General features: G+C 51.3%; 3 protein-coding genes and 1 long non-coding RNA gene across 6 annotated transcripts; all 4 read right to left on the reverse strand.

The window, feature by feature from the left end:
• Nucleotides 1-3,054: 3,054 nt before the first annotated feature.
• Nucleotides 3,055-6,168, reverse strand: ELFN2 (extracellular leucine rich repeat and fibronectin type III domain containing 2). The gene has a single exon (XM_068142385.1). The coding sequence runs from the start codon at nucleotides 5,818-5,820 to the stop codon at nucleotides 3,394-3,396; it is 2,427 nt and encodes an 808-aa protein (XP_067998486.1). The 5' UTR covers nucleotides 5,821-6,168; the 3' UTR covers nucleotides 3,055-3,393.
• A 49-nt stretch (nucleotides 6,169-6,217) lies between these two features.
• Nucleotides 6,218-61,440, reverse strand: LOC137442736 (uncharacterized). Its single transcript, XR_010987761.1, has 3 exons — nucleotides 60,946-61,440; nucleotides 42,535-42,715; nucleotides 6,218-6,468 (listed from the first exon to the last, which is right to left on the reverse strand). It is a non-coding gene; the product is annotated as an uncharacterized lncRNA (long non-coding RNA).
• Nucleotides 61,441-78,664: 17,224 nt separating this feature from the next.
• MFNG (MFNG O-fucosylpeptide 3-beta-N-acetylglucosaminyltransferase) lies at nucleotides 78,665-99,119 on the reverse strand. 2 transcript variants are annotated; one of them, XM_068142387.1, is made up of 8 exons: nucleotides 98,268-99,119; nucleotides 92,614-92,662; nucleotides 92,000-92,102; nucleotides 91,754-91,907; nucleotides 90,454-90,539; nucleotides 88,258-88,423; nucleotides 87,658-87,743; nucleotides 78,665-86,810 (listed from the first exon to the last, which is right to left on the reverse strand). In XM_068142387.1, exons 1-8 carry the CDS (start codon nucleotides 98,595-98,597, stop codon nucleotides 86,744-86,746), a joined length of 1,041 nt encoding a protein of 346 aa, XP_067998488.1. In that variant the 5' UTR covers nucleotides 98,598-99,119; the 3' UTR covers nucleotides 78,665-86,743. The 2 variants fall into 2 exon arrangements, with proteins under 2 accessions (XP_067998488.1, XP_067998487.1); XM_068142386.1 differs by having other exon boundaries at nucleotides 78,665-86,813.
• A 4,765-nt stretch (nucleotides 99,120-103,884) lies between these two features.
• Nucleotides 103,885-121,056, reverse strand: CARD10 (caspase recruitment domain family member 10). Of its 2 annotated transcripts, XM_068142388.1 has the most exons (21): nucleotides 120,997-121,056; nucleotides 118,900-119,118; nucleotides 118,119-118,256; nucleotides 117,423-117,748; nucleotides 115,298-115,480; nucleotides 114,782-114,937; nucleotides 114,532-114,657; nucleotides 114,161-114,355; nucleotides 113,901-114,047; nucleotides 113,037-113,152; nucleotides 112,764-112,804; nucleotides 112,029-112,149; nucleotides 111,368-111,548; nucleotides 110,427-110,550; nucleotides 109,845-110,085; nucleotides 109,062-109,131; nucleotides 108,628-108,727; nucleotides 108,009-108,167; nucleotides 105,701-105,822; nucleotides 104,949-105,064; nucleotides 103,885-104,706 (listed from the first exon to the last, which is right to left on the reverse strand). In XM_068142388.1, the coding sequence occupies exons 1-21, from the start codon at nucleotides 121,001-121,003 to the stop codon at nucleotides 104,499-104,501; spliced, it is 3,096 nt and encodes a 1,031-aa protein (XP_067998489.1). In that variant the 5' UTR covers nucleotides 121,004-121,056; the 3' UTR covers nucleotides 103,885-104,498. The 2 variants fall into 2 exon arrangements, with proteins under 2 accessions (XP_067998489.1, XP_067998490.1); XM_068142389.1 differs by lacking the exon at nucleotides 112,764-112,804 and having other exon boundaries at nucleotides 112,029-112,097.
• Between the last annotated feature and the right edge of the window lie 3,425 nt (nucleotides 121,057-124,481).

The following is a 124,481-nucleotide window of genomic DNA, read 5'->3' on the forward strand; positions in this document are numbered from 1 at the left end:
AGAAAGAGCAGGCCTTTGGTATACAACACATCCCCCTTCACACACACGACCCTGAAAAGCATCTGAGAGACCACACTCAGGGCAAGAGGAGGAGGAGACTGGAAAGAAGAAGGAATGGTTTTTATGGGGCTGATTGTGTTGGGTTCTCTTTAGGGTGTGTTCCCTGCCAAACTGGTAGGAGTCTCTCATAAAATCACATCAGGGATGAATGAAAGGAGCAGGGAAAACAGGGACAAGGACAGGAGAGACCTTGGGGGAGGTGGTTAAATTCCAACAAACTGGCACATACACAACAGGTGTTTGCTCAGAAAAAATACAGTAAAATTGTCATGCAAATAGAACGGCAAATCTGCTTTCCTCCAACAGGGCTAGGGTCACCTGGTGAGCCCTCATCCCTGAGGAGGGAGCAGGACAAGGAAGGAGGGAGCAGGAAGGAAGGGGGGATTCTTTGTTCCCCTTCCTTGCCCTCTTCCTCCCACAAAACAGTCCATCTTGTGCAAACTTCACCCCCTGGTGTGGATTGGGGGGCTACAGCTGGGAGAGAAATGGCTGCTCCCTCCTACCCAGCCTTACCCCCACCACAGGCAAAAGAAGGGCCTGATGATGTCTTTATCCCTGACCTTTCTTTCTGCCTCATTGGGGTGATGGGGAGAGAGAGCAGAAACCTGTAGAAGTTAATGCTCCCCTCAAAAGTATAGACTGAATGGGACTGATTACAAGACCATACAGCAGAGAAGCACAGGTAGGGAAGACATGGGAAGAGGAACAGGACTCCATCTCCCCATGCCTGTCATCCCTTTTTGCTGTCCAGTTCTGTGCCCCAGCTGTTGGTCTTTCTTGCTTGGATGGTTGCCATGTTGGAAGATCACTGGGAGCTCTCTACCCGGTAGCTGGAGAAGTGTCTGCTGTGCCTAAGCATCTCCCACAACATTTACCATTCTTGCTTTGCTGTGTTGTCCCAACATGGAAGAATGCCTAGCAGCACTAATGTGACTTCCCTGCATCCTCCTGCACATATACACACGTGTGTGCACATGCAGCCCTTCCTCTGGCTTGGACTGGTTCTTACAGTGTGGAATCAGCCCCAAGAATACCTCTGGACTCAAGGCAAAATGATGCTTTGACTGTAGGAAAGCAGGCTGACAGTGAGGGAGGCTGAGGCAATGAGATCAGGACCTGGTTTAGGATTATATCAGCATCCCTACAAGGAAGGAACCCCACAGATCTTCATAGGTTCAGATGTTGGGGATTCCCACCCTGGTTTTTGCACACCAAGTTCTGCCTACTTCTGCTCCTAACTTACAGAGGAAGTCATGTCACCTGCAGCACAGAAACCAGCTCTCACAGCTGGCAGTGCTATTACCTGACAGATAACAGGCAGATTCTCTGCAGGCAGCATGTAAATCCCTCTCAGAGAAGCTACTACACATACACCATTCTCCCAGGGCCACCCAAAACATTGGGGCTTCTAAGGAGCAACTCAGAAAGAAAATAGCTACTTAGGAAAGGCCAAAATAACACAGGCCCTCACCCTGATCCTGACTGAGAGGAGCAGTTATCAAGAATGAGGGTGTGCAGCTCCTGGAAAGGAGGTCCACTGTGCTACATAAAGATGCACTCACTGGGCAGCATCCCAGTCTCACAAGAAAACTTTGGGGGAGATGGCACCAAGATTGTGCTTTGTTGGACTGCTCAGAAATGGGGCAAAATGGAGAGAGCAGTGGGCTCCTTCCCAGCTTTGTGGCAGATCTTTTATCCAAGGGATAGAGGTTGGGACCTAGCAAGTGAAACTGGCTTTTTAGTAAGTTATCAAAGTATCCCTAAGAAATATTTGTCACAGTTAACTGTCAGAAGATGGAGGATTTAGGAGGTGATAGGTTGCTCTGACTCTCATGAGGGTCTCTAAGTATTCAAAGGAATACTGTCATCCAGAGGCTGGTATCCTCTTCTACCCCAGCATACACAGTGTAGCTGCACACAAAAAGAGCTTCTTCTGGAGCCATCCTTCTTGGGCTACTCCCAGGCCCCAGTCTGGCATCCCTTTCATTTCCTGTGCTTCTGCCTTCAGCCTAGGCTGTCTCCTCTCTAAGCCAGAATGTCCACAGCCTATTTGAGCAGAATCCACTTTGTGGCTTTTCTATCAACCCAGTGATGTGAGCAACTCAAATCCTACCCTTGACACTGGGTGATGCTCTTCTTGTGCATATCCACCCCATACTCCATGGTGCAAGGCAGTTGGGAAGAGCTGCAAAAGCTTCATGTAGAACTTGTTCTGAGCTCCTCTCAAGGTCCCTTCCTTACAGCAAAGGAAACATGAACAGACTAAGTAGCAAACTTAGTGTACAAGGGCAGCTTGAGTGTAAGTGTGTATGGTGGGGAGGACCTCTGACCTGTGAGATTTGTGGAGAGTTGGGAAACCTTTACACCTCTAAGAGACTAGACCTTCCTGTCTTTTCCTCCACCACTCCTTGAGGTCTTGGCTTGCCATGACAAAGAGCACATTCATACCATCCCACCAACTACCTCTGAGCAGGCCCTGTCACTCCAGAATTGCTGGTATTCAGCATCAACAACATGGCAGGAGAAGGGAGCCAGGAAGATCAGCAAAGGGCACAGAGCTGTTGCACACAGGTCCTACCTCTCTTGTTCCTTGACACCTCTTCTCCTTCCTCTAGGGAGAATGGAGGTTCATGAAAGATCTAGACAGAAAGTGCAAGCCTAGGGAGATTTGACAGAGAAGGGTGGGGAAGGGCAAAGGCAAAGAAGCAGATAGTTTCTCCCAATAAATCCCACCTATCTTGGAAGGGGACAGGCCTCCACTGCCTAAAGAAATGAGGGGAAAATGAGTAATGAAAGAAGAGTTGGGAAACCAGGTGTATCAGGTGGGCAGACAAGCTTTCTAAACCAAAGTCCTCCCCTCCCATCCAAAAGAAGAACCAACCCTCAACGGGAACAGAAAGAGCAAGAGTTCACAACTGTTTCATGTCCAGTGAGTGTCTATCCCTGCCCTCCCCCTGCCACTGCTGCCACCCCCTCCCAGGCCATTCCCACCCAGCCCTGCTCCAGTGTTGTTACCACAGTGTCAGAGCAGGACACTCCTCCCAGCCATCTGCGGGCAGAACAATGGTCCCCATAACACAGTAGAAACAATTTGGCGTGTGTGTGTGTCTGTGTGTCTGTGTGTGAGAGAGTTTGTTGTTGTTGTTTTGTTGTTGTTGTAAACTTTAAGAAACGATTCTGTCAGTTTTGTCTTTGTTGGGAGGATTTTGTTGGTGTTTATTTTTCACAGTCAAGTGGCATGGGTTGTGTTTTTGTTCTGGCTGTTGGGGAGGGGGATCTTGGTTTGTTTTTGTTCTGTTTGTTTTGTTTTTCCTTGGAAAGAGCAAGGGAGAGTCACAGCTTCTGCTGAGCAGAGACTCCTTTCCAGTAATCCAGGATGTCATGCAGATCCTCGTCCTTGGCAAACTGAACTTTCTTCCGCAGGGCATGCCCAGCCGCCATGTAAACCTCCTCCCTGTGGTGCTTCTTGTAAGGCCGGAACCGCTCCCAGATCTTGTGGGTGCTCTCTGATGAGTACTCAGGGCTGGAAGAGTAGCCTGAGAAGTAGTGTCTGGGGGAGAGCTGGGAATACGTGGAGTCTCGCTTGGACCTGGAGAGTGGCTTGAGGAATGACACCCTCTGGCTCAAGGTGTCTGCACTTTCCTCATAGTACAGGGCCGGGAAGGAGTGACGGTGCTCACTGCAATGGTAAGAAGGCTTCACCTCCAAGTGGTGGATGGCGCCCGGGGACACCAAGGGAAGACGATCCAAAGGGCTGTTGAGTGGGCTGCCCTTCTCAATGTATTTGGAGTCAGACTTGCTGAGTGGTGGGTGGTCAGGCACATCCAAGCTGAAGACCTTGGCGCTCTTGATGGAGCCACTAGAGGACACACTGCAGGTCTTTCTGGCCACGGCTGCATCAGCGCTGAGCTGACGCTGCAAAGGGTGGTGGGAGCTTTCCTTGTAGGCTGGGGAAAGAAAGCTGGGCCGCTCTAGCCCACCCGAAGAGCTGGCTGGGATGGACTGGCACTCAAAGGCCATTTCTGAGTCAACACCAGTCCCACCACCCAGGAAAGAGGCTGTGTCCAGCTTGAGGGCATCAATGCAGTTGTTGATGATCTGGTTGACCTTGTCTACCTCCTTGGCTATAGTAGAGATCTCAGCAGCTGAGCCTTGCCCATTGTCAAGCTCTCTCAGATCCTCATCCCGCTGGGTTCGCTCCAGCCCATCCCCACCACCAGTCCGTACCTCAATGTAGTTACCTTTAGTGGTGACTTTAGGAGTCTCCATCCCAGCCTCTATTGACTTTGATGGGGGCAACTTCTCCCCAATCATGGAAGGGATGGAGGACATCCTTGAGACAGGGATGACTGGTGGCTCACCCAGCTTCTGGGAAGGATGGACCATGGTACTGGTATCAATGTCTGACCCATAGCGCATTTCCAGAATGGTCTTTTTGACATTGAGGGACTTTTGTTTCTCCTCCTGCATCCTCCGCTTCCGCAGGCAGTAGTACACCACCCCCAGGACAATGACCATCCCAAAGAGGCAGCCCAGGGTGGTCATGATATAGTGGGTAGTTGTGGAAGTACTGGAAATAGGGTCCTCCCTGCCTTTGCTCCGGGTTGCAAAGGTCAGGCAAGTGTGGTTGTAGCGCCTGTTGTTGCGGATGGAGGCCACACAGAAGGTATAATCAGTGTGGGCCTTCAGCTTGTTGACGGTGACATATTCTTTCTTGCTTTTCAGTGTGGCTATGTCAGAAACATAGCTGTTGTTGTATTGGACCAGCACATACATCTTACTGTAGGGCATCGGGATGGTTACCATCAGAATGGCTGAGGTGATGGTGACGTCGTGGAGCTTGATGCTGGGACTGAAGGAGGAGTCAGTAGTGGAGGAGGCTGGAGGCTTGACTGAGAGGAAGTCACCAGGGCTGATGGCTGAGCCTTCATCGAGATCTCTCTGGGAGTCAGGTGTATAAGGGGTGGGGTTGACCCTGGAGAGGGAGGGGATGGTGCCACCTCTGCACATGGACTGGAAGATGGTGATGGCATTGCGGTTGTGGTGAGGCCGAGGTACCAGGAGCGGGTAGCCAGCGAACTCCCGGGGAGTCTCACACTGCAGCCGGTCATAGTTCTTGGTGACATTGTTGAAGAGCGCCAGCCAGTTAAGAAAGCTGTAGAGGCTGCAGTCGCAGTTGAAGGGGTTCCCAGCCAGCTCACACACCATCAGATTGCTCAAGCTGGTGAAAGTGTTCCCCTCCAGGCGGCTGAGACGGTTAGATGACAGGTCAATGCTAATCAAGCTGGGGCACTCCGAGAAGGCAGTTGGGGTGACCAGCTCGATTAGGTTGTGCTGCACAAAGAGGAACTGGAGACGGGCCATGCCCCGCAGCATGCCCTCCGTCAGGTTGGTGAGCTTGTTGTAGCCCAGCTGTAAGACCTGGAGGTTTGACTGGCCCATGAAAGCCCCGTCCTCAATGTAGGAGATCTCATTCTTGGTCAGGTTTAAATCAGTCAGGTTGCCAAAGCGGTTGAGGGAGGAGTACAGCACCACTTTGAGCTTATTCTCATTCAGCCGCAAGTCGTGCACCGTGCTGTTGATATGCTGGGGGATGGTCTCATATGGGGGCTGGTTCTGGCTGCAGATGGCCAGCCACACATAACCTTTGTCCCCCTCGATCAGCCAGCAGTCACCTCGCACAGTGCCAGGGGAAAACAAGCAGAGCAGGGCAGCTGTCCACAACCCCAGGCACATCATGGTCTGCAGTGGTGCCCTCATCAGGAGACAAAATAAATAGAAGAAACAAACCAACCCCAAATCTCAGGACCACAGTGAAAGGAAATTAAGGGGCAAGGGGGAAGAGAAAGGAGCAGTAACTAGGGTTTAGCAATGGAAGGGCAAGAGCATCCCAGTTCTAGTGGGTGTCGTCACCATTCTTCCTTTTTGCCCTCCAGGTCAAGCCAGGAGCATGGAGCAGGCGGAACAGCCACAGTCTGCTTCCAGCACACCCAAAAGCTATGAGTGTGGATGACTGGTCTGGAAGGGAACTACCTTGTGCTTCTTTTCTAAACAAAAATTTAGACTGAGGATAACTAATCTTGTCTGATGAGGGACTCACCTTCTCCAGTTTTCTCCCTCCCACCCACCCCCCACCCAAACTAAACTCACCCCCAGAAGCAAACCAAGTTCTCCCTGCCTCTAGTCTTCCCCCATCCCTCCACGGTGTGATTTCCAAATCACAAGAACAAGGCAGGGCTGCCTCCTCTGTCTCTCACAGTTCCTTGGTTTCTTCTCCTTCTCTTCCTTCTCTCCAGAGTTCCCTCTGAGAAGCTTCAGAGCTTCAGATCAAACACATCAAACCCAAAAAAAACCACCAGAGAGGGAAAGAGCAAGTGCGCACGAGAGAGATCCATCTGTCACTGGAATCTGGAAAACAAAACACAGGGGAGACAAGAAGAGACATCAGTCGGAGGGGTCTTTGTGATAAGAGTATTGACAGCAAGGTTTCATCAGAAAAGGAAGTTGGGGAAGACACAGGATTATGGGGGTGGGAGAGGGAGAGGGTTCAAGCAAGAGAGGATGCCTGGCACGCTGATAAGCCTTTGAGAAGGGAACCCTCACTGTATACTCCTGTATCAGAGGAACGCAGAAGGGTACCTGGGTTCCCTGAAGTAATGTGAACACAGACAGGGAGCTGGGGGAAGGCAGTGGCATGGGGATAGCAGGGGAAGGGGATGGAGGGTGGGAAATACATGGCTGTTACTGCAGGCAGCTCAAAACTCCTAGTGTAAACAAAGGCCAGCCACAGGCACATCCAGAGCCATGGATTTTCAGCCACCTGAAGGAGGTGTGCACAGAATACATGAAGCAGAGAAGACACACATAAATCTCTTCCCCCGACAAGAAAAAAAACTAACACTTTTTTCTTTATTTCCTTCCTTCCTTGATGCAAGAGGGATAAATAATTCAAGCCACGTGTAACCACTTGTGCTCTAAAAATTGTCCCTGCCGCTTGGTGCAGCGACAAGGCTGTTGAGGTGAGCCAGCCTGGCTTGAACATGCTGAGGGGAGGCAGGGTGTAAGCAGTGTGTCAAACACCAGCCTCCAGTCTCTCACCCAGAAATGCCAGCAGTCCTGAGCTGGAACACATCGCCTGACTAACCCCCTCCAAAGAGAGGTGCACAGCTTCCGCCCTCCCGCTTTGCCACCTTTCCTTGGGGGCTTCTGAACTGCTGTGGGAAAGGACACCTTGCAGGAATCAGCATCAAAGTGACACTTGCTTCAGTGTGGGTTTGGGCTATGGGCAAGATCCTGATTCTGACTGAGAAGGGCAGCCTGGAGCACCTTTCCCTCCAGCTACAGCTTCAACTCTCCTCCTGCTGAGCTGAGACAGGAGCCTGGCAGGGGTGTTCTCAAAGGAAATAACTTCATAGAGCAGCTAGAACATAGGCATCACACTTTTTGTGTTCTTTTTTATTTTTAATTTTGAGGAGCTATAAACCAATAAAAAAAAAATAGAGGAAAGATTCTTAGTTAATGAAAAATAAAGATTCCTTCTTGCCCCTTTCATTTTGGGGCAAGACTGCTCACTGAGGATACCGCTGGAGCTTGTGCTGCCAAAGCCGAACCAATTTCTAGCAGAGAGACACAAAGGGCAGAAATAAAATGAAGGAAGATAAATGGGGGAGGAGTGAACCCTTGAGGAGCAAGGCTTACGTCTGTGGCGAAATCTGAGCTGATTTGGGGCTGTGGAATTACCAGGACAGCTGGATTAAAGGATCAGAGATAGTGTCACAGAGAAACACTTAAATATTCAATAATCCAAAAAGTAAAGCCAAGATGGAGAAGGGGAGGGAAAGAAGAGCCAGACCAATGGAAAAGACAGAAAGAAAGCCTCTGTTCCCCACAGCTCATCATCTGAGGCCCCGAAACTCATGTCATTTGTGGTTGTCATATGATGGCCTCCAGCTGCTGCCTCAGCTTTGCATCAGCCAGCACTGAAGCAGAAGGCAGAGGTTTTTACAGTCTGTTGCTTTGTTTCTCAGCTTTATAATCCAATGAGAAATAATTTCCTGACACTGTCTCCCCAGATGCATCAGAGAAGAGGCACATCTGGCACTCTACAGGTTGAGACCCCCAGGCTTCTCATATTCTTCAGCGCCTGTCCCTTGCCTTGTTCCACCTTTTCCAGAGGTGACTCCATGCAGAGATCCAGCCAAACATCCACGCCTTCTCTGTCCCTTTACTTTTCTCTCTGATGCTCCTTCACTTGGCCTGGTCTCTTCCACTGAACAAAACTGTGGCAAATACAATCATGCTTTTGCGCACATTTGACGGCAAAAGTGTGTCCACCCTGAAGAGGCCAGAGGGTGCCCCTCATCAAGCAATGAAAAGCTTAGCCCAGATTTTAGTCAGCGTCCTTCTATGAGCACTATACCTTGGCCTGTCTGTCTCACCTCACCAAATACCCTGCAAAACATCCAGCTCCACACAGGAATCTCTCAGCCCCTTTGATTTGACCTCTTCTGGTAGGGCAGGCTGCTCCAAATGTTGGGCTGAAGTCATCAGTGCCTGATGTAGCTTGTTTATGGTTCACAGGGAGAAACTCTGAGGCCACCACCACACTCCTCTGCAGCTCCTCTCCAGTAATTGTTATAAGCTACCCCATCCCAATCAGGGAGCTGCACTCAAGTAGCACAGAGAGGGGTTGGGGAAGGAGATTTCCTAGCAGCCTGAAAAAGCAAGTGGTGACTAGGTTAGGGAGTGGATGGAAAAGAAGGTGGTGACCTTATCACTCTCTACAACTATCTGAAAGGAGGCTTGTTGAAACAAGGTGGCTGTCAGTCTCTTCTCTCAAGTAACAAATGATAGAACAAGAAGGAATGCCTTCAAGTTGAACCAGGGGAGGTTGAGATTGGCTATTAGGAAAATTGTCTTCACTGAAAGGGTTGTCAGGCTTTGGAGCAAACTGCCCAGGGATGTAGTGCTGAGTGATAACGGCTTACTGGTGGGCAGTGGTAGGTTAACAGTTGGACTTGATGACCTTAAGGGTCTTTTCCAGCTTAAACAATTCTATGATTCTGTAAAACAAGGGGACCATGCAGACAAGACCTGCTTCAAGTCTATCTCCTGCAATGGCTGTGCAACCTTGCCTCAGCCACAGGCCAAAGCAAAAGCCAAGCCCTTCCTCAAACTGAACACATTGATCCTCTTGGGTCTCTAGAGCAGCTATGTGCAAGACATATGCGAACCCTGCCATTCTTCCCCCGGTGGCATCCATCTTCTCACTATTGCACTGGTTTTAAGGGCCTTGAGGCCAGCCCAATCTGTGGCCTCCTCCAGCCCTGCTCCCCTTTCAGCTCATCACTGTGCCACCAGTCCCTGCTGCAGCACTGCCACAGGAGTGCCAGTCTCCAGCTCCACCACAGCCACGTCCTGCCTTTTAGGGAACAGCTGGCAATTGACAGGCAAGGGGAAGCAAAGGATGGGGGTCAGCACCATGCCCTCCCTCAGCTGTCCAGAGCTAAATGAACATAAATCAGATGGTGTTGGAATCCAGCAACACAAGGAAGCAACACTCCACAGGTCCTTTGTGCTGGCCTGAAAGGTGCTGACAGTGGAGTTGGCTGTTTCCCTCCCTCTCCTGCTTCTCCAGCAAAAGAACACAAAGAAACAGGGATGGAGAAGAATGGGCAAGAACAAGGGCAAGCAACTCCATCCCACAGGAGATCTGAGGAATGGGGACACATGAGTTGTGGAGAGCCTGGTTTGATGGGAGACTGGAGTTACAGACAAGAGGCAAAGTAGGGATGTGGGATCTATTTTATAAGGTTGGTACAAGGTCACCACCCCTGTATGTTGAGCCTATAGCTGTCTGTAGGGCTCCAGCACTCTTCAGTGTAACCTAAATGGCTGTTACAAACATGCCTTTGGTTTCTGGCCATCCTCATGTGTGCAGGAGCACCAAGGAACACTAATGTCATTGTGTCCATGTGTACCCTTCTTGGCTGGTACAAAGTCAGCCCATCAGCCCCAAGTTCCCAATGGTTTCCCTCAGGTTTATTTCTTCCTGCTAGCAGCTGCTTCAATATTTATTGGCATTTCTTTGCACCAGAGTGCATGGAAAAGAGCAGAAGGACAGGATGATTCCCCTGTCCAGAGGAGAGAATAGGGAGGGGAAAAGGGAGGGAGGGGAAAAGGGAGGGAGGGGAAAAGGGAGGGAGGAGACCCCCAAATGTAAATCAGGAGATGGTTGTTCTGATAGTCCCAGACAGCCCTTTGGTTCAAGGATCAAGGTGGCACAGGGGATGACACAGGAGTACAGTCACTAGTTAGATTTCCAGGTATAAGACCAGGTTACAGTACAACCACTCAAAGTATGGGCAGGAATGATATGAGGCACAGGGGCAAACAGGGAGCTGGGTGGTTAGAAAGACCATGAGTGAGGATACAAATTATAGAGACCACACTATGAAAAAGCAACCAGAAAAGCCACCACCAGCAGCAATTTGGGCCTGAAATTCTGACCCTGTCAACCTTGTCCTCCTGGGGCCCACTGCACTGGAAAAGCCATCACTTAATTCTACCCTTGCTTAAACGGTGCTAAGAGCCTGCCATTAGAAATGCATGCATTAAAAGCCTGCCAAACATTCTTGGCTCCTCTAGGGACACCCCGAAACCAGGCCAAAGCTCCTGCTGCTTTCTTATGCTTTGTGCTGCAGCTGGGCATCAGCCCTCTTCCCAGCTCAGTGTGCTGCCTGCTCCTGGTGGGCCTCAGGGCAAAAACTCCACCTCCTCCAGGCTTTGCCCCTGCATCTCTTGACTTCAAGGATCCTCCCAGGATCTCCCTAACCACTCTCCCAGAGGTGTGTCAGACTGGGAGTTGGTGCCCTACTTTAAGGGACTCTCCACACCTACTGGATAGTTTCTGGGATACTTACTGGTCTGAGCATCAGTGCAGATGCTTCAAATCACCACCTGGAGATGGTCCTTCCTGTTGACCTTGTCTGTGGTGAGAGGGTTGTGGGAGAAGCTCACAGCAGGGGTGTGACAGACAACAGCAGCCCCTTCCCTACCAGCCCCACTGCTATCAGGGATGCTGCCATTTATTGCAGGAGTTACCACTGAGCCATGGTGTAAAAAAACTGTGGCTGTGCCCTGAGGTGTTCCAGCATCTCTGAGCAGCTTGAGACCAAGAGAAGAGGGATCAGGAAGCCTGATGACACAGCCCTTTGTGACCTGAAAATCATTTGTGTGCATGTGCGCGAGAGAGAGAGCAAGAATGTCTTCTCCTGCAGCTTCTCTGATGTCCAGTTAGGGTTGGGCACACACAGCTCTCTATGCTTTAATGGATCTCTGCAAAGTTTTCTCTCTCACTTTCTCTATTCACTAATTTATCACCCTATTTTCATGGAACATGTAAAATCTCAGCATCTCTGAGACCCATCCCATTTGTTTGCAACTGGTCCTGTAGCTTCAAAAACCTGGAGGAGAGAAGAGCTGGCCTTGGCAGAAACACAAAAATAAAAGAGAAGTTGTAGAGCTACCCTAGAAAGTCATGCAACAGAAAGGTGTTTTCATGTCACCAATCAGACCAAGCCTTCATCCCTTACAGAGGTTGAACTGGTATGAGTGAGTCCTGCTGAAGGGTGACCACTCACTGTTGGAGGCTCTCCGAGTTTTGGCAGAGCACTGCCACAAGGGAAATCTCATGGTTCAGCTCTGGGCAGATTCATTTCACTATACATTGACCCCATAGTGCCTGCTGGGAGAAAAATCACCCCTCTGAAAGTTGGGCTGTCCCTGCCATGAGTGGGGAGGAAGCTCACAGCTCCCAAACTCCAGCTGTCCATGACACATGGAAGTTCAAAGTGCTAGGATCCTGGCAGGACACTGTGGTGAGGAAGCCCACAGAGGATCTCAGCTGCTTCTCACAGGACACTGCTGCAAGGATGCTCTCAGTGCTCAAATTCCAGCCAGCAACAATGGAGCCCTGCAGAGAGGAAGGGCAGAAAATTGAAACACAGGCTGCAGGACTACCCTGAGGAGATGCTGCTCTGCAGCCCTGGCTTTTGGTCAGTTCAGGGCATGGGAAAGGTTTAGGTGTTAACCTGAAGTTCCACCTGCCATACACACTCACCCAGGCTCAAGCAAATGCACAGCCCTTGACTCAAAACCTTTTCTGGGCCAAACAGCTTGAAGACTAACCATGGGGAAAAAAAAGAAGAAAAGCCAAGAGGAGTCTGTATATAAACCCCCTGCTCTCCCACCGTGCCTCCCCAGCAGCGATTAGATGCCTAATTTGTTAGGCAGCAAGAAAGAGAGAATAGGAAAGCTCAGGGGACAAAACCGAAGCAGCTCAGAAGCATAAAAGAAAAGAGAGAGCTTTAGAAGCTTAAATCTTATTTTAGAGTGATAAATGTTGGCAGAAAGGTCTTTCACATGCCAGCAGTTCCCTGGCAGGCCAGAAAGCCACCTTTGTTTTCCAAAGCAAAATGGTTACCTCTTATATTAATATGATTATTGCAGATTAAGGGGGATTTACATCAAGCCAGCTCCACCCAGACAGCCTGGGGAAGCAGCCCACATAGCTGTGCATGGGGGTAGGCTTGGGAAACAGCCTTCTCCAGGTAGGAAGGAAATCAAGAGATTACAGGTTCTATAAAAAAAAATATTAGTAGCGGTAAAGCTGCTTTTGTCACTCTCCCTCTCTGGGAAATATCACTGCCTTTGATGTCATCCCATGAGCCCAGGCATAAGGCAGTGAAAAGGCTTAGAAAGAATTCCTGTTGGCAATGGAGAGGGAGCATGGGCTCTCTGTGACCGCCTGCATGGACCTGCCACAGGGAGGGCAACAGCAAGATGGCTCTGCCTGTGCATGGGTGTGCACGAATCGTGGAATCACCTGGCTGCTAAAGCAACATCGAGTCCAACCACCACCTAACATCTCCCTGTGCACAACTGCTAGAGAATGTCCCCAAGCAATTCATCCAAACAACTTTTAAACAGTTCCAGGGGTGGGGACTCCTGGGAAGCTGGATGTGAGGAGGAGGTTCTTCACCATGAGAGTGGTGAAGCCCTGGAATGGGTTGTCCAGGGAAGTGGTTGAGGCCCCGTCGCTGGAGGTGTTTAAGCCCAGGCTGGATGAGGCTCTGGCCAGCCTGATCTAGTGTGGGGTGTCCCTGCCCATGGCAGGGGGGTTGGAACTAGATGATCCTTGTGGTCCCTTCCAACCCTAACTGATACTATGATACCATGAAGCCTGTTCCAGTGCCCAGTGACCCTTGCAGTGGAGAAATTTTTCCTAATGGCCAAAGTAAACCTCCCCTGGTGCAACTTAAGGCTGTGCCAGGGGAATTTTAGGCTGGAGGTGAGGAGAAAGTTCTTCACCAAGAGAGTCATTAGTCATTGGAATATGCTGCCCAGGGAGGTGGTGGAGTCACCATCCCTGGAGGTGTTCAAGAGGGGGTTGGACGTGGCACTTGGTGCCATGGTCTAGGCATGGGGTCTGTGGTGACAGGTTGGACTCGATCTTTGAGGTCTCTTCCAACCTTAGTGATACTGCGATACTGTGATTTCCTCTCATCCTATCACTCATTACCTGGAAGAAGAGGCTGTCCCCCACCTCACTACAACCTCCTTTTAGGTAGTTGTAGAGAGTGATGAGGTCTCTCCTCAACCTCATCCTCTTCAGCCTAAACAACCCCAGTTCATGTGGATGTGAGTCTCTGAAGAGAAAGGGGTGGTGGTGTTGACTCCAGGGGCACAAGTTAGAAGGGGAGTATATGTGACAGAGTTGCTGTAGGTGATGGGGTAGCCATGCAGGCCAGGGGTGTATGGGGGTTAATCACTTTGTGCAGCAGAGAATGAGCACTGAATCCCTGGCAGGGAGAAAGTGCCAGAGGGAACCAACCATGTGGAAAATGACTTGAAGGTGCTGATGGATGAGAAGCTGGCCATGAGCAGAGAGTGTGCATTTGCAGCCCAGAAGGCAAATCATATCCTGGGCTGCATCAAAAGAAGTGTGGCCAGCAGATTGAGAGAGACCATTCTGCCACTTTGCTCTGGTAAGACCTCACCTGGAGTACTGTGTCCAGCTCTGGAGCCCTCAGCACGGAAAGGACATAGACCTGATGCAGTGGGTCCTGAGGAGGGCCATGAAAATGATCAGGGGGATGGAGCACCTCTGCTACAAAGACAGGCTGAGGGAGCTGGGGCTGTTCAGCCTGGAGAAGAGAAGGCTCTGGGGAGACCTAATAGCAACCTTCCAGTACCTGAAGGAGACCTATAAGAAGGATGGAGATTGTTTTACAAAGACCTGCAGTGATGGGATGAGAGGCAATGGCTACAAACTAGAGAAGAGTAGATTTAGGTTGGATGTTAGGAACAAGTTCTTTACTGTGAGAATAGTGGGAGACCAGAACAGGTTGCCCAGAGAGGCCCCATCCCTGGAGACGTTCAAGCTGAAGCTCGATGAGGCTCTAGGCAGCCTGATCTAGCTGAGAATGTCTCTGCTTACGGCAGAGGGGGTTGGAACAGATGACCTTTGGAGGTCCCTTCCAACCCAAACCATTCTATGACTCAGTGAAAGCAGCAGCTGTGAGTGTCTGGGTGGGGTTCATGAGTGTTTGCCTGAAGGAGTCAGTGAGGAGAAAGGGGTGGGAGTGTTGGCCATGGGTGTGGGGCTGCAGGGCCGGTGGTGGCAGCGCAGGCTGTGCGTGGGCATGCGTGGCTCACAGGAGATGACTCTGGTTGTGTGAGTCTGTGTGTGAGAGAAGGGCTGTAGGAAAAGGGGAGGGGGAGCACTCCTATATGTGTTCCCCACCATGAATCACAGCAGGCTGTGAGGGCTGGTTGTGTACATCTGCACATGGGAGCAAGTTGCTCTAGGAGTGGCCTCTGCTCTCCATGAGCTGCTGTGGGGAAAGGAACAGGAGTGGCAGCTCTGTGTGAGTGTGCGTGAATTGCTGCAGGGAGCAGGCCAGGAATGGGGGCTCTGGGTGCATGGGAGGGAGCTTCTGTAGGGAGCAGGTTGGGCATCCTGGCTCTGTGTGTGAGGCACTGCTGCAGGGGAGGGCAGCATGTCCAGCATGAGACCAAGAGAAATTCTTGAGCTGTATGTGATGTCACTGCGAAGACATCCACCCCCTCAGGGTTACTGTGACACATCTGCTGTCTTATGCTGGCCTTGCTGCCCTATTCCTGCAACAGGACCTCCTGGCTTTCACTGGGCTGGCTGTAAATGGCAGGTCCACAAGGTATTTGAGAGATGCTCTCACTCAAACTGAGCGTATCTTCAGTATTTCTGGATGATAAAACATCCCCAGCAAGCCAGCTGTTTGGAATGCCCCAAAACATGCTACCTTGCTGGTAGGGCAAGGAAGGGGCATGGAAGGGGGTAGTCCTTGCTCACTACTGTTTCTTGCTGGAGGGATATAGCCTAAGGAATCACATAGGTCCTGGGCTGGCTGAGGGTAGCAATCACATTACAAGGTGTACTCGTGGCCAGTCATCCTGTAAAGGATACCTCCAGGCCTGCAAACTCCTGCAGGGTACAAGCATTGACCTTCTAGAATCCTTCAACACGCTCTCCTCTTCTAGCTAACCTTCCCCTGGGCACCCATCTGAGACAGCTTTCCTTGCTGGCAGTGAGACCTCTCTCCAAGTAGGACAAACTGCACCCCAGAACAGCTCCAGTATAAAAACTCCATAGCCATCATTCCCACGAAAGGAAGAGGCTGCCCTTGCAAGGCCTTCCCAGCCAGAACGTCTGTTGTCCTGAGTCATTAGTCTGCAAGCTGCCAAAAGAAGGGGCAGCCCCTGTGCTCAGGTTTCCTTCAAATGGAGAGTCAGTCAGAAGCAGAAGCTGTTACAGACAATGGTTCAAATACAGCAGATGCACTCCTGATCCGGTGAGAGGCAGAAGCAGAGGAAAGATGTGGAGGGACACGGAGAAGATAGTTCAGCTGACCCAAGAGTGAAATGCTGTGGCAGCATAGGCCAATGGGGGCATTTCAGCCCCCCAGAGCTCTTCCTCTGGTCAGTGGCTGCCTGGATTCAGCAAGGACTAGTCCCACGCTAGTACAGAACATTATGTTTCCACATGGCTGCTTCCACCTTCCCTCCATTCTCCACCCTCAGGCAGCGGCAGCTCGGTCCCACTGGGGAGGGACCCTCCTCCCAGCCAACTCACCTATAATTCAAACTAATGCCTGACATGCATTTTGACATGCTAGCTGTGCCTCCCTTCCCTTTTTCCCCACTACCTTGCCTTGTTTAGAGCCTGTTTTTTCCTTCCATTGCCAAAACACAATGACTGTTATAATTAACAGATTATCTCAGTGCGACAGCTGCAGTCCTTTGAAAATTAGGTTGAATAACAGGATCCTGCCGTATGGTAATTTCTTTTCATCCCTCAAATATTTTCTCTCTCTCACCCTCGTTTCTACTTCATTTCTTCTTTTCTTTCCTTCTTTCTTCTTCCTCTTCCTCCTCCTACCTGCCACCAGCTCCCTGTCTGCAGGAGTGATACCTTGGGGTGAGACAGGCTGAAGGGCTCTCTCCTACCTTCACCAGCTGTTTTCATTCCTCTTATTTTATTATCACACCCCGCAGAGAGGCAGTGTCTGCAAGCAGGAGAAAATGTACCCACCAGAGGCCATGGGCAGGGACCCTCTCTGAAGCCCCACTGGCTCAGGAAGGCAGACCAAGGAATTGCATGTTAGGGGAAGAAACCCGGGTGAGGTAGCCTGGAGCACTGCCTGCACCTTTCCCACAAGGAGCCGAGTGCAGTGGTGTGGCTGAGTGGCTCGTACCGAGCTAGCCAGGGTGCTCCACCCACCTACCTACCCGTCCGCCTTCTTGCTGACTCAGTATCTGCCCCTGACTCACCACTTGCTCACTGAATGGGGACTGGCAGTACTTACACGGCATCCTTCCCTCTCTCTAAGGCAATAGCTCTGCCACTTACCACCCCCTCTCCCCATTATCCACCTACATCTGTCTCTCTACCAACTCAATCAACCCAAGCTAGCCAAAAAAGCAGCTTGCTGGAAATTTGGAGTCTCAAAACCAAAATAAGAATTGGTGCTGCTCCCAGCTGGACCCAAACTGAAGGCTTCAGTAATCTCCTCCTCCAGGACTGGAGACGCCCTGGCCCCCGCTGCAAGTTGGACTGATCCATTCACTGAGGTGGCTGCACTTCTCAGCCTCTGCTGGGGCAGACTTGCTAGCACAGAAAGCTTCAGGCTGCAAGGATGACCAGTCAGACACATGGGAAAGGGCTGTTAGGCTGTGGCCCTGGATTTGGAAACAGAAAAGTCTGAAGTTCAGCGTGTTCCAGACTCAAGGAAGTCTGCAACTTTGTTGTTGACTGTACCAGGAGCGCTGGTTATAGAATCATAGAATTGTTAGGGTTGGAAGGGACCTCAAAGCTCATCCAGTTCCAGCCCTCCTGCCATGGGCAGGGACATCTCACACTAGATTAGGTTGCTCAGAGCCACAGTCAGCCTGGCCCTAAAAACCGCCAGGAATGGAGCTTCTACCACTTCCCCAAGCAACGTGTTCCAGTGTCTCACCACCCTCATGGGGAAAAACTTCTGCCTAATATCCAATCTGAATCTACACATTTCTATTTATTTTCCATTCCCCCTAGTCCTATCACTCCCTGACACCCTAAAAAGTCCCTCCCCAGCTTTCTTGTAGGCCCCCTTAACATACTGGAAGTCCACAATAAGGTCTCCTTGGAGCCTTTTCTTCTCCAGATTGAACAGCCCCAAATCCCTCAGTCTGTCCTCACAGGAGAGGTGCTCCAGCCCTCTAATCATCCTCATCCTGGTTAATTATTCTCCATGGCTGGCTTGAACTCATGCAAAACACCTTGGTGCTGCACCGCTCCTTTCAACCATGGCCATAATCCACAGGACTTTGTCAGTGACAAATGCAGCTTTTGCCTTTTGAAAAACAGGACACTATTCCTCCACATCACTCTTCCATCCCAGCCTAATCCACCTCTGCAATGGCTAGCTCCAGCTGAGTCCTGGGCCTCCTCCTGCCTCCTCAACACATCCATTTCCTCTCCTCCCATGGAGTTCCACCTCATTTATTTCCTGAATCCTGACACAGTAGAACAGAAACACTTTGTCACCATTATTCTGCCAAAAGCCAAAGTAGAGTCTTTTAACACACACTCAGCCATTCCATTGTATTTCAGCAGTCTCCAATAATGCTCCTCCTCAGTTGTCCATGATCTCTGTCTTTTCATCCCTCACCACATTCACCCTGCATTCTCCCTCCGCTTTCACTCCAGGCCCCATGTTGGCTCATGGTGCTGAGAGCACATCGCCTCATTCATTCACTGTCACTTAGCCAAATGCTACCTTCACTTATTAATTCTCCTTTTTCTTTTCCTAGTAGCATCCCTCCTCTGAGTGCTTTGTACAATCCTACTTACGTATCCAATAATAGTATTCTCCCAATGACTGACTCACATACCCCTTTGCTGGCATTTAGAATTCTCCTTGTTCTCTGAAACCCATTTATTCATCTCCCCCTCTCTACAATGATCTGTGTCTACTCCTGGCGTTGCATTTCCTACAGCAGCTGTGCAGCAAGCAGCTGAACCATGCAAGCAGCCCAACAGAATAATTGTCTCTGCTGGTACCTTGTCATCCTCCATTTTAATTATGTAGGCCAAAGCTAATTCAAGCTATGAAGCAATAAAAAATAAGGGACAGCTTAATTTAAGAAACACCCCTCCCTTTGCTCTCTCCTTGCTCAGTCCAGATTCCAGTCTTCCCCCCACTCCATTTGCTGCTCTGCCTATTTTGATGCTGTCAGTAGCAGAGTACATGGAGGCTGCAACTGGTATTAGGCCTTAGACTTCCTAGGCGCTGCAAATATGTTCAGTGGGAAACAAACTTTGCTCCAGGCCGTTTCCAAGCTGAAAGGACAGGAAAAAACGGAGTTCCACTCAGCCAGCAAGGTCATGTGAATGTCTTACCCACTAGCCCAGGTAACATGCACTCCATGACCAGGGAGTGATGCCACACCACCCTAAACCTGATTCTATGGTCCTGTGATCTCTCTCTAAGGGCTTCCTCAGGTAGCCCTAGCAAGTAATTCATCTTTCCTCATTTCTTACCATATTCCTTTACCAATTCAGTCTTTCCTCATTCTTTATCATAGCCCTTACTCCTTCCCTCACACTGTTCTCTGCTTCTCTTCCAGTCCTTAGTCACCCTTGCTCATGCCATATTTTATTCCTTCCTTACTACTCCTCTTTATTTGCATAGGCCAAACTCTAAGCTCTGTAGTCACCCTGACTCATATCCTACCCACAAAAACCAAAGATTTAAACCAGTGGCCAAGCCTGCGATGTTGATCTGGACAGACACAGACACTGCACAGGGCCTCCTGCATGATTATCTCTTGTTACCTTCTTCCTCATTCAGGTCTCCATTTGGCAATATACTTAATCATGCACACAGCTGTAAACCTGTGCAACTCCCATTCAGCTTCTCAATTGCTTCCCTCTTCAGCATCTGTGTTGATGGCTCCCACATCATCCAAACACAACAGATTCTCCTTCTGTGCTGCCCCTTCCTAGCCTCTTTGTTACCCACCCACCAGCATCCTTTCTCTCCCTTTGAGAAGTTTGCACTTTTCCCTTTTTTTCCCTTTGCTTGTTTAGATTTTTCTCATTGTCACTGCTGCCCAGGGACTCCAGCTTGTAATATCACCTCCCTTTTCCTGAGATTGCTGTGCTGCATACAACACTGACTTTCCCCTCTACTCTCCAGCATCCTGAAACAGCGAATTGGGCCATTAAGGGGAAAAGCTTAACAGCCAGGACTGCTGCCTCTGATATTGAAACAGAGACGGCAGTAATATTTACAGGCTACTTTGAGAGCTCCAGGGATGGCTTGTGGCCAAAAAATTATTATATCCACCCCCTTTTTTTTTTTTAATGATGTCTTCCTATGACTCAGTCTGGTCCATAAGTCAAAATGACTCTTTCTTTTTTAACCATTCTCCCTTTAAGCAGTGAGAGCAGGAGCCCAAGAACAGAAAGCTGTAGCATCACGGACAGGACGAGCTACGTCACGAGGAATGCGACTTGGGGTGTCCTTGGTGGCTTTCAAAGAGGCAGAACAAAAGGCATATGTCCTCTTTCCGGGGAAATGAGTTTTGGCAGAGCTAAACTGGCAATTGCCCTGAGTTTTCTAAACTTAGTTTTGTCTGTAAGCAAAGCAAGAAACACGCGGGAAGCAGAGACACGGTGACCTCCAGGGCTCATGACTTCCTGGGCTCAGCAAGGAGCTGCCATGCCCTTTATTATCCACCATTGTGCAGAGTCTGGGATAAAGGGGACGGTGTAGGGGGAACTGTGACAGCTGTTTCAAAGTGGGACTGTGGCGTACCGATGCAGCCTGCCCACACACTCTTACCTCTGCCTCCAGCTATACACTCCGCAGCAACAAACAGCCATTCAAATGGCTGAAAACGAGCAGACCACTTAATTTGCTCCTTGCCTTCTTTGTCTGCCAGTGGCGGGGAAAAATGCATGCTTGGAAATTGGCAGTGTTGGGTATGGCATTACCAGGCTGGAGATGCACTGACTGCTACAAGGGGGAAAAAAAAGCCTCACATAAAAATACAATATAACACACACACACACAAAATAATAAAACCCTACAGGAGAAGAAGGGAGAAAGCTCAGAGCTGGGAAGAAGGATAAGCTGTGAGGGAGGGAGAACCAGGCAAGGAGAAAGGGAGAGAAATGAGACAGTTTTGTCTCCAAAACTAGATACTATAATGATGGGGACATTAAGGATATGATAGATAGGCAGGAAAGGAAGGCAAAGAGAGGCAGGCACAGAGAAAGAGACAGAGACGAAGGAGAAAGGGAGGGCGGGAGGAAGGGAGAGGGAGAAGGAAGAGAGAAAGCCAGAATTAATTTAGGAGGAATATACTGAAAACGTAATCTTCTCATCAGAAAGAAGGGGGGGAAGAAAAAGAGAGAGAGAGACAGAGACAGAGAGAGAATTAAACAAACAGCAACAGGAAACTAGGAAAGAATATTTTTTTCTTTATGAGCTTGTTAACATTTGTGAAGTTAAGTAACCCTAAATTTATGCCATTAATTTGCATGTATTATGTTTTTTTCTCTGTTGCCAGTTTATAGTCTCTGTGAAACCTTTAAAAAGTGTCTTTTTTTCCTCCTTTTCCCTTTGCTTGTGTTAATTAAGGCTTGTGATATATGTATATTTTTACACTGCCGCTGTGCTTTAGCATTTAATCATCAAATGGCCCTTTTTGCCTTCTCTGTGGGGCTGCTCCTGCCTCTTCCCCACCCTAGAAGCATAAGGAGGCCTTGGGGGGGTTCACCCATCCTCACTGGTGTGAGGCTGGGCTCCCATTAATTCTCTCCCTGTGAAACCAGGTGGCTGTCACAACAGGGAGACAGGGGAGCATCTTCAGCTGCTGAAGAGTTAACAGCTCAAATCCACTTGGGCAATCACATTGCCATGCTGGAGCACGCTGTATTTACACATTAGCAATCACTGGGGAGCCTTAAAATCGGATTCTCTGGGGAAATCCAGCCAAAGAACACAGTGAGATTCCTAATGAAGGTACTCGTGGCCAAAGCTGGGGGAGGCACAAGTGATGGACACGCTATAATCTCCTGCTGGCAGAAAAGGAGATGCAGGTTGCCCTCCAGGGCTTTAGTGACACCTAGAAATCTCCAGACTAGGACATACATACACAGAGCTGCTGTAGAGAATTCAAGTCCAGTTTCTCCTCTCCCTCCATGGGACTGCCCCACCCTGTTCCACGGGCATCAATCCCTCCTCTCCTCCGGACTCTTCTTTCCGGGCAGACAGATCTCTCTGCTAAGCACATCGCCAACTTTGGAAGTGCCCAAGGCCAACACAAAGCATAGCTGGTGGAGCCCTTTTGGCAGCTGTCCCAGCGAGCATATTTCTGAGCTCAGCTGGACAGGAGTCATGGTCCTAAATGTGCTTTGATTGCTTTGCTCCTCTCTAAAGGCTCTGTATCTCCCAGCTGTAAGCAGAGTTTGCTGAAGCAAGAAGCAGGTTGCTAAGCCTGGTTTGGATGCTGTTTGGTCTCTAGTGGAGCTAATGGGACTCATCTTGTTAAAAGCCAGCTGAGCTGAGACCATGAACACTGAACATTGATTCAGACCTACACACCTGCCATGGGAGACACGGCAATCGGAGCAGGGAATAAAGATGATTGCTTGTGCTCCCTCATCCTCTAAGGAGAAGGCTTGTGATCTCCTTAGTGCTCTGACAGACATAAGACAGATCTCTGGAGGGTCTCTGCTGAACTCCAGTTGAGAAGGAGAGGTAGGGGAGACAGACCAGGCTTTTCACAGTCACTATTATTTTGCTGTATGGGGGTGTTGAGCACCGGAGAGGATATTCTGATTTACTCCCTAGCTTACCGTTGCTGTGGCAACAGGAGAAATACAGGCCAAGCCAGGCTGCATCTGCAGTGTGGTGGTAATAGGGAGTTTGGGTTCCCATGTGTGTGTTTGTTTGTTTGTTTGGCTGTTTGCAGGAGCCACATGGTGAAAAAAACCACTGTTGCAATGAAAAGGCAATGGGGCCTGAAGTGTGCCCAGACAAATACGCCCTCCTCTCATGCAACAGCAAAACGCTCATGCATGAAGTCATATTCACAGCACACAGCCTGAGGAGCACCAGCATGTGTCTCTTTGCCCACCACACATACACATCCAGGGCTGGAGGTCCCCTAACTACTCTCAAAATGTCCCAAGAAGCCAGACTTCTTGTTTCATAGACATAAAGCTTTTAAGCACCAGCCACTTGCTAGCAGGGCTCTGAAGGCTAACTAAGAATCTGGGGGCTTGTGTCAGCAAGAGACTATCCTCTGCCATCAGGTCCATGCACCCTGGTTAGCCACAGTGCACAAAGCCTGGATTGGCTGCTGAGCAGCAACTACTCCTCCCTGCAAATACTCCTCCAGCACTTCATGGTAACTAGTTCTTACCCCTTGAGGTGATCAGCAAAACAAATTTGGCCCTGTCTTAACAGTTCTAACCCCAGCTGGGAGTCACAGCCTCCATTCCCAAAATGAGCCTTCAGGTCACATAAATTGACCTGTTGCAGATGCCAACCTCCAGCTGTGCAACTGCCATCTTATGAGTCTGCACAATTCCCACTCCAGGAAGCAAGCTGTAGAGCAGAGCTAAGTACAGCCTCTTTCCTTCCCTCTCCTCTAGCCTTCTGAGCCCTGAAAACTCCCAACTTAAACTGTGGCCTTTGGAGAAAGGCTCAATGTCCATTGTATCCAAAGTACTGTCCCTCTTTGGGTCAAAGAGAAAAGATAATTTTTCAGCTGACCCTCAAATCCTCACAGCTGCTCCTTGGAGAGCTGGAAGCACAGAACAGCCTTATAGCTAGGCAAAGTTGCTGTTTAGCTACATCATGACCTGTTCTTCTTTATCCCATGATGGCATGGGGAAGAAATGGTTGATGTCAGGAGAAGAACGTGGTTTCCTCAGGCACAGAGGCCTTGGGGCTCCTGGAAGTCAGACTCCTAATCAGCTTTTGGAGTCACAGCATCACAGAATGTTAGGAGCTGGAAGGGACCTTGAGAGATCATCTAGTCCAACCCCCTTGCCACAGCAGGATTACCTATACCAGCTCACACAGGAACTCATCCAGGCAGGTCTTGAGTATCTCCAGAGAGGGAGCCCTTTGTTGCAGCTTTGGCAATGGAGAGGCAAAGCCACTATGGCAGAGATAAACTGGAAAAGGTGGGGGAAAGGGGGGAGAAATAAAGAGGTCAAGGTTGTGCTGGGAAAGATGAGGTGATGGAGATGAGAGACTGCAAACATCATGCAGAGAGGAGAAATCCAACTCAATCCCAATGAGGACAAGGCAGACAGAGGACATGTGTGGTGGCTGCATGTGTGTTACAGGGATGCTGTGAGTTTGCAGAGCACCTGGCCACCCAGGGCCCTGTGCACGAAGGAGAGGTGAGATGGGCTACAGATTCCCCTCCTTTGACTCCTGGCTGCCCTTTTTCCCATCATTCCTGAGTCTCCATCTGGCTTCACTATTTTTACACACATACACACAAAAGAGGAGAAAATAAACACTTAATTTCTAACCTAATCAGCCCTTCTCTCACTAATTAGCACCCTCTGAGCACATTCACAGGCAGTGAGAGAGACTCTGGGGCTGATAATGACCCCCAACCTGCACTTGCATATGCTGGAGGGTCAGCAGAGACAAGAGCAAGCCAAGGGAGGCAGGGAGCAGAGCAACCTTTGCCTTTGGGGATTTTTTTTTTCCCCTCAAATCTGGGATACTGGGAAGAGGCTGTCTCCTTTTTGGCAGGATCCCTTGTGTGTGTGTGTGTGTGTGTGTGTGTGTGTGTGTGTGTGTGTGTGTTTGTCGGTGAGCCGGTGAGCGTGTGAGTGTGTGTGTGTGCATGTGTGCCGAGGAGGGGGATGCTGAGGAGGTTTGGAGGGAGGGGACTGAAACAAAATTCTGGCACTTAGCCCAAAGCTGAAACACATGCCAATTTGTGCCTCTTGCTGGTGGTAATGAAGGGCTCCGTTCAGGACACGCGGGACACTAATTAAGGGGCTTCAAAGGCAGCTTTCTGCAGCGTGCTCCTTAAAGGGGGGCTGAGGGGAGGAAGGAGCACAAGAGGGGGGTGTTCTCCAATCAATGGAAGACTTCTGGCTCCTAGTGCTGCTGGAGAAGGCACTTTTTTTTTCCTTCTCCCTGTCTCCCATAGCAACTCCTACCCATGAGAGCTAAGAAGGTGCAAGCATCTGGCAGCTCTGGGCAAGCCCTCAACAGCTAGCAGGCAAGGCAGGCTCTGGTACAGAGTGCGAGGTGCCACAGGGAGGGGAAAGCTCACAGTGGAGGTGGAAGGACAACATGCTGTAAAAAAGCAAAGACAGGCAAGAGTCATAGTATAAAGGGAGAAAAGAAGAGAAAGAGCTGGAAGGGGAGAGGCAGGGACATGGTGTGACTGTTTTGCAAAGGTGGCATCTATAGGAACAGGATTTGCCTTTAGTCTCCAGGGATTTGCAAGGAATTAAACTCTGGATCACCACAGATCAAAACTACATAGCTGAGTCTTGTCAGCTGCATCCTGTGGGGTTGTTTCTCATGAAAGACTGGATGGGGAATACTTTGTGAATAGAAGAATGGGCAGGGCTGAGAATGTGTCAGCCTGAGCACAAGGCTCTGGGCTTAGCTGTGCACCAATCCAAACAAGCACTGCATGGGCACCCAAAGAGCTCTAGCCTGCTTCCAGGAGCTTCACAGATCTTGGCCCTTCAACTTCTAAGCATGCCAGATTCCCTCACAGCTGTAGCATTCCTGTGTCAAAGGGAAGGAGCCAAGCCACATAATGGGTGACATGGCTCAGCCATGTCCACCAAAGAGTCTTAGCTCTACCTTAACCACACAGCTGCCCATCCTTCCTCCATGGGAATAAGCATGAAACAGCAGCTCTGGTGGAAATCAGGCCTGTGCTGAGATTGATTAAACGGGGACAGAGTGTGGGAGGAAAGAGAAGAATAAACTGTCAGAGAGAGCAACAGAGCGATAGTGAGAGACGGAAAGAAAGGATGAGTGAGAAAGATGGTGAGGAAGAGAAAAGAGAGAACAGAGGCTTATCTGCAGATTATATTCACTAGGCCATGCACCAAGCATAGAAGGAAAGTAAGGGAGAGACAAGAAAAGTGATATGAGCACATGAGAAGGACAAGAAGTGAGAAGAGACTCTCAAAGAGCAAGAGAAGCAGACAGACTGAGAGAGAAGTAGTGCTTCACTGATCTTGCACAACAGCATGCTCCCTGCCATCACTCACCACCCTACAAGCTGCCAGAGTGCCCCACATCTCCCCTTAGCTTCAAAGGGAGCTGTCTTCTTTATGCCAGACTGTCTCAGCACCACACAGAGATCACGCCGACGCAGATGTTTGGGAGTCGGGACCAGTCCTGCCGTGGTGATCCATGGGTACACGATACTCAACCAAGGTGAAGCAGAAGGCTACCTGAATTCACCTTTCAGTAGTCTTCTAATGCTTCTCCACAACTGCCCAGATCTTTAGGGTTTTTCTGACCTTTCTGTCCTCTCCTGTTCACTATCCTCCAATGTACTAGCCTACACTTAACTGTTTATTCCAAGTGACCTGCTCCATGTCTCCTGTGTTTAGTGTCACCCAGCCAAAAGCACTGCTCAGAGGAGTTCAGCAGGGCTGTGCCTACTGATGGAGGAAGCTTACCCTGGGAGAAGCACCTGGAACAAGACTGACTGAGGTAGGATTCAGACTAGTGACTACCAGGGCAAAGCGAGCAGGGCAAGGCAGCTCTTGGGGAAAGGTCTTCACATGTATATCCAGCAGCTCCCTGTCTGCCTTCCTGCTACTGCCCATCGAGGAACCTCACTGCCAGGCCAAGCACTTTCTGAGAAGAGCTGGTCAGATTCCTAGGCAGACAGAGTCAAAAGGGTTTGGATGCAGAAACAAGTCATGGTGCTGGAATCAACCCCACAGCAGGTCTTGAAGCAGTCTGGGCTGAGGAGCATCTGGAGTCTGCTGGAATCTGCAGAGAAAAGAGATCAGCCTCAAGGAGGTGCAGAGAGCCTCAGACACAACTTCAAGACTCAAGGGCTTAACTCCATCGCTGTCTCTTGCCTCATGAAAGTGTAACAATCACAGCACAGTTCAGGAAAGTCTGGAGCACTGACATGCCCTGTCTCCTTCCATCCCACAGACCACTAAATGCAGCCCATCAGCTGCTAATTGCTGCTCCAAGCCTTTAATAAGAAAGCCAGAAAAGACCTAAATCAAATGGGAGAGCAGAGCTGATCACCAACCTCTTCTGGCCACAGGGAAAATCACAGCCAAGACTTGCAGGTTCACAGGCAGATACCAGCTTTAGTTTCCATGGAGAGAGGAAACAGGGGCACACTCCAGCCTCTCCCCTTTCCTTTCCCAGTTCTTCCTTCTCCCCCCAGTCCTTCTGCCCTGTGCAATCCAAATTGGATGCTGTGCCAACGACAGATAAACCAGCAACTAGCGAATCATTGTTATTAACTTGGAACTTATTATTAAAGAGAAATTGAAAGAGAGGGAGAGAAAATCAAAGCTGGGATTACAGGCTTAGCAAGCATGAGTGCATATTCAGCCTACACTGTTCTCTTTGTGGCTCTGTCACACCGGTAGACTGCTAAGAGAGTTATACCATTACTAACATGACAGCATTGTCCTACCCAGCCTGGATTAGAAATCCCAGTGGATGTGTGGAGGGGAAAAGTCCCTTGGCAGTGGCAGGCACCTGGCCTCACGATGACTTCCACTCATAGCATGCTGGCCAGGCAGGGAGAAGTATTCAATTATCAGGCAGGCTCTGCCTTCTCCTAGGCCAGCTTTCTCATATTGTTTGATGGCTTTCTCCCTGGCCAGTGATGCTTGAGAAGTCTGTCACGCTAGAGAAGCTCAAGATGGTCCAGGCAATTCCTGAATCAGGCAGAGTTCTCACAGCTGAGGTCCTCCTCCTCCTCCTCACAAATACACGGTCTTCCCTGTGTGCAGACAGGCTGTCCGGTCTGCAGGCAGTGAATGTCTCCTTCACAAACACAAGACCTCCAACAACTGCCTGGAAAACTGGATCTCCTGTTCCCTGCTGGGCTGGTAGCATCAGGCAGTTGTGATTCCTTAGTGCTTCTCTGGCCTAAAATCGTCCTACAGTCACAGAGCTGAGACTGACTGCCCTCATTACTTTCACTCCCTGAAGCAGGACCCCAGCAGTTTTAAAATTCATTAAAGATGTGTGTGTTGCTCTGATGCATTTTTTAAGCATTCCCTGTTTCAAGTAATCCCCCTATAAATACCACCCCAAATACCACAGCAGTCAGATCAGCAGCCACACTCTCATCCACCGTGCTGTACCCCTTGTGATGTCCCTGGGGGCTGCATCTCCTCGCTGGGACAATGCTGTTTACAGTGTGTCTGTAACTGGCACAGACTGACAAAAAAAAAGGCAGTTCACAACAATAAAATCATCACCCTGGCCAGGATGCAAAGAAAAGGAAAGGTCATTGAGCAACATGGTCTCTCATTGCCCTGGCAGTAGCTAGGGTTTCTGCTCATGTGGTCACTGACGCTAGAGGACCAGCTTTGGTATCACTGAGGGAAAATGAAATAGATGCTGTGTGAATTGGCTCTGTCAGTCCCTGGATATTCAGAGAGGGAAGGAAGAGCTGGACTCGGAGTGAGAAAGGCAAATGAGCTGAGAGGAGGAGAGAATTGGGTATGCAGTGCCTGGAGGGTGAGGGTCAGGACCAAGAGCAGCAGAAGGAGCTGGCTAGGACAGCTGCTCACCCAGATGGTCTCCAGTCTGCAGCCTTTGGATCTTGCCTTAGCTCCAGCCCTGTGGCTGGTGCTTGTGGCCTCATGTCCCCACACCCCTCTTCTGCAGCCAGTAAAGCCACTGCTGGGGCAGGCTCTGTACAACCAAAGGAAATGTGGCAGGGACCATTCCCCACTCACAGTACCTCAGTACTACTTCCTCTGTCTCAGCCCAAAGAGACAAGGGAATAAACACATTTCTTTTTCCTTTCCACAGCTGCCCCAAGGCTAGGCTACAATATTTTATGGCCCAGTTCTTAGCCTATTTGCATTTTGTATTTTTACTTCAACTGCTGTTTGTTTCCAGACATTTGGGATGCCTAATGATTTTCAAAGCACTGTTTATTTTAATCCCTCTAATTTATTAATACACTGGTTGGCCTTGAAGTGCTTGGGAAAGAAGAGTAAGGAAGTTGTAACCAGTGCTTTGAATAAAGCATCAAACTGTCATATGATCACATCAAAGCAGCAGCAAGCAGCTCAGTTTGTTGGCTACATCATGATACTGCCTCATGGGTCCTCCAGCTTAGTGTCAGGTTGCCTCATGCATATCGCCCTGCAACACTACCAGGCTCACCAACTCCAAGGATGAAGTCAAAAATAGCAGTGCCCAGAGGCAGCTCCCCATGAGAAGTCTGCCCCTTCTCACCCACCTGCCTGCTGGGAGAAGGGAACATGCCAGTGTGGTGCAGAGAACATAAACCATGCTGACATCCACATGCATTTGCAGGCAACATTGTAATCTCTCAATAAAACAAAGGGACACTTGATCTCTACCTTCCACTATGCTGTCTTCAGCCCAGTGCTTGCTGGTGAGAACACAGTTCCACACACAGGGCAGTCCCTGAAAACAAAAGTGCAGAGCAGAAGCCCTGCTCACTGTGCAAATGAGAGGGCTTTGGGGCTCTGCTGGTCAGTCCCAACAGGAAAATGTCAGATTTCCTCAGGACTAAAACACAACTGATAGGTGCAGGAAAGCATAGGACCTGCCCTCAAATACCTTTTCCCATCTCTAGAAAAGTGGTGAGTGTGCCCCATGGTGTGTTCATGAGCCTGCCCTTATCTAAGTCAAGGCCTGAACACCACAGCATTTTGCAGCTGACACCTTCATAGCATCCTTACAGCTGCACAAGCACTCAGAATCACAGAATCACCAAGGTTGGCAGAGACCTCAAAGATCATCAGGTCCAACCTGTCACCACAGGCTTCATGACTAAACCATGACACCAAGTGCCATGTCCAATCCCCTCTTCAACACCTCCAGGGATGGTGACTCCACCACCTCCCTGGGCAGCACATTCCAATGGCTAACGACTCTCTCAGTGAAGAACTTTCTCCTCACCTTGAGCCTAAACCTTCCCTGGCGCAGCTTGAGACTGTGTCCTCTTGTTCTGATGCTAGTTGCAGCAGTCCTACTGAGCTGAAGAACCCCTTTCTCCCACCTCATGCCTACTAAGAAAGCTCACATCAGCACAAATTGCCTTGTCCACTGCTATTGGTATTGCTCTGATAGCTTCCCCGTGTGTAATGACAAAGTTAGTCATGGACTAAACTTTGTCAGGAGCACACTGCCAGCAGAAAGCAGAAGCCTCTCTCTTCTGTGCAGGCAAAGCTTCCTGCAATTGTACATCTTGTGCTAAAGGGCTGAGGTGATTCCACAAACAGCACTGTGAATGCAGCCTGAAGTTGCTGCTGGTTGTCATGATGAGTTAGCTGTGCTAGATGTCCTCCAGAAGCAGGGCTCTGCCTGGGCATAGACAACGGCTGTTGTTTACAGGGGGTGAACGCATCCTGCCTCAAGGAGCTTATTACAACAGCCAGTGTGGCTGACTGGCAAAGGCAGGAGGTACCTGCACCAATGCTCTCCTTGCACTTGAAGACATAGCAACAGAAACAGATGCCTCCAGAAGGACAGTGATGGGATAGAAGCTCTTTCAACCAGGATGCAGGAAGAACAAAAACCATTTTACAGTGTCAGGTGCAAAACCATTTCTGGAGCAGCTCCTTTTGCTGAGAGCACAGAATCACAGAATAGTTTGGGTTGGAAGGCGCCTTCAAGATCATCTAGTTCCAACCCCCCTGCCATGGGCAGGGACACCTCCTGCCACCACCTTGGTGCTGACTTTATAATCAGGTTTCTCCCTGTTCCGGCAAGGCACCTTGGTCTCCCTCCTGCCTGTATGCCTGGGGCAGAGAGCTCACTGCTTTAGCAGAGCCTGATCTCCCAGGCAGCTCTCCTAGGCTACAGAGGAAATAAAAATCTTTGAAGCAGGATTTGAATTAAGTCCTCAGTTTTATGATGTCCCACTTAAAGAGAAGGCCAGGGTGAATTAACCCTGATCTCTGTTTTCAACAAGATGTACCAAGTGATGAGGACTTTGGAGAGAAATATCAAGAAGGACAGCAGACAAAGCAGCTCTCAGAGCCTTCCTGAGAGGATATAACCAGCTCATGTACTTGAAGGCCAAAACCCTTCTCACTCTCTGTAGGTTTCTTGGTGTCTCTTATTCTCTTGTCTCTATGATCCCTCAGTAGAGAGAACAGCCTTGGCAACCAAGCCCCAGCAGGGAAGTCCAAGAAAGGCCAAGCCCTCCAAGATCATGCCTTTCTTTTCTAAGAGCACAGGCTAGGGCCATCTACTTTCTCCAGCACTGACAAACACTGAGGCCTTGGGAAAAGGAGCAGAACCTGGCCAACATACAGTAGTGGCTCCCCAGGCAAGTTTCATGAGTTGAATGTGGTCCCTGTGAGTTTACTAAACCGTATGAAATTCTTCCATCAGGACCTTAACCATCTCCCTTTTAACTGCACTTTATTGTTAGACTTCATAGATATGTGCCAAGTTCATTTCTGGCAGGAAGAAAGGAGACAGTAGAAGACCCATCCACGAAGGAAAAGATTGGTTTGCAGTCTTTTAAGTTCTGGACTCCCCAGTTCAAGAAGGAACTACTGGAGATAGTCCAGTGGAGAGCCACTGAGATGATTGGGGGACTGGAACACCTTACCTTACAAGGAAAGGCTGAGAGAGCTGGGTGTGTTTAGCCTTGAGGAGACTGGGAGGCACTTCATTAATGCTTGCAAATACCTAAAGGACAAGTTTCAGGAGGAAGGAGCCAGATTCTTCTCAGTGGTATCCAGGGACAGAACAAGGGGCAGTGGGCACAAACTGGAACATAGGAGGTTCCAGCTTGAAGTAAGGAAAATATTCTTCATGTTAAGGGTGGCAGAGCACAGGAACAGGCTGCCCTATCTTCATCTCTGGAGGCAGTTAAAACCCCCCTGGATGTGTTCCTGTGTGATTTACTCTAGGTGATCCTGCTCTAGCAGAGGGGTTGGACTAGATGATCTTCAGAGGTCCCTTCCAACTACTACCATTCCCTGACTCTGAAGCATGTTCCTGAAAGCGGGAGGGAGAGCAGGTCCTCCTCTTTCACTCCCTCTGTAGGAGAGACTGGCAGACATGCCAGGAAGGGCCAGGAGCACTTGGGTGAGGCAGATGCACCATCGAGTAAGAGAATGTAAGCCAAAACAGAGACACCATCTCTGTGCCTGCTCACATTCCTTGTGCCTGTAAAACTGCCTGGTGCAAACCTTCCCCTGAGAGCGTCCACACATGATGTGGCTCACAGTGGGCCCTGGGACGCATCCCCAGCCTGTGAGCACGTGAGCTGACCCCACAGGGTGTGCTGCCAGGCTCCCAGGGTGCCTGCCCACTGGGGAACTTTCCATCTAAACCATCTGGCAGCTGCTCTCCTGAGTTTCCTGGACACCAATAATGTTTTCCCTTTTCTAATCTCCCTGATGTAAATCCATTCACGATGAGTGCCTTGAGACTTCTAATTCCATCGGCATTAAACTCACTAAAACCTCTATTACCAAAAGCTTTTAGGATTTTCCCCAGAATCTACCAGTCAGGTTCATAATATGACAGAACTCCACCTCTCTAGGGTGTCTGAGAAATTAATTTGTGCTTTCCAAATGCCAGGATCGCTGACCAAACACTCAAAGTTTTCCCCCTCTTGTCTGCTAGCCTCAGTGACTGATATGACACAGCCATTCCCAGGTGCTAAACTGTCTTCTGAAACATCCCAAACAGTGTGAGAAATGCCTCCATCCCATAACAGACAAGAGAAGATAATTTTCTGCCACAGCAGAACAGTCACCAGAGGTTCACAGGTGCTGCACAAAGAGTAGAAATGGGGTGCTGCAATGGTCCCTTACTGGACTCAGAGCTGAAGGCCAGCAAATGCATCACAGCACCAGCATTCCCCAGCACCACAAGAAGTGAAAAGGTAGCGTGGTCTCATCTCAGTGCTGCACAGAGCCCAGTGATGCAAAAGCACAGGGATTATGCAGCTACACCTCATCAGAGAAGGTGGCTGGATGCTGAGACAAGTTGGTGGAGAGGGGAAAGCAGCTGTGAGTCAGTGAGCAAGGTTTCTAAATGCTATAATGCTCCAGAGATGGTCCATTTATCCTTTGGTCCCGGAGGTTCATTGGCTGCTGTAATAGAGCAGAGAGATGCAATCATCTTCTGATCCCAGAGGTCTTTTTAGGTGCTATAATACAGTAGTGGTGATCAAGCTGTCTCTGAAGCCTTGGGGTTGCTGGCACACAGCAGGGGTGACGTCAGTGTCTCTCAGCCCCCGCAGTCCCCAGATCCTGGATTCCAGGAGAGGTGCTGGAGCTGTTGCTTCCACCCCAGAGGTTTGCAGGGGCTGTGAGGATGTCAGCTCTGAACCAGTGCCAAAGTTCCCTCTGGTCGTACAGAGCTTTTAACGCCACGGAAAGGTGTGATGCTGAACCCAGGTCTCTCAGCACAGGGACATGAGCCTGGCTGCTCCCACTCTATCCAGCATCGGTTGCAGTGGGTGTAGCTGCAAGGTACCCACCAAAACAAATCACAGCTCCAAGAATAAAAGATTGCTTAGAGATCCAGCAAACAGTGTCATGCAGAGATGATCCTCAGTGTTTGTTTTCCTGGCTTAAAAAAACATTTCCCTGCACAAGGAGTCACTCCACTCACACGTTGTGGGCTGCCCAGCAAGGAGACACTTATGAGGAGTCAGAGACTTGTGTGTGCTGTGCACAAATAGCTAGAAACCAAACTCTGTGAACAGGCTCAGTTAGCCAAGCTGTTAATGACTTCAGCACCCTGTATCATGCATTCAGCAAGAAACCCCCAAAAACTAGGATCATGCTTCTGGGTAGGGAATGCTGTAGGACGGAGAGGATGTGTTTATAGACTCAGCTCCTTACACCAAAGAGAGGAGGAAATAATTACATAAGGTTTCCAAGTTTCTGTAGGCTCAGGGATTTCTCTTGCCCTTTCAGACCCAGCAGAGTTTTCATTCTGGACTTCAGCTTGGCCTGGCAAAAGGAAAGGCCACAGAATCACAGAATGCCAGGTCAGAAGGGACCTCAAGGATCACCTGGGCCAACCTTTCTAGGTAATGGTGTAGTCCAAAGGAGATGGCCCAGCACCCTGGCAAGCTGAGTCTTAAAAGTGACCAATGTGGGGGAACTCACTACTTCCCTCAGGAGATTATTCCAATGTCTAACTGTTCTCATGGTGAAAAAATTTTCTTCTGGAGTCAGGATCTCAGGTAGTGATAGGACTAGGGGGAATGGAATGAAGCTGGAGGTGGGGAGATTCAGGCTGGATGTGAGGAGGAGGTTCTTCACCATGAGAGCGGTGAAACCCTGGAATGGGTTGTCCAGGGAGGTGGTCAAGGCCCAGTCCCTGGAGGTGTTTAAGACCAGGCTGGATGAGGCTCTGGCCAGGCTGATCTAGTGTGGGGTGTCCCTGCCCATGGCAGGGGGGTTGGAACTAGATGATCCTTGTGGTCCCTTCCAACCCTGAATGATACTATGATACTATGATAATTGCAGGAGTAACTTGTTCATATTACCCCTTGTCTTTTCCATGTGACTCCTGGTAGCCACCCTTTATGTACTGGTGCATGGTAATAAGGTCCTTCCTAAGCCTTCTCTTCTCAAGACCGAACAAACACAGTTCTCTCAGCCTTTCCTCCTATGGCAGGTGTTCCAGCCCTCTGATCATTCTGTTATCCAGCACTGATTCCTTCACCCATGGTTCAGGCAGGAGGTGGAAGAATGTGCAGTCCCTCAGAAATGTCTGGAAACTCTCCATGTTAGGTTTCTGGTCTCAGGCAATTTCAAGAGGTTTGGTGGTGTTCCATTTTTTTCCTCTGTGTGTGTGGCATTTGTTTGTCACTGGAATCGAGTTGAAACCAGAGGCTGAAAACTCTGCTTCTTACTACTGACTTCAACAACGATTATACCAGTTTATGGTAGGAGAGACTCTGACCCCATTCTTCCCTGAGCTTGAGGATGTTCCTGAACACATGTGATGCTAGGAAGAGTTGGGACATGAAAGGAATTTCACTGCTTATGTCCCAGCAAGTGTTATTAAGGTGAGGTGCACACTGGGGAACAACCATTCCAGATCAGAGAGATGTCAACACTGACTCCCATGAAAGACACCAACAGATTTTTAGGGGGAAAAGGTGGAAAAACCTCAAAGCATGCAGGTGAGGGAAAGTGTGATCCTATTTTCATTTTTCTGTTTGCCACTGTGAGTTGCAGGTTAATGCAGGCTCTGAAGATTGAACCTGAATGTTTGGGGTCCAAAATTTGGCTCATCTTTAGTTAAAGCTCAGTTGTGTATTCCTGCTTCCCACAAAAACACACAAGTTTGCTACAAACCTTTATGAATAAGAATTCATAATAATTCATGCTCCTGACAAAAAAAAAAACAAACCAAAAAACCCCAAACATGACTTAGGATTCCGCAGTCCAACCTTGTGGCCCTGAATCCCACGCATCTTAATTTCACTGTGCATTCCCTTGCTCCTGTGTGATGAGGAAAGGAAGGACAGATGTACTCATAAGTCTCATAATTCTATTTCCTTCCAACATCCACTCCCAGTCCACTCCCTGACACTGGCAACACCAATCTCCTCCATCTCTTCACTTGTTTTGTCTCACCTCAGTGCCCATTCAATTCTCCACGATGCAATGGCAAATGAGGCAGCACCACAGGGCTACTGAGAGCCTTGCAGCCCTTCCAGACTACTCTCTACCCACATCCTCCAGAAGCAAACAGCTACTTTGCCTGCTCAAGAGCCCCACAACACGGGCCAAAGCACTGAGAGGGGCTCACTTACATCCACCTACACTTTCATTTGGCTGACAGCCTTCATTCAGGGATATCTAAGGTACTGCGAGTCTGCCATGCAACACAAGTTGCTGTGAACACACCAGCACGGAGTTTTGTTGATCAAAGCACAGCACATTCACTTCACTTAGCTCTCTCCCCCTGCCATTCCTCATAGCCCTTTCTGGCCACAGCCAACTTGGTAACGTTGTCTCATCTGCAAGTTTTCATACAGCGTATCTCTCCTCCCACCTTTCCAAGTCATTAAACAATACAGTAAATCACAGGGGATTTAGAGGAGAACCTGGAGGCCACAGTAACCTTTTGCTGTGGTGAAACTTGGCTGTTTAATCCCCTCATTCTTTCAGTCTCCCACTCAGCTTTTGATCTATGTCAATATTTTGTCTCTCACAGACTACTTAGCTTCTTTAGTCGCTCTTGTGCAGGATCTTTCAAAAAGCCTTCTGCTTTTCCTTTATCCACTGCTTTATTGACACATTCAAAGAGTTGTAAGAGATCAGCAAGATGCCTCGGTTTTGGGGTTTTTTTTTCTTCCCCTGCTGAACCAATGATGGTTAGGCCCTGTCAGCCCACAGTCTTCCAGATGTCTTTCAGCGTTGCTTTTTAATTATCATTCCCACCAGTTTACCAGACACAGATGCCAAGCTTACTGATGTTTAATTCCCTGGATCATCACTAGAGCCTTTTTTTTTAAATATAGGTACAACATTTGGTCCTCTCCAATTCCCCAAATCAGTAGCTTGCTTCCCCCCTCCCCCCCCACCTCCCCCCAAAGAGATTGCATATTATTGTTAGCAGCTCAATCACTTAAGCTCCTTCCAAACTCTCGGATTTAACCATCTGGACTTGATAACTTCTTGTTCAGGGAATGGAAGGGAGGTTTTGTGTTGTGGGTTTTGGGTTGGGTTTGTTGGTGTGGTTGTTTTTTTCAGTGGGTTTTGGGGGGAGGGGTTATGATTGGCTTTGTCCCAGCACCCATTATTCTACCAGCAGAGTTTCCAACAGTTCCTTATCTAAGCAGATATGGGAAACGAATCTCACAAACACCGTTGGTAGGGACTGATATAAGAGAAATCATAAGAGAATTCAGCTCCCCAGCAACATCCTAAAAATGGAGATACTGAGTCACTTTAAGCACAGGAGGTGACTGGAATTGATCAGTGCGAGTTTTCTTGGATAACTTCCTCTTTATTCTGACTGACCAGGCTACTTTCGCTCATTTGTTTGGGTTTCTTGCTGAACAGTGATTTTCTGTCTTGACCCCAGAAGATTTGGGGCAGGAATGGAGCTAGTTTGATTATATACAGCCTAAGCTACAACAAAAAGAAAGAGACCTCAGTGCTGGGGGATGCATGAACCTGGGAAGAGATGAAACCCAGCAAGGATGAAAAGAAGTAAATCAGAAGGTGAGCAGAACAGCGATGGGCTGTTAGCTCCATTGATTGCCTTTCAACTGAATCAGGCCCAAGACATGAAATGCAATGGGAAATGATGGGGAACTCAAATAAGTAGCCCCATTATATGAGTGTTTCTCTTTGTGCCAGGCTGGTTCTTGATAGCTCTCACCATGCTGGCTGGCTTTAAAAGGCAAGGGAGTTCAGAGCAGGGCACAGCCACTTCAAGTCACGTGGCCTATTGGCCCTACAACAGAGGGACAGAGAAGAAGCTCAAGATGGGCAAGAAGCACTCCCAGGTTTGTGTCACAGTGAACTCATGACTGGCTGTGGCTACCTGTTCACCTGCAAGCCTGTCTGCAGGCCAGCACTGACATTCCAGCTTCTGGAACCTGCTGTGCTCCCATTAATAACGACACTCAGGACATCTGTATGAAATCTATCTTCCCTGTTACAGACCTGACATACCTAACTTCCCTGGCAGATACATACTCAAGCATATTTCATAAAAGAAGAAGAGAAACTTCCCTAAATCCCTCTTACCTAATTGCTGCTATTCAGTTTTTATGGCACATAAAGTCATGGAATCATAGAATTGTTAGGGTTGGAAGGGACCTCAAGGATCATCTAGTTCCAACCCCCCTGCCATAGGCAGAGACACCTCACACCAGATCAGGTTGCTCAGAGCCACATCCAGCCTGGCCTTAAAAACCTCTAGGTATGTGGCTTCTACCACCTTCCTGAGCAACCTGTTCCAGTGTCTCACCTCCCTCATGGTGAAGAACTACTAATATCCAATCTGAATGCCCCCACACGTTGGTGGGGCAGTTGGTGACAAAATTCTGCCTCACGTAGTGTGTTCAGTTCTTTCCCTGCAGATACTGTGCGGCCATAAACATTTTGGAGCAGCAGTCTCGAGGTAAGTCTGCAGCTCCCTTCAAGACCTCACCAACAACCTTCCAGTACAGAGCATGGCAATTGCCATCAGTGCTGGTCAGCATGCTCACCTCCTTTGGCCAGGAGGACAGATGACATGGGGAAAGGTGTCTCAGCAATGCTCTCTCCTTCGTATTGGGAGCAGAGGAACAGGATCAGAAGACAGCTCAGAGCAGGAGAAGGGCTGGTTACTCACTGAGTTAAGGAAGTGGATGGGAGATGAGCAGTCTCCTGTGCAGGGCTGGTCCTCCTGCCACAGCTTTCCAGATCAAATCCATGCCCAGTAAAAACATAGTCACTTCAAACTGTAATAGCTCTATAAGAGATTTCCACACCACATTGTCACTGCAGACATGTTGCTCTTTTCCTGCCTCCCTGTCCCCTCCTCTCTTCTTCTGCTGCTCCTTCCCTTTTTCTCTCAGGTCCTCCCTATTTCCTAGAGTCTCCCTCCCTTCCATACCACCTGTGTGCCCCCATGACACCTCCTTCCACTGCCTGAAGGTCTCCACCTCCAAGAAGCAAGGCAGGGCTCACACCTGAAGAAGCACAGCAGCGATGAGACAGGGGAGGAGGTTGGGGAGGAAGAGATCTTCTTCATTCCCTGAGTCAGCTCAATATAACTCCCCAGCCTGTGACCTGGCTCCACACAGCAGGCATGATCTTGATGAAGATGCCTGCTTGGGCTGGAATGAAGCAGCATGGGCACCTGCACAGATGCTGTTACCACACATGGGCCAATCCAGGCAGGGAAGCAGCACAAATACCATCCAGCTGCTCTTCTTGCAAGGCTTTGACTCCTCTCCCTTTCCTCACATGCATAGGTCTGTCATGCATGTGCATCTTGAGCTGCCCTCGTCTGCTCAGCAGTGGCTGTGCAGAGAGTACAAGGGGGAGATGAACTGATGGGGGACAAGAATAGCTGACTGTCACTCATGGCCTGTACCAGGGGTCCTTTTGCTCCCCTGACACACGCACAGATACACAGCATGGCTGCCTGGGGTGGCCCAGCCAAGAAACCTGCCCTCTGCCACTGAATCCCCACTCTGTTTCCCAAGAGACAAGCCACAAACTCTCTTTCTCTTCACAAACAAACAGAGGCTTGAGTGAATCACTGCCTCAGCCCTGGCACTCAGCACTCTCTTCATTATGAATTCTTCTCCATCACCCAGCCCCCTGTGCAGATCAGCACACAGCCACGCCGCCAGAGTCCGCAGGCTGCACCTCTTTTTCCCCACAGCAGTCCTCTGCGCAGCCTGAGGCACCATGCAAACAGTAAGGGTGACTTCACATCCCTCCTCCCCATCCACCTCATCTCCTCCAATACTTACGGCTGCATAAATATCACATTCAAAGCTAGGGGGAAGTGAGACATAGCATAGTGACTGGTGAGAGACCTCACCTGGATTAGGATTCTGGAGACCTTGGCAACAAGGTATTGTAGGCAGTGTCATCTCTTGGCTTCAAGGCCCCAGAGTTCATCTTGCTGGGCTTTGAAAAGTAAAGCTGGGTTTAGACTGCAAATCCTGGTCAGCAAACATTCTTTCTTATCTCCAGAGGCTTGCACATGTCCATACACAAGCATGAGGCCAAGCACCCCTCACTGCCTTCCTGCCCTTTTTCCCCACCCCAAACAAAACTCCTTCCCTCTGCAACACAAGCACACGAAAAAGTCCCTGCAGCACAACAGTGAGGGCTTGCTCCTACTCTGTCCCACGTGAGCACCTGCCTCCAATGGGACTCTTTCAGCTCTTGTCCACGGTGCAACCCCATCTTCTGCCAACATTATCCTGTGAGGAACAATAATGCCTCCTCTGGACCCTGTGCACTGACCATGGGGCTGTAGAGTGGTCAGGGCTGGAAAGCAAGATCCTTCTGCTGAGACAATGCTTTCTTTCCCTTCCCCTTTGGGGTGATGCCTACCCTTTTTCCAGCTGGTCTCATCCTCTCTTCCCTGCACACAATCTCCATGGCAGAGGGCAAGGCACTGCTCAAAAGCCCTTGGGCAGAGCCAGGCAGAGATATCTCCACCAGCCAGAGGGTACGCCTGTCTCTTTGGGATCTCTCTGGACCTGAAGTGGTGTTAGGAAAGATGGAACTAGAGAGAGCTGTGTTTCTGCCTTGCTGTGCATCAGTTCTCAAGGCACGTGGGAGGCCAGGGCTGTTGTAACTCCTGAAAGCGGAGGGCAGCTGCCTGGTGTGGGACATGGCTCGCTCCCTCCTAAGGCTGTAATTCAACCCTCTTTCAACTGGCTTGCTCTACAGGAGGGACTGAAGCAGGCTGGCTGCAGCGTGCAATTGCATCTGTCAAATTAGCCAGAGCACACCCCATCCGGAGTGTGTGCCAGATGTGGAAGGACAAACAACACTCGAGCCAGCAGCAAGCTGGAGTTGTGCAGACAGATAATACCCAACACAACATAAACCTTGCCAGTACAGAGTTAAGCCAACATTGTTTTCTAAACAAATCTGAAGCAGCAGAGTGACTTTGTACCGGATCAGCACTTCTACCAGAGAGCTGCAGCAGTTTTGACCCAGTACCAAGAGCCCTAGAGCTGGCTTTATTGTCTTGTCCAGCCTGAGCCGGTGCCAAAGACATGTCCTGAGAGGGCTGAGGAATTTAACCAATGCCAGATGAGTTCAGGGGCTCCACTGGGGAAGAGCCTGCCTTCTGCAAACTCCCCAATAACGAGACCAAGCGCAACTGCATGGTCACACTCCCTGCCGGGCCCCAGCCAAGAGGAAGAGTGACACATCCCCAACACTACAGACACTCTGTCACCTGCAACACACACACACACTCCCGCTGAGTGGTGTGAACCACAGGGGAAAATATCACTTCACAGTATTGTCAGCTGGCAGCATCATCCAGAAATGATCCTGCCAAAGAGCATCAGCCTTTCCTGAGGCTGCCCAAAGCTGCTCCCACCCAGCATGGCATGCACCGAGGGCTCATAAGGGATGGGAAGTGCTGGAGAGCGAGTGGGGAAGGGTGCTAGTGAGAGGGGGATCAGGGATATCCCAAAAGAGGAAGAAAAACAGTTCACACCACCAGACAGAAGTTGAAGGCAGCGGACAGAAGTTGAAAGCCCAAGTTCAGGTGGAAGAGTAGGTGTCAGGGTGGTCAGAGAGTGAGCAGCAGCTGAGAAGGGCTGACAGAAGGGTACCATGGTGGCAGCAGGGGGACGCACTGGAATGTCTACTTTCCTTGCTGGCATCACCAGGAGCAGAGCAACCCATCACTTCCTTCAAGGGATACCACAGCAGCACAGCCCCTGCCAGCTCTTTCCCTCCAGAGAAATGCAGCAGCCCCAAAATCTGATTTGGAAAACGTTTGCATCTGCCAGAGTCTGTGCTGAGCCCAAAAGCACAGCCTGACAGGTGCAAGCCACTAAACCTCCCCTCTAAAATCTGTGCCTCTGAGGATGCCCTCTGCCTGCTGCCTTGCCAGCAGCTTGTTGCTTTAAGGCCTTCTTCTGGAGAAAGGCACCTCCAGGCACCTCTGTGCTCCTTGAAGTCCAGCAGCAGGTCTGGGCCTGCCCAAGCAATGGGAGAAACAGCTGCTTCCAGCTCCCCTCCCATCCCCACGCAGATCCAGCAACACAGAGACCCAGAAATAGTGTCACTGATCTTCATGCCTTCCCCATAGAGAAGCTGGGGAAAGGGACACCCGTGACAGCACAAGGCAGCAGGAGACCCTTTCAGGTGCTCCCAAGAGCTTTGCACCCCAAAATGGGTCAGGCTCAGCACAGGGCTGAGCCAGTGCCTGTGCAGGGCACACAGCATTCCCAGATTATGAAACACATCTCCAGCAGAAAAACATCCCTTCCAGCTGGGCAGGAGTGCCAGGGGACAACAGAGAAGCAGTGGCAAAGAGCATGACCATCATCCCAAAAGCTGTGCCAGGCTGGGCTGGGTATTCAGAGGAGGTACCTGGCTAGGAAATGGAGGCCAGCAGCCTCCTTAGGGAACTGGGGTACCCAAAATATCGTGAGATTAGGAGTGAGGGGGAACCCCCGCACTGCACACCTCAGTCCCGGTAGCGTGATGCCTACTCCTGCTCTGCTGCAAGCCGCAGCCCTGAGGGGACCCAGGCCAGGGCCCCAGAGCCTGGCTGAGCTGCTGGCTGAACCAGTCTGCTGCTCATCTGCAGCACCATCAATCCGAGAAGAAGCTGGGCAGGGGGAGGAAGATGCCCCCGCAGGGAGAGGAGCAGACAGGTGTGTGCTGAAAGAGGGATGGGAAAGGAGCGGAAGGCACTTGGGACTGCCTGCGGGGGACCGGCCGCGCTTCCCCCTGCTGCTCCACAAACACACGCAGGGCTGCAAGGAGAGCAGGTCGGAGGGGAGGGAGCAGCTCTCCATTACTGGGCTGGGGGGGACTGATGAAAGCCTAGATTTTGTTCAGAGCATAGCAGAACCCCCCCATTCCCCCGGCCTTTCCCTCCCCGCACCTCTGGGGAACAAGCAACGAGAGGGAAGGAGGGGAGGGAGGGATAGAGAGAAGCACAGACTGAGGTGCCGGCGTTGGCTTACCTGGCGGTGCTTGTGCTGGGGGTGGCCCGGTGTGCGGGACATAAATCCAGGGCTCTGCTCTCCTCGGCATGTGCTGGGAAAGGCCTCTCTTCAGTCACATCAAGGAGTGGCCTGTGAGTAGGTGCTCCGGCTCACCGCTCGATCCGAGCTGCCATGGATTCATTGCGAGCGACTTCGCCTTCTGTGAGAGGAGGAAAGGGGAGGGAAGGGGGGGGGGGGGGAGAGAGGGAGAAAAAAAAAAACCCAACAGCTTAAGACTTGGAGGGTAGATTCACTTCTTTCTTAGGTTTCCAATGGCAACTGAATATACCACAGATGAAGATCCAGGGTGTGTGTGTGTGAATGTGTGTGTGTGTGGGAGGGACGGAGAGATGCACAGCTGCTTGAGTCCACAGGCAGTGTGGGGTGTGAGCTAGTCAGGGTGATTATGGGAGCAGACAGCTGGACACAGGCAGCAAAGCAGACAGACGGACGGAAAGAGGATGGCTCGCATCCTAAGAGCCTAGCTGTCCCACTGCTGGCAAACCCAAGCCAGCACCTGGCCCAGTGCAGGTCAAGGTGCTGATGGAACTGCATCAGGAGAAGGTGAGGTGTGCCTAGACACATGGCTGCAGGCATGCAGACAGGCTGTCTCCCAGCGCTGCGGGCATCACCCAGGCATACCCCCTGCAAGCACACTCTTCATACTCAGACTGCTACACAGATGCTTCATGCACACACATCCACTCACTGGCCTTCTCACACCCCCAGGCACCATCTTGCATACATACCCTAAAGTGTCAGAGTCCCTCCAAAGGGTGAGGTGCTTCTCTGCTTCACATACACGCTGCACCAACAAGATTGCACAGCTGTGTTACCATACATCAGATTCCAGATGACCATCACACAACCACACCAACTGCACAAGACATTTAAATCCAGCACCCAGAACCCCAACCATGGCACAAACCCATGCTTAACATCTGAACATACCCACCACACAAAGACTCCTGACCACTTAGGTATCACTATCACTGCACAAACACATCAGCCAAGGCTGATGGTATGAAGTTTGACAAGTCCAAGTGCCAGGTCCTGCATCTGGATCACAGCAGCCCCAGATGTGGTACAGATCTGGGGACATGTGGTTGGAAAGATGCAACTTGGAGAGGGACCTGGGGGTACTGGTTGATAGTCACCAGAACATGAGTCAGCAGTGTGCCCAGGTGGCCAAGAGGGCCAATTGCATCCTGGCTTGTATTAGAAACATGGGGACCAGCAGGAACAGGGAGGATGATCATCCCCCTGTACTCGGCACTGGTGAGGCCACCCCTCGAATATTGTGTTCAGTTCTGGGCCACTCACTACAGGAAGGACATTGGGGTGCTGGGTGCCCAGAGATGGGCAGTGAGGCTCGTGAAGGGCACATGGCTTACAAGGAGCATCTGAGGCAGCTGGGGTTGTTCAGTCTAGAGAAGAGGAGGCTGGGAGGAGACCTTTTCATTCTCTACAATTACCTGAAGGGAGGTTGGAGCAAGGAGGGGGCCAGCCTCTTCTCCTTGATGATAAGCAACAGGACTCGAGGAAATGGATACAAGCTGCACCAGGGGAGGTTTAGGCTGGAGGTTAGGAAATATTTCTTCACTGAAAGGGTTATCAAATCATGGAACAGGCTGCCCAGGGCAGTGGTGGAGTCACCATCCCTAGAAGTGTTTAATCAGCGTGTGGACCTGGTGCTTAGCGATGTGGTTTAGTGTTGACCCTTGGGTGCTGGGTCAAGAGTTGGACCGGATGACCTTTAAGATCTCTTCCAACCAGCTACATTCTGTGATTTAATAAGCCCACCTCCATAGCAAGGAGCAGATGCAACACAGGCAGCTGTATCAGTGCCAAAAAAGCACACCAACATTTCACAGCACACCTCTCTATAAGGAAACAAAAGCCCACAAAACAACGTCCCCTCTCACCTAGGGACAGAAGTCAAGCGAGCACCACTGGCTGCATGTCACACACAGATACACTACGCTTACAAACTGCCTGCAGCATACAAACTGATTGCATCAGATACTGTTACCTGCCTAACTCAGCCCACACAGAGGCACACCATCCTTCTGGATCCTAAATGCTAGCCCCAGCACCACCAAACACTAGCCATATTTTGTCAACATGGAAAACACAAATACTCATCACCATCCAGCACGGGCAGACAAACACAAACTGCACACAAAATGCAGACAGACAGAATCACTCCCTCCCCCCACCACCACCAGCCCTAACCCCCCACCCCCCAAAAAATGACATCCTTGGAAGTTCTGAAGCTGGGGACTCACTTTGGAGGGACTCACTTTGGAGACAGCTGTGTTCTGATTCTGTGCCTCAGCACAGGCAGACGTGTGCACACACACAGACATACCCCTGCCACAACCAGTCTGCTTAAACTGCCTAAATCTCTGAGTTCTTCAGGGTTTTTTGCACTTTTCTTTAGCTCTGCCCCTTCTACCAGCTCCCAGCAAAGCCCATGTATTTATCTGCTGACACATGTGGCAGCTCCTGGCTGCAAAGTCTGTAGAGCAGAAAGCCTGTGAAAACATCCACCCTCATCCCTTCTCCTTTCCTCCATTGTTCTGGCGTGAGATGTGCATAATATGCATGCAAAGGAGAGTGCAAGGGCCCAACAGCCCTGAGTGCTCTGAAATTGGCTGATAGTGGCATCAGAGGACGTGACTGCAGAACCTAAGCATGGTGGAGAAGTATATAAACCCTTATGGGAAGCAGAGGTTTGGCCAGGAGAGCACCAGCTTCCCCTGGGCCCCAGGAGAGACAAGGAGATTCACGAGGTAGGTAAGAAGGGGCAAAGGAAGGAGAGGAGATTGGCCTGGCACCAGAGATGGCATGCCAAGCACTCTGCCAGTCTTGTTTAACAAGCTCAGTAGCATCACAGCGTGATACTGCTGTTGATGATGGAGAGCAATCAGCGTTCAGCATCAGGGCAAACCAATGGCCCTGTGTGCCCTGGGGAAACAGGAGGGGCATGGGAAGGCATGGGGCCTCCAGGGGGCAAGAGCAGCTGGTTGTGGGTGCATCTGCAGGCATGTGATGTAGGAGTCTGTTGGGATCACTGGAGCAGTGGGTACTGTCACAGGGACAAGAGGATAAGCCCACAGACATGAAGGGGCTGGCATAGAGGTGACTAGGACACAGGCAAAGCAGGGGTTGTCACTAGGTCTAGCCCTAACCACAGGGAGGGAAAATGGAAGGAGTTCTTTGAGCTCTTGTCCTGTGGTATTGGATGGGCATGGGCTCTGAGCACACACAGACACACCTCAGTGTGAGACAGTGAAGCATGCATTGCACAGCCTCTGCCAGGATCTCCCTGCCCTCCCACACGCTGCATGCCCCAGCCCTCCACAGCTCCTCACCAGGCACTCCCCAGCCCCCTGCCCCGCACACACAAGTACACCTTCCCCGCTGTTACTCAGGCATGCAAACTCTCCACTCCCCAAAGCCACCTACTTCACACCTTCCCCCGGAGCCGTCCCACCTTCCCACACACACACCACACTCGTGTGCGTGTGGCAGCATGAGAGGAGCCAGCAGAACCATGTGGGGAAGCCTCCACCACCACTTCAGCTCCTCCAAACAACCCCCTCTGCCCATCCACTGCCACCACTCGCTTTGCAGAAGTGCACTGAAGGCAGAAAAGTTCCCTTTCTCTCAGCTAAGCTTGGCCCCTGCACCCAGGCACTTCCAGTTTGCAAAGATTGTTCCCCAGCACTGTGCTCAATTGTACCTGCATGCCCTTTCCCACAAACATCCATTGTGCATTACAGGAGATGAATAATGCAGGCTGAAAGGGGACAAGTGAGAGTCTCTGAGTCCTCAGCAAGGCACATGGACAGAGCAGAACGGAGATGGAGTTGCCTCATTTGGGCAAAGCTAACAGATGCTGCTGAATCCAGAAAGCCACCATGGCCTGAAGTGCTGCCTGGGTTTAAGTACAGTCATGAGGACCATTTAAAGAGCCTTTGGGACTCAGGATTTCTAATAGGTGCTGAGAGGTAACACAGAGGTGTCATGTGTGGATACTCAAGGAGGATCTTCATCTCTCAGACACTTAGCCCTGAGTTAAGCAGCTGAAGAGAGCCACTAGTAGAAAAGGGAACCATCATCCTAAACAAACTTCCAAGCCATCTGTTCCTGCACTTCAGGGGCAAGGAATAAGCACCACGACTGGCTAAACAAAGGAAAAGGGAGAGTGAAAGCAAGGCAAGCTGGAGCCAAGGGGGATGCATAAGTGTGTTTGTGTCGGTGTGGTGCTCGTCTCGTTCATCTCAAAGGCATGTGTTCTGCCTCACCATCACCTGCCTGTTTTGTGCTGGCAAGCAAGGAGACCTGGAAAACACAGAAACACATGTGTCTGTCAGTGCTGCCATGAGGGTGTCCATCTGGGTGGGACAATGCTGAAAGTGGACAGAATGGACAACGTGGTGTCACCCTGAGCCCATGAGCGTGCAGGCTCCAGGAGCTTGTGCGTTTGCTGTGTGCATCCACCTGCTGTGCTGCAGGGTGAGCAGTGCATGTGTGTGTGAATCTGTTCCTTCCTGAAAACTTTGGTGCATTTGTGAGGTGTCATAGGGAGCAATGTGTCCCTTGTGGGCTGCTTATGTGTGTGGCAGCTTTTGTACCTCTGTGGGACACCAGGGTGTGACTGCATACCTGCAGAGTGAGCACCCTTGTGAAAGCAAGGCTGTGAGCACAGCACAAACCTGTGGTAGCAGTGCATGTGCTGCATGCACCACTGGGTGCATACAGGTTTGCAGGGATGGGACTGCTGTCTGGGCAGAGCAATCCATCTGACTCCTGCACTGCATCTCCTTCTGGTCTCTGCTTTTCCTTTTTTGCCTTCCCTCAGTTCCCCTCTCTTGCTGGCAGCAGCATACTCTGCCCTGGGAACCAACTCCCACTCACCAACACACAGCAAGGGAACTCCTTTCCTTGCAGTTCCCTGGTATCTTCCCATATCAAGAGCCCAAAAGTGAAGAAAAAACCTCACTGGGCAACCTGAACCGAACCTGTTCCCTTTCCATGTCCTTGTCATCTCTTTCCAGCCCCTGGGAACTGCATCACAAACCCACAAACTTTCACTCAAGCCCACAATATTTCACCCAAGACACAAACCTCCGCTCTAACCCCTGAGCACTACAAACCAGTCTCATGGCTCACATGCAAGCCATGGGCCATCTGAAGCTGACACAGCTCAGGTAAGGAAGCTCAAAGGAACAGTTAGGAGACAGCAGTCCCTATAGCTGGGAATACAGAGAGGCTCCTGCAGCTACAGTGATACCTGTCTGACACCCACAGCTGGGTTTGGTGTAAGAAACCTTTTTGCACAAATTGCAGTCAGCACAGCTCAGACTCACACCTCTGGAATCAAAGCAACACATCTTAGCTGCTCTGTCATTGTTCCCATAGCAGAAGGCTTTTGGCCAGATCCATCCCAAGAGACCTGGACAGGTTGGAGAGGTGGGCTCAGGAGAATCTCATGAGGTTCAAAAAGGCAAAGTGCAAGGTTCTGCACCTAGGTCAGGGCAATCCTTGATATCAGAATAGGCTGGGAAGGATGACATTGAGAGCAGCCCTGCAGAAAAAGCCTTGGGGGTGCTGGTGGACTACAAGCTGGACATGAGCCAACAATGGGCACTTGCAGCCCAGAAGACAAGTCGCATCCTGGGCTGCATCAAAAGGAGTGTGGCCAGCAGGTCAAGAGAGAAGATTCTGACTCTCTGCTCTGCTGAGACCTCACCTGGAGTACTATGTCCAGTTCTGGGGTCCCCAACACAAGAGAGACATAGATCTGCTGGAGCTGGTCCAGAGGAGGACCACAAAGAAGGTCAGAGAGCAGGAGCACCTCTCCTATGGAGAACTGGGGCTGTTCAGCCTGAAGGAGAGGAGGCTCCAGGGAGACATTATAGCTACACTTCAGTATCTGAAGGAGACCTACAAGAAGGCTGGGGAAGGACTGTTTAGAAGAGTTTGCAGTGATAGGATGAGAGGCAATGGTTTGAAACTGGAGCAGGGTAGATTTAGGCTGGACATAAGGAGGAAGTTCTTTACAGTGAGAGTGGTGAAATACTGACAGAGGTTGCCCAGGGATGTGGTTGAGGCCCCATCCCTGGAGACACTCAAGATCAGACTTGATGTGACCCTAGGCCATATGTGTTGGAGGTGTCCCTGCTCACTGCAGGGGGGTTGGACAAGATGTCCTTTGAGGGTTCCTTTTGACTTGATGCAATCTGTGAATCCCATGTACTGAGCAACCTCCAGGCTAGAACTCAGAGCACAGAGCCTGCCCACTTGGAGCACCTCCAGGGGCAGTGAGATGTCAGCAAGAAGAAAACTCCAAAGACTTTTTTTTGTAATTCCTTTAAACAAATCTGCAGATCAATACCTTCCTCCCAGACACCCTACCCTGAGCTATATGTGTTTGTTCTGGGGATGATCTAAATGACTCAACTCCTCACATTGAAATGCAAACAACTGGCCTCCATTTCAGGCTTTCCTTTTGCCCTATATCTCACTCCACAACTATTCCCTCTGGAGGAAAAAAATCTAGCACATAGCAGCCAGATGTGAAAATATGCACACCTTCCCCAGAAGGCTTCACAGGCACCCAGCAAGACCCAGTTTCATCCAGGCCCAGGATCATACAGCTCTGCCTTGAAAATACAGCCCTAACGCTTAAGCTTTGCCTCAAGTGCAATCAGGAATCTGTGATATGCCCAAACTTCATCTAATCTTATATACTGAAAGCTCAGCCCAGCCTCTAAGATCTCTTTTGACTCCTTTAATTTGTCCCCAGGTTTCTTTTGAACAGAGACCCAGCCTTTCACCACGCTGCTCACCAGCAAGGAAGTTTACTCTTTAAACCTAAGAGTGCTCAGTGCCAGATCCCCTCCTCAACATTTTTCCCACACCATATAAGACAGGCTGGCAAAGTCTGCCTCTGATCCACCAGCTAGTGGCATCCATGATCTGTGGTACAGGTCCCTGGGAGCCAGGCCAGGATCTTCCTAGGTGTTTTTCCCCGGAGAGGAGACCTGCTCAAAGCTAACACAGTCTGGGTGACCTTTTCACTGCTAGCAGTCACGACCACAAGGAACAGCCCTTTGTGTTATTATTTAAGTGCCCACCACAAAAAGCATGCAGCCAGCAGCAGTGCCTGTTTGGGGCTCTCCTTTGTGCAGCAGCACCACCAGCATCCCTACTCCACTCACCCCAGTTCTTCCCTCACCTTGAGGTCTCTTCCCCCCACCCTCCTCCCCTCACCTCGGCTTCACAAGCCACTTCTGCTGGTGCCTTTCCCAAGTCCTGCCCTGCAGCCTCACCAGCTTTCCTGGCTCTGCTGGGCCTGCAGAGTGCAAGCCCCTGATTACCATTCAAGCTGGATTCTCATTAGCCAGAAAGGCCCCTCTAGGAGATCCATTAACACTCCATAAGGTTAACTTAATCCAGCCGGTCTTGTGTGGTCTCTGCCCAAATTCCCTATTACATTAGCAGTCTTGAGCCTTAATTAGCATGTGAGACAGAGGTGGCATAATTAATGGAGATAATACAGACCATTAAGAATAAACAGGCCAGGCTGTCTCTCCCTGACCATGCATGCAAATCCTCTTCTCTGTGGAAACCACGTGAGCTTGCCCCACAGCAGCACACACAGAGGGGCTGGGATGCCCTAGACTGAAGACAAGCCCTGGGCTGTACAGCCAGCCTGCTGAAGGAGAATGATGGAGAGCCAATGTGATCCCAAAGAGGTCCTTCATCTGCCTGGGAGAAGCAGGGATGCTAATGAGAAAACAATGGTGCAGCGAGTCTGGTGAGGGAAATCCTTGCATTGGGGAGGAGCAGTCATATTCCCAGCTAATCCAGCCATCCCATCTTTCTGAGAGGCTTGGGAAAGAAAGACTGAGGTTGTGTGATTCTCCATTCCCCTGAATGTTCAATACAGGCTGCTGAATACATGCACATAGGATAACACAATGGGTATGTGCCCTTGAACACGATGTGCAAGGGAGGAGGCATCTGCCAAATGGGGAACAGGCTGTAGGAGCTGGCTGCAGCTGGGGAATGTGCTCAGGAGTCTCCTTTCTGATCACTGAGACCCAGTATGATGAGAACACAGTACAGGACAGAGAGGGTTTAGATGAAGGAGGTAAGTGGTCACCTGTGGGATCAGAGATAAAACGGACTAGGGCTCCTGCTTGGCACAGATTCACTGTGCAGAGGGGAAGGGACAGGTCCCTCTTGGGACAGGCTGGTGGCTGGGTGCACAGCTGGGTCATCACAAGTGAAAGGGCAGCCTCATGCAGACCCTCTCCCACCCCAGACAGAGCCGACTGCTCCCTAGAGAGGAGAGACCCTGGGTGAGAGGAGGGCAGACCTGGTGCTGCTGGCAGCAATGAGACGTTGGAGGAGCAAAGGCCACAACGTGGTAGGAGCTGCAGTGTGCCAGCCAGGCTGTGCCAGCAGAGCCTGCATACAGCCACTGCTCTGCCCCCATCCCACAGCCCTGACTCTTTCCTCTGAAACATGCACTTGCAAAAGCAGGGTAGGAGGGAAGCAGAAGCCAAGCCAAGGAAGCAGAGACTAATGACAGCACCTCTGGGCTGCTAATTCTCACATCCAGCAGCACCCAGCAGGCTGGGGAGAGAGCGGGAAGCTTGCCACAGGGACCTGCAACTGCAGGGAACGGCATCCTGCCTTGTTCCTGCGGCCTAACCCACCCCATTCCAGCTGTACATAGCTCTGCTGTGATCAGCATGGCCCTCTAGGCTCTGCAGAAAGGCTTGTACTGGGGGCAATGATCCCTGAAGCCCAAAGCAGTCCCCTGTGCTTTGGCCCTAAAGCACCTGTCTGGCTCTAAGTAGCTTTGCTTAGCAAAAAAGCTTCAGGCTGAGGCTGCTCTCTCCCAGGGCAGCATCAGGAGTGTGCTCAGCAGCAGCCCAGCTGCCTTCACATGCCCACTGGCCAGCAGGCAATGGTTGAGGCCCCGAGCAGAGCCTGTGTTCCCCACTTTCCAGCACAGCAAGCAGCTCCCACTCCCCCAGGCCCACCAGTCAGCCCCTGCCAAATCCATTTGTCCAATCTTGCGCTTTCGACTAATCCTGTTGAGCCATCCTTTAAGTTGCTCTAAGGCAGAGATAGAAAATACAAGTGATGCCTTAAGATGCTTCCCCTGACCTTGCTCAATTCAAGATAAAGGGCTTTGATTTAGAAAAATTACAGTGGGGGTCTGTCACTGATCCATCACATGGATTAAAGGAAAACAAACAGAGACATAGCAGCCAGTGCCAGGCAAGGAGACAGGGAAGGGAAGGAAAGTCACAAGCAGCATGGGGGAGGAGACAGAGGAAAAGAAAAAACAGAAAGAGATAGGGGAGACAGAAAAAATGCTTTCTCCCTTGCTGTTTCCACACTTCACTACTGTCAGAAAATCTTCACACACACATGGTGTGGTACAACATGTCCCACCACCTTCCTTGATCTGTAAAGAATGATGCAGCTGCAGCGTCCTGTGGTGTGACTAGGCTGGGAACATGCTGCTGGGACTGCAGAAGAGCTCCTTGGTCCATGAGGTACACTCAGTTGGGAACAGAGATTAAAATCTCAGGGTGTAAATTGTTGCTACAGAGGTCTCACCACCTACTGACGTTGTGCAGGTCTTTCTGCCTTTATGCTTTGTCCCTTCCTTCACACCAAACCTCTCCCCTCATCTTCTGCCCTTGCTGACAGTACTGTCCCTCGCTCTCCCTGCGGCCTGTCCTGGCCCAGGTTACATCTGACAGCATCTAAGCAGACTTTCCACCACTCACCTCAGTCTCCTACAGTCCTTTATTCAAAGGTTACCCTGAACAGTTTTCCTCTGGAGGAAATGCCCTAAGGGCTACTGAGGGCACCTCCTTCTTTTGCTCCAATACCACAAGGCTGTTGCACGACAGATGGGAATTCTTCCTGACATGAGCCTGTTTACTCCCTCTGAACTTAGTCTGTTTGAAAACCACTCACAAGATGGATGATGTTTTGGTTTTAGTCATTTTTTTCTCCATCACCCATGAGAGGGTCTCAGCTAGACAGTAAACACGAGAAAATGTTTGTTTCAACAGGAGTTTTGTCACTAAATCTCTTGTCCTGACCTTGGAGCTGACTCCTGGGTATCTCTTTCAAGTGTGTCAGGATGTCCCTATGCTTTGCTCAGGTCTGAGAGCCTCCCTGTAGGTAGTCCATCTTCTCTCAGCTTCTCCTCCCACTCTCCTCCACTTCAATATTCCACTTCCTATTTTCCAGTCCTCCTAGGATCCAGTCCCTTAGCACCAGTGCTGGCCAAGGGTAGCCTCAACTAGTTTCAAATGGTTTTTTGCACAGCTTCTTCCTCTCCTCCTACAACCATGCAGCTGACACAAAAGTTTTCACCTGTGTGGCACGTGGCACAGCTCATCTCTGTGATGTCAGTTCCCACATAGCAATGTTCTATGTCCTTCTGTCACTGCAAAGTTGCACTGCTGTAAGCAAGAAAGGGGCAGCTGAGAGATGCAGAAGATGAAAGGTGAAGGGTTACTGGCAAACAGACAACAGACATCATAAAAGTAGACAGGTCTATAAACCCACAGGTGTTAACTGTCTCTTCCCACACAGGAATCAAGGCAATTAAACCAGAAAGTCACAGGTTCAAGACAAACAAGAGGAAGTCTTGCACTTCATGCTGCATGGTTAGGCTGCACAGCTTCCTAGCATGAGATTTTGTGGATGCCAAGACTTTACCTGACTTGAAAACTGGCTGGACAAGTTCAGGGAAGAAAGAAATCCATGGAGGCATAGGAAATGTGCAACAGATCTTCTAGCACAAGGTCCTTCAGCCACACATCACTGCAGGCTAAAAGAGTGTTCAGAGGAAGCATTCTTCTACAGTTGCCCTGTCTTTATGCTCTTCCCTCTTTCAGCCACTGTTGTACGCACCAAAGTGGAACAATCTTGAACCTGGCTCAGTAGGGCCCTTCTTATGTTTCTATGGGTTTGCATAGCCAGGCTGACCCAGAAGTCATGGGCAAACAGTAGCCATGGGTAACAGTATCATTTTGATGCATTAGGTCATATTGATGGACAAGTGAACAGACAGCAGAGTCCATTCCAGGAAGGGCTTTTTTGCTTTTCTCCTAAAGCTGGAAGGAGGTCTGAAGCCATTTCAACCAGTTATCCCAGTATGGATTCTTGCTGGGAATAACACCTGTCCTTGAGTGCCAGCCCCCTTGATGCCTTGTTCCAGATTTTAAGACCAAATCTCCTTTCCTGTTTGATAAAGACAGAGCCCTTTCATCATACCATCCATCTGCAACAGGGCCAGCCCCCTTGAATTCTCTTCCATCCCTCTGACCTGTCTAACGCTCTGTTCACAGCAGCCTCTCCACACTAATCCTTTTATTATGATCTGACTCGATTTTCCTGGCCTCTGACTGCAATAGGGGGAAAAAAAGGAAGGGCATTAATCCTTCTGACCTTGTTGTCCCAATTCTGGACCATCTGTGACTAGGAACTCGGAGAAGGAAAGTCTGATTGTCCTGACCCTGCTGTCCTCATGCCAAGCCATCTTTGTCTGAAAAGAGGGAACTGCTGGCTTTGGTAGGTTCAGCCTGCCCCCTCCTAGAAAGTTGTTGTAGCTTCCTAGACTACCTCTCCAGCCAGAGAGGATGGACAGATGGAGGGAATAATGCCCTCCACCTCCATCAGACTCCATTTACCCATTCCTCCCATGCCATCTCTCTGCTCCCTCACCAACAGTGTCTGCAGGTTCTCCCCAGCTATGAGACAAGGAATCAATAAAAGGTAACAGACATTCAAACATCTCTCAAAATGTTCCTGGCAATGCTGCAGAAGAAGAAGAGGCCTTGCAGATGACACCACCTCCACCAATGGCCAAGTCTAGCTTGTTCTCTCCACCCCTTTGTGTTCCCTTGCTGCAAGCAGTTGCATCTCCGTAAACCTGCCAGATGTCACAGTCCAATCTCATAGTCAGTCTGAACACTCACACCAGGAAACTCACATCTATCTTCAGAGCCAGCCAAATATTCTCCTCTTCACTCAGGCTCATCCCATCCCTTTGTCAGCCTTTGCCAACTTAAATAATCTCTTCTTCTCTGAGTCCTCAAATAATTGTAAACTGTTATCCTACCATCGTTTAACCGAGCTCTACATATTTAGTTCTTTTAATCTCTCCTCATAAATAAGTCCCTCCAGCCCTCTCATCTTTTTATTGCTCTTCTCTGAATTCCCTCCAATTTATCATCCTCCTTCAGCTAGTGTACCAGCCAAGTTTGAATGCTGGGTTTTCCAGACTGGTCTCACTGGAAGTCCTGGAAATAACAGGAACTGGCCCTCCCTTGTGCTTCAAGGCTCGATGCTTCTGGATGTACTTGAGCACATGGATTTCAAGAAAGCTAACTCACTTCATGTATTTGGTGCCAAGTAACACAACTAAAGGGTATCTCTTAAAGCACAGGACCAGGGAAAGGAAGAAGCAGATTCCTGAGAGGTGAGGAGAAGATAAATGGATGGATGTTCTCCAGCTGAACGTGGCGCACAAGCACTTCCATCCTTACACCCCTCAAGAAGAGACATCAAGAGCAAGAAATGGAAAAGGTGCACACACACACACAAACACAAATGCTCACTACACAGCCCCACACACAATTACCTACAACAGACAGAGGCACCTAGACAAATGGACAATGGAACGCATACAGATGGACAACACAGACAAAGCTGAGGAGGGAATGACACACGTGTACATACTAACTTTGAAGGGGTCTGGCTAATAAGTCAAGAGAAGTGCTCCTTCCCCTCTACTCTGCCCTAGTGAGGCTGTATCTGGAATACTGCGAGCAGTTATGGGCCCCTCACATCAAGAAGGACATCAGGAAATGGAGAGATTTCACCACAGAGCTACAAAGATAATTAAGGGAGTGGAACATCTTCCTTATGAGGACAGGCTGAGGGAGCTGGGGCTCTTTAGCTTGGAGCACAGGAGACTGAGGAGTGACTTCATTCATGTTTATAAATATGTGAAGGGTGAGTGTCAGGAGGGCAGAGCCAGGCTCTGCTCAGCAATGTCCAGTGATAGGACAAGGGGCAATGGGTGCAAGCTGGAACACAGGAGGTTCCATGTGGGCATAAGGGAAAACTTTTATTGAGAGGGTGACAGAGCACTGGAACAGGCTGCCCAGAGAGGTTGTGGAGACATTCAAAACCCACCTGAACACAGTCCTGTGTGATCTACTCTAGGTGATCCTGCTCTGGCAGGGGAGTTGGACTGGATGATCTTCTGAGGTCCCTTCCAACCCCTAACATTCTGTGATTCTGTGCTTTATGCATGCATAGACAGAACCTCTGCATACAAGAGGATAGGACAAAGCCTAGCAGAAAATGGCTCTCTCCAGTTCTCAAACATACATGTCCTCATGCATAAACCAATGTTCCCAGAGGAAGGATAGCTCATGGAGTCTTCATAGTAACCTAAAAATACACAGGCAGCTCTGACCCATCTGGTCTACAGATTGAGTGCATGAACCATGGAAAGAATGAATACAAGCATATGACACCTTGCCTTAAGGCAACTGGTAGGCTGTACACCATCCTGAGACACAGTCTGCACATCTATAGCGCCTTCCATGGTGATTAGCTTATCATCCAAGCCACTCAGCAGTGAAGCGAGTGCTGGAGAGGGGAGGAAAGGGACTTCCCCACAAGCCAGCTGTGGCAGAGCTAGGGATACCTTCTGCTGCATCGTGACCCTCTTCCCAGGACGTGTTACCGATGATCCATCCTCACAACGGTATTTGTTTCATCTCTCGGCTGTCAGACCGATACCCACACGAGTCAAAAGAGCCCTGAGTCTTGCAAACAGTCCTTCCTCCACAGCTTATCAAACCCAGACAAGTCTTAATGTTGTGTACTGGTGTCTCTGTATAAGAAAGAACATGAGTTCATGGTCCCCAGGCACATCTTCTCAGCTCTGTGATATTCACAGTCACCAGCAGCTCCTCAAAGCATTGTCTGGAACAAAATTCTACACCCAAGGACTGAAAAGCTGGAGATGTACTCCCTGTAGATGGGGAGGGATGGCCCCAATGCATCAGTTAGGCCAGCACAGGAGCATGAATAGGCCTCACCTTCACCAGCTGGACAAACTTGCCTATGGGGTTTTGATGCCATGCTTATGTCCATAGCTCATTCCATTTTATAAGGCACCATGTAGCCCCTGTGTCTATCCAAACTGCCTGGAAACCTTAAAGTGTCCCTGCAAGAGGCAACATCTAGAGACCAAACTCATCAAGTCATTCACTTCAATCTGGCTCCTAATAGCTTGTTTCCCATCCCTTACAATGCCATGGAAAGAGTGACAACTGCCTTGCCCTCCTTCTGTACCTCAGCTGGTCAGCTGGAACTGGGTTTCCTGTTGGCTTGGGAGTGTTGAGCAAATGAGGTCATTTCTCCTCAGTGACAGAAAATTATCTGGTCAGTCCTGTTTGTGAAAAAAGTGGTTCATCTCAGGCAATGGCTAGGTACCCCTCAGCTCCCAGGAGACCCAAAGAACTGCTATAATCCCTGAAAGTGGGGGTCAGGGAACACCAAAGCAAGCCACAAAAGTAACACCAGCTAAGGAGCACAGGAAAGCCAGGACACAAATGCAGCTCTGCTTAAGCGAAGCTGTCAGACCGTCTTGCCACTGAAGCAAAGACAACAGCGGTCCTACAGTCACTGTCACCTCCTAAGTGCCAAGCTTGACTCATCTGTGGCTTTAAATACAGCTTCCATGTGGTTCACAGCTGCAGGAAATCCATTCTGGTCCAGCAGAGAGAAAGGGATGGAGGTGGGTCACAGCCCTTTGGTCTGCTCCCCAAGATTTGGTCTCTCCCCTTCCAGCCCAAAAAGAGGACTTCTCCCTCCAACCCCAGCATGGGAGGTTGCTCCTGTGCATTCAGCCTGCCTCCCTTCAGTGTCACAACTCCATGTCCTCCTTCACTCCTCTTCCCATATAGAAAGGCATCAGGAGAGATTGAGCTCTGCCCCTACAGAACCTCAAAGAAATCTCAAGCCCCTGCTGTAACTGCATCAGGACCAGCCTGGACAATCCCCACCAGCAGAAGCTGCAGTGCTACTGGGCAAGCTCCAGCTTCCTCCCTCCATACCTGCCTGCAGCCTGGGATCCCTCACTGTTCAGAACAGCTCTGTTCTTCCATGAGGGAGAAAAACAAAAGCTCCTCTGTTCCCAGAAAAGGAGATGTTGTCCCAGAGCTCATTTGCTCTGCGCCTAAGCTGCTCGTGTCCTGTGCTGGCGCAAGGGATGTGTGAGGGCTGCGAGAGTGTTTTGGGGACATCACACCCCTCTGCCCAGTGCATGATGCCTCTCAGCAGCTCATGAGGGCAGTGGTGCTCCCTGCATGTCCTTTGCCCTCCCTCACAGGAAGAACGTAGACCAGGTCCACACTTCAGGGCACCAAGGGAAAAGCCACGGTATTTGGGGTGAGGGAGAGAGCAACCCAGGTCTCTCACTCAGCAGATGTACTGATATATTCTGACACAGCTGCTGACAGCACTGGGTGGTTTCAACAGGCCATGATGTGACCACTAGCTTTTTTCCCAGGTGAACAGTGCTCTCCACCACTCTTAAACAGGGTCAGATGAGGCAGCTGCACTTTGCCTGGAGCTGCATCTGGCTTCTGACACGACCCAGGTAGGAACAAACATCACGGACATCGTCAGAACTACGCTTGCTTCCCTCCTGCCTTCTCCCTCTGCCTGTGCTTTTTACCTTGCTGATTTTAACCGCAAGCTTCCCCCCAGCAAAAAACTACACCTCTGTATGCTCCCCTTTCCCAAATGCCCTCTCTACCCTCCAAGCAGCTTCTGCTCCACAGCTCAGCTTCGCCCCAGCGCAGCAGATCAGGCAGCACATTCCCAAATACCTACTTTGCCTGGAGCTGGGTGAAGAGAGGAAAAGGCCATGCATCCACGGTTCTTCCCTCAGTGTCGTAGTTTTTGACAGGGGAAGAGCAATGAAGGCAGCTTGCTTCACACCAACAAATCTGCATGTTTGTGGGGTGGATGCCCTGCAAGCCAAACACCTCCCCAAGGCAAATAATGAGGTGAGGAGCGTGGCTGGCTGGGAGGGAACTGTAGAGGGGAAAGGTTTCCAGGCTGGGGAAATCAGTGGGATTACAGTGGCTGTTTATCACCTCAGGCACTGCATCAGCACCCCTCTGCTCCCTGCAGCTTCCTCACTGCTACTGGTAGGGCCTGCACGGGGGAGGCAGAAAGGGGGGGGGGGGAGGGAGGGGGGTGTATTTAAATATATTAATAATGCATGCTCCATGCAAATGAAGCTTCCACTGAATATTGCATTAGTGATGCTGCCAGGCTGCGCTTCCTGGGACCCGGGAGGGGCAGTATTTATGGGGACTGGAGGGGCAGGATGCATGTCATCAGGAATCCCTTCATATCCCAGCACAGCCCCCTTTCTCCCCCTCCACCCCAGCTCTCCCATATCACACACATTCCCACTACCCTCCCACCTCCCAATACACCACAAATTCCTTGGCTCACAGCATTCAATGCAGCCAGGCTCCCCAGTCCCCTAGGCAACCTTCAGGGACAGGGACACCCCCTTCCTCCCCACCCTCCTACATAATCTCCAGCCCTGCTCCAGTCTCAGCAATCCTGTCCCTGCTCCATAGCTCGGTTTCGGTGGGAAGAAAGGTTGTGCTCTCCAGCCTTTAGGAGGAAAAGAAGGGGAGCAGCTCCTAAGCCTGGCCTGCACCTGTGCACCCACTTTGTGTGCAGACACCAGACACCAGCCTCCAGCAGCAGATACTTGTGTGAGCCGGAGCGGGTGCCAGCGGACCGCGGGCTGTGCACGGCCGCAAGATGCACGCACCCGCAGCGCACGGCGAGCACTGCTCTCCTCCCCGCCGCCGACAACTCCTTCCCTGGGAGCTTGCGAGAATGTTTGCAAGCATCTTGTTTGTGCACAGCCACCGCTGCCTCCGCACACATGGACACACACATGCAGTGCACACGCAGGTGCTCCCATGCATGCATGCAGAGGCAGGGGGGCAGCCACACCAGCACACACATAAGAGGGCAGCTCCCAAATATGCTGCCTGCTGCAGCATTAGCAGATTTATGCTGCCTTCCCCCGGCCAAATCCAAGCTCTGGAACGGGAACAGCAGCAGCTGTACTCTCTGCCCGTCCTGGGATGAGAATAGGATGCGTCTGTTCGTCTCTCTCCCCCACCCCCACGCCTCCTCCTCCCCCTCCTCTTGCTCCCATTCATTCATTCAGCTTCTCCTCCCCCCCATCCCATGCCCCAAAGCAGGAGGATCCTTATGCACAGAAACGTGGGCATGCTTTCTCTGGTGGAATAAATGGGCACACAGACACCCAGCAAGCAATGTCTATCCACATACAGAAGCTTTCGAGTAGCTGTCCTGGGCCCCTACACAAACACCCGGCTCCCACTGGCGCCACACACACACACTCACACCCGACAGACACCACGCAATGACTTTTCTGCAGCCAGTCAGCCTCCCAGCAGAGCAGTGTAAAAGCAGAGCAGAGATTTACTCACACCCCTGCATCCAAACCAGGAGAGTGTTCACACACACACAGACACATGCATCACTGTCTGCAAAAAGGCTCCCCAACAAAGTTTGCAAACAGGCAGGGAGCAGGGGGCTGTGGGATGAGGCTGCCTGCTCTTCAATCCCATAACTGCAGCTAATATACATATATGTCTGTATCTATAATAGATGCACATGCATGTATGTGTGGGAGTACATACATGTACCTATAGCTATTCCTATGCATTTATATGTATGCACACACACATACTCATACACACACACATATATATATGTATATATGCATCCCTTCCTCTTGCAAGGTCTGAATACAAGCAGAAGAGTCAAACCCAGCTGCATGCAGCAAGTCCTGGACCTATTCAGCATCCTGATCCTAAGCAAGTGCACACACACACCAAAAGGGAGACCTATCTCCAAGCCTCTCTCCCTCCCATCACCCCATGTGGGCATTATCTCCCCCCCACACCCCACCCCCTCTCCAGCCCCAGCCACTTCCCCATCTCCCTTGCACTCACCCCTTGCCTTCATCCTCGGATCAGAGACAGCCACCCCCCAGGGAGTGCATGCACGGGCTCAAGAATGGCAGTGCATCCATCCTGCCCTTCTCCCCAACCTCAGTCCTGCCCCTCCAATCTCAGCCGCTTCTCCATGAGGCGACACGGACGCCAAGAGGGAGCGGAGGACACGGCGAGGCAGCTGCACAAGGACTGCACACACGAACGTGTCACGCACACGCACACGTACCTGCTCCTGGAGGGGCGATTGCTCCCGGCTTCCAAATGGGGCATGACAGGAGACGAAGTGGAGGTACAAAAGACCCCTGTCTTCAGCAACTTGCAGCCCTGTGGATGTGTGTGTGTGTAGGAGGGGGGGGCGAAGGGGAGGTTATCCCCCACCTTGTGTCACTCCTTGAAGCTGTGCTGTCCCCTGCCCCACAGCTGTCTCATTCCCGGCTGCACCTAAGCAGCTCTTCCAGCCTGGCACACAGGCGAGCACGACAGGCGGGGAGGGAGCAGCAGTCCGGGGAGGGCACACACAGCCGGAGGATTTGCTGCCTTCGCCGCATCCGCATCACTGGGGAAAGACGGCAGAGAGGGCTGTATTGGCATTTAAAAGGCGAGTGATTAATTCGGCACTGGCTCGGCTGATAGGGCTGTGGGACCAGAGCCGGCACTGCTTCTCCCAGCTGGGAAGGCTGTGGCAAGCGAAGGTCCCTCTCCCATGGAGCCAGCTCCGAGCTCTCCTTGCCTGCACAGCCAGCGCTCCGGTGCAGGCAGAAAGGGGTGGGCCTCCACCGTAGACATGAGCACGCATGCAACAGCTGCTGAGGAACTGCACACACACACACAATTCCCTTACAGCAGCTGCGGGAGAGCTACACACAACATACAACAGCTTCCTGGAACGCATGTAAGCAACAGCTGCTGGGGAATCACGCACACAGAGGCTCAGAATCAAGTCACCCACATGAAAATACTACAGCTGCTAGGAATGATACAGGTACAAAGCAGCAGCTCCTGAGGAGCTACATGAACACACATATGCATGCAACAGCTAACACCTGCTGACACAGGTATGTGCTACAGCCATGGGAAACTATGCCTTGGTATATGCCCCTGTGGTATTTGCCAAGGAAACAGGCACATGTAAATGCAACAGGAGGTGGAGGAAACCCTTCATGCATGTGATCCCCCTGGGGAGACAGTCTTTCATATACCTCCTCAAACCCCCCCCCCCCAGAAATGCAACAGCTCCTCAGGAATCACCCACAACCACATCCCCTCAGGTACACACAACCATTTACTATAAGACCTTCCACCTCCCCGTGCCCAAACCCCCACATGCCACCACTGGCAGAGATCCTGCCAACAGTCACAAACACACATCCATGTGCACCAGGTGCTGGGGAGCCGGTCACAGGGAAATATCTGCCAGGAATCCACCTCACCAAACACAGGGTGACCCTGAAGAAATTACTCCCCAACCCCTTTACAGAAAATACAAACATGTATCACAGCTGGACTTAAATAATCCCAGTGCAGCCATACAGACACACAGACCACAACTGGTGGGACACGATGAATGCCTCACACTCACCACAACTGTGCAGGGACTCCCTGGCCTGGACACACACAGACACGCAACAGCTGCCAAGAAACTTAGGAACATAGGACGCTGGATGGGAGCTGCCTTCCTGGATGCACAATCCAGTCTCCTGCTATTCCAGGCAACCACATCATATCAGCTGGCTCAGAAATGTCTTGAGGTCCATCCTAGCCCTGTGAGACTATTTGCTCCCTGCTCAGAGGCTGGTCTGGCCCCTGGCCCCCCTGATGTGATACCTGCCCCAACACCTACATTTGCTTGTGACCAATTCACACCCACATGTTCCTGTGTCACCTGTCTGTGTCCTTTACACGGGCACACACAGGGGTTGGAGGAACAAATGGAAGTGCTCTGAAACCTCCACTTGCAGCTGAACAGGGACCACCTGCACCCCCACCTCACACAAACGTACACACATGCAACAGCTGGGTGAAGACCTTCCCCTCAGCATAAATATCAACATGTTTACAGCAGCTTCTAGGGTCACAGACACCTAACCCTGCCCCCTGCACCTACTCACACAGGTACAGACAGACAAACACAGGTAACCTCTGAAGGGAAACCAAAGGCTTTCTCCATGTGGTCCAAAACCTGCAGTGGAATTACTCTGCCCCCCATAACCCACTGCAGGCAATGCTGTAATTAAATGCATTATATCATGACGTCCAGTTGCATCTGAAGAATCATAGAATCATTTTGGTTGGAAAAGACCTTTAAGATCATTGAGTCCAACCTTACTACCCAGCCTGGTGCTAAACCATGTCCCTTAGCACCACACTTATGCATCTTTTAGACACCTCCAGCAGTGGGGATTCAACCATGGTGATCCTATTCCAGTGTTTGAGAACCCTTTCAGTGGATAAGGTTCTTCTAATATCCAATCTAAACCTCCCCTGGTGCAACTTGAGGCCATTTCCTCTTGTCCTAAAAGCAGCTCACCTCTGGCCCACCTCCCCATCCTGCTAGTTGTTGTGTAAGTACAGAACAGTGTAATTACCTCATCTATCTGCAGCTCTATAGGGGAGTGGAGAACTCCTTTGACCCTCCTGCACATTTTTCTCTCTGCTGGGAGCGAAATCATCACACAGAAAACAAAACCCAGCAAGCACAGGATTGCTCCTGCTTGTCTCATGTGCATACAACAGCCTCAGGAACAGGATACTAAACCCACTAACACTGTACACAGAGGGGCAAACGATCAGGTGCCTAAAGGGAATGAGCTGCTTCCCGCAAAACAAAGGCAACAAGTGTGAAGCATCCACCTAGAAAACTTGCCCCAGACACCACACACAACACCTAGATGGCACAAGGAGACAAGATGGGCCACCAAGTACAAACATACAAGGTCATGAGCCCTGTTGACAATGCCATCTAAGAAGCTTTTTGTGTCCTCTTTTACTTCAAACCTGCAAACTCAAGTGGGCAAAACCACACAGGCACACACACACTCCTCAGAGAGACAGGAGATGAGCAGCTCTGAGGACACTTCTGGATGTTCCTTGGACCATCTGTAGATGGCTGTTCCCAGTGGATTAAATGCCAAAGTTACTCACTCAGCCTGGGATGAGAAGAGAAGGAAGGTTGTCTTGGCAACGACAAACTCTAGCTTCCTTGCCTTTATCACTTTGGGGGGTTATGACCATGGGGCTTTTCCTCCACACTCTTTTTTTGAAGCTAAAAGCTAAAGGAACAGAGACTTGCTTCCATCTTTTTCTACCTCTGTCTGGATAGACACTGCCTACTCTTGTAGGGTGTTAAAGTAGGAGAAAAGGTTTCCGTCTCCAAATGAACGCAGGATTTGCTCCTGCTTGAGTTCCTCCAGGATCATCTTGCAGTCTGTTTGGGATGAGACTCTCAGAGGCTCTTCTGCTGGCACAGATCTGTTCTGGACTCAGAAGTGCTAGGGAAGAATCCTTGTGCTGCCAGGGCCCACAGTGGTAAAATATTACTTATACTGCTGCTGACCCAGGAAGAGCACTTACATCCAGCAGGACAGAACAAGCAGAAGCAAGCACCACATCCTCAGCAGTGTGGGGCATTTGGGTCCTCAATTTGGTTCAGAGCCAGGCTCCCACCGTTTATTTGTCCCATTGCAGCTAATCATTCAGAGGATACAGGAGCTCACCTTCATGTTTATTTTGCAGAGTCTCTGACCTTGTCAAAAGCCCTGGAAAGATTCTGTTGTTTGTTACTTCTTAAGTGAGGGGAAAAAAAAAACCATCAGCCAGCAACCAAAAAACTTTCACCAATTAAAAAACCTCCTAAGGACGTCACAGATACTTTAAGTCAGCTGCAGAGGTGTCTCATTCTCCATGTCCAGCACTGCAGAGGAAGAACCATCTAATACTTTTGTGACGGCATCCCTGAGACCACCACCCTCCAGCCAGGTCTAACCTCTCTGCCTCCTTAATGGGGATGGAAACAGCCCTGAGAACCACCTTGGTTTGCACCTTGCTTCTCAGCTGCTGCTCTGATGCCTACATCCTGTAACACTGGAGATGCTGTTATAGGGATGAACACAGGAGCTGACCTTATTAGAGCAATTCCCTGGTGTTATTCCAACATATGCCGGGGAGCTAATAAGTCCCAGAATATCCCAGAATCTGGGAGTCACAAAGGTGATGATAAAAGGGAAATTTTTTTAACCCTCTGGAGGTAATACTCAACATGCACAGTACCTCAAGGGAGTAGGGGTTGGGAGTGCAGGCAGCCGTTCTCACCCTCTCCCCATCACCTGGCCCTTGTGCCGTTTGCCTGCCCAAGGAGGGGAGAGTCGGGCAGGGAAGGCAGCCATGCAGTCTGCCTGTGCTGCCTTCAGTGCTTGCTGCCAGGGAAGGGAGTCTCTCTGGGAGCGCATCCAGCTCTCAGAGGTGATGGATCAGCTCTTCTCCCTCTCTGCCTCTTCCCCTGCCCATCTGCCCATCTCCCCAAGGGGCACAACCAGGTCCCAGGGCTGGGGAAAGCGAGCCCCAGGAGAAGGCTGGGCTCTGCCCTCGCTGCAGTCAGAATCTCTTCACTGATCTATACTGCGGTGAGCAGTGACAGATTGATTTTACAGCTCTGCTTGGAGCCGGCCGCTGGCCCTGGGCTGTGGATGAATCAGCTTTCTCTGGGCCTTGGCTTTTATTTCATTATTTTCCTGCAACTTCCCTCACAGGCAGCTAAAGAAAGAGAGAGAGAGAGAGAGAGAGAGAGAGAGAGAGAGAGAGAGAGAGAGAGAGAGAGAAAGTTGGCAGATTTCCTTCCTTGTTCGTCTGCTCTCAGCCTCCCAGTCTGGCTTTGGGACTCCGGGAGGAGGGAGGGAAGGAATTGTTTTCCAGGGACTGACAGCTGTCAGGAATAAAGACATGAGGTTCCTTCTGTATGGGTAGCTGCACATTGCAATGGCCGTGGGAGATGGCAAGTGCTGCATAAGTGCTGTGTAGCATGGACAGTTCCTGCAGTGTTATGCTGATGCCTCATTCTTTGCCAAGTGGAGTGGGGCCCATTTTTCATTACAGAGGGCAGCATGTTTGGAGTGCACTGGAGTGCAAGTATGAGTGCACTGGACACTAACCTGCTTGCAGCCTCCCAGACAGAAGTGTTTCCAGCTTCTTCCCTAATAGCTGTGGATCTAGAGGAGAGTGCAAGGTCTGTATGCTTCTGTCTCCATCAGGCTGAGAGGCCTCCGAGTATGCCACAGATAGGAGGTTCTTCTGGGATTAGGTAGCTCCTCCAGGCATGGAATCAACCTTCCCTCTTATGGCTGGGATATTGTGGACATTGCCCAGGGGGAGGCAGGCTCAGTAGTAACTCTCATGGCTTTTGTGCCATCAAGAAGAGCAAGCAATGAAGTGAAGCAAGGAAGGGGTAGCAAAATCAAAGGGCAGAAAGGTATTGGTTTTTCTAGCCCTGATCTCAAACTACAGTGAGACAGTTCAAGCCCTCAAAGACCCCATTAGCAGAAGACAGTCTGGAAAAAATGGTGTTCAAAGGCAGAGCAGAGAATGGAGGGATCAACCCAAAGTGCAACGTGTCCCTCTCCACACTCCCAACACCTCTGGAGTGAACAGGACCAAATCTCCGCTCTATCAGACTTGGTGCTGAAAAATCCCTGTCAGAGCTGAAGGTCTACTCAGGGGATGCCTCACTTGTGCATCACTTTGTGCATCTGCCCATCATCAGGAAGAATAACTGAAGGAACCCATCACCACTTTGGGCTGCTCCAGCCTTCTTCCCATGCCCTCCTCTCCCAAGAGGAGCTTCACATCACCCTGGGTGGTATCTTCATTGCAATGGGTTCAGGATGCCTCGGAGGTTTTTCTCACTTAGCTGCAGAGCTCTCCAACAATGCAGACTGCCTGAGGAGTGAGGGTTTCTGAGGGGAGAAATGCTAGAGTTACTGAAGATGGACAGCTAGGACATTATGTCAGTGGCTCCCCCAGGCTTACACATACCCTTTCTCTCTGCACCTACCCCTGAGCAAGGATCAGAGAGTGGCCTTGAAGATGGCCAGAATGGCTCAAACTGTCAGAAGGCAAGGGCTTTTTGATCTATAAAGATCAAGGGGTGGGAGGGGAAGGGAGGAGAAGGGAGATGGGGAAAGCAGGGAAGAGAGGTTTCCCAGAGGTCTGTCCCAGCAAGAGGGAGGGTGGCAGCAAAGTCCAGCTCATCCACTTGGTATAATCTTTTAATCTCTTGGTTTTTAATCTTTTGCAAAGGGAATGAGACACATCATTAAGAGCAGAAGAAATCCCAGTTGAAAGAGAGATGGGGCTCTTTTTTTCTAGGCTTCTGCCTTATTCCCTTTCTCTGTGTCTCTCTCTCCTCCCTCCTTTTTCCTCTGTGCTTACAAGCAATGACCTGACAGACACAGAAACACGCTAGGGGGGTCTCATCACCTGGAGAAAAGGCAGTGCCATGGTCTCTGTGTGATGCAGGTCAAACTCTCCTGTGGTGACAGGCTGTAGTTGTACAGAGGCTCCAGCTCTTCTTGAAAGGCTCTTTCAGAGTCAGAGGAGAACAGCAAACATTGCCAAGAACACCTCTTCTTGTCAGAGGCAGGATGACCCCAAGAAAGCAGCCCACTCCTCACCAGGAGAGGAGAGACAAGTTTTTGGAGCACAAGGGAGGACCTGGTGGCACCGAGTGCCTTGTCCCACAGCCTCAGGCTGGGCGCTCCACATCTCAGCTTCCCCCATCTGTCCAATCCTGTGGATAATAATCCTCACCTCAGAGGGTGCTTGTGAGAGGTTAATGAACTGACATTTGTAAAAGCTTTAGATAAAGGGCTAAGGATTATGGCTGCTGTTAGGCATGGAAACAGCTCCTAACAAGCGTTTCCCACCTCATCCCTCCTGTGATCATGGGAGGGGTCATTTGACACAGATCCTGCCACACAGGAGCTCCCCTAGAGATGGAATTACGGAGAGGGTAGCAGAGAGGGCTGCAGGCTGCCAGAGACACTAATCAAGGCAAGAAAAATTGGGGGCACTCCACCGACAGCAACTCAGGCCAGGCTGCGGGAGCCTCTCAAGGCACTCTCTAACCACTGCTGACAGGTCCATCCCACTCTTATCAAAGTTCAGCAGCAAACAGCTGCTGATTTCTAACCATGGCAAGCCAGCCTCTCCTCTTGCCCTTTCAAGGCTGTTGACTGACCTGAGATAGTTGTGCAAGATACATTTACTTTAAGGAAAGCTTAATCCCAAGAGGAAGCTCCTGTGCTGCTGGCTTAGGGCAAGATCAGAAAAAAACCCAGACAGACACTTCCTTCCTAGGCACAGGAAGAGACTAGCTGGGATCAGATTTTACATCTCTCCCTTACACACAAGCATAACCTCAAGAGAGAAAAGCCCTCCCTCCCTAACTCTCCTACTATAAATACACCAAACCACTTTAAAAGGCTACATTAAAAGAGAGCTGGTAATTTGATAGTGGTCTCCACTTAATTAGATTAGGCTCTTCTTGAACTCGAGGGCTGCAAGCAGCTGATCCTTCTCTCTCTTTCAGTATTATCCTGTCAGCTGCCACGCTGACGTGACCATCAATGACGTGACTATCGAGCCTCCTCTTGCCCTTTCCTGGGATGCTGACAGGGAAACTCTGGGGAACCAAGACCTGTTATCAAGCAGTGACCCAGCAGAGCATTTAAATAGAGGCCCCAAACCCTGCACTGACTTGCTCACTTGATGGAGCAGGGGCAAAGTGTTCCCTCAGTCAGGGCAAAGGTTCAAGCCCTGCCCTGCAGCCAGGGTCCAGGGAATGCAGCTAGGACAAGCGTTCTGCTGAGACAACAGCTCTTATTCCTTGGTCAAGGAATGCTCTTCCTGGCTTTCCTTGCCACATTCACATGCCTTCTGCCTTCACTTTGCAAAATCCACAGCAAGAAAAATAATGAAGCAGAATACAGTAATGAGTGTGAAGGTCATGTGGAGACAGAGGCTGGCCAATTTTTGCCCAAGACGACTGGCTAGGGACCTTTACAGCACCCCCCTTGAATGCACATTTCCATAACATCCCACACTGATGAAGAGGGAAAGGATGGGTTATGAGCACATCGTGTCACACTGATGGCTGGAGAGGAAACCGTGGTGCTCACTCATGCTCTGAGCAGCTGGATCACCAACCCTGCCGTGGATCACCTCTGCACCACACAGCGCAAAGCTCCAGATCCCAGAGCGGAGTGCCCTGCCTGGGCTGCTTAGCATTGCTGTGTACAGCTTGGTGACAAATTCTGCCAGTCACATTTGGGATAAAAATCAGCCTCCCCACACTGCAATGTGTGGGAATTTGCACCCCAGACAGGCAAATAGCAAGTGGCTGCTCTGCAATGAGATACCAGGGGACAGCACTGCCTTGGTCTTCTCCTCAGGAGACTATGGTAGATGTTAATAAACCACATCCATAGCCAGAAGCCTTTCAAGAATCTCTTGTTTTCCTGATTTCTCACTTGGATGGAAATAAGGGACTTGTTTGGAGGTTCCTGGGGCTACCTGAGAGTCTATAGCCTGCACATCATTGATAGTAAGACAGAAAGTCACCTGGAAGGAAGAAGTGAAGTTGTTCCGGTCTTAGGGCATGGGATGGACTTGATCAACTCTTGAGGGCCTTGTCAAGCCTCCCTAGCAGTGCAGTCAGCCAACCAGTGTCTTCTGCATGAGACCAGGTGCTGATCATCCTGGAATCTGATCCATTTCCCACTTCAGTCCAGGCTAGGTGTGGCTGGATTGGACTGACATCCTTCTTACCTAGGTCCTTCAAAACTTTATGCTTGTCAGGGCTGTGTGCAGCACAAGTTGCCCCTTCCACAGAACACCCCTAGACGTGGAGAGCTAAAATTCCCAGACAGAATCACCAAGATTGGAAGAGACCTCAAAGATGATCAAGTCCAAACTGTCACCACAGACCCCATGACTAAACCATGGCACCAAGTGCCACGTCCAATCCCCTCTTGAACACCTCCAGGGAGGGTGACTCCACCACCTCCCTGGGCAGCACATTCCAATGGCTAACAACTCTCTCAGTGAAGAACTTTCTCCTCACCTTGAGCCTCAAGCTTGAAGCTGGAGGTGGGGAGATTCAGGCTAGATATGAGGAGGAAGTTCTTCACCATGAGAGTGGTGAAGCCCTGGAATGGGTTGTCCAGGGAGGTGGTTGGGGCACCATCCCTGGAGGTGTTTAAGATCAGGCTGGATGAGGCTCTGGCCAGCCTGATCTAGTGTGGGGTGTCCCTGCCCATGGCAGGGGGGTTGGAACTAGATGATCCTTGTGGTCCCTTCCAACCCTGAATGATACTATGATACTAAACTTCCCCTGGTGCAGCTTGAGACTGTGTCCTCTTGTTTTGGTGCTGGTTGCCTGGGAGAAGAGTCCATTCCCCTCCTGGCTACAACCTCCCTTCGGGTAGTTGTAGACAGCAATGAGGTCTCCCCTGAGCCTCCTCTTCTCCAGGCTAAACAACCCCAGCTCCCTCAGCCTCTCCTCGTAGGGCTTGTGCTCGAGGCCTCTCACCTTTTGCTCCCCATCAACAACGGGGGGAGCTGGCTTGGACAGCAGGTGATTTGCTATTCAATAAGGCTGTTAATTAATATTAAGATCTGTGTCAGGTTATTTTGTTGTAGGTTTTCTCTTTTTGTTTTTTTTGAATCCTCTATCTCTTGGTTATTGATTCATTTTGATTTTTTTCCCCTATTTTACCTCATTAATATAGTGGTGATTTAGATGCAGTTTCCTCTCCCTGCTGCACTTAATGAGTCGTCAGCTTTATTCACTCTCACCCGTGTCCTCCTGGGAGCATGCTTTGATTTTCTAGTGGGTGCATGAAAACACAGATTAAAGCAATTAGACAGAAATAATCTTAGGGAAAGGGGAGAGAGATCCAGAGCTCCTAATTATACCATTTTAATCAAGATACAATTATGCAGAGACTTTTATAGATTATAAATTAACCAAACTCCAAAGGCAAGGGGATGGGGGGGGGGGGGAGAAAGTATCATTTTAAATGTGGTTCATTATGCTTGTTGTTTGTGCCTTGTGATCTCTCCCCAACTGGACTTCAGGGTTCATTTAGGGGGAAAAAAAATGGAAGGGAAAAAGAAGAAGTTCTGTATGGGGCTTGGAGAAATGGAGGAGAAATAGACTCAAGAAACCCTGGTTGCTAGGACCAGGGTCTGGAAATTGCCTGTGGGAGAAAGCAGCGACTCACAGCCATATTTCTCACTCACTGATCTCACCAGGCTTTTCTTTCTCAGTGAGTGCACCTGCTGGTCGGCCAGGCTTGACTGGAGAGCTCCAGCTGCCTGCACGGCTCAGGTAAGGAAAGGCTTAGATCAGAGGGCTGGGGTTTGCTTTGCCCTAAGAGGCTGTGCTGAGCTGCTAGCGAAGGACTGTGGGTACTGTAGTCTAAGCAGCAATTTCCCGAGCTGCAAACACTCCAATTAGAAACACAGTGAGTGGGCAAACAAAACACATCAGGCTGGATGTGTTTTCTTCTGAACCCTGGAGGAACTTCAGCCAGCTGCTCCAGATTTATAGCTGCTCCAGATTTATTGCTGCAAAACCACAAGGCGCTCAGGCTCTCCGAGCACGTTTGAAGGTTCTCTGCTCCTGCCATCTCTGCAGAGAAGCCAGGGACATTCCCCTGCACAACAGTTCCAGGGAATCCTGGTTTGCCCTGTAGCTATCATACTATTGTGTGATGGGGAAGGTGTCCAGAGCTCAGGAAGAAACAAGCAGGCCACTTAAGCCCCCCCTGCTTTTGCAGCCCAGCAATGTCTGTGAGGCATCATGCTGCTCACTTTGCAGTGAGCACAGCACAAGCAATCCCTCCTGCACTGGCCTGCAGCACTCCTGGAGCTGTTTGCAAAGAGCTTCCAGGTGTTAAGGAGACAGGAGAGGGCTCACTGCAGTGATCCTGGGCCTCCTGCAGGGTTTGCCAGCAACTCTCCTCTGAGGTTTTGCTGCACTGTGGCCTTTGCAAAACTCTCCTCCACGAGCCTGCTACTAGGTACCTCCCAGAGAATGTCTCAACCCATCAGGGCATCACCAGGCCCTTCTCCATTGCCATGGCCACCCCATGCCATGAGCAGCAGTGCTGAAATGGTTGCTGTCTACTCCATTAAGGGCAGCCTTCTCATCTGCCAAGGGAGCAACCTTGACCATCTTCCACTTGCAAGTCAGTCCTGGTGACACTCATGCTGGCTGTCTGCAAAGTGGAGATGGCTGGAGAGAGATGGTCTATCCAAGTGACAGGGACACCCAGGACAGGCAGCTGGGGAAGGGGACAGACAAGTCTTGCTACTGAGCCTGAGGCTCAGCAGTCCTTCCAAAGAGTGAAAGGCAGTGCCTTCCCTCAGCTGCCCTGTGCTGCCACCCATGCTGCACCCATTGCCTCAGAGAGGAAAAGCCTGGACTCTATGCGCTGCATCCACCACCTGTGTCCATGTGGTGGGACTGGCACAAACTGACGGAAGCAGACACGGACAGCAGGGAGATTCCTGGGACATCTCTCCCCTTGCAGTCCCCTCACCCATTTTGCCCTTCCAGAAGTGAAGAAAACACAGCTGGTGGCTGCTGCTCTCGATCCCTGTTGCCTCCTACACTCAGGGCAAAGCAGAGAAGGGCTGTAGGGCTTTGGGGGTGGCCTCGTTCCCCACCTGAGGGCTCGGCCCGGTGGGTGAGTGCTGGTATCGGAGTGCCCTCTGCTGGCCCCACTTCCGCCCAAGCCTTGCACACCTCCACTACCCCTGGAAAGTTTGGTCTCGGCTTGCCCTTGCCAGGCTTTGACACCCCAGCCATGGCGGGCACTGCTCCAACAGCAACACGAGCCAGCCCACCAGCAGCAGAGAGTCCTGTCACGGCTGGGTCACAGCCCCAGAGGAGCCCACACGATGGGGAAGCTGGGACAGAAACAATTGTATGGCAGCATTGGGCTCTGCAGATGTGGGGGAGTATGAAAGTGCAGGCATCGCTGTAACGCTTACTGTTACTGTGGAGATGTGGCAGGGACTCCCAGGGGCTTTCTGGATATGTGCCTAATTCTGTGAGAAGAAAAGTCCATCCCCTGCTCAAGAGGCAGGAAAATCAGAGGTAAGGTGAAAGTGGCTGAGGAGAAGCACAATCTCTCCCTTTAGGCTTTGGGAGGTTCAGATGGTTGACCCTGTGATAGGACACAGGCCACTTTGAAGGAGTCTCCAAGGAGCTGGGGCAAGACATCCTGGCCACTCACCTGCTCCAGGTGGCTGGGAATCTCCATCACACTGGGATGTGCAGGCCTTCACCCTAAACTTTCCTCCAGAGCTCCTGCAGGTATCTCCTCATGTTTTGATCATCCCAGTCTGCCATGTTGAAACTGGTATGGAAGGCTGGGATCATTCTGCCTGAACACAGGACACCCAAGGGTGGATTCCCAGGTTATGCTAAGCAATCTCCCAGGACCATGCACACAGAGTAGGGGTCTGAAGTCCCTGTGGGTCTATGCTGATTTACAACAGCAGAAAACCTGACACACTATCTGTAGGCTGGAGAGCTACAGAGGTGACCTTCTATTGTTATCAACAGAGGAGAGAAGAAGAGAGCAGGATTACAATCCAAGGAGCTCAAGTCCCTGTGTGGAGTTGGTCACTTTGTGCTTTGGCATCTAAGTCATTCAAGCAGGGATATCACTGACCTGACAGATAAGATGTGAGCTAATTAGCAGTGCTCTCTCTGAGCTCCTTCCAAGCTGAAGCGCTGCAGAAATGCTGACTACCAAGGCTGGTTACTGTTCAAGGCAATCATTACTCGTGAAGAGGTAATGGAAACTGGAATACCCAGGGAGTCTGAGACTGGGCTACTCTGCTGAGCTATTTGGGGGCCTGTGAGGGAGAGGTGCAGAGAGGCACTGGACATGCCAGCAGCAGAGAGCCTGATGGAGCAGGGAAGAGTCCCAAATGAGTCCTCCAGGAGAGTCTCTGAGGAGAAACCTCCTCCCACGTGCTGTGGGTGGGCAGCTGAGCCCTGAGAGCACTTCAAGAACTGCATTTTGTAAATATCACACAACAGTGACAGGGAAAAAAATATGCAGAGGAAGGAAGGCTTTTTGTAAAGGAGCAAAGAAAGGTGTCCTGCAGCCCCAGCAAGTGGAACAGCACTGTGTCCTGCACTGGAAGAAGCCATTGAAATTGCTTAGAGTTGCAGTCCATCAAAAGAGTTCAGCATGAGACTAATACCTAGTGCAGGCACCCTCACTGGGACTGCTTTTGGTCTTGAAATGATGTGCATGGCAGCTGCCTGCCAGGGAGGGAGCTACCAGTGGCTATCGTTCTTCCCTGGCCTTTGTTAATGTACAAAGTAAGATGGTAAGCATCCAAAGTGGAGTGAAAACTTTACTTTCATCTCCCTCAGCTTTTCATTAAGCACTGCTGTAACCACTGCCCTCTCTCCCCATCCGACTGTCATCTAAATGTCGAGCCTCAGACAATGTGGAGCCAGCCTCTGCTCCTATTAACCCAAAGTGCTGCAAGAACCGCAGGCCAGCAAGACTTTGTCTAGTGAAAATGGAAATGTCACTTCACAGACCACAGCTCCAGCTTGACACTAAATCCACTGCCTCTTCCAAACAGGTAGTAAGCTCTTCTGGATGCCATGCTGGGTCTTGTTGAGCAACCAAAGTTGAACACAACTGCTGTTTTCCCAGACCCATCTACTTGGTCTCCAATGCTGCAGTCCATTTACCTGTGGATGAGTTTGCCATTGCCACAGGGGCTCCCATTTTAAAAGGCACCAAAAAAGGTGAAAGACAGTCAAGACTTTCCCTTCTCTTCACCACTCAAATTCAGAAGCCTAAGGTGTTGTCATGGATCCCATTTTCCATGGCCCCCTAGCTAAATCCCAACCAAAGTGGTGTCAGGCTGAGAGCTCCCTGGGCTCCTGTAAATTAAAAGGATTTTCAGCCACTGAAACTGAGATGCCTTTATCCCAAACTGGAGCACTTTCAAGCAGCACTGAAGCCCTCAGCCTCCTTTCTTGTCTCCTAGGTACCAGCTTCTACCAAGCTCAATGCACATCCTGCAGCAGTACTGGGAACCTACTTCAGGGACATCTCAGAGTCTCCAAAGCTCCCAGGGGGAAGCCATGGATGATTCTTGTGCCATTCAGACTGGACTCTGAGGAGAAGATTGCAGAGATAGAAACTTGCACTGGAGTCCTGTAACAAGCCCTGACTACAACACTCTGCAAGCTTCTTCTTTCCCTCCAGGTCTCTACAGCGTTCTGCCACATGCCTAGGCTGGTTGATCTATGTGGGCACAAAACAGGAGAGAAACAGACCACAGTTCTGAGACAGTGGAAATGTGCTTTTTTTATCAGAGCCCTACCCAATCAATCCATCCATCAGTCAGTGACTCCAACTGTCTCCCAGACTGCTTGCAGCTTTAATTCCTTCCCTGTGATTGCTTTCTGTCTCCACCACCCTGGAAGTTCCTCCTCAGATCAGCTGGAAGTCAAGGGGCAATGCATAAAACAGTTGAGTACCCTGCAGGGGATACCTAGCTTCAGAAGCTGCAGCAAGGTCCCCCCTCAAAAAAATACCAGCACATATTCTACACCTGACCTCAACATGCAGAACTCCAGGGCAAAGAGGGCTTTCTGTGAAAATGACCCCAGAGAAACACCAAGGAGAGGGAATGAGAAAGAGAGACACACAAAGGAAAGCAGTAAAATACATACATTTGAGGGCAGCGGAGACACGAAGAGTAATGAGAAGATGCAGAGCAGCAGAAAGTGAGCAGATGAAATTATAGCCACAGAGAGCTGGCTATAGGGACAGGAAAGGGGAGGGAGGCATAGAGAGGGAAGAGCACAGATGCAAGGAAAGAGAACACAGGGCTGGGAAGAGAAGAGGAAAATCAGACGGGGGGAGAAAAAAAAAAGGAGGGATCTGGAGGGATTGCCTGATGTCAAACCTGATAGAAAAGAGGATTTATCTGCAAAAAATAACCCAGATCTAAGCCACAGCTCCAGAGCAGCTGCGTACAGAGCCACAGCACTGTGTATTTGTTCTTAAGCAACAGCAAAAATGGGGCTTGTGCAGGCGGCACGCCAAGGCAGGGTCGTGCCATGCCAGGAGGCAGCCTGCAAGCCTGAACCAAGATGAAGGGGAAGGGAAGGGGGAAGAAGGAAGGGGGAAGAAGGAAGGGGGAAGAAGGAAGGGGGAAGAAGGAAGGGGGAAGAAGGAAGGGGGAAGAAGGAAGGGGGAAGAAGGAAGGGGGAAGAAGGAAGGGGGAAGAAGGAAGGGGGAAGAGGGAAGGGGGAAGAAGGAAGGGGGAAGAGGGAAGGGGGAAGAGGGAAGGGGGAAGAGGGAAGGGGGAAGAGGGAAGGGGGAAGAGGGAAGGGGGAAGAGGGAAGGGGGAAGAGGGAAGGGGGAAGGGGGAAGAAGGAAGGGGGAAGAAGGAAGGGGGAAGAAGGAAGGGGGAAGAAGGAAGGGGAAGAAGGTAGGGGGAAGAAGGTAGGGGGGAAGAAGGTAGGGGGGAAGGGGGGAAGGGGGAAAAGGGGAAAAAGGGGGAAGGGGGAAAAGGGGGGAAAGGGGGGAAAAGGGGAAAAGTGGGGAAAGGGAGGTGAGGGGGAAGAGGGGGAAGAGGGGGGCAAAGAAAGGCACGGGGAGGCAAAGAACGGCAGAGGAAGGCAAAGGCAGCCAAGGCAGGAGCAGACAGGGTCCGTCCCTGTCCATGGTGCTGATCAGAGACTGCCGTCTCCCAGCCTGAGACCCCACAGTCCCCCACGTCCTCCTGACCCCTCCCCTGCAGAGAGGGCAGGGACCATTCATGAGACTTGGGAGCGTTACAAAAGACGTCAGTGTGCTTCCTGGAGTGAGCTGAGCAAGGGGAAAAGAAACACACAGTCAGCTAGATGCAACAGATATTTCTCCCCTCTCTCTCATGGACTCTCTAAGGGCAGGACTGGATGAGTGGTAGTACATCATGTGCCCAAGGCTTGGGGAGCTGAATGAATGTCAAACATCTCTGGCTCTGCATTTCTGACCCACCTGTAATGGTCATTGCAAGGACTGGGCTCCCCTTGGCCATACAGGACAGATCCCACTCCTCCTTGTGCTAGGCTCTCAGCACTCCTAGCCTGTGTTGCCCTGGATGTGTCTGAGTGCTGTCTGTCTTCATTGCTGCTGGATCCCAGGGTCTGGGCATCCACAGAGGAAAAGCAAAGACTGAGATGGCAGGATGGACTTGGATATCCCACCTGGACCTGACCTACCCAGGCTGTATGACCAGGAACTGGCAGTCATACAAGTGGCTCTGTGTGTTGAGTGACATTCACCACCAGGCAGCTTTTGGTCAGGAGGTATCTCTCCATGGCCTTGAGGCTTACAAAAGGCTTAGTCTGAAATGTGGTCTTAAAATCATGGTCCACCCACAGGGTGGACAGGTGCTCTGCCTCCACAGCAGCTCAAGCCCCTGCTGCGGACTGCCAGGTCGTTTTGCAAGATTAAAGGATTGGAAGGGAAGTGCACTCCTCTGCCTCTTTACAAACATGTCCTGGCCTCACCAGGCTGTTTCTGTTCCAGAGAACTGCAAATCAGCTGCCCCACAGAGGAGAAAGCAGGAGAAAGAGAGCCTGACAGAGCTGCTCCATGGGCATCTACAAATGGATGTTGGCACAGAGCTGCAGAAGAAACCTGTCCTTCCCAGATCAGCCTGCTGCAAGTGCTTTGTTACCAGCAGCCTCGCTTCCTAACCTGGCACCAGTGGCCTGGACTAGAGCAACATGTTTGAAGAGTGCTGGAAAAACATCTGACAGAAGGGGTCTAAGATGGCTGATCCTGCAGCAGGCCTGGATAACCTCCTGGGAACTCAATAACCACCCCTTTAACTGTCTGTGAGTCTAATATGTGACAAAGTCAAAGTGCAAACTCTCCAATCACAGACTCCTGTCAGCACAAACACTTCTGGGGTGGGTTGGAAACATTTTAAAGGCACAGCCTAAAACTACCACAGTTCCTTTGCAACACTGAAATCTTGCTCACACTTAACATGTAGCAGGAACACTGATTCCTGCCATGACCAGGCACAACTTCATAATCATCAGGTCACCATGGAAGGCAAAATGTCCTTCAGGGGTGCAGCTGTGGGGAATCAGCTGGTTCCCAGCTCTCCTGTCAGCAAAGCAGGGGGGTGTGATGCCTGCCCCCATCTTTTAGGGTGACTGAAGCAAAGAAAATCCACCAGAAAGAGTCAGTACAGCACAGCCCTAGGCCAGCCAGGATGAATGACTTGCCTTGTGGCGTTCTCCCCAGTTCTGCCTCGCTTGGCAGTGCTGTGCCCAGCAGCTGGCTGAGTAGCCACCCCTCTCCCGTGGGCCAGCACCACGTGTCTAAGCTGGAACATTATTCTCCAGTTCTAGGAAATTGGATTAAGGGTCAGAGAATAGTGACTGTTATTTACCTTTGATTAAAACCAACCCTCCTCCCACACTGGGCCACAGAGGCCAATGCTGCTGTTATTTACTCTGCTGCCAAACCTGGAGTTCAATCCCTGCCCTGCGGCACTCAATAAAAGCCATCGGGGGGGAGGGGGGGGAGGGAGGGGGCATAGGACAGGCAGGGCTGTGTGGGTGGAAGGGGAGTGATTATCCAGGTCACTAAGTCCAGTTTGTTTCTCCTGCAGTCAGGCTCTGGCTCAGCAAGGACAGGGGCGATGGAGGTGCCTGCCCCTGTGGCTCGCAGCGCTGGCAGGGATCCAGCCAGCGTGATCCCGTGCAAGTCTTGTTTGCCCCCACACCTGCCTCTGGTCCTCTCCCCTCACCACATTTCTACTTTCACACAGCCCTCCTTTACACACACCACCCTCCCACACACCCCCACACCACCCCCACTCTGAGTCCCCCCAGTCTTCACTGTCACCCTCCTCTCCTCTTCCATGTCCTCCATGCCTCCCTTTTCTGCCTTCTCTTCCGCTCCCTCTCCTTCCCACCCTCTCCCTGCACCTCCTTCCCTCTCCCTCCACCCTCCAAGCCGCTATTCCAGGACAATAGAGCAGATGGCAGGCTGTTTGGTTTATATGTCCCTTTGGAAAATCAGCTCAGCTGTTGAATCTGCGACTTTTGCTAAAAACAGACACTGTCCAACACTAGCTGAATGCTGGGGAAAGGGAGGGGGCTATGGAGGGGCCCTGCTTTCCCTACCAGCTGCACTGAGACCTTGTCTGTCTGCACTCCCCACCATGCCTCCGGGAAACAGGTCTGTCTGCGAGCCCAGAGCGGAGCATTGTCCCCTGCACACTAGAGGAAACACTACCACAGTCAGAGAGAGCTCAGGCAGCTTCTGCAGTCAGCCTCTCCCCAGCCAAAGCTGATGGTGGGGCGGTGAGGAGGGGGCAGAGTCTTTTCAGCACATCCATCCTGCTCATTGCCCCAGCCTGCTCCTTCTCCAAGCCTTCATGAAAGCCAACCTGCATGCAGCCTCCCCAGACAGATGACAACACAGAATAAAGGCTGATGACATTTTCACACTCCACCTCTCCTCCTCTGCTACTGGGGTAGACATGAGTGAGAAACCATAGGTCAGCACTGAGTCTGTGATTGGAATAAAAGAGTCCTTGCCTTTTGCTTTCCAGCTTTCCCTTCTCTTTGTTGAACCCTTAAGACTCAAGGTACTGGTCCTCAGGCCAGCACTCATCAACAGCCAATACAGCCATGAAGAGGAAGTAGATTTTGTTCTGGGTCTTTCTCTTACCCAAATTACTTTCTTCATCTTCACCTCTCCCTTCCCATGTGCTTATATCAACCATCCTTCAGATCTGTCACTTCATGGTATTTCTGGGTGGAGAGGGATCTTTGCTCCTGAACTCTGCCCTTCCCTGTCCCAAAGGCCATCTTGTTTCACTTGTTTAGATGTGACAATACCATCTCATCTATCCTGTAAGCCCTCCTCTCTTTTCCCACCTTGTCTCTGCTTGTAAGTGTTCCATTTTTCTCTCAGTCCAGCACCAAGCACAAGCTGCCCTTGGCTCACAACTGGGACTGCTGGATTCTCTGTCAGAGCAAATGCTGGATATTTCATGCCATATATTCCACATGACAACATGGCCAAAGGCACCAGCTGCAGCTCCTCTCTGTGCCCCACTTTTGGGGGCGGGATAGGGAAAGCAAGGCTTCAGAAAAGCAGCATCTCTCCCCATGCAACCACCCTGTTTAGCTGCACTTCTTTTTCCTGAGTTGCTAAAATCAACACTGCCTTCTTCTCAAGCAGCAGCAGCAGAAGGGTCAGGGCCAGCAAATCCACGTACAAAGCATTCAGTTTAATTTGTTCTCAAAGTTTGCTGTGAATCAGACGTAGCTCCCAGCAAAACCAAGGGAGGCTTGACCGAAGCACAGTCAGAGGTAACATCCAAAGAAGCTCCTTAGCCTTGCAAAGTCCTGGAAGGCAATTTAAACATGAGAGATAGGCAAGGAGCCCATTCTCGGGGTCTGTAATTAATCACAAACAGTTCAAACAGAGAGGGAGATGAGTTTCCAGCTTTCTTGAAGTCTAGGCTCGACCAGAGAGTGACAAAAATCTCAGGCTGTCAAGGAACAGCCTTAAATAGGCAAAGCCAGCTGAGCAACAACAGCTCAGCCCTGCACTCCTTTAACCTCCCACATAATTGGGCAGAAACTCTAGAGGAAAAATTCCTTCATCAGCTGGTAAGAAGAGACACAGTTATTTCTGTATTTGTGAAGCTGCTCTTCTTCCTGGCCTTGGTTCTGTCTAGGGTAACACTTGCATCCTCTTCAGTGGAGTCGTAAGTCAAGCAGCATTTGGGACAGAAGAAAGTCCTAATTAGTTTGAGACCCCGTCTCTGGCACCAGCTGCTGCCAGGTGCCTCAAGGAAGCGCACAAGCACGGTGCATCCCTCTCTATGCCAATACAGTTACCAATCAGAGCAGGCACCCAGGCTTCTTCACCTTCACATCCACCCAGAATAGCGGGGTCAGATCAGCAGAGCCCTGTGGCCTGAGGTGCAAAAGGGCAAGCAGGCTGTCTTGCAGGGCTTTTCAGGGACTGAAGACAAAACTAATTAAACAAATGGATGAAAAGAGCTGCTGATCCCACTCCTGGACTCTCTGAAGAGCCTGCATTTTATGCAAGGGCAGAGGAAGCATCCAAATTAAGAGGCAAAAACTGCAGGGAGGAATTGAGTATAATTGTCAGATAAAAAGACATGAACCTGTCTGGAGTGTTAGCTATAAAAAAACACCAGGTTTGAGGCTGACCAACCTGATCTCACCTCTTCCAAGGTAACTCACATCCTGGGCTGGCATCCTCTGTGGTAATGGTGGGCTACAATTGTTCTGATCCACAAAAAACATCCAGAGCTGGGGCCTCAGGCAACACTCTCTTCCCTGCTAGTGCTGAGCATTGCTGGGCATCCCCCAGGTGGCACTTTCAATGGGCAGCTGAAATTCCCCTGCTCTCCTCCACTGGGTGGTTTCTTTCCTTCCACTCCCCTGTCTGTCCGTTCCTGGCTTTCACCTTTTGGCTTCTGTCTAACAAACTGCTCACCTTCTGAAGGCTGCATATTTAGGAAGAGGCCTGGGCCAAGAGCTGAAGGCTGCAATCAAGGTACAAGTTGGGTAAATCTCACAGCGGCAATAGAATAGAATAGAATAGAATAGAATAGACCAGAATAGACTAGACTATACTAGACTAGAAATAGAAATAGAATAGAATAGAAATAGAAGAATAGAAATAGAAGAATAGAAATAGAAATAGAAATAGAAATAGAACAGGAATAGACCAGACCAGGTTGGAAGAGACCTTCAAGATCATTGAGTCCAACCCATCATCCAACACCCTCTAATCAACTAAACCATGGCACCAAGCACCCCATCAAGTCTCCTCCTGAGCACCTCCAGTGATGGTGACTCCACCACCTCCCTGGGCAGCACATTCCAATGGACAATCACTCTTTCTATGAAGAACTTCATCCTAACATCCAGCCTAAACCTCCCCTGGCACAGCTTGAGACTGTGTCCTCTTGTTCTGCTGCTGGTTGCCTGGGAGAAGACACCAACCCCCACCTGGCTACAACCTCCTTTCAGGTAGTTGTAGAGAGCAATGAGGTCTCCCCTGAGCCTCCTCTTCTCCAGGCTAAGCAACCCCAGCTCCCTCAGCCTCTCCTCACAGGGCTGTGCTCCAGACCCCTCCCCAGCTTTTTTGCCCTTCTCTGGACATGTTCCAGCACCTCAACGTCCTTCCTAAACTGAGGGGCCCAGAACTGGACACAGGACTCAAGGTGTGGCCTAACCAGTGCTGAGTACAGGGGCAGAATGACCTCCCTGCTCCTGCTGGCCACACTGTTCCTGATGCAGGCCAGGATGCCATTGGCCTTCTTGGCCACCTGGGCACACTGCTGGCTCATGTTCAGCCCATTTTTCTTTTGCAGCAGAGCTGTTAAGAGGAGCTGGCAACAGAGACAGGAGAATTGTCTAGCATTTCTATTCTTCTCTCTCCCCTTCAAGACTTTAGCAACAACTGCAGTTTCCCACCTATTTCAAGTAACTTCTCTTCTCCCCTGAAGAGAGGGTAGTCATTAGCATTATTTTTCGTGCAGTCAAACAGGGGTTTCCTTATAAAAATTCTTCACAGCTAAGGGGGAAAGGGAAGAAAGGATATTGTTAACATGAAAGCCTCACTTAATACTTTGCATTCAAATACTGTAACTGCTTTTTTTTTCCCCTTTCTTCACCCCCCCTTCTCCTTTTTCTGAATCTTCAGTGTACAGCTTAAACATCATTAATAGTGTTGGTTGCTATGGTGTTGGGCAGGCAGAGGTCTCTGTACTTGAAACCTTGAGCTACACTTAATGTTGTACAACAGCAGGGTCGTGCCAACACCTTTGACTTTGACCCCATTTTTTTCCCCCCAGTAAAATATAAAGACTGTGTCTCCAGCCCTTGTCCTTCTTGGGAGAGGTGGGAGTTGGGTTTTTTTTTTTCCTGCATTGAGAGAAAAAGGGAGCAGGAGACAGAGAATGGGAGATATAAATAAAGAGAAAGAGAATGGGAATCATCATAGAATCATGGAATCAGTCAGGGTTGGAAGGCACCACAAGGATCATCTAGTTCCAACCTCCCTGCCATGGGCAGGGACACCCCACACTAGAGCAGGCTGGCCACAGCCTCATCCAGCCTGGGCTTAAACACCTCCAGGGATGGGGCCTCAGCCACCTCCCTGGACAACCCATTCCAGGGCTTCACCACTCTCATGGTGAAGAACCTCCTCCTCACATCCAGCCTTAATCTCCCCACCTCCAGCTTCATTCCATTCCCCCTAGTCCTATCACTACCTGAGATCCTGAGAAGTCCTTCCCCAGCCTTCCTGTAGGCCCCCTTCAGATACTGGAAGGCCACAATTAGGTCACCTGGGAGCCTTCTTTTCTCCAGACTGAACAGCCCCAACTCCTTCAGTCTGTCCTCATAGGAGAGGTGCTCCAGCCCTCTGCTCATCCTCATGTCCCTTCTCTGGACACCAGCACCTCCATACCCCTCTTGTAATAAGGGCTCCATAACTGGCCGCAGTACTCCAGGTGGGGTCTCACCAGAGGTGAGTAGAGGGGGAGGATCACCTCCCTTGACCTGCTGGCCACACTTCTCCTGATGCAGCCCAGGATCTGATTGGAAAAAATATAATATATATATATATATATAAAAATAGATCCAGTGGAACCTATGCCAAAACTTGACCTGTTACCTCAGCAAACCACAAAGGGAGGATTGAAAAAGCAAGAGGCAGTCCCCTGAAAAGTTTGAGGTGAGGTTGGTTCTCATTTTCCCGAGCAGCTAAACATGGTTAATAAACTAGGAAAATGAGTCTGTAAAAACCACAGCATCTGACAGCAAGCCCCCAGGGGCAGGAACCATTCCTGAGACTAATTTTAACTCAGGTTTTAACGCTGATCAGATTTCATGTGGCGAATGTCCCCTTAAGCTGTCTCTCTGTTCATAGAGAAAACCTGGTTCCTTTTGTCGACTCTGAGAAGCTATTTTCTTTCCCCTGCACTGTCGTCACAGGCAGAACAGGATTCTTCTGTCACTCCTTTCTCCACAGCCCAAGAGATACCTTGCCCCAGACATCTTCTCATCTGCTCTGAGATTCCTTATGAGATAAGACGTTTTCCACCAAAGTGGCACTTAACTGCTCCAGCAATGAAGCCCAGTCTTAAATCAGTCCCTGTGCAGCCACTCAAGGACTCAACCCATTTAATATCTGATCTCCAGCCATTCAAAAGGCACCAGGTAATTCAGCCCAGCTGAGGCCAGGATCCAAAATGGGCTTCCAGTTTCTCTGCTTTGCAGCCAGTTGCTGCTTGCCTGTCTTAGGTGCAAATTCCCACACGATGAAGTGAAGCTGCTGTGGACCAGTCTCTTCTCCTTCTCCTTCTCCTTCTCCTTCTCCTTCTCCTTCTCCTTCTCCTTCTCCTTCTCCTTCTCCTTCTCCTTCTCCTTCTCCTTCTCCTTCTCCTTCTCCTCCTCCAGGTACAAGAATCACATTTTTGCTTTGTCTCTCACCAGAACATCTCCAGACAGGACTGGCCTTTTAATTCAAAGGCTCAGTTAACAACAGCTAAAAAGTTGAACGAGGAAAAAACAAAGAAGATACCCAGCTAGTGGAGATTCTCTTGAAGACTCTTATTTCTTCCCATGAAGATCTTTCACCTTCTGCTTGAGTCCAAATCAAAACATTTGCCCTGTAGGGCAGGAGTTCTTTATGCTGCACTTCTCTTCCAATAGTAAGGTGTCTCTGTTTTGAGCTGCAGGGTTCCTAGCTTCACGTAGCTGTGTGAGCCAAGCATTTTGCACGACATGAGGAATGGTCACTGGCATCAGCTAGCCCCTGCCCTTGCTTAGGATGTATTTCCAGTTCAAAGGCATGTTGTCCAAGGCAAGAGAGCAGGGCTCTGTGCTGCTTCACAAGCTGATCAAATGTCAGCAAGAACGGCCAGGCTGGAAAAGAGCTCTACGGGCTCCCGCGCTCTGCTTCTCCTGCAATTAAAGTGCTTGTTTACTTCTAGAATCTCCTTGAGAGAGGGGGAAGGTCTTTTTGGCACCTTTCCTTTAAATTTCATCTGTGCTGCGTAGGAGATGCCACTGCTTGGCAGGGAGTGGGAGGAGGTGACAGGGTGGCCAGTTCTCAAAATGGTAGAGGCACAATGAGAGTCACACTTGGCTCTTCCAGCCCACCAACAGCAGGCTTAGTCACATCAGTAGCATCAAAGCTCGGCAGCTCTATGGAGAAAGGGCATTGGTCCTTTCATCTGGAGATTACAGGAGTCTTTGACAGATCCCAGTAGTGTGTTTTGAAACACTGTTTAAAGTAAAATACCTGTTTGGGGCACCACCTGACATTTCAAACAGCCTTTTTGCCTTCCAGCTTTCCCTGCGAGGCTCTCCCCAAGCCATTTCACTGCATGCATAAGGACAAGATGGTGCCAAAGTTCATTCCAGTATCACCAAGGTTGGAAGAGAGCTCAAAGATCATCGAGTCCAGCCTGTCACCACAGACCTCACGACTAGACCATGGCACCAAGTGCCACATCCAATCCCCTCTTGAACACCTCCAGGGATGGTGACTCCACCACCTCCCTGGGCAGCCCATTCCAATGACCAATGACTCTCTCCATGAAGAACTTTCTCCTCACGTCAAGCTTAAACTTCCCCTGGTGCAGCTTGAGACTGTGTCCTCTTGTTCTGGTGCTGGTTGCTAGAAAGAAGAGACCAACCCCTTCCTGGCTTCAGGTGGTTCCCCAGCAAGCAGAGTTATCCAGGTTTCATGCTTAAGAAAAGGCTCTCTACAAACATTTCAGAAAGCCTGTAACCTATTTGGGCCTGCTCCTTCCCTCTGTTGTGTTCAGCAGGGACAGCAAGAAGGCAGAAAGCTGCTTTTAGTACCTGAAGGAAGGAAGCAGAGAAAAAAGGTCTTTGCCTTGCTGCTTCCATTGCTTCATGGCTTAATTTTTTTTCTTTCTTTTTTTCTTTCTGGTTGGGGCACAGAAAAGATTATAAAGCTGTAACCTCTAATCTGCTCCTGAGTGCTCCTTCTCCATCTCTTCCTTTCTCTTCTCTTTCAGCCAGTTCTAATCCTTCATGTCTCCTCTCTCCCAGGTAGGAGCTGGAGTCTAATCTCAGACGACAGGTTGGTAATTAGAGCAAGAGATTATCCTGACCCCATATCAAGAAGGTAAAAAGAGAGGAATAATGCAGGGCCATACAAGATGAAGCCTTCAGTGTTCAGAGCAGGAATTATCCTCGTCTCAGCCTGTCTCCTCCAGGGTCCCCCTGTCCACACTCTCTCCTTTGTCCCAGCAGAGGAGGAATTCCTGATTCTCTTCCTGCCCATCTCCCTTCTGTGGAGCAAGGATTACACTTCTCCAGCACTCATTTAGCACAGAACTGGCCACATTTTCCATTTCTATAGAGCCTGACTGATGACAGACTCAGCCAAGGGTCTATGGTAGGAAGAGTGGGTGGTGAGGAAAGCACAGCCAGGTATAGAGGTGGAGGGCCCGCTCAGAGAGCCTGAAGCCACAACACATGATCAGCCACCCTCACTTGGGCGCTGATTACCCATATCCAGACCTTTCTGGTCCACCAAGAGGAATCCACAGCAAGGAGCAGCAGCAGGTCCCCATCTCTAGCCAGATGCCCAGCAGTCACTACCCAGTCTTTCATCTCCTCAGGAAGGCATCCTGCTCCCATCCCTTGCATGTATCCCAGCACAGATGAGAAGACTATGTCACACCTCTTTGGGACAGATGATGACTCTTGTCCTGTGTCATCAGTATTCAGCAAAGACCAAAAAAAGCCATCACACAGCCTCAAAACCATCATAGAGATTTGGAGCATCAAGCTTCTTCAGTGTTCCACCCTGCTACATGCAAAAGGTGAATGGATGTCACCACAATCCACTGTAGCTGAGGCTCAGGCATCACCAGCCAACAGCCTGCAGGCACCAGGAGGTGTTGGGGTAGAGATGGCAGTGGAGCGATCGAAATCTGCTGGGGAGAGAGCAGAGGAAGGCCAGGTGACAGTTTATACACCAGGGCACAGCTGGAGAAGGGAAGAGCTCCCCCTCATGTCCCATCCCACCTCAGGTGCTCACCCTGCACCACAAAGCTCCAGGACTGGTTGTTCACCTCAAGCTATCTTTTCTCAGCAAAGCTAAGCTGCCAGGCCTCTCTCTGACACCTGAATCCAGCTCTGGCCCATGTAGCCCACCCTGAAGACAGGCAGGGAGATGGACACTGCACCATCCCCCTCCTCATGGTTCTGTTAATGCTCTTTTCATCACTTAGACACTTCCCACCCCTGCTATCTCCAGCCAGGAGCTTCTTCCCCATGCTCTGCAAATAACAACTTTAGGTTTGTTCACTGAAAGCAGAGAAGGTAAATCAAAGAACACTTTTGTTTGCAGTCAGCCTGAAGTGAACCTTTCTCTTTTTTTCCCTTCAGTTTTCTCAGCAAAACAAAAAAAAAACAACTGAGAAAGCAAGCAGAATTTCCTTTCCTGAGTTTAAAAGAACATTTTTGTTCCAGTCTCAGAGGTAAAAGGTTAGCTTGTTCACTCTCCAAATGTGAAACAAATGGCAAAGCTTTTGGCTCAGAAATTGTCCAGATAAAATGCTTTCATACTCCCTTTCTTCTCACTCCTCCAAAAAGGTTTGCAAAGGTTCACACACAGCTTAGTGCTGGTGTGCCTCTCACCCAATAAGCCATGGGACTGCAAGGTTTCTGTTCCTCACTCTAGACCTCCTGCACCCCATTTGGCTGCCTCCTCCTCCCAGCCTATTGTCTGAGGGCTCACCCCCACCTCACGATGCCAAGAGCACTCATGCCCCATACCTTGAGGGATCCTCTTGAGGTGAGAAGGGGCCACTGAGGTCAATAACATTGAGCTTGTTCTCAAAGACACCATAGCTGAGGGTGACCTGCAAAGAGGGGTAGTGGGAAAGGATCAGGGACAATGAGGTGAATTCAGGGGCAAGGAACTTGCTTTGGGTGACACAAACTCCCACTCTGGTTCCCTTTCAGCTGGCCTGGCCTCTGACTTCCACATCTCTCCTGCCTTCCTTCCCATGCCAGCCCTTTGCCTCTCCAAGCCCCCTCACACCTTGTTATCTCCCCACACAAGGCAGACACAGAGCCATGCCAAAGCCCCTTCCCTTGTCCTTGTGCCACATCCCCCCAGGGATGCCCTCAGTCCTCTCATCACTTCTCTTATTTGTGCTCCCTACCACTGACCCCAGGAGCATGGTGCCTGGCACCTGTGCTGCAGGCAACATCTGCTCCTTATTTCAAAGAAGCTTTTGCCAGGAAAACCTCCCCAAAAGAGCAGACAATGGATTGAATCCACACCAGTGCCAGCAACAGAGCAATGCACCTTTAAGCTCCCTCCCACTTCTTCCTCACCCCCCCCCGTCTTGCTCCATCTCCCCTCCTCACCTGCTGGGTGAGCTGAGAGGTGGGGATGAGCTGCAGGTTCTCCAGGTGGGAGTGGAAGAGCATGTTGGACAGCAGCTGCCCACCAACTTTGCACTCAATGATGTAGCCCACAGTGCAGTCATCTGGCAGACGGATGAGCTCGGAGGTACTCAGGAAGTTCCTGCCACTGGAAAAGAGCAGGGCTGCACGGGTTAGGAAAAGCAGAGGGGGGGATATAGACATCCACTTGGGTGAGGGATAAAGGAAGGACTTCACTGGAAAACAGAGTAAGTCTTGGAAGTGGGCAAGAAATCCCTGGGTTCCACTTGCAAAGAGTTGGGTAGTGTTTGCTCTTTGACCACTCTCAGCCATGCTGTCCCAGCAGCTGTTGGGTGCTGTTTCTGACACACAGCCAGCTCCTCAGTCAGCTGATGCAGAGAGCTGGCAGGGTTTTGCCAAGTGACTTTTCCACCTCTTTGGTGAGCTGCACTGAACCTCTGAGGGGTCGGACAGGACAGGACAGGACAAGACAGGACAGGACAGGACAGGACAGAACAGAACAGAACAGAACAGAACAGAACAGAACAGAATAGAATAGAATAGAATAGAATAGAATAGAATAGAATAGAATAGAATAGAATAGAATAGAATAGAATAGAATAGAATAGAATAGAATAGAATAGAATAGAATAGGAAAGGGATAGGATAGGAATAGACCAGACCAGGCCAGGTTGGAAAAGACTTTGAGATCATCAAGTCCAACCTATCATCCAACACCATCTAATCAACTAAACCATGGCACCAAGCACAAGAGAATCAGTGGAACCACTCACCCAAAACCAGGAGAAAGAAGAAACAGGACAGTGTGGTGCAGCTTGAATAAGATATTTATGGCTCCTCTGCAATGTAACGTCCTGGCCATCCTTTGATGACAGAGCAGACCACATTTTATGGCTCCTATAACTGGGAGAAGCCACACAGCGTGAAGCACTGTGTGCTGTAACATCTCTCAGCTAGTTCAAATGCGTTTGAAGCACTTTTAAGAGTAGTGGCAGACTTTATGCCAGGTTAGGTGCTATCTATCCAGGATGCTTTCCTTTTACTCTAGACCACAGATCATCCTCCTGTCTGGATCTACCATGAAACACCCATCATGGGCTTCAGCTAACCCAGCCACCTGGTGTGGATCAGATCTGTCTTCCTGGGTATACACAGCTCAGGTTAAGGCTGGCACAGCCATTGCCTGTCATATGCCTGTGCATATAGCCTGTGACAGAGCCTAGGGCATCATGAAAAACATCATCTTGCTGTAGACTGGGCTAACACAGGACCCTACCTCTGTTCTCCATGCACCAAGATGAGGAAATGATGGTAACTGCTGTAAGAAGCCGAAGAGTGGGGAGTGAGAATGGGAAATTAGCTCAGGAGGCAGTCACAGGAGGTTGGAAAGAGGCAGAGTAGGAGGAGAGGAAATGGGCAGACAGGGAAAGAGTCAGAGGAAGCTGAAAGGGATAGGAGGGAGTGCAGGGAATGGAACATCTATCTTGTGATGAGAGGCTGAGGGAACTGGGGATTAGCTTGGAGAAGAGAAGACTGAGGGGTGACCTCATCGATGTTTATAAATATGTGAAGGGCAAGTGTGAGGAGGACGGAGCCAGGCTCTTCCCAGAGATGTCCAATGACAGGACGAGGGGCAATGGGTGCAAGCTGGAGCATTGGAGGTTCCACATGTACATAAGGAAAAACTTTTTCACTGCAAGGGTCACAAAACACTGGAACAGACTGTCCAGAGAGGTTGTGGAGTGTCCTTCTCTGGAGACTGCAGGTCTGCCTCGACATGTTTCTGTGTGACCTGTTCTAGGTGATCCTGCTCTGACAGGGGATTGGACTCAATGAGCTTTCGAGGTCCTTGCTAACCTCTGATGTTCTGTGACTCTGTGATAACCAAGAGCTGAAAGGATCTGGGGAGAGGGCAGTATGTCATCCTCCCATCACCCTTGCTGATGTGCCTGCTCTTGCCTCTTTTTAATCAGGCAGTAGACCAAACCCACTGCATTCTACCTGGGGTCCCACGGGCTTGCCGATGGGCAGCATGTGGCACTCTGCACCCTTGCAAACACCACACACACAAATCCAGGTCTGAGGCTGCCAGGAATTAATGTGTGGCTGTGTTCCTCGTCCCCAGAGGCCCCCACACTCACCAGCTGCACAGCTTACCTGGCCCATGGCACCATCTTGCTTGCCAGCTGGCGACTGATGCAGAACCCAGCCCCTCCTGTGGCAAACCAGAAGCGCACGGATTTCTGGAGAGGACAGCAGAGAGAACCAGTGGCAGAGTCTCAGGTGACAGCATACTCCCTGAGACAGAAATGCTGGAAACCCATCTCTGGTGCCAGATAAACACAGCCCTTCTGTCACCCCAGAGCCCCGACTGCTGCCCAGGAGAAGAACTTGCCAGGAGTACAGCATGGATTTTGGCCACCTCCTATTTGGAGGATCCAAGTTCCTGAGGGGAGCAGCAGGTGGGCTGCCCAAGGCATGTTTGTCTCCTGGCAGACAGGTACCCAAAGGCACAGCAGCAACATGGGACTCTTTTCCTTGGTAGATGGGATTTAAATAACATCAGCAACCATGCTCAGACAAGATTGGTGACTTTTCAGCTGCTGCCTGTTGCTCTTGGGACCTGTCTCCTCCTGGGTTAGGTTATAGGATGTTAGGGGTTGGAAGGGATCTTCAAAGATCATCAAGCCCAAACCCCCTTCCAGAGCAGGACCATAGAATCTAGCACAGGGCACACAGGAACACATCCAGATGGGTCTACAAAGTCTCCAGAGAAGGAAACTCCACAACCACTCTGGGCAGCCTGTTCCAGTGCTCTGTGACCCTCACAGTGAAGAAGTTCCTCCTCATGTTGAGGTGGAGCCCCCTGTGCTGTGGCTTATATCCATTGCCCCTTATCCTATCACAGGGTACAACTGAGCAGAGCCTGTCCCCTCCCTCTTGACACCCAGCCTTCAGATATTTATAGACACTTATTAAATCCCCTCTCAGTCTTCTCTTGTAACAACTAAACAGCCCCAGGTCTCTCAGCCTCTTCTCATAGGGCAGTGCTCCAGTCCTTTCATCACCCTGGTAGCTCTCTTCAAGAAGAGACTGGATGGGGTGCTTGGTGCCATGGTTTGGTTGATTAAATAGTGTTGGATGATAAATTGGACTTGATGATCTCGAAGGTCTTTTCCAACCTGGTTAATTCTATTCTATTCCATTCTATTCCATTCCATCCCATTCTATTCTCTCCCTTGGACCCTCTCCAGCAGATCCCTGTCCCTCTCAAACTGGAGGAGCCCAGAACTGGTTGCGATATTCCAGGCGAGGTTTCACCAGGGCAGAGTAGAGGGGGAGGATAGGAGGTTCCCCATGAACATAAGGAAAACCTTTTTCACAGCAAGGGTCTATGACCATGAGCCAAAGCACTAAGGCCAAGCGCTGCCCCCCTCAGCAGCCCCGCGGGCAGTACCGTCTGGTTGTTGGGCAGCGTTTCAGAGGCCCGGATCGGTCGGTCCAGGCTGGGCTTCCCCAGGTAAACGTCCCGCGCTGCGGAGTAGGAGGACAAGAGCTTCACAAGGGCCTGAGGGTTCAGGTAGTTGTCATCATCCAAATGGCAAAACCAGCTAGGGGGAGATGGGAATGAAGACACGAGAGGTTTGCAGTAAGAAGGGTGCCTCCCGCTCTCAGGGGGCCCCCCACAGCAGGCCTGGCTCACCTCCGGCTGCTGGCCAGGAAGGCATCGAACTCCGCAGCCATCTTGCAGGAGAGAGCCAGGTGGCTGTGCTCGGCAGAGCAGTTGGTGAAGATTGCATGATCACCTGCCAGGACAGAGAAAGATCAGGGCTGGCCCACTTCACACAGTTATGGGGAAGACCTCTGGGTGGAGGGACAGGGTTTGTTCACAGCCAACCTCCTTGGGACCCCCCAGACAGGCATCCGAGCCCATGATAATGTGAGCTCCATTTTTCCCCTGTACCAGAAGGTGAAATCTGGAGAAAGCCAAGGATCTTGGCCAAGACTAGGACGCCTATCAACCTCAATTCCACTTCCATTGGCAACCAGAGTGCAGGGGCTGAAGGGCTCTCTTTCATAGGTAGCTTACATCCACAGATGCTTTAAGGCAGACAGCACCCTGCCTCCAGTTGGCTGCATGCCCTGGGGTAAACCAGCTAAACCAAATCATCACCACTGCAGCTTGGACTTCTCCCACCAGATCTGAGACAGCCACAGCCTAGGAGAGCCAGCCTTCATGCCAGGATGCCTCCCAGTGCCATAGGAGGTCAGAGGCTGAAAGGAGGGGGAAGGCAATGTTAGAGGACAGGCCATTACCCATTCTCCTTTTCAGGGCATCATCTTCTTCATCAGTGAAGACATAGGTCTGGAGAGAAAAAGAAAAGGAGATTACTCTCAGGGCTGTTGTTAGTGCTCCTCCTGACCACCCACCCCTTTCTCCCTGCAGAGGGACATGCTCACCATGGCCACCCCAGTCCATTGGCTGCTGCTATGCTCCCCTGCCAGGCAGCAGCTGAGCAGAGGGATGGTCACGCTCCCCGCTCCTGCATGGCACAACCCTCGCTGCTTGTGTGGCTTCACTGACACACACACATGCTCCACCCCTTGGGAACAGGGAGAAGAGGACCAATGACACTGAGAGAGGGGCTGAGGGCGCCCTGGCTTAGGTGTCAGCGGTAGAAGAACAAAAGCACTGCGGCTGAATGATGCTCGGGTTAAAAGGAGAACAACTGTTTGAGTGTTAAGTCTGCATAGTCCCCTGCCGCTTTCCGCCTCCTCCTCCTCTTCCTCCACCCCCAGGCCTCTCTAATCCTCCTCGGTGCCATTATGTGGCATATCTCCCCCTCTTCAGGGCCAGGCGGGGATCAGGGCTAGTGGAGAAAAGCTTTCCTCAGGCAGAAAATGAGCTTTCATGAAATCAAAAAGGAGTCGTGAGCTGTAAACAGTCTCTCCACCAGCTGCCCACAGGCTGGTTAAGTGCAGCACCTGTGCGGGGACAAAGGGAACAAGGCAGGCAGACAGCAGCTCCAGGAGCTGACATTGATCCCAAAGGCTCTGGTGAGGAGGCAACAGGCTCTACATCCCCCCCCCACACACACACCCACCCAGCATTTGGGAGATACGCGCCCACCAGGAGGACGTGTCAAGAGAAATGTTCTGCTCATGAAAAGAAGACAATGAAGGACCCTTAGAGCCCACCCGGCTCGAGCAGAGACAGCAGGAAGGTTTCATGAGCTCAAATGTACGAGCCGGAGAGACTCGGCAAATGAACCGGCAGCCGGTGAGCCGCAGCAAAGGGCCAGGCACACATTCCTGCCCCAGCTCCCCAGCAAAGTCCCTTAATTGCAACCACTTTAACGGTGATCACGGGACAAGAAGCAATTAGCTAGGACCCAGGTAAAGGAGTCGCTCTGGGTCAGGGGACCGGATCCCCGCCCTCAGGCAAGGCAGAGGCTGTCAGTGGCACAGGATTTCCTGCGCCAGCCTGTCAGAGCCAGAAGTTTCCCCTATGACAAATATTTCACCTTAAGAGAAAAATAAATAAATAAACCTGGCAACTTCCTGACATTTTCTGCAGCGTTGTTGCTGGAAATGACTTGCTTACAGACCTAAAACCAACTAGAAATCACATGGCTAATAGACATCGAATCTGCTTAACTTAAAACAGGAATCTGCATCAACTCTGAGGTTCCCACTTCACTCTTGATTCCAGAGGAGAAATAGTTTTTTGCAGGTGCCCAAGGTGTTTCTGTAGGAACCCAAGGATAAAGGAACATTGTCACCACAGGGAACAGCAGACTGGCCAAACTAACTGGAAGAAGGGGCTCTGAGCGTGGGCACCAGGCAAATCTGATCCCTCTGGCTCTCCCAGACTCTGATTACTGTGGCATACCTGGCTACAGTACTCCAGAGATGCAGGAGGGTGTGCCCTGGTTCTGTCCTGAAGATCACAACAGCACAGGCAGCTCAAGTCTCCATCCCTCATGCCTCAGAGAGTGGGCAACCTGGAGCAGCAGCTGCTGCCAACATCCAGGGGACCACCACCATGCATCCCTCAGCAAAGCCACACCTGATGGCTGAAATGGGAGAGAAAGAAAAGGGCCCTGCTAAAAACCTGCCTGCAGACCATAGGTCTCTCTCAAGGAGACACTAGCACCATTGGCAATACTGGTAGAGATTCAGAAGGTCTCTCTGCCCCTGCCAGACCTACTCTACCCGCAAGCAGGGATGTGTGAGCAGACAACACTGTGTGTCACTTTTGTCCCTGCTGGCAAAAGAGGTAGATGGAAGCAGGCTTCCCACAGTGTCCATCCTTCTGCTCTCCATCAAATCATTTATGGAACCATGCAGGATCTCCCCATCATGGTGCTTCAGCAGATCGAGACTGGGCCAGGATGGCTGTCAGTGCTCCTACGGAGTAGCTGATCTGTGCCTGAAGAAGGATGCAGCACAGAAAGCATCTCTCCATTCTGGAGTGAAGATGTCTGGGAGGGAAAGGACATCTTCTGGAGGGCAGTGCAAACAATGATATGGAGCCACCGGTGCCAGCTCTGCCTGACAGCTCTCCATAAACATATGAGCCCATGCAATGGATGAACACTAGACTTTGAGACCTCCTCTCACCAAATGGGGTAAGTAGACTTGCAAGGAAAAACTAGGAAACAGAAACAAAGATGTGGAATTTGACAGTCCAGGGCCACACTGATCCCCCAGGCTCCCAGGGTATCCCTTCTCTAGGAAGACACTCCCTCCAAAATGCAAACACCTCAGCAGAGATATTGCTGTGCCCTGTCTGGAGAACACATTTGAAATCAACAGTGTGTTCATAGGTCTGAAAGAGTGAAAGCCAGTTTAGGATGGGCCATTCAAAATTCCCTCTCAGCAGGTTGGATGCCTGGGTTTCTGAAAGGAGGGGATGTGCTAGAATCAGCTTATGTTACCAAGCAAATTTCCCCCTCAGACCAGAAGCTTAGACTTATCTCCATCAAAACCACTGGAGCTAGGAATGTAAGCCACTCCAAGATGCTATCCAGCCTAAACAATCATCAAACCCAGCACTTCTTATCAGATGAAACCCTTTCTGAGGAAAAGGCTTTTTGCTGAAAGGCCTTCCACATCCAGCTCTAATGGGAAGTTTGGATCGGTTCTCAAGAGAGAGAACATGGTCCAGTGAAGAGTGCCCATCTCCCCCTGCCCCTTCCCTGTCTCCCACCAGCTGCTTATCTTCTCTCCTGTTTAAACAGTGCAGCTGCAGGGCAAATCTCTCTTTTTTATTGTCTACCTTGACAGAGTCCAGCACAGAGGACTTTTAATTTGGCTCCTGTACAGTCTGTCCTAGCCATAAACCCCACAGATGTTCCTGCCTCCTGTTACAGTCACCTAAGCCTGACCTGTGAGGTCTGGGTTGCTTCCTCTGAGAGGACACTGCGCAGGTAATCAGCTCTGAGACCAGGCTTGGCATCAGCAGCATGGCCAGCTGCTAAAATTTCCCTGCTGGCCACCTGCAGAGAAGGACCCACAGAATCACTCTCTGAGAGGAAGGACAAGTGAGACAGCAAGGTGGTGGTGCCAGCCCCAGGTGAAGGCAGACTCTGCACATCAGAGATCACAGTAAGAGCTACAAATCACAGTATCACTAAGGTTGGAAGAGACCTCGAGGATCATCGAGTCCAACCTATCAACACAGACCCCATGACTAGACCATGGCACCAAGTGCCATGTCCAATCTCCCCTTGAACACCTCCAGGGACGGTGACTCCACCACCTCCCTGGGCAGCACATTCCAATAATGAATGACTCAATCGGTGAAGAACTTTCTCCTCACCTCGAGTCTAAACCTCCCCTGGTGCAGCTTGAGACTGTGTCCCCTTGTTCTGGTGCTGGTTGCCTGGGAGAAGAGACCAACCCCTTCCCGGCTACAACCACCTTTCAGGTAGTTGTAGAGGGCAATGAGGTCACCCCTGAGCCTCCTCTTCTCCAGAGGATCCTGAGACCTGGAGCTCTCCAAGGCTGACTCTTAAAGCCTACATCTCAAGAGTAGGCAATCTGATGTCCTATCGCTGGGGCCCACAACAAACAAACATCCTTTGCAAATTGCAAGCTCTCCTTTTTCTTGCTAAGTGAAGTTTCTACATCGTCAGTTTCTCAAAACTAACCTTTCCCCTACTTCCACAAACCCCTCCACCAGCAGTACATTCATACATATAGAGAGATATATATACACACACACCAAAAAAAAAGAGGCTTTTGATTTTCATGTACTTCTCTCTACCTCCCACCCCACCTCCACTTCTCTGCTCCCAAGGCCATTTAGTTTAAAAAGCAGAACTAAAACGTGGAAAATTGAGGAACAGGGAGGAAAACACTCAACTTGCAACCAAAAAAAGAAAAAAAAGAGTGATAAGGAGGAAAAAACACTGTTTGAAAACGAGGGACACTCCTGCTCTCCCCTTCCTTCCTATTCTCCTGTTCAAGCTGTGAAGCTTTCCTGGAGGCTGGCAGCAGCACGGAAAACTCAGCGCCTCCCCATGGGTTTAGACATGGACTGCCTGCCAAACAGAGAGGGTCAGATGAATCTGGGAAGCTAGGATTCCTGTCACCAGTGGGATGGCCAGGCAACTGCTTGTCAAAGGCACGAGGAGGGAGAGGTGAGCCGCTCCTTAAAAACCCGCTCCAAAAGCCCCCATCCACGGCATCTTAATGCCAGTGCAGCCATAGGGCTGGGGTTGGTTTTTCCAAAGAGCTGCTGGGCTGAGGTCTGGCAGAGAGGAGAAGTGCATCTGGAGGAGGAAGCAGGGCAGCTCAGATGCTGAGAGGGATGCACAGAGAGGAGAGGAAGCATGCTCAAAATAGGACACAGCTTCCTGTGACGACCGCAGCAGACCAGACAGTTGCAGCACCATGAAGTGGAAACCCAGCCCTACCCAGCAAGCCCTGCACTGCTTCAAGCACTCTCCTACCCGATACCTCCGCCCCCCTGCCTCACTGAGGCCTGAATTTGTCTTCTAGGCACCCAGCACACACAGGCAGAGGCTAAAGAACACCCTTGGGGTGCACCCACAGGATTTCTCCTTTCTTGAGGAGCTGCTCTGCGAGGGAGGAGGAGAAGTACCCAAGCCCTGGGGACTACTTCTGCCCACCAGTAAGCCAAGTCTGCACAGCACCATCAGCGTGGTGCCCCACATCAGTTCCTCTAACAGGAAGGAAACTCTCCAAACTCTGCTTTAGTAAAGGGTGGAATCAGACTCTCAGTTAAAAACAAGAAAATTATTGCACCAAACATCTCTTCAAGATCATGGACATGAGGGCATCTGCCCAGAAAAGCAAAGCATGGATTGTGCTGATGTGCTCAGGAGTGAACAGGATTGTAAACACCTGTCTTGCACTCCAGGAGGTCCTCCAGGTCCTCCTGTCTCACTCTCCTGCCTGCTGCTCCAGACTGTCCTGGGACAAAGGGTATCCAAGTTCAATGCAGGCATCCTGATGGAGGGTCAGAGGGAGGCACCCACTTCAAAATCTAGCAAACTCATGGCACTAGGAGGTAGAAAACCACCATTTCATACAGACCCAGGATGGTCTGTCCTCTCAGTCTGGTGTGGCCCAGGCAGGCTGATGGCTCCAGTGCTACTGGTTAGAAAAAGGAAATTAAATCCCTTCCACCTCAAACTGGAAGAATCAAGCTTAGGCTAGGGATAGGTGATGCTGTGAGCACTCATCCTCCCAGCCTCATGGGAGGAACTCACAGAAGCTCTTCATTCTCTCTACCAGCCTTTCTCATGAGACATTTTGCTGGATAGCAACCCCCCTTTCAATGTGAATAGAAATGAGAATTAGGGGAAAGGAGGCAAAGAACTGGGTAGGACTTCAGCACCCAGCTTCCCCCTTCCTATGGCCTTTATCCTCTGCCACCAACACCTTGTCCCTGGCCTGTTACCAAACACCCTCTTTCTAGTCCAAATCCACATGCTCACCTGCTCTCTGGTCTTTGATATCCACGTGTCCAGGAGCAGCTCCATCCTGCTCTGGTGAAATCTCTTGGTTGTCTTCACAGCTATGAAGATGTCCCCAAGTGTCAGGCTTCCCTCAGCCCTGTATCCCTCTGGAAGATGGGCTTGCAGGTCCTTCTGTCCCCTGACGCTGCCTCCTTCTTTGCTGGGTTGCTCTGGCTTCTCCAAGGTGCCCTCCCTGAGCACTGGGTACCAGGTTGTTCCCCAAGACCCACGGTGCCGCACGGACAGAAGAGTGACACTGACAAGGAAGATGATGGCTCCAGAGAGGCCATGGATGAGCCGGCGGCCCATGGCTGCCAAGCTCTTCCCTCTGCAGCCAGTGTCCTCCTGAACAAGGACAGCCTCTGCCTGCACCCCCAGGAGAAGCCGTGCACTCTTGTGAAAGCTTCCAAAAAGCCAGGACCAGCCACGTGTGATGTCTGAGCAGGATGTGGCCAAGGAATAGGATGGAGTGAAGACCAGAAAGCCAAAGAGACAGCAGGCTCAGAGGATGCCAGTGAAGAAGGGGGAACTGTCACGACCTAGGAGGGCTCAGGGGCCCAGCAAAGTAGGGACACATGATGGAAAAATACTCCGAGGCGACAGGCAGGTGGCTGCCACAGGAGGAAAACGCACATCCCGCTCCTGGCAGAGAGGCCGAGGGTCCCAGGCGGGGGCTCGAGGGAGTGGCACAGGAGATCAGAGGCATCGGTGGGGAGCGTGGACAAAAGGCACCGGTTCCCCAGCAGACCCCAGCCCACACATCTTCCAAGCCAGGGGCCGCGGGGTGGAGGCGAGCAGCAGGCGCAGGGCTGCAGGGCAGGGGCCGGCTGCCATGCGTGTCGCGGGGCTCTCCTGCCACCTGCTCCGTCTGTGCCGCTAGATAGAGCTCCCTGCCAGCCGCGGCCCCAGCCCCGGTCCCGGTCCCGCCTCCGGCTACGGGGCGGGGCGCCAGCCCCAGGGAGAGGAAGAGGGTGGTGGGTGGAGGATGGAGTCAGTGGAGCCTTGGGTCTGACAGCGGGGTTGCCTCTGCCGGGCATGGCCATGCCGGGACAGCCGCGAGGTGACACACGGCTGATCCTGCAGGACAAACCTGTTGCTTGACTCTTCTCCCTGCTCCTCCGCGACAGCCCAGCCCGACCTCCACAGCCCCGCTCAGCCCTCCGCAGGGGAAGGGAAAGTGGCGCAGACGAGAGCTCGGGGGAGGTTAAGATGAGGGGTCCTGTACTGCTTTTTGGGAAGAGCAAGGTATCCCCCAGAATTCACCAGCCCAACACTTTTCCTGTGAGCACTGCTGTGGATTGCTGCCCATGCCCTTCAACCCTGTTCTGTCTCCCCAAAGCAGGACTGTGTGTCCCTTGTTGCCCTTCTTGTACGACCCAGAGTCTCAGACTAGTGTCTGACCCCCATTTCTGACACCCATCTCGCCAAACCATGACCCAGACCCTCTCTACTCTTGAAAGTCCCCTTCCTTCTGCCTCCAGCCACATGCCCCTCCTGCCCATCATCCCCATCAGATACTGAAGGCCAGTCTGCTGCCCGGGTGGCTGCAGAGTCAGTGACAGGAATGGGGACTCCAGCATCAAAGAGCACAAGGGAGAGCCTGCCACCTCTGCCTATGGTTCAGTGCCACTGCTGATCCTTGCCACTTGCAACAGGGCTGAGCTCAGAAACCTGTTCCTTGTGCTGTCCAAGGTGATGCTTCTCCCTTTTCCCCTTCTCCAGGCAAGGAAGGGGGTGTGTCTTGTCCCTCTATGGAGAACCCCATAGTTCCACAGGCATAGCAACCTTCAGGTCCTTCCCCACTGTCACCGCCACTCTCACTCAGCTGGGCAGGCATGGCAGGACACCTCTTGTGCCAGCTTCACCCCAAACCTCTGCCATTAATGCAAGCAAGGCCAGGGAGGCATTCCAGGGTCATTACAGAGAGCATACTGAATGTAGCTGAGCAAGTCCTGCATGGAGAAAGCATTCTCCAGAGACAGGGATATCAGAGACCATCAAAAGGCATGAAAGGCCATCCCAAGGCAAAGACCACCACAGATGGGAGATTCTGGGGTCAGCACCATAGACTGCTTCATGCCATTGCTGATTCAGCTGGGTATGGGGTGCATGGCTGTGAAAGTCCCTTCAGGCTCCCTCCAGGGTACTTTACAGAGCAGCCAGGGGCTAGAGAGAGGCAGCCAGTCCAGGAGGGGAATGATATCCACACCCCCCACCCTAGCTTCCCTGTGTGGCAAGCGTGGGGACAGCAGGATGGTAGTGCTCTACATAAGCTGCTGAAATCAGAGCGGCTCCTTAGGGAGCAGCAAGCTGTGGGCATCCAATCTGGGCACACAAGAAAAATAAAAATAAAAGGTAATAAGATGAGGACCCAGGGGAAATGTGGGGAGGACGTGGTGCCACATGGCAAAGGTTCCCCTGGTGCATGTCACAACATAAGACCTTAGGAAAGAGGGACAGGGTCCACACTCCCACCATGTGTCCAGACACAGACACTTCCCAGGCAGAAAAAAGGAAGGCCTCTGGGCAGGGCTAAACCCAGCTGCTCAGCTGCCCCAGGCCTCATGCCCACTTTCACACCAGCCCAGGCACTAGCTACAAGTTTTTTCTGTAGTAAGGATGGAACCACTGAATCCACTTCTCCTCCCTCCCCCCCTGTATTTCTCCATGTCTCTAAGACTCTTCCCCCGAAGCGAGAATTTCTCCAGAGCATCTCCTGTATCCCTTTAGAGGGTCCCTGCAGGTTTTATTTTTAGATGCCTTTGAATAGCAGTGCTTTCTTAGAGTGATTTGGGGCTGGGCTGGGGGGAGCCATTCACCTTCAGGCCTCTCATGACTGCAGGGATGTGAAGCTGGTATGACCAATCCACTGCCTCTGCACTAAATACTGGGATTGCTCCCACGGCTGCCCACTGCTCCCAGACCAGAAATAAACCTCTCCAAATGCTTCAGCCACACACCAGCAGCCCCAGGCAGCTGTAAAGGCAGATTCCATGGCTCCCAGACCTCCTGCAGCACCTCCCAGATCTGGCCTAGGAGATCATAGAATCATTTTGGTTGGAAAAGGTCTCTAAAATCATCAAGTCCAACTGCTTATCACCTGGGATGGAAAGGGAGACACAGGCAAAGGTTCCTTAGTGATGTCCCCAACAAATAGGATTCAAACTAGGGTGATGGAGCACTGGAACAGGCTGCCCAAAGAGGTTGTGGAGTCTCCTTCTCTGGAGACTTTCAAAACCTACCTGGATGCATTCCTGTGTGGACTACCCTAAGCAATCCTGCTTTGGCAGGGGGGGTTGGACCCAATGGTCTCTTGAAGTCCCTTCCAACCTCTAATGTACTGTGACACTGTGAAAGCTACCTTGTACAGAGCATGGTGCCAGGAAGTGGGACAGGTCAGACTCAACCATGTACAAACCAGAACATGTCTGATGCTACAGCTGGGTAGAGCCTGCTCCTTAAGCTCTGAGGTGCTTCTTTCTTCTGGGGTGCCAAGGATGGGAGGGGCCATTCAGTGCCCAGTCCTGCCCCAGGGTGGGGCTGGCTGACCCTCAAGGGGGTGTGCATGGGAGAGAGGGTGCATGCTGCTGCAGCTCTGCTGGGGAACTGGGGGCACCATGGCAAGGGCTGATGACTTCCCAGGGTGACACACACAGAGCCTTGCCAAGCTCCTGCCTGAAGGGAAAAATCTTTGCTCTTGGTGACTTGTTACAGGGGCTTGCATAAGGCTATTACAGCTGGTAATTGGTGCCCAGGGCTGCTAATTGCATTCTGCAGGTTACCTAACCTGTGACTCATTCCTCTGAGCAGGCAGCCACTCTCCCAGAGGTACAAAGAAGGTGGACTAGGCCGTGCAGAGCAGCAAGGCTGGTCCTTTCTGTTTTCCTTGGAGCCCCCTGCCCCTCTTCTCACCTGTGTCCAGAATGAGTAGAAGCTGAAATTGAAAGCCTCAGGGGAAACATGACCATAAACAGAGAGCCTGGAAGAAGCCTGGGAGCAGATAAGGCAGTGCTGCCTGCTGCCTGGAGACCTGGGCATCATCAACCTGCCTCCCAGCAGCCTTCTTTTTCCTATGTCTCCCCCCAGTCTTATAACACTAATGGTCCAGGTTGGTGCTAGAGGTCATCTATTTATTTGTGGGGGGCTAGCAAGCATCAAGCTTGGAACGCAACCTGACTACCCAAAAACCAAGGGGCTTGTTTTCAACTACCCTCAGCCTAGGCCTGAGGATGGTTCCCACTGCCAGAAGAGGCAGGAGGAATTTTCAAGTCCTGAATGAAAGTGCCTTGCAGAGTGTTATCCCTGGGTACTCAAGCACTACTCTCTTTTTTTGCTGCAAAGATGCAAAGTCTAACCTCCAAATCCATGCCAGGGTGGATGGGAGTTTGCTTTGGGACTTGTCTTCTCATCAGCTCAACAAGAGTCCCACTTTGTTTGCCTGCAGGGCAAGCTCCCTCCCAGGGGGCTGGCAGTGTGGGGATGCTCAGGCTGCATCCCCTGGAGTGGGTGTCATTTGGGAGCTTACTTCTGGAGCCATGTGTTACACCACTTCCCCCTTCCCTGGGAGAGCTGCATTGCTGCAGGGCAGAGCTGGGACTTTGCTCTACATTTTAGTGACTGCAGGTTAGAATCTTTTCGTTTCCTTTTCTCCCTCCTTGGTTCTCGTCCTCATAAAAGACACAGGCAACTGGTTTAGAGCCTGAAATAACACCCCACAGGGGACCCAGGAAGATCAGCAAGTTAATCTTTGCTCAGAGCTTCAAAAGTGCATGGCACCAGCAATGCTCTAATCGCAGGGGCAAGGAGGTCACAGAGAAGATCTGGCTCTGGGGCTGGTTGCCCTTCTTCTCCCATTGACCCCAGGGTCAGTGGGCTCAGCCCTCTGTCTTGTTTTGTGCCCCACACCACTTCCCAGAGCCACAGACTTCGTCTTCCTTTTGTGTGCCCCAGGAAACACCACCCACCACCACAACCACCACCTCTTTATGGTGTGGGTATCCTCACACCCCTTTCCCATTGCAGGACTTACAACAGTGATTGGTTAAGAGTCAGGGCCATGATGAGTGGGCAGGCACAGATGCTGCTACCCAAATCCTCCATCTTCCCTCTGCCAGAGTCTGAACCCTCTATTTTCTCCATGTCAGGGTGAGAACAGCACTCCTATGGAAGGGCACTGCCCCCACTCTCCTGGCAGTGTGGCTGGGCTGTCTCACTTGTCCCCAGGAGGACGAGCTAGCTGGATCGTTACTTCACAATAACCAGGACACAGAGGGATGTGAAGCTCTGGAGACCTCAGCCAGACACATCAAGAGAGCTTTTCCCTGTCTTTCCTAGAGCAGCCTGGCCAACACTGGCTCGGGGGAGAGGCAGGAGATTGAAAAATGGGGCAAGTAGAAATGGGAGGGGGCTTGCTCTGTGGCATGTTCAGCCTTTCTGCTCCCCACACTTCTTGCTGCCCAATACCAGCAAAAGCAATGCTCTCTCTTTTCCCTGGAGGGATGGGTAGTTGATTCTCAGCTAAAGGAGGAGAAAAATGCCCCCATCATGCATCACCTGAACCTCCCCAGTAACACACAAACCCATAGCCTGCCACCCATTGCCATTATGAATGGTATTTAATTCTCCTTTATATGTGGTTTGCCAATAAAAGGCTCTATTAATAATTTACAAGCAATAAAGAGTACATATCCTATAAAATGAGGCTTTGTGCAAGCTTAGTGTCACTCCAGCGGGGCACTGGGCTCCTGAAGTGTGCTCCCTGCACCGCAGGGCCTGGAGGTGAGGTAGACAGGGGAAGAGGGGACCCAGAGCACACAGTGCTGCAGGGCAGGGGAGGCAGAGGCGACGGGAGGAGGGTTTTAAATATGTGTGAGTTCTGATCCTACAGAGCTTGATCCCACACAGCTCCCCTGCATTCTCCATCTGGGTACCAGAGACAGCCCAAGGGGATGGGCAACAGCCCACCAGGGTGGTTTCCACCACGACGGTGGAAGACGTCTCTCCAACAAAATACAGACAGCTCAGAGGGGGAGGCAGCACATGTTCCTCCCTGCCTCTTGGTGACCAAGAAAGCCTATCCCGGGGGCCTTTGCTGCTGGCATCCCCTCAGGGAGGAAGGACACGCTACCCGGAGGAGCTGGGGGAGGTAGAGACCTCCAAGAACACCTCCTGGGGACGGAAGCCGGCAGTGCCCACACTGCCACCCCCAGCTCAGTCCTCGCTCTCCTCGATCCACAGCGGGCGGGTCTGCTCCTGGAAGATGCATCCCCGAACCACCTTGGGCAGCTCCTCAGCGTGGCTCCAGGCGTGGGGCTCCACGCGAGCCCAGGAGCACGGCAGGGTGTGGAGAGCCTGCTCCGCGCCGCGGCACAGCTTCAGCACTTCCGAGTCCCGCTGGCCCGCCTTCCCCAGCAAGCTCCTGGGGGAAACACAGGGACAGGCATTACCCTTGGGCACAGGGCGGGCAGAAACACCCAAGAACTCTCTCACGTGTACACAAAGCCGATTTCCCTGCCCTTTTCTCCTCACAACAGCCAACCCCAGCACACACACAGCAAGTGCTCTTGCCCCAGGCCTTGTCTCTCCCCTCTGAACAGAGACAAGGGTTTGTCTCTCCTCCTCATTGATGCCCTTCACCCATGCCCCTCCATCTTTGCTTACCTGAGTCCTCTAACATTCTTCTCAGTGACCTCGACATGGATAACTATGGGGTATATTTCACTTCTAATTAGCTCCCTCACACTCTGGACTCCCAGCTCTAACAGGCAGTGTTTATTCTGGAAGGGAAATGGAATAGATTTACTGATTTAAATGGAGAAAAAATAACCCCAGCCCCTGACAGTTACATTAAATCAAACCCCATGCTGTGAATTATCATTGCTTTTCCAATAGTAATTCCATTAAATGTGGGATTTACGGACAGTGCCGAGAGGGAAGGGGAGGATTAAAGAGCAGGGTCAGCCACTTCATCACCGCCAGCCCAACCCAAAAGCCAAGCAGAGCCCTTCCTCAGCCACAGCCCAACTTCACGTCCCCTTTATCATCACTGTAACCCACAGACCCACATTTCTCTGTCTGTCCTGATCAGGGCTGTTGCTGCTTTGGCAGAGATGAAGAATGTGAGAGCAGGGAGGTCAGTTCTGCATAAGGCATTTCCCACCACCTCCCCCACAAATCCCCCATGGCCATTTCTTTCACCTGAGCTCAACAGAGGCTTGGAAATGGCCTTGTCTGCTGCTCCACAACCCCACAGCATCTGGACCTAAAACACCCTCCAAATTACACATTAAGCAGGTCCTTCTCTATCACTGTACCACCCTCTCTCTTCCCCAGCTCAGCTGTCCCCTCCTCTCCTCCAGTCTGAGCAGGGTGTCCCATTCTGGCCCCTCTCCCAACATTAAAGAGCTCAGCACCTTCTCCATCGCCTCCCGGATCATGCGGATTTGATCACTCTCCCTCCGGTCCTGCGGGGCAGTTCTAGACATGGGGTGCTCCTGAGCATGGCTTGAACTGGGATCCCCTTCTGCCAGCTTCTCTGCAAGCCAAGAGGAGAAACAAAAAGAGAGGCCTCAGCCCCTTCTCCTTCTTGCAGGTCCTTCCTACCTCAGATCAGGCGCGCCTGCTGCCGCGCTGGCACTCATCGACTGCAGTGTTTATGGATTCCGGAGAGCGAGTCCAATTACACAACATTGCACACTGCCATGGATCTCCTGCAGCCTGCTGCGTGCAGAACAAGCAACAGATCACAGCTGAAGACACCTTGCAGGGCAAGAGCAGCACTTAGGGTGCAGCACCAGAGCAGCCTGCACCAGCTCACAGCCACTATCCCCCCGCCGCCACGCTGTCCCACCCTCTCTGTAACACAGTGTGGCAGAAAAACAATCACTTTGTTTTGCCAGCTTGCTCTTCTGCAGTGTTTGTGAGCTGCATGGACTTGCAGATGGCTCCACTGAGTGGCAGGGCTGGGGAAGCAAGAGGAGTGTGCATCTTACCAGTGGGAGGAAGATGAGGGGCAAGTTAAACCTTCTTTTGTGCGTAGCAGCCTGAGCCACGTCCCCGTGCTCACAAGTAGAAGGACAGCACCCAAGAAGCCAAGCAAATACCAGGCAGAAGAGAGCAGCAGGCAGCTGGTGCTGAGACAGAGAACTGGGGGCAGAGCTGACAGGATGGCAAGGTCTGGCATGGCTGAAGCAATGGCTTCCAGGTGCCCCAGGTAACTCCTAACAGAAGGTGACACAGTGCCCACACACAGAGACCACACTTGGGCAGATCAGGCTCTGTAGCCCAGTGTGGCTTTACCTGCTGACCATGCTGCCCTAGGCAGCTGCCCACACTGCCACTGCAACACAAGCAGGAAACCTAACAAAACCTGTAGATGCTGCTCACCCTTTAAGGTAATAAAAAAGTGACCTATTTAGGAGAAGGCATGTTTGGAACTGAGTCCAGCACACAGTCCAACTCTCCCAAGCTCCAGGCTGGCTAAGCACCCTCTGCTACCTCTGCCACTTCTCAAGTGGAGCTGGGTCTTGCAAAGCCACCTGTTACCTTTGGGGACAGCAGGCTCCTGTGGAAGATCAGCTGGCTCATACTAACTCTGCACTGGCTAGGGAGCTCTCCAAAGGAAAATAGGGGCAGCCAAGTAAAGAGAAAGAGCTCAGGACTCCAAAATCACCTTCCTTCCATCACAACAGGCAAAACTGACAGCAGACAATGGAGCTATTGCCCTCGGTGTAACTTGGCAGCAGTAATGGCTTCAAAGCACGTCCCCATGCAATGTGAGGGGGTCCCTGCAGAGGGCTCAGTAGGACAGGATATGTGGCCAAGTCACTCAAGTGAGAACCAGCAGCCGAAGTTTACAGAGCAAATTCTTCTTCAGCAGGCCAGAGATTTTTCATTACCTCCAGGACCATCCCCCCACACCCCCCCCAAATATATACCGACTCGTTTGCCAGTCCTGCAGCTGGCAAAGGGGCAACTCTTAAACAGGGGGGGAAGAGGAGATGGAGAAGGGAAGAGGAAAGAAGGTGTCCCCTGGGAAAATTCCCCACAGGACAAAAAGCCCTTTCACCAGCAGCCTCTGCAGTGCTGTGTCAGCCTCACGCTGCTGGCAGAAGGAAGAGGACAACAGCACTAAGAGTGGATCCTCTCATTCCTGGGAAGGAATTGCTGGTATGAAGTCAACCTCCAGATCCCACCTCAGCCAAGGGGCTTCACCTCTGGGAAGAGCCACCCAGAGCAGCAAGGCAATACCACTGCCACACTCTCAAAGGAAGGGAGAGGATCCCCATGCATCAGGAGGCCAGAAGGGAGAGCTGGCTTCCCTGTGGGCCAAAGGGATAGGACACAGTTGAAAACAGGAGGGAATATCTTGCATACAACCAGCCCAGAAAGGTGACTTGACAATAGGTATTGTCTGGGAAGGCTGAGAGACCCCACACTTAGCCACTGAAGAGACACCTGATGTGCTTTCCAAGGGTCTGATAGGATCACATCTCATACTTTCAAGACTAACAGCATCTCTTCCCTGAACTGGGCTGACCAAGGCCCTCACAGGAGTGACCTCTCTGAGCAACATCTTGGCTTCCCACTGTATGGCTAAGCAGCAGCAGGAAGTTAAATGGGAAAGCTGCCTTCAGAAGTAGGAGACTTGTGTACCTTACCTCACTCAGCCACAGGCCCCTGAAATGACCCTGGACATGTCAACCACTCATTGCTGCCTACCTGCTAGGCACACATGGAAGTCCAGGCGAGAAGTGGGCAAGTCCAGCAGGTTCCTGATGAGCCTTAGTGCAATGCAGCTAGGGGACAGCACCACAGGACGCGGGGTCTTGGCCACCACAGGGCGCACCAGGCTGTAGGGCTTCAGGCTCGTGTCCAGGTCTGGAAGACAAAAATGAGGAAGAGAAATCCAAAGGTGAGAACACGGCAGACCAGTCCTGTCACTAGCCCACTGACCATCCCATTCTTCCTGTACTGTCCCCTCATCCTGACTCAGAGGCATCTACCAAGCATTCTATGTCCCAGGAAAGATCCTACCCTGCTTACAACACTCCCTGGCAGATACCCTGGCTGTAGTCCCCTTTGCACATTTCTTGGGACTCCCTTGGGTTACACACCTGTTTATTCTCCACATAATGTTAGATGACTGCAAGAACCATAGAAGCAAGGGAAACCCCAGAAGCCCAGGGAAAAGGAGCAGGGGCTTCAAATATACACAAGCTTCCCCAAATCCCATTAGCAGAGTTAAAAAAGAGATCCTGGGCAGAGAAGATGAGGCATCCTAGATGCCCACAAGTGGGTCTCCAAGGATGATGGGGCTGATGCAGGTGTAAAAGCTCACCTGAGCAGGGGTCCAGCCACAGCTGCTTCTGAGGCTGTTCTGGGCTTCTCTGTGGTTTGGATTTCACCAGGCGCAGTTGATCCAGGGCCCGTTTCTTCAGCTAGGGAGAAAGTGAGGGCAAGAAGGCTTAAAGCATCTACCATGCCAGCTAGCTGCAGAAGACTCACTGGCAAAGAGGATAGAGCACACACACAAAAAGCATGGGACCGAGTCTGCTGCCCACCAGGTTCGGTCTGAGAAGCTGAGAGGGAAAGGAAAACAGCCACAGAGCAGTAACACTGCCTGGGCTATCAGCCCCTGCTCTGCTTGCTTAACCCAGCTGCCATCTCTGTACCAGTTGGTTTACCAAGAGAGTGGGACAGATTGTGTGCTGAGGCAGTGGGGTGGCCACAGGCACACACACATGGCTCTCATTGTTGGTTTCTTTGGCTTACATTAGTTCTGTGGCCCCTCTGTTGCCCAGGCAGCTGGCCCTTCTCCTGGATCTTCAAAAGCTGGTGAGCCCTGAAAAGACCAAGAGCTGACACTCAAGCAACTCCAGAGCCCCCAGTGACCCTTTTTGCCAAAGCCCACAGACCCACTGAAGCACAGGCACATCCAAGCCCTCACTCAGCCTCCCGGGCTCAAGGACAGCTGAACAGTACCGCGCTGGCTCCCCAGGCGAGACTTAGAGCCACGAGGATGATTCGGGGACTTGAGCAACTCCCCTACAAAGAGAGACTGAGATCCCTGGGGCTCTTTAGTCTGAGAAGAGAAGACTGAAAGGGGATCTCATCAATGTGTATAAATATCTGAGGAGTGGGTGTCAAGTGGAGGGGGCCAAGCTTGTTTCAGTGGTGCGCACTAATAAGACAAGGAACAACAGCTTGAACATAGAAGGTTTCACCTCAACATGAGGAGAAACTTCTTTACAGTGAGGGTGATGGAGCATTGGAACAAGCTGCCCAGGGAGGTTGTGGAGTCCCCTTCTCTGGAGACTTTCAAAACCCACCTGGTTGCATTCCTGTGCAGACTACCCTAAGTGAGCCTGCTTTGGCAGGGGGGTTGGACTGGACGATCTCTTGAGGTCCCTTCCAACCGCTAATGTACTGTGGGACTGTGAACTCATCCTATCAAGAGGCTGGTCAAGACCCCTCAGGACTCATAGGGAATGCTCACCAAAGTCCAATAGGGCAGGTACCCCAGGCCTCCCCTGCCTTCCTCCTCACCCTGGTTACCTGCTGTAGTTGGGTACTGTCCCCTTGTCCAGGTCCCTCATGGTCAAGGGGTCAACGCGGGAGCAGTACCACTCCAGCCGCCCCTTGTGCATGGTGTCGGTGACGTGCAGGATCTCCCTGCGCTGGACACACAGCGCGTAAGGGTCCGAGGGCTCCAGGAGGGACAGGTTGGTGCGCACGTAGAACGAGTCCCCGCAGAACTTCTTCCCCTCCTCCAAGGCCTCCCGCAGGGGCTGGTATCCTGGAGCGGGAGACACACATCGACACCGGTGGGGACAAAGGAGGGAGACAACTGTCACTGATGAGGTGGCCAAGTCCCCAGCACAGCTGTGATGCTCTGGATTGAGGTGAGGGGTGCAGAGGAGGCAGACAGCAGGTCTGTACCTCCATCCTGTAACTCAGAGGGTGCACAAGGTGCACCAGACAGGGAAAGTTATGGGAGCTACAGCCAGCCCCTGTGTCAGACATGGTGGCCTAGGACCAAACAGGAGAGGAAAGAGAATAACTGACATTTACTTCCAGAGCAGGGTGGAAGGTCTGGAGGCAGAGAGCTCAGAGGAGACCGATCTCTCAGTGTCTTACCTTCCAAGTCCAGCTGAAAGACGAGACTAGAGGGCTCCTGCCAGTGCAGCAGGCTCAGGTAGGCGACCTCCCGTGTGCAGTTCTCCAGGGAAAGCACCTCTTCCTTCAGTGATGGCACTCTCAGCTAGCAAGGACCCCATGCTGTTAGACCAAGAACAGGATCCACCCCCAGCTCCTTCACCCATCAGGATTACACAATAAACAGTAGAGAGCAAGGGAAAGCACAAATCTTAGAGGCCCCGGGGAAGGTCTGAGGACAGGGGATCCTCACTCTGACTTTGGTCCTCTCCCTTTCCCTCTGAAATACCTGCTTCCAGCCAGCACCCAGCCCAGATGCCAGGTCTGCTGTGAACACAAACATGTGGGTATGTGTGAAGGTGTGTGGGAGCAGGGGCAGGAGAGCTGGTTTATCTTCAGGTACAGGTGAGATATTTATTCAAGTAGTGTAGCTGTATTTCAAGGGCTGTCATTCCTGCCAAAACAAATGCCCTTCCCTCCTTCCACGAGCTTTCTTCAAAGCATTTATTCTCTGAAGCTCAGGAGGGTCACAAAGGGCTGAGAAATCTTGTTCCAGAACTGATTGCTTTGCAACAGGCATGTGTGTGATGCAGGATTCAAGTTTGCTCTGAAATACTACAAGGTGACAGACAGGTCCAGGGCCATACAGCCACACTGCCATCTTAATTGTGCAACTCCTGTTGTTTCTCCCCTCCCACAGCTGAAGGAAGTGCTTCAGAAGGTTTCAGTGCTTTTACATGCACAGGTACACTTGAGTGTCATGAGACCTGGACGGATGTTTGTGCACATAAATCTCTAGGCAGGGAGCAGTTCTGGGAAATGAGAAATGGAGGTGGACATCAAGCTAGGCAGAGGTCAGCTTGCACCGAGGATCACTTCACACTCCTTACAAACCCACAAAGTGAACCTGTTCCCACACTCACCTCAAGGAGCCGACACCCTTCCCTGAGTCCTGCACCCTCAACCTGTGAGCCCGGCTTGACCCACTGGACATAAATCCCTGTCCTGTTCCCTCCAAGGATGGAGATGTCTGCTCCAAGCCTCTTCTCCTGGGATGAGGTGTTGCTGGGCTGACCCATGCTACTAAGCTGTACCACCAGTGACCTGTCAAGGAGAAACACCAAGTCCAGCAACTGAAGTCTGCTGCCTTTTCTAAGAATCAGTCCCCAGTTCTTTGTGTCCAGCTACAGGATGTTTATTGTACTGAGCACTGCAGTGCAGGGCTCCTGATTCACAGCCATCACCAGGACACACTCATCTTGCTTATGAACCCTCACAGGCCCTTCTATCCTACCAGCCCCAACACCAAAGCCAAGCTGGGCTCTCACAGTCCTGTCCATATCCAGACAGATGTGTGACCAGCCCAGGGTAACATCCCCACCCTTGCCATAATAAATGGGATAGCACAAAAAAAATGGAGTCCTTCTAGGACTACAGCATCTTCCCTCCTCTCCCACTAGCAAGAAAAAGCCTGCAAGAGGGGGAGGTGGAAAGGAAGAGTTCCCCACATGTAGCCCCCCAGCACCATGAAACATTCCCCCAAGCAGTCAGCTCAGAGTGCCTAGGTGGGAGAGCAGCAGTCACCTCCTGGTAACCTCCTCACGGCTGGGAAGAGTGGACAAGCAGACCTCTGACTTCACCCTGGCATAGGTGCTGCTGGAAGAAGAGGAGAAGGCCTCAAGAGTGGCACCAGCAAAACCACTGCCTAGGAAAGAGAGCAAGAGGGAGAGTGGGCACATCACTTCTCTGAGCACTGCAGGGAGCTCATGTTCACAAGGTGGCAAGGGTCTGTGTCACACTCTGCTAAGCACTCTCTAGCATCTGACTAGAAAATTAAGGCTGCAGGGAAGCACTCAATTGTCACCCTCCTGAAAAGGTTTCCTAGCTCTCCTGGGAACAAGCAAAATTTTTGCTTCCTGCATCATCATTTCAGTCAGGGTCACAAAGATATGCCTGGAAATCAACCACCACAGGACCTGTCAGCACCAGAAGTACCACTCCAGGACATTTACAACCCATTAGCCAGGCAGCAGCAGATAACAGCCCAGGGCAAAGGCATCTCCCCCTTCTGTTACCTACTCCCCCAACACAAGTTATCCACGAATTAAAGTGAATAGGTAGCTGCCCTGAAGAGGAAATGCCAGCTTTTCCAACTGCTGTGCCTCGAAAGGCACAGGGGGGATGTGTGAGTGCACAGCTCCACAGTCAGCTGCACAAACCAGTGCAGGCCTGAGGGAGAGTCAGCTGCCCAACCCTTTTTCCCCACAATCACTTCTTCTTTTTAGTTAAGTCCATGGAGAAAAGCCCCCACCCTGGTACCTGTTGCATATTCAATGCTGCTGAAGGAGCCACAGGACAAGCTGCAAAGGAGACACAAAGAGGAGCTGTGGGGGAGCATTTTTTCCAAAGCCTGTTTGCATCTCATTCTCAATGCCATCACCACAGCCTTCTCCCCCAGAAGTAATCTCCCAGCCAGCACACAGCTCCCAGCCACCCTTCCTACTTTCAATCCCCACTCCAGGTTCTCTTATCCCCTGCCAGCCTGCTCTCCTCGGCCCCCTACCTCCCCCCCGGAGGAGAGCCAGCAATCACCTTTTGTAGGGCATGCACTTCTCTTCCCGCTGCCGGCGGAGGATGGAGCCGATGCAAGGGGGGAAGGGGAAGGTGGAAAGGCGATTGATGTCCTTCTCACTTTCCAGAGTCGCCTCCTTGGGCAGAGTGAAGGAGAGATGCCTGCTAACACCAACACCCAGCACCACCTCTCCCCTCCCTTCTGCCAGGCTGCAGACAGCTCCTTGGGTAACGTGTGCCTCTTCAGGAACCATGCCCCCAGAGGCTCCTTGTTTTCCCAAGGAGGGAGCTTGGGCAGAGAAGCATGACACTGCATCCCCACCTTTTTGCAATGTACAAGCTGTGAGGGATGAAGGGAACATCCAGCCTTTACCTCACAGCTCACTTTCAGCCACTGCACACCCAGAGGTGTGAGTAGCCTGCAGCACTGCACACATTTTAGGGTGCTCTAAGGTGAGAGTTCAAAGGGTCAAAGGAAAGAATCTGACTCCCTTCAAAACAATACAGTGCTGCTACAGGACTCAAAAGGGTTAGCATTTTTCCTTCAGCAGGTGTAAACAGCTTCTGGGGAGGAGAACATCTTACATAAGGCTGCTGATATTTTAGGGGGTCATAGGGGATTGAAGTGAGTTCCACTTCCCTCTCTTTCCCACTCAGCTGAGTGCTGCACATGTTGGTGCAGCACTGATGACTTTGTCAGAGGCTGAGAGAACAAAGCTTTGTGCCTACCATCTGCTCCCACCTAACACCCCATTCCCATGCCTAGTCTTCCACCAAGTCATAGCCCCATGATGAACCCACTCCAATGCCTCTGTGCCCTTCCTGAGTAGTGTGGGTCCCTCCTGCCCTTCACTGAGGGTCAGCCTCTCATGGTCAAATGCTTACCGTGCTCTGAATGGCCGAATCCCCTGGGAACGGGATGACAGAATCCCCGAGCGCATCCACAAGTCCAGTTGTGAAGCTGGTAGGGTTGTCTATGAGGCTCCAGGTGCTGCTGAGGTTGGAGCAGAGAGAGTGGGACGAGCTGCACATCTGGGGAAGAACAGACTTCATCATCCCATTGCACGCCCTAGAAATCAGTCCTGACACCTTCGCCTTCTCCATTCCACACCTCCCCCCCCCATCTTCTTTCTAACCACCTTCACCTTGCTGAGGCTGCGGCTGCCCTGGCACCGCTGCAGCTGTGCCTCCAGTGAGCTGTTCTGCCCTTCTGCCTGGCTCAGCTTGCTCAGCAGCTCGTCCCTCTCCTCCTCCAAGGCCCGCACGCGTTTGCGGTACTGGTCCTTCTCCAGCAGGCTCTGGGAGTACTGGAGCTGCACCCCATCCCGGCTCTGGATGGCCTGCAAGAAGCCAGGCTAGGTGTGAAAAGAAAGGCAGAAAACTGCACTACTAATCCCCACCTCCCATCCTGGTGTGGATGATGAAGAACCACTAGGGAAGAAGGAGAGTATCCAGAGCAGAGACAAAAGCCATGGTGCTGCTGGGAGGTGGAGAGCCAGGGGGGAAAGCAGTTTACCTGGTCTCTCTCTTTTTCAATCTCCTCCAGCTGCAGCAGCACTGTGCTCATACGATGCTTGTAGAGATCACAGTCCTTCTGCAGCGTCCGGTACTTCAGCTGCAGGTCTTCCACCTCCTGGAGGTACTGGCAACAGCAAGCAGCAAGCATTAGCCCTACTGGAAGTGACTGTTATGGCTTCCCAGCCCCCTCCCCTATCTTCCAGGCCCTGCTTGATGTGCAGGGGGAGAGATAGCAGTGGACACTCTACCTTATCCCTCAGCTCTTCAGCCCACTGCAGCTCACTCTGCAGGTTGTTGAGTTTCTGGCAGAGATCCTGTCGGTCATCTTGGGCTTCCTTCCAGTCATGCTCCAGGATGTCCAGCAGGATCTGCTCAGAGCCTGGCACTGGGTCTTCACCAGGTGTCTAGGAGGCAAGAGGGTACCATCACTGCACCACAAGCACTGAGGGAGCGTGGGACCAGGGCAGTGGCAGGCAAACTGGCATGACTACCATCATCACTCCTGCATTATTCTACTCCCAGTGCTCCCAGGCACAAAGGGACACACGTGAGCACAGGTAAGTGTCACAGAGCTGGAAACAAGGACCCCTCACTGCTCAGACCCCAAAGCACCAGCAGCCACCACAGCCAAGCAAAATGCTCAGCAAAAGGGACAGGCCAGCCTGGGACAGCGATTTTCCTGTCTTTCCAGCACCCATGTCATCAGCACTGAGGGTCTCCCAGGAAAGGAAGTGACCTGGAGCTTGCCCTATCTCACCAGGTACCTGCAACCTTCCCTGCAGCTCCTGCAGCGACGCTGTGAGCCGCTGGTTCTCAGCCCAGAGCTCAGACATGGTGTCAGGATGTCCTCTCTCCTCCGGCTCTCGCTGGGGCGGCACAGATGCCTGCTTCCGCAGCAGGCTGCACTCCTCCTCCAGGCTGGTCACTTTGCATTTCAGCTGGTCCACCTGCAACCCAGGGGGGAAACAAAGTCTGACACACACGGCCCTGCAGTTCTGCCTTAGTGGCAGAGTGAAGCAGAGAGGCTGCTGGGCACAGAAAGGGTGTGAAGGCAAGGAGAGCAAAGGATGAGCAACCAGAAAAGGAGTACCCTACCATTAGGCCAGGGTTAGCACAGCTCTGCACATAAGCTTTTCCCTGCAGGGCAAAGAAGGAAGATGCTCTTATATAAGTGCATTCAGTCTCAGGATCTTCTCTCATTCCAACCACTTTCTTGCTACCTTGGGGCATCTCTAGTGCAGCTGGCCTTGACCACCAGTGGACCAGGGACCTCTGGTGTGCTGCCAGGGCAAGCAGTGAGTATCTCAAAGGCTTCCAAGCTCCTAGCACAGCTGAGGAGCAAATTTGCAACAGAAAAATCCCCTGGAGGCTACTCAGTGCAGGGAGGCCACCTCTGGCCTGGGATGTGTTTGAGAATCAAGATGCTTGAGCCTGCAGGGTACCATAGGTGCATCATCACACCCTGGCCTGCTCTCACACTCCTCCACCAGTATGTCCTTGGAACAGGAGAGGTCTGTTACTTCCAGGACTAATGACTGATGAGCTTGATCTGAGATCCAGAGTTTCACAGCCAGCTAAGGTTTTGAGAGCAAAGGAAGCAGGGGAAACCTATCAAAGCCACTGAGCCCTAAGCTGCACTGCCAAACTTGCCAAGAAGGGACATGGGGACTGAAATAAATCTGCAGATCTGCCCAAAAGACCTAGAATGACTTTTTGGGACAAGTCACTTCTGGACTCTAGAGTCAGGAGGGGAAGGCAGGCTGCGACCTGGTAGCCCACCCTGCTTCCAGAGAGATTACATCACTCCACAGTCACCCACAAGTGACTCACTTCCCTGCTTAGACGAGGCCCAGGGGAGCTGGCATTGGCAGGAATAGATAAAATGTAGGGAAAGACCCCAGAGCTGGCAGGGCAGAATGAGGGATGGAAGTTAACTGTGGAGCTGATTGAGAAGCCCAGGCCCAGACTGGTAGGAGGAATGCCAGGAGGCAGCAGAGCACTGAGAAAACTGAGTTATTAAGAAGTTCAAGGTAGGGCTGTCCTTGCCCAGGCAGGAAACAGGCATGTGTTTGCTGGAAGTGAGAGCTTAGCAGTTGGAGTGCAGTGTCACAAACTCCTTCAGGTATGCAGGGCATGAGTCTCCCAAACATCACAAGAGACACAAGGAGGTGCAGGGCAGGGGGCGGGCATGTAATCTGGGCCAAAACACTCCTATGAGCAGCAAGGTGAGCTGGGCAGCTCCAGGCAACACACAGGCACCCAACACCCCGTGTGTGGGTGGTTGCACAGCCACCATCTTCACTAAAACAAGGGAAATGCAAGCCCTTGCCCTGGGAAGGAGCAAATACAGACATATGGTTTGACAGAGCCTGCTGCGTGCTGCGTGTGCCTGTGCTGCCCAGACACAGCACACAGCAGTGCTGCCCCTCGACAGGGCAGGTAGCACCAGGCAGCAAGCATGGCCAGGAGCAGACAGGGCATCTCATGATACCAATGGCCAAGCTGAGATCTGAGAGGTGCAGGGAAGGCATCACCCTGAGCTGATTCTGGCTCCTCCAAGTGATGTATCTCCAGCTGTGGTAGGAATTGGAGATCTATCTCCCATGTCATGCCCAGGCTGGATCAGGCTTTGAGCAACCTCATGTAGTGGGAGGGGGCTTGGAACAAATGACCTTTAAAGATCCCTTCCAACTCAAGTCATCCTCTGATTCTATGACTTGGATGCACTATCCTGCGCAGGGCGTGCTCCCACTCAAGCGCAGAGGCACACATCCCATCACCTGCCATCAGCAACTTCACACTCACAGACAGACATCTGTGTGCGTCCCTCTGAGCCCTCAGACCTCCACCACCCCCCAGTGCCCACCCCCGTGCTGCTGGGGGCCATACCACGAGCTGCAGGTCCCTGCTCCGCAGAACAGCCATGTTCTTCTCCTCACAGAGCTGCGCATAGCGCATGGCCATCATGTAGTTCTCATCCTTCAGCCTCAGCAGCTCCAGGCTGTTGGAGTCCCACTCCTCTCTCAGCCGCTGGCACCGCTCCTGCACCTTCAGGAGCTCCTGCAGCCGCTGCTCCAGCCGGGTCTGCTCTTGCTCTAAGGCCTGGTTTTTCACCTGGAGCTGGTGTTCCTTCAGCAGGTGCTCTTTCCGCTGAGCCCTCACCTTCTTCACCTCCATCATTAGGAACTGAGTTAGTCCCTCAGGACCTTCTTCATCTGGGGAAACACAAAGAAGAATCAGGTCCTGACTGCTAAAACAGGAGTAAACTGCAAAAAAAACCAGCCCCAACCCTCTGTTTTCCATCAAGGGGTGACAAACACTCCTGCAGGTGTAGAATAGAGTCGAATAAAATAGAATAGACCAGGTTGGAAGAGACCTTTGAAGCCCTTCATCCCAGGCTACCAGCACTGTGGTCCATCACACATAGATATGGGAACCCTCTCTGTCAGACCCCGAGCACAAAGCTGACACACAGCTCCTCGCACACAGGTGACACAACCCAAGGTTTTATGCATGCACACAGATTATTCCTGGCCCTTCCCACACAAGCAGCAGCTGAAGGGGGGACAGAGCACCTGCCCCTACCCAGGATCATAGAGCAGCGCTGGGCTGGCTCCCTTCCCGTCAGCCGTGTGTAGTGCTCTGGGTAGTAAAACTCCAAGGACTCCAGGAAGGCTTCGTAGCCTCGCTTCCCGCGGCGCCGGAGGATGTCCATCAGGTAACCTGGAAGAAGGGATAAAGAGCAAGGATGAATCAACTGCAAACCAGAAAGTAAACAGCATAGACCAGCTTTGTGATAGGAAATGGCATCTCCAGCAGTTAGAATAGAATAGAATTAACCAGGTTGGAAAAGACCTTTGAGATCGTCGAGTCCAACCTATCAAACCAACACCATCTAATCAACTAAACCGTGGCACCAAGCACCCCATCCAGTCTCTTCCTAAACACCTCCAGGGATGGTGACTCCACCACCTCCCTGGGCAGCCCATTCCAATGGCCAATCACTCTTTCTATGAAGAACCTCCTCCTAACATCCAGCCTAAACCTCCCCTGGCACAGCTTGAGACTGTGTCCTCTTGTTCTGGTGCTGGTTGCCTGGGACCAGTTCTGCTTCCATCCACAAGAATGGGAATGTCTGGAGGAAGGAACAGAGTGGGAACGCTGCCCTTGTCTGTCTGCACCCAGCGGGAGGCTCACAGAAGATGAGAGGGAGGTCTGGCTGCAGAGAACATCAGAGAATCTCGGAGAACAGCAAAGCCAGGCTAGCGCTGCAGTGGGAGACCAGGAGGGCACCCCCCACACGCTGCATTCAGGCTGTCCCACGCAAAGCAGGCCCACCTAAGTGCAGGCTTGTCCTTTCTCCCACCTGTCTGGTTGCTCTTGCAAGGGAAGCGGCACGAATTCAGCACCTCCTCCTCGTCCTGCTCATCGATGACGCGGCACTGGCGCAGGTAGGGGGTGAGCTTGGCGGGGTTCAGGGAGCGGGTCAGCTGGTGCCGCGCGCTCTCGATCTTCTCCCAGACGCTGTCTTCTTCCTCCTCCTGCTCCGAGGCGCTGCAGGATTGGAGAGAGGCATTCTCCAGGGCTAGGAGGATACAAGGAAAGAGAAAGTCTGAGGAATGACGGAAAAGCACAGGGTAAGAGGCCTGAACGGGCATGGGAGAACGTGAGTCAGGGTCTGATCCTGCAAATGATTCAGTAGTCTTGCAAATGGAACTCAGACACTTCAGAAGCCATTTTACATACAAATCACTCCAGCAGGATCTTGAGTGTCCACCCAGGGCCTTAGGGATGCAGGAAGTAGAAGGCAGTGGTGCATAAAGGAGTTAGGAGGAAATACAGTAGGAAGTCTAGGGACAATGTCATCTTCATCCCTGAAGCATGCTTTAGCACCCCTGACCACCACACATCTTCTCTTTTCCCCCTTCCCCAAGAATGGGAAACTTTCAGAACCAAGAGTTTTCACAGCCCTGGGACATGGTTTCTCATAGTGCAGTTGGAGGGGTGGGTTTCCCTGGGGGTCCATTTGCCCTGTGCATGCCCCAAGTGTTGGTGTTGCCTAAAGTGAAGTTCTCAAAGGCACCACCCCATGGAACACCTTCGCTACAGGTACTGGAGCCAAAGGGAAGTCATAGAAGCATATCTTCCATCTGTCTTCCACACATACCTGTGGAGTCCTGGAAATACATAGCAAGAAGGCAATCCCTCTGTCAATCAAATAAAGCAGGAGGGACCCCTTGAAGTCAGTGGACTTCAACAGCACTGAACCTGCTCCATTAAGTCCTACAAGCTGTGATGGAGCAGGTGTGTGCAAGGAGCTCTCTTCCCAGCTGTGCATCCACTCAACCACCATTACCCATTTTCACTTGAGAAATAAATATCTGCTTCACAGGACAGCACATATCCTTCTCATTGGCAAAGCACAGCAAAGATCTTCTGAGCCCCAGGAACCATCCCTCCTTCCCACTGTGCACCACTGCCTGCTGCTCTGGTGCTGGCACCAAGCCCAGCCACCCAAGCTTCACCTGGGGCAGGGGTAGAGGTTCATGTTGCATGAAGGCAGAGGGAAATGTATCTTCCACTCTTTTTTCATTCCTTTGTGTTTTGGGTGTTCTGGGATGGGGGGGGGGGTTTCTTTCTTTGTGGTGAGAATGATACCATGCAATTTCAGCCAGCCAACTAGCACAGTGAGGAGGATGGCTGAGAGAGCTGTGCAGAAGTTAATCCTTCAAGTACAAATAAGGGAGGCTCAGGGATTGCTGGATGAAGGATAACAGAGAGTTGTTGAATCCACAAAAGATTCTCCAGTGTCTGATTTCCGGCACCAAAGGGCTTAGGAGGCTAAATACCGATACAGATCAGGATTGTCCTAGGCTGAATAAAGAAAGCAAACAGCGTTTCTAGTAGAAACTGCTCTCTCTCCTTTGGGACAGGCTCGCCTGCCACAGGGGCACAAGTGGGCAGGGACGACACAACAGCAGGTCACACAAGTTGCACTGTTTTGAGCTCCGCGCCTCGGCAGCAGATCTATGCCTTTAAATCCGAGTGCCTCTCCAAGAAGGCCAAGCTGGCAGTGCAGGTTGCGACCGGCAGGCAGGCTCGGCAGAGAGAGGGCGGAGGGGTCTGGGAACCAGGACCCCTCCTCCTGCCCGCCGTGGCCCCCTCCAGGTAGGGCTGGGGCAGCGCTTCCCCCAGCTTTCGGCCAGCCCAGCAGTGCTCTTCGACAAATGGCGAGCCGGGGTCAGCCCCGAGGAGTTGGCTGGCAAAGAGGGAAAGAGAACACCCCTCCATCATCTCCCCCTCCCAAGTCCGTCGGCATCCCATGCCCACGGCCGCGGTGCCGAGGGGCGCGGCAGCAGCAGATGCAGGGACTCAGCGGGGCAGCGCCGTGCCCGTGGGCTCCTCAAGGCCCGAAATAAAGCACCCGTTCCCAGCGCCCCGCCGGGGGCTCGGCTCTTCTTACCGGCCATCCCCGCTGCCAGCGGGCTGCGCCCCGCTCCGCGCCCCGGCCGCCGCCCGTCTCGCCGCCCCGGCAGGTGTGTCTGAAGCGCTCTCCACACCCCACTGCACCTTCCCTCCCTCTTTCCCCTCCCTTCCTCCCTCCTCCAGCCGGCTGGGAGGGAACCGGCAACCCCTGGGCAATGCAGAGCCCAGCCCTGCCCTGCCCGCCCCCGGGGGTCGCGGAGGCACTCACCAGCGGGACGGGGATGGGCTCCCCACCCCCTCACCCCGGCCTCTCCCAGTTTCTAAAGACCCTCCGGCTGCTTCTCACCTGGGCGAGCCGGGGAAGGGTTTTTCTCCGTGTGTCCCGTCTTTCTCCCTCCTCTCCCCAGCCCCGGGCTGGAGCTGCTCTCCGGAAGGATGTGGCTCGCCAGTGACTTCTCTTCCGAAACGCAGCCGGCTTCACCTCTGCACTGCCCGCGGGGGAAGTAGGAGCCCGGCTTGGCCCCCCAGCGGAGCTCTGACAGGGCTCGGGTGGGGAGGTCTCTCCTGGCAGGGCACAGCCTCCCCAGCCCTGCCAGCAGAGAAGAGGTGCATGAGGAGGAGCATTATTGGTTCAAGAGTTCCTGAAATAGTAGGGCTGATTATGGAGGGGGGATGAGATTTGGGGGGGGGGGGGGGGGGGGGGGGAATGGTTGAAAGAAGCCCGATTCAGGTCAAAATGAGATCTCATAGGCTTCACTTTGGCCTCTAGTCCTTAGTAGTGTCTGCGGGTAGAGCTGGGCATGGTTTCACCCCAGCACAGCATGACTGAGCTGTAGCCCAGGGCATGCAGAGGCTTGCACCAGCCAGCCTGGCCAAGCACTGAGTCTCCCAAGCCAGGGGCAGATACCAAGTAGTCTTCCCCAGATCTGTGCATACCAATGGGACTACCCCAGTGGGTCTGGGAGAGATGAATTTGGACACCATGGTTCAGTCCTAACATCACATGCCTCCCCCTCCAAGGCTAAAGTGGTTTTCATCTCTAGCAACCCCATTTCCATCTCGTTTCATCACTCTCAACTGTGTCAAACCTCAGACCTCAGTAGCCAGGACAGACAGTGCAGGCTTTGAGCAGGAGATTACCAAGGTGACATCAAGCTCCTAAGAAATGGCAGCTCATCTGATTCCCACCAGCCTCAGAGTTATCCCATGGAGTAGCCCAGAGCAGCGTTGTGCATCCCTCCAGCGCTCTGGACATCCTCTATACAAAGGATCTCTACATTTTTCCTGCCCCTGACAACACATTCCCCAAAGGCAGATGTCTTCAGCATCCCACCACTGCAGCTTTTAGACCCCTTCATAGAAACCTACCTTTCCTCCCTCAGATAAGTGACCCTTGCCCTAGAGGATTCCTGCTGCACCCAAGATGAGCATCACTTGTTTCTCCCCCAGGGGCAATGACAGATGCATCCCCTCTGGTCACCACAGGGCTCCTGCACTGGCTTCAGCAAGGTGGTTTGAAGGAAAGGAGGCCTTTCCTCATGCTGCTATGTTCTTTTCAATATCAAGCCCAACCACCATGTGGGAATTGAGACTGTGTGATGCCAAGAGCAGCACACATCCATAGCCTTTTTGTCTCAAAATCCACACAGGTATTGAGCAAACACCAGGCACACATGCAGAGCTTTCAGCAAACACCACCTCCTCTCACGTGGCACCTGGCGCAGCAGTGGTTAACACTCCAAGCATATGAATTTGCTGCTGACTCAACTTCCCTGTGAAGGGTCCAAACTGCCACCTCGCCCTCCCTCACAAGCCCAGCACTGAACAGCTGCCTTGCAAAGGGTTTGTGCTGGCCCAGAACCAGCAGCAGCAGGGCACAGCTCCAGTCTCCAGCCCTTACCTCCAGCCAGGAACGTCCAGTTGAGTGATCAAAAGCAAGTCCAAGCAAGGCTGCCTGCAGGGAACCTGTTCTGTTTCAGGCCATGTCAATCTCTGCCTCCTAGTTACTCTCTCACAAACAACCCAGCGCTCTCTCTCTCTGTAGTGAAAAGATTTCCTGCTTGATAGAGGATAAGATCTTCACAAGTCACATTAAAAGCTCCAAAACAAAGGTTGGTTTCTCTCATTCATCCAGAGAGAATGAACTCAAGGCTGATATCAAGGAAACCTCTTCCTCCACCCGCCCTGACCTGTGATGTTTTGTGACTCAGAGCATGTAGACATCAGACAGAGCAGATCCCACATCAAGCACCATCAGCTGCTCTCCATGGAGAGTCTCTGTGCTCAGGAGAGAGCAGACCACCCCTGAGGGCTCTGGACTGGGTGGCCAACACCAACAGTTCAGATAAACATCTTCTGAGAGGAAAGGTATGTTCCATCCACAAGTTTTGGCCAGGGTTTGGAGGTATAGAGATTAAAAGCTCACCTTCCAAAGGGAAGCTGTGGTTGCACAAAACAACTTCAGTTCATCTGAGATGTGTGATCCCACCAGACCACATGTGCTCACCGCCAGGTATTACGTTTCCAAAACAGCTTTACCAGTAGCAGCTAGTTTTGTGCTGCCACACTTGAGTTCACACCAGGAATGACATTGAGTTGCTGGGGTGGAGGTTTTTTGTGTTGGGTTTGTTGTGTTTGGGGTTTGCTGGTTCTTTTTTATTCAATCCTAACCAAAATAGTCACGCTGGTAAAACTTTCCAAGCCACACCAGCAGCTCACACAGGAAGTCTATGACAAGCCAGCAATAGTGAACCACATGCTGTTTCCACCACTCAGTGAAAGGGCTTAGCACTCATGGTCAGTAAGAAAGTTATAACCTAATAAGAGGACGGATTTGTATTGAAATAAACCCAAAAAGCAACTTCCTATGATTTTTCAAACAGCTAGACATCAAATACCACAGTGGTGGGAAGATAAATACCTGTATAACAATATAGGTACTACCTGAAGGGTGGTTGTAGCCAGGAGGGGGTTGATCTCTTCTCCCAGGCAACCAGCACCAGAACAAGAGGACACAGTCTCAAGCTGTGCTAGGAGAGGTTTAGGCTCAAGGTGAGGAGAAAGTTCTTTACTGAGAGAGTTGTTAGTCATTGGAATGTGCTGCCCAGGGAGGTGGTGGAGTCACCCACACTGGAGGTGTTCAAAAGGGGATTGGATGTGGCACTTGGTGCCATGGTTTAGTCATGAAGTCTGTGGTGACAGATTGGACTTGATGATCTTTGAGGTCTCTTCCAACCTTGGTGATTCTGTGAAACATAAATAAAGAGACAATGAACCATTTCAGTCAGGAGAAACATGCAGCACAGTCACGGAAAACCTGCAAACACAGAAATACAGAACAGGCAGCTGAGTCTTCTGCAGGACCCTGCAGTGTGGCTCTGACCAGCAGGCACCAAAAGGTCAGCAGGATCTCTCAGAGGCAAACAAGCCTGTGCTGCAGGCAGCAGGGCCAGGAATGCCACAGCACTGCATCACTTGCCCCCTCCCCTCCCCCTCCTAGAAACTGCTTTGGGAAGGTCTGAG

Source organism: Melanerpes formicivorus, unplaced genomic scaffold, assembly GCF_026170545.1.
Source record: "Melanerpes formicivorus ecotype bairdi unplaced genomic scaffold, bMelFor1.0.p_v2 SCAF_8, whole genome shotgun sequence".
NCBI lineage: Eukaryota > Metazoa > Chordata > Aves > Piciformes > Picidae > Melanerpes > Melanerpes formicivorus.

Bases quoted from the DNA above. Each gene is read 5' to 3' on its own strand.
- ELFN2 (XM_068142385.1), bottom strand. From the start codon at position 5,820: ATGAGGGCACCACTGCAGACCATGATGTGCCTGGGGTTGTGGACAGCT.
- CARD10 (XM_068142388.1), bottom strand. The intron at 113,153-113,900 runs GTAAGCATTTGA...ACTCTGCCCAAG, and splicing joins ATTCGGCCATTCAGAGCACG to GAGGCGACTCTGGAAAGTGA. The intron at 110,086-110,426 runs GTAAGACACTGA...CTCCCGCTCCAG, and splicing joins CTTTCAGCTGGACTTGGAAG to GATACCAGCCCCTGCGGGAG.
- MFNG (XM_068142386.1), bottom strand. From the start codon at position 98,597: ATGGGCCGCCGGCTCATCCATGGCCTCTCTGGAGCCATCATCTTCCTT. The intron at 90,540-91,753 runs GTACTGCCCGCG...TGTCCTCTCCAG, and splicing joins CGCTGCCCAACAACCAGACG to AAATCCGTGCGCTTCTGGTT. The intron at 86,814-87,657 runs GTATGGGGCATG...CTCTCTCCCCAG, and splicing joins CCTCAAGAGGATCCCTCAAG to CAGATTTCGATCGCTCCACT.